Genomic DNA, 137,672 nt, shown 5'->3' on the forward strand with positions numbered 1-137,672 from the left:
CCAGACAGCTGTCCCAACATTATAAACCAATATAGAGAACTTGAAAACATAAACTACATCAAAAACAATTACGAAGAATTTGAAGAAACTGGAACAAATACAGAAGAATTAGATAAAGAAAAAATACTAGAAAATCTTAAAGTTAAATGGAAATCAGACTATCAAAACATAACAGAAAATGTAGGTAAATACAACAAACAGATAAGAAATAACAAATTAGAAGATAAACCCTGGTTCAAAAATAAAAAACTAAACGCTAGAGCAACTAAACTAATAAATAGACTTAGAAGCGGACACTCTTATGATAAGAAATTCCTTAAAAAAATAAAAATAAGCGAAAACGATCAATGCGATCTTTGCAATACAGAAGAAAACGCGAATCACATCATAATAAACTGTAAAAAGTATGATATCTCAAGAAGGAAGTACAAATCTATCACCAACGCCCCAGACCTCCAGAGCATACTCAAAGAGAACAAGACAAACAAATTGATAGAAATCTACGAGTTCACCAAGGAAAACAACATAGACATTTAAACACAAACAAACTCACTCATATATTATAAGTAACAATAAGAATGTACAACTTTACCATATATTATTATGGTATGATACATCCTTATAGAACAGGATAATACTCTATCCTAAATAAGAGTAAACAAACCCAGAACAAATTAAACCAACGACAAAAATTCAAATTCAAACAAACTAGTAATATAAGAGTATATGTATATTGTGTGTAGACGTCAAATGACGTTTGGCCTTGTGGCTTGAAAAGGCTGGGGCCGTAAAGCTTTAAAATAAAAAAAAAAAAAAAAAAAAAAAAGGTCAAGTTGTGATGCGTTCTTTTAATTTGCATTTTTACACATTTAATCGGTAGATAGTTAGTGAAAAATTAATCAGGGACTTGGCGAAAGGATGGAGGAAGAAGATCCAATCGTTGAGGAAGTGAGTAAATGCGCATTATCTCTGTTTTCTTTGAGGTTATGTCGGGAGGATATCACATTTTTGGCAATTTTCTCCTGTAGATTCCTGTGTATTTATCCAAATCCTTAGCAGAAAATCTGTACATTTTCCAATTTTCCACTAAAGATGCTCATTACACCATTGATTGCAACGATGTGGTCAATAGCTGTGCAAAGCCACACAATCAACAGGCAAGTGTCATGAAAAGTTCCTTCCGGAAGGATGAAGTTTTTGAGTTTTTTGCGTTTTTTGACTTGTTTCTGTTCCCAGGTGAAGGTGGATTTTGGCCTGGAGACAAAGTCTCGGAATTACGATGAATTCAGGGGAGCACAGTTGGCTGTGGGAGCGGATGGAAAGAATCCCTCAAAGGGTGACCGCCCATCCTTCCCGAGTGGCACAATGGACAAAATGAGCTTTGTCAGCTCAAAATCAGTCCAGAAATCAGGAAACTTTGTGATAGGTGTAATGCAGGATCGTGAAATCCACACAACACCCCTCCAGGGCATCCTCCAGATGCGCCCGTCATTCTCCTACTTTGACAAACAGGACGCCCGACGGCGTGCTGAGCAAAAGAATGACACCGATGTGGAGGCTGAGGAGGAAATGAAGCAAGTTACCGTACGATTCGCCCGGAGTGATAGTGAAAAATCCCGGAAGGCGCGAGAGAAGACTTTTGACTTTATGGCCGCCCGGGAGGCTGAGGAGCCGTGGTGTGAGACATTCTGGCACCCAACTGGCTCCACGGCCGTTGAGCTGGAACGCACAAAGTTATTTTGCACCAAAACAGCCCCCACGGGACACGCCCTGACCGCCACGAGCAATGACTACGTGCGAGCGCTCATCCCACGCGAGGGGAATGACAAATCCGTGGAAACAATCGTTCCCAGTGGCATTGTTAGTCTGTATCAGATGAAGGAAATGGGGCTGCAAGAACAGATAAAGAATATCCTCATTGACGGTAACGATTTTTTTATATTATTTCTTTGTTATTTTGAACGATTAACAGGAGAGAGATTAAAGCTAAAACATTACTATTAGTTGGTATACCACAATCATGGCCAACACCATGCAGTGTAATCGTCGGAAAAACTGACCACCTCAGATCAGGCTCAAACTTGGTATGAGCACTAAACTCAAAACTTTGCCTTATATCTCAAGAAAACGGTAACAGATAGAGACTTCTGGTTTGAAGTTTTCTATAGAAATGTGGGTGTAAATTTTCATTTTTTCGCATTTTCAAAAACCAAGATGGCCGCCGTCCGCTATTTTGGAATACCGTCAAACACTTCCCTTATAGCTAGATGTCTGAAATTTTAGTATGTTGTAGAGCTCAGTGAGACGTTTTCATCGATAAATAATACTTGAAAATCGGTCAAGCCGTTTAGCAAATATGGCGGCCTAAAGCAAAAAGTGTTTTTTCGATATAACTTGAGAACGGCTTGACCGATTTTGACCAACTCAAGCTCAAATCAAAGGTTTCAAGAAGACCTACAACTGTCTAGAACATTCCAAGTTCCAAAAACATCCGCAAGAGGCGCTAAAAACAAAAACAAAAATTGCCTAACTTCAAGGGGCAATATCTCCGAACATCTGGGTTTTGCTCTGGAGGTTGGTTGACAACACTAAGACGCCCAAGGGCGCAAGAAGATAGGACAAATGTAATTGAGATGAATAAATTTAAAATGAAATGAAATGAAAATTATTTAACTCTCCGAGTGCTATGTGGCTGTACAGTTCTTATGGGCCTCCCAGCACTCGGAGAGTTACATAATACGGGCCCTGTTATAGATTTCCTTAAAAAAAAAAAAGCCAGTTGTCACGTGCAATAATTGCGGTCAATTCACGGATCATTCTTGCTTTCTCTTCCTGGGTTTCCCAATCATCAAGGGCTCTCCTAAGCATTCCCAAGGACCGTATTGGGAAATGAGGGTTGGACGGGTGCTCCAAATAACTCAAGCACGCATACACATTACGGTCAGTGCGCTCGGCGGTCCGTTGAAGCTGATCCAAAACCTTTTTCATCAAATTTTCATCACCCATTGCGTCGTCTGCTTCAGTGCTTTGTTTATCCAGTTATTTAATTATTTAATCTTTCGTGATGACAGCTGGAGCGAAAAAAGCTAGATTTCCTTTAAATTTTGATATTTTGTAGTCTGACTCAATATCTTTCACTAGTCCGAAAATGAAGAAAATCTATGTCGCCGTTTAGAAAATAAAGCAATTTGAAAAATTCTTGAATTTCAAATGTTCTAAAAGCCATATCTCTTGAACCGCTTGTCCGATTTTGCTCAACTTGGTATTAAATTAAAGGTTTTGCAATTCTCTACAACTTTCTAGAACATTAGAAACATCTAGAACCATTTCTTGAGGACGAAAAATGCGAAAAACTGTTTTAGTAAAACAAAAAGCCGCCATTTTGTCTTCTAGAGGTGACCTTTAAAAGTATTATAATTTATCCTAAATTATAGCTTATCTCAAGACCTTTCCAAAACTAGTCAAGAAATTTCTGTAGGTCTTATAGAACCAAAGATATGACCATTTCTATGCATAAAATTGCTGAATTTCACAAAAAAAAAATCAACTTCGCCTTAACTAATACTACTCATAAATTAAATTACAACGCATTAACAAACTTCTACACGTTGTGGGACATCAACTCTTATAACTGGACGCGTTATGATTGACTTTCTAGTTAAAATGGTGTCTCTATCGCAACTCCTGGCCATCCTGAATGATCGGAACATCACGGAGGAGAAGGTTGTACGTATCCTGCCACTCATTGGGCTCCTCATACGTGGAAATTGGGTGATTCAGTCGGAAGTGCTGTATCCTGCGGAATCCTTCTCCAGCACCAATGGCATCCCAAGTGAGGTGATGTGCCGGAGTCGGGACTACGTTGTGAGTATATTTTCTTTTCTTTGGTTTCTCTGTGCGAGGAAGATCTCTGGATAAATTGCTTCGGTTTTTCTTTGCAGCTCTACCAGCTCGTGCGGCGGAACTTTGTGGATAGGCAGAAGATTGGGGTGGTTATTCAACTTCCCCCGGAGGAGGTGAAGGAAATCCTCATGTCTGTGGCGCAGGTGTCATCGCGCGGATGGGAACTACCCCTAATGCCGGATGTGCGCTTTGAGAGTAAATATCCGGAACTTGTGCAACGGCAGGAGATGTTCTGGCGCAGCAAGGAGGACCTCTTCAGTGAGATGGAATCCGAAAAAGTGCCAAAGCGTGTACGGAAGAGATCCATTAGAGAGCCCAGCAAAGTACCAGCCGTCAATGGCATGGTGTGAGAGAGAGAGAATGAAAGACAAACTGGAATGCTTCCCCGAGGGAATAAATAAATAAACAATTCCTGAGGAAGTCTGTTAAAAAAAAGACGAACAGGAAGTGTTTAAATGCCCAACATTCGACGGACGGCGGACATTATTTCCGGATAGATGCTATTCCTATTTGCTTTTGTTATTTCAAACACAGCACAATCATCGATCTTCCGGAGGTTCTCGATGATGTTGTTGGAATGACGCGATGTTATGGGGATTGTGGCAATCATGCAGCGTCGTCCCAGACGGAGATCTTCAGTGATTTTGATAATTCTATCCTGAAATTGTGTGCTGAAGAGTTCCATTTTGCCAATTTCATCAATCATCAGCAGGGGGTCGATGTTATTGCTTGATAGAATAGGCAGGGCAATCTGGTCAAGGCTCTCAATGTCAACACTGTATCTGCTTAGCTTGTGAAGGCGCTTAAAGGAGGCCAGGGCAGAGGTTTTACTCGGCCGGGCAAGAATCCCGCGTTGCCCGTCAAAGGTCACCAAATCAAATCCCACACGTCCCCCAAGGCCATTGCGTACTTCTTCCGTGTAGAAGCCCATTATGGGCACCTTCATTCCCTGCAGGTCATCTGCAATCTTCCGGAAAATTGTCGTTTTTCCCACACCTGCGCGAAGGGTTCGCCCCCCAACAAAAAAAGGACAATTTCAGCCCATTAAATTGACCTAAATTACGTAAATTCAATGGGAATTTGACTCACCGGGAACGCCCGTAATGAGAATCAAGTTGAACACCATCTTCCGAGGGCAGTAAAGTTACGTAAATGTGCCAATTAATTAAAGAATTTGATAAGAAACCTTTTCTTGGCGAACTGTTTGTTTATTTCTTCATTCTTTCTTGACGAAAAATTCACACTAGATGTCGCTTCGATTGAGGCGAAAATGAGAAGAAAATATGTTTTGCTCAAAGTATTCGTCTCGCTCTTACAGATGAGTTTTCTTGTTTTTCTCACCATTTCCGGGGGTTTTCTCTTCTCAAAATCTTCAAAATTAATGAAATTTTCATTATAGAATTGTCTCTGAGTCAAAGAGCGAAGAAAAATAACAAAAAGCTAATGAATTTTGAAGAAAAGTAAAGAATGAGTGAGAAGGTTATAAGTTTTCTAAGGAAATTTTCTCTCCATCTCACTCACATTTTCATGTTTTTCGAGTTTTCTTCGTTTTCTTCCCGGAAAATGGGTATTTTCTGGTTTTCTAGATAACAGAAAACTAGAAATTCGCCCCAGAATGCCCAAATAAAGGAAAATTGAGGTCTAAAAGCGAAGAAAAGTCCAAAAATGGGATTTTGACGAAATAAAAAAATTTGAAATGTCCGTTAGGAAACTTTATGAGCCATGTCTTGTTTTTACGGGATAAATTCTCTTGTGAAAGCCTCCAGAGCAAACTTTCCCGGTCCAGAAAAGCTACAGAAAGCCAGGAAAAAAAGCCCCTAAGAATACGAAAAATTCCAAAAATCAACTCCTTCATCAATAGAAAAACCAATCAAAGGAAAACAAAAAAGAGATTTTGACGAAATAAAAATTTCAAAAAATCCGTTAAGTTTTGTGAGCCATGTCGTTTTTCCGGGATAAATTTTCTCGTGCGCATTTTCCCAGCCCAGAGATGCTACAAAAAGCCAGGAAAAGCCCCAAGAATACGAAGAATCCTAAAAATCAACTCCTTCAGCAGAAAAACTTCGGAAAAACTTTATTTTCTCACAACGAACCACATTGAAGTTTTCACGCAAAATTCATCGACAAAATTCATAATTTCTCTTGACGATTTTAACGGTAACTTCCCCAGAGCGCATTGTCCTGGCCTGAACGGTCCAAAGTAGCTACGAAAAGCTAGGAAAAGCCCCGAAAATACGAAAAATCTCAAAAATCAAGTTCTTCAGCAGAAAAACCTTTTTCTCACATCGAACCATCTTGAAGTTTTCACACAAAATTCATCGACAAAATTCATAATTCTCTTGACGATTTTAACGGAAACTTCAAGGGAGTGTTAAATCACGTGAAGAATGACAGCTCGAGACATCGTCAAAGGTGAGAAAATATTGGAAAAATCTCATTTTCTCCGTGAAAATCTCATTTATTTGCATTTCCGGACACTTTTCCAGATATTGGGGAAATCTATTCGCGCATTTTTGATCATCGCCCCTTTACAAGTGCAGAAATTCAGTACTTTTTGCGGGAATTTGAGGTAGGTGGGGAAGCGCAGAGTTTCCCGGAGGGGGCTTTTAATGTTTTTTTTTTGTGTGTTTTCCCCCAGGAAAAACGCAACGACCGTGAAGTAGAGAATCTCTTTGTGTCCCTGCAGAATACGTCTGAGGCCAAGGATACGGGAGTTTTGCGTTCAAAGGTGGCATGTGAGGCACATTTGGGGCATTTACAGAAGTCCCTCGAAGTTGCTTTGGGTGCGTGCGAAGAGGTGACTAATCGTGTGCCAGACCCGAAGCTCCAGGCTGCATTGGAGGCTAACCGGGAGGCCCGGAAGGTCATATGGAGTCACTTTGTTGATGATATGGCACACAAGTGTTCACGAGTTGATCATACATTTGAGGAGAAGGAAGAAGAATTGCGGGATTTTTATTCTGATCTCGAAAGGAAGCTCCACATTCACAAGTAAATATACATAAAGTTAATTATGTCCAAGGGGAGTATTGTTGATCCACGAGTGAGGATTGTGGCATCCAAGAAGCTCTGTGATTACGTGCAAAAGCACTTGGGGTGTGAGAAGAATCTTCCGGAGAGTTTTGCAAAGATTTGCGGGAAGATTTCCAAGGCATCCCTTGAGGAGAACAACGTGGAATATCCCAGAGTTGCCTTCACGGAGGAAGAGAAGAAACTCCTCGTGGAGGCTGAGAAGGTAATTACTGAAGATGCCCAAGAATCCGGGAAGGAACCTCAAAAGCCAAAGAAGGAACAAATCCTCACGGTTCAGGATGTAAAATGGCTCAACAGGGTGTTGCAGGAGAAACGGAAGGAGGAAGGAATAGAAGTTTACCTGCACGAGCTTCTGGAACACTCAACAATCCTCCTGCCGGAAAACTCCGTAATTGAGCGCAATCCAGAGCTGGAGAAGCGCTGTGAGGCACTGAGGAAGGAGCAGGAGAATAAGGTGTACCGGAAGATGACGAGAAATGTGGAAAATCCCAAAAATGTTCCCTACGAAGACACCATTTCCTACCAAATTAAGCAAATCAACAAACAACTCATTGCCGTGGCACAATTCATCTTTTCCGTCATTGCGGGCTTTGTCTTTGGCTTCCTCGGGATTCAGCTTATTGTTGGGAATCTCGATTTTGGTTTCCGGCTCCTTCTGGGCATTATGTTTGCCCTCATTATTGCCCTGGCGGAGATTTACTTTCTCGCGAAGAAGCTCAATGAGAATGCGGATGAATTCAAGGTTGATAAATCCCCAGAACACCGGAAGACTGCCCCCAGTACTCCGGAAAAAACATCAGGAGGGGAGAAAGAGCACAGAGATTGAATTTCTCAGCCAAAAAAAATCGCCATTTCTCGTGCATTTGTGCCGTTTGTGCTTAAACAAGTACCAGGAAGTCTCTTTTCCACAAGATTTCCTGGCCAAATCCATTGAAATTCCACAAAATCCCAATGTTAATTATAAAAATCTAATAAAGAATTTCGATTCAGCTATGTATTGGTTTGGATTTCTAACCAGATATTCACATAAATTCAGTACAATTTTGATTTTCTGTCTCATTCATCCCCATTGAATGTAATGGTAAAAATCTTAGGTTAGAATTGGGGGTTTTTCGGGGGAGCAGTCAATAAAACATCGATGTTTAGTTTTGCAACGCGTTTCGGACAAATATATTGGTCATCATCAGGCCCTAATACAACAATAGAAAAGGTATTGTACAAAGGTATTTATACCTTTGTTATGTTGGGTTAGAAATCCGGATAAATATTGGACAACCCAATAATTATTGACTTCTTTTTGAATTAGCAACATGGAATACATTTTTCTTCCCGGATAGTGCCATAAGTGCCTGGAGTTTGTGTAGTCATCCTGCCCAATGCATCAGGAAGTTTCTAAGGGATCTTAGGAATCTCCTTTTCAACATCCGGCTGATCCTTGATGTCATTTAGGGGTCAAAATCTGTTCATTTTAGGAAGTCCTCTTTCCAATTGCATAAAGCATTTTTATTAACTCAGATTTTGTCCTGAAGATGACATCAAGGATCTGCCGGGTGATAGAAAGGAAGTTTCTAAGATCCCTTAGAAACTTCCTGTTACAATGAGCAGTCATCCTGCACAACTTCCAGGCACTTTCCGAGAAGAAAAATGTACAATTCAAAAAGTTTTTACAAACTTCTAGTTGTTTTTTTTTTAATTTCGCGCTCTAGATATAGTTCCAGAAGCCACCACTGCGCTGTTGTACTATCAGTCGCTGTCAAATTTGACATTTCAAAGTTTGTTTTGCTTTTGTGTCGTCGAAATTTTGTTGGAATTTCTCTGGGAAATTGTGAAAATTCTCTGTGAAAATGAGTTCAAATGTGTGGATAAATAAATGCCGGCTATGCCTGGAGGATAAGACGAAATTCATCGACGTCAGCACGTCGGAAGAACTTGCGGAAATTGTTGAAAAGATGCTTCTGGGATTGTTCCAGATTTCCGTGAGTTTCCCACCCTGTAGCGCCCCATGAGAAGCCCCTAAAAGTAATTAATTTGACTTTTCAGATTGTCCCGGAGGAGAATCTTCCGCAGGAAATTTGCTTTGACTGCTGGGAGAAGGCATATCCAATGTATCAGTTCCGTTTGCAAGTGATGGAGAATCAGAAGCTTCTGGAGCAGCAGATGGCTGAGGAAGCAGCATTCTACAGTGATTTTGTTAAGGAGGAAAATGAGACAGTTCAGCAGGAGGAAGAGATTCTGGAGGAGACAGAAATCCTCGAGGTGGAGGAGATTGATGAAGCACCGGATTTGCATGAGAACATCCAGGAAATCTGTGATGAGGGCACGATGGATGATTTAATTGTCGAAGAACCATGGACGGAGGTTGTTGAGGAAGTCGATCAAGTGGACTATGATGAGGAAACAAAGGAAATCTCCATACTCGAGGAGAGCTTTGAGAAAGCATCGCCGGAAAAGACAAAGAAGCGTCAGAGGAATTCCGAGCTGGATCGGGTGATTGCGGAGAATTTCCCGGAATTTGAGAAAATTACCTGCCCCCTGGGGACAATGACGTGGGCTGAGAAGGATGACATGGTGAGGAGTTTTGTCGCACTCACGTGCAAAGTTTGCGGGGAAGAAGGGAATTTTGACACCTTCGAGGATCTCCTGAAGCATCACACAGTTAAGGGGCATCCCGGAAAGCCCTCCGTGGTGTGTTGCAATAAAGAATTCTCCGAAAGGAAGCTCCTCTACAGTCACCTTGTCCTCCATCTCCATCCCGACACGTATGCATGCTTTGTCTGCAAGAAGCGCATGAAGACGAAGGATTACCTGAAGAAGCACCTCTTCTCGCACCTCCCGTACGAATTACGTCCCATTCAGTGCGACAAATGCGGGAAGAAGTTCCTCGGGAACAATCAGCTGAAAGCCCACATGCAATCACACGAATCCGAGCACATTGTGAGGCAGAAACCCAAGAAATTCCGTGAGAATGTTTGGGAGAAAGTTGAGGAGGAAGTCCTCGTGGGAACAACAATGGATGAAACTGATCGGGAATTACGGAAGTTTGACAGAGATCGTGCCATCTACGAGCACTTCCCTGGCTTTGAATTCCTCACAAATCCACAAAATTCCATCGCTCCCGAGGAGAGGGATGATCTCATAAGACAATTCGTCGTGCTGGACTGCAAGGAGTGTCCGGAACAGCCGAAATTCAACCTCTTCGAGGAACTTCAGGCTCACTATGAGCAAATGGGGCACACAAGTCGCCCATTTGTGCGTTGCTGCACGAAGGAGTACTTCCGGAAGGAACGTATCATCACCCACATTGCCATTCATCTCAATCCCAATGCTTTCGCTTGCCCTGTGTGCCACAAACAATCCCAATCGAAGGATCTCCTCAAGAAGCATCTCTACACGCATCTCCCACGCGAGGCGCGCCCCCTGGAATGCGCAGAGTGCGACAAGAGATTCTGCCACAAAGCCCAGCTGCGCTTCCACATGGCCTCGCATGTGGCTCCCGAGGGTAGGAAGTACGTCTGCGATGAATGTGGCAAAGGATTTGCCTACCAGTTTGTCCTGGATCGCCACGTGAAGGCGCATCAGCGTGTTCGTGACTACGTCTGCGAAGTCTGCGCCAAGGCCTTCACCGGACGCAGCAACTACCTCGATCACAAAATGCGCCATCATGACATCCCGGATCCCGTTGTGTGCCCCATCTGTGGCAACAAGTACCGCAACAACATCAGCCTACGCAGCCACATGGCCCTCCACACAGATCGGCGGGAGCACAAATGCGAAACCTGCCAGAAGGTCTTCACGGCACGAGCGGGTCTTCTTGCGCACATCCGCTACGTCCACTCAGATCGGTGGCTCTACAAGTGTCACATCTGCAAGAAGAAGATCCGCACGAGGGTGGAGCTCAGGGATCATGTGGCCAGGCATACGGGCACCACGACGCATCAGTGCGAATTCTGCAGTAAAGCCTTCACATCGCGCTCCTACTACTTCTCCCATCGCAAAAAGTGTCATCCCGTTGAACATGCTAAGCTGCCAAAGAAGCAAAAGTTCTTTGTCTTGGAAAACTGAAGGATTTGGAAGTTTTTTTTTAAAGAAAGTTAGAATTGTAGACTAAGCTTGATTAGCTGATTATTGATGAATAAACATTTGACATTCAAATTCTGAAGGATCAGACTTTGGAGGCCTAAATTCTGGTCGATCTGACTTTTGACGATCAGACTATTGACGATCAGACAATGAACGTTGAAGCTCTTGATCATCAGGCTTTAGAGGCCTTAACTCTGAATGATCAGACTTGAAACGCTCAAACGTTTGACGATCAAACTTTAGACTTTAAAATTCTGGAGGATTAGGCTTTTAACTGTAATAATTTAGACGAACAGACTTAAGACGCTTTAACTTTTGACCATCAGACTGAAAACATTCAAACTCTGAAATATCAGACTTTAGACGTTCAAACTTTTGAAGATCAGACTTTACAGGCTTCAACTCAGGATGATCTGACTTAAAACTGTTAAACTCTAAAAGACAATCCGACTTTAGACGATTAGACAATTAACGTTGAAACTCTTGATTATCCGATTTTAGAGGCCTTAACTCTGAATGATCAGACTTGAAACGATCAAACTTTAGACTTTAAAATTCTGGAGGATTAGGCTTTAAACTATAATAATGTAGACGATCAGACTTTAGACGCTAAAACTTTGATCATCAGACTTAAAACATGGAAACTCTGAAAGATCAGACTTTAGACGTTCAAACTTTTGAAGATCAGAGCTTAGAGGCTTCACCTCTGGACGATCTGACTTTAAACTGTTAAACACTAGATGATCTCACTTTAGACGATCAGACTTTAAATTATGAAAATCTAGACAATCACACTTTGGACGCTCAATCTCTTGACAAATTCAAATTCTTAATACTCAGACTTTAAATGCTTTAAAGTTTAAAAAAAAATTCAGTCAGACCTTAGAAGTTCAGGGCTTGAAAACCATAAAAATCTAGACAATCAGACTTTAGACTTTTAAAGATTTTGACTATTAGGCCTGAAACATTCAAACATCTGTACAATCAGACATTTGGATGTTCAAACTCTAAAAGCTCAAGCTCTAAACTCCTAAAGTCTGACTGTAAATCCGTAAATTCAAACTCTGATCCCTAAACCATAAACTCTGATCTTTCAGACTTTGGATTTTCAAAACTGATTGTAAAGATTCTAAAAACTCAAACAGACCATTTAATTAATTAATTTTTTTGTACTTGTTTGTTTTTAAAATAAAATTAAGAAGCTTTGAGGAAAATTTCTGAATCTTGTAACTACTGAAGCTACTGAAGACTTAAGATTAATAGATAAGTCTTGGTAGCAGACTAGAAAAATTGTGACGTATTAATGGATCCAATAAATTAATTTAAGTTAAACTATTTAAAGACTTAATGGTTTTTTGGAAGGTTTGTTTTTTTTAAGGTAATTAAAGGCCTAGAAAAGCAGCTCCACAGTGAACAGTTCAGAAGCAGGCTAGAAGGATCCTGTCTTACCTTAAACGTCGTTAAAATTTTTTTACCGGTTTTAACAACTTAAATTCTGATGCTTAAGTTTCGATTTTAGTCCATTAACAGGCTTTAAAAGCTTTAGTTTTCTCCTACAAATCAGAACTTCAGAACAGCCCATAAACAAAACAGCCTCATTTTAGCTTCACAGCGATAATTTCCTGTATTTCTCCCAACAATACTGTCCAAGTTGGTAACAGATCATCTCCTCCAATTAAAAGACAATCAATTAGTTTTCTTTTCCTTAAACAAATTGCTTCATTGAGACAAGGATATAATTTATAAAGGATGATAAAAAATTCAACTAATTTTTTTTTTAACTTGACTTCTCTGCATGGAAAAGTTTCACAATTCCCTGTCATACCGTGTAAAGGATTCTCCCCGTAATTATTTGGTCAAAACAGGAAAATTATTCTCAAGTTTGTGTGCTTGCAAATGGGCGAAGAGATCACTGCGTACGAGCACCTGCTTGCAGATGGAGCACACATCAATGATGGTCTCCACGCGCTTCTTTTTCCCACCTTTCTCTCCTTTTCCCTTCTCTCGTTGAACATGAACCAGATACAGCTCCTGCACAAACACACGCTGATAAGTCCCTGCCAATCAAATATAAATTGTGGCTTGAACCAACTTACCTGTTGCTTTCCAATGTCTGGCAGCAATGCCAACAATTCCGGGAAGACATCACTGAATTTATCCCCAAGTGCCTCCAAGCAGTGTTCGTAGTAGGGTAAGGCAAGATACTTATTTCTAACAAACATTTGGGAGATGTTATGAAACTCCTTCACAGCGGCACTATTCTTCAGTGCATCCTGAAAGTGACCTAGAAGAATCTGCAAAAGAAAGTTCAGGGAAGATTTCTTTGTTAACTAAAAATCCGTTTGATTGGAAGCAAACTGTAGCTCCATCTTTTGCTCAATTTTGAGTTAAAATTGTTAAAAGTAACGCCATCTAGCGTTTAAATGATTTATAGGAATGATGGCAATGAAATGTTGATTTGTTCAGAAGTTTCTTAAAGAGTTATTTAAGATTTATTTTGTGTAGAATATGGTTGAAAAAAAAAGAATTAATCATAAACGTTGGAAATTAAGCATTATTTGCTATGTGTAGTGCAACTCCATCTAGTGGCTAAATTTCTGTGAATTAAATTATGTTAGCGCCATCTAAAGCAGAATTTGCCATAAAATATAATGACGATTAAGGAGAAAACTTTTATTATTAAATTAATTTTCTATTTATTCTTTTTAATCACGAAGTCTTCGTTTTGCTTTCTGATTTTACGACTGATTAATTAAAATAAAAATTAAATTATTTCTTTGGATATTTTAACGTTTTGATTTAGCAGAACTATACCAACAATAAATCTTTAAAAAATCGTTATATAGACGAGAAATTTCGAGAAAAAACAACCAAGAAGAGAAAAGCGTCACTTTTATGCTTTATAGCGACGTTTCGGCAATAGTTTAACTCCCTTCTTCAGGCTCTGTTGTTTAACACTTGGAGAACACGGTTTTCTAACCTCAAACTTTGAGCTTATTCTTCTATTATAGAGAAAACGTTTTTCCAGATTTTCTTTTGTCAAACTTCTAGTAGTATTTGAAGTCACCTACACATAGATGTAGAATTTATTAAGATAAGTTGGATAGATTTTAATCTATGAAGGTTTAAAATAGTAGAATTGGCAGCAAGTACCAGTTTAGTCCTCCAGTGTAAACATAAGTTTATAATTACAAAATTTGCTCACGAAAAACTTTAATTTTTTGTAAATCAGCAGAGCCTCTAAAGATGGCAATTAAACTTGTCCAAAACGTCGCTATAAAGCATGAAAGTTACGTTTTTTCTTTTCTTTGTTTTATTTTCCGAATTTTTCCATCTAAAACATTTTCTACAGCCGTAAAAACTACCCAAAACATCATTTTAAAAAAAATCTTCAAGTTTAAGCTGCCATTTTCTCAATAAAGTTGCTAAGACGGCGATAGACGCTTTATCAAAAAACAGAGAATAAAAATTCCGCCACGTTGCGTTGGCGCTACTGTAGAAACATATTCAGCAAAGATTTCAACCACTTTTCATAAACGGATTTTAACGGATTTCAACAAATCGACTTTAAGTTTTTTTTTACATTATTTTTAAATTAAAATTCTTTGAAAATATGTTTAACAAAAAAAAACTGACTACATTTATCCCACCTAGCGAAGATTTCAACCACTTTTCATAAAAAGATTTTAACGGATTTCAACAAATCGATTTTGATAGTTTTTTTTAATAAAAATTCTTCGAAAAAATGTTTAAAGCATAAAAATAAAACAAAAACTGACCACATTTATCCCACCTACTCTGAAAAAAAGGTTTGTATTTGAGTTTGTCAAAGTTTGTAGCTCCCATACATTTTTTAACAAACATGGAAGTGAAAAGGAGTCAAAGCCCTTTTTTGTCAAAGGAGATTACTTTTTAATCTCCAAGTTTGTAATTTAAAAAATAATACCCGAGTTTGTAGAAGCTTGTAATTGTTTGTAAAAATTTGTATGAAAATTTGCATAGCCCCTTCTTACAAACCTTAGCAAACTATTACAAGCTTGTTTATTTTTATTTGTATCTTTTAAAATAAAAGACATTCTTTTAAATGAGAATCAACAAAATTTATTCATTTTTTTATCATTATAAGAAGACAACAAAGTATTATTTAATTACATACTGATCCGCCACCATGTCCATCCGTATGCGACGTCGAGATCTCTTCCAACATTTCTTAAATATCGGTTAGGGCGGGATTACTCCTTTTGCATTCTTCCCACGAGTCGTGTTCAAAAATTCCCAGCCTAAAGGTTTTGTGGAGCTTCCTGAATATTCCGGCAATCTGCTACTTTATCGGTTAGCAGTGAAGTTTCTCCTTACTAGGTGCACAGATGAAAATAAAACTTAAGTCGCTGTCCAAGGAACTCCTCAATCATCTCGTTATCACGTTATCTATAAATTAATAAAAAAAAGATGTTTAATTCAAGGTTAATGCCATTCATGATTGAGGTTATATTGAAATATCTTACCATTTAATGACATAGATGCCCCAGGAACTTCAAACTGTACGCACAAGGTATACAGTTGGGAAATCTTTACGTAATCATTAATGATTTTCACAAAATATCCATTTTATCGTTTTTTTTTACACCTTCCTTAAACGGCGTCACTCTAATTAAACTTTAACAAAATAACAAACTTTTTCAAAAAAGTTTGATAAAGCTTGTAAATGCACCAAAATAACAAACTTTTGAACAAACATTATCAAAAATGTTTGATTTTATAAACAAACCAGCATACAAACATTTTTGTAAAGTTTGTAAAAAGGTTGTTCTTCCAAATTTATTAAAATTTGCTTGCAAAAATTTGTAAAATGTTTGTTTAAGCTTGTATTTTTTTGTATTTTTTCCTCAATTTACAAACATTTTACAACCAATAATCTCTAAATACAAATTATGTTTGTTAAATTCCATATTTACCTCCAAAGTAATATCCTTTAACAAACTTTGACAAACTTCGCTACAAACTATTTTTTTCAGAATAGCAAAGATTTCAACCACTTTCCTCGTAAAACGAAGGTTTTATCGATTTTAACGGATTTCAACAAGTCGATTTTGATAGATTTTTTTGTTATAAAAATTCTTTGAAAAAATATAAGATAAAAAAAGAACTCACCTCATTCCTCTTCTTACTATCCGGTGGTGCAATATACTTCCTTGTTGGTACAATGGAGAAGGTTTCCCCGGTGGAATTGGTGAAGGTTAAATCGTTGTTTGGTTTCCTCGCCACGGAATTCAGTGTGACTGAATTGAAGCCCGGCGGTGGTTGGCCCTTTGTCTTGCCGCCGGGAATGCCATTGAATCCCGGCGGCGGCCCTAAAGAAGCCTGCGGGGGCTCTTTTGATATCTTTAGCGCACCAATCTCATCAGCTATGCTGTTATTATTGCCATTTACATTGTTATTATTCTCTCGTTTTGCTTCTTTGTCTTTCGTCTTTGCCGTTGGATTTTTGCTTTTCTTCTTCGTACTCTTCTCCTCCGTCTTAATGGCACTACTTTGATGCGACAAATCCGGCGCTGGGGCTACTTTGGACTTCCGACTTTCGACTTTGCTCTTCGTCACGGGCACCCATGTGGGTGGGAGGCATCCACTGAGGGCGGCAGATGAGCTGAGTGTGGGGAAGTTGTCGTCAGAGTTGAGCTTTGGAACTTTGGGCTCCTTCACTTCGGGAGCTTTCTTGGGGGCACTCGGTGGTGGCACAACCATCATTAATTTCGATGCAATTGACGCATTTGGGGTCACCATTGCGCCATCTTCTACGAGATTCCGATGCTTTGCGGAGAAGCTCTTTGGGTTGACTGTGACAGCTGGGGGGAGATCAGCTTTGGGGCCACGTGTGCTTCCGGGGAGAGCTGGGAAGTCTTTAATGGCGTCCGGGTGTTTGGGAGGGCGATTGGATATGTGAATGATGGTTCCTTGCTTCGAGGACGTGGGAGGGGGAGCAGCAGCTGGTGGTGGGGGTTGGGGTTTCTGCACCATTCGACTGTAGTGACTTGCGGTGGCTGCATCGGAGGAGGATGTGGAGGGGATTGCGGGAGTTGCAGCAGCCCCACCTAAAGCCGGGAAGTTCTCCTTTGTCTTTGCCAGGGAATTAGATCCGTAGGTTTTTGTCTTAATGGACACACTGGGCCGGATAACGGGCACTGGAGGGGCACCAGCTCCCAAAGCTGGGAATTCCTGTTCATCATTGGCATTGATCATTTTACGTGGTTGCTGATTGAGCGTTGATCCCATCAAGGGTCTATACTGTGTACTTCCTTCCGTTTCCTGCCCCGGAGGAGCATCTCCATGCCGATAGCGTGGCACTAAGCTGAACTCCACCTCCAGCGTCCTTGCCTGCTTCGCTGCCAACTTCCCCATCGTCCTGCCGTGTACGGAAGTCTTGTGGGCACGCATATCAATGTCCGTCCGGAAGACAGCTGTCATGGGCTCCTCGATACAGCTGCCCTCCTCACAGAGATAATGCTCCGACCGGAAGTGTTCCCGGAGCGATGCATGATCCGCGTAGAACTGATTGAACCCATCGGCATCGCAAAAGTGACAAAAGTAGTGCTCCTTGCGCAAATGCCGGAACAACTCATCACGATCCAGGAAGCGAATCTCACAGTACTCACACAGTGGATGCCCCCGGTGGGACGTATTATCTGGGTCACCTTTCCGGCGGTGCATTGCAAGCTCCTCCCGGGTGTAGCAGCGTCGTTCAAAGGTGAAAATTTTGAGATTTTCCGTGCAAATGTCGCAGTAGAAGAGCTCATGTTGCTGCCGCACGTGCTTCTGCATGTCCGCGAAGGTGTCAAAGGGGCGACACTTGCACCGGGGGCAGGCCTCCTCGAGGAGCTTGTAGAAGGCCGTCTGAATGTCATGATCCCCAAAGACAATTCGGTACTTCTTATCGTACAGCCCACTGCGCGTTGTCACCTCCAGCTGGCGAAAGGGCAGCTTTTCGCGCGAGAAGATCACCTGAGATTGCTCCTGCCGACAAATGGGGCACTCATTCTGCCCACACAGCACCCTCATTCGTGTTGAGCACACGTAGCACACAGCATGATCGCAGCTTCCAACCGAGAAGATTGTCACCTCAATGAAGCACACCACGCAGGAATTTTCATAGCCCTCACGTGTACCACCTCCTGCAGCCTTATTTGCATCACCTGAAGACCCTGAAGACATTTTCTTTCCACGCGTTTTTTCTTATCTTTCAAACTGAAATGGAAAAGAATTTCCCAATGAGCTGCAACCTCCTCAGAAAACCTCGAATTTTCCTTACATTTCTAGCAATTTGTGGACTTTTCACCTCACCCTGAGCACCTGGAGATACTTGAGATGTAAGTACGGGAGGGGATTTTGTGGAAAAATGCTGTGAAAATCACGAAAATTGCACTCGAAGCGAAAATGATGATTTTTCTCTAATTTTTTCAACTCGTGTCAATTACCCCACTAACGCATGTCGTAATTCACAGACATTCCATATGATTGTCCCATGAAACGTCCCGCATGTAAAATCGCGGTTGCGGGAATTTTTGAAAATCTCCCGCAATCTTGAGAAGATAACGATCTTTTTTGGGATCAATTGAAAAAATTTTTTAAAAAAATTAAGAAAAATATTTTATTGGTGAGAAAATTGTGGGAAATTGTGGAAATTCTTCTTTCCCGGGGCAGTGTGATGAGTGCCAGTGAGACCATGGCTGGAGTTTGCGCACAAGGTGTGCTGGAAAAGTGTCAAAGAGAGTGTGAAAAAAGGTGGAAAAAGGGAAGATAAGAATTTTCCACATTGCTTTTGAAAAATTTATTTTTTTCACAAGAAAATTGCTCATTTTGGTGTGGGATGCTGAAGTCCGAGATGCAGCACCAGTACTGGGTGACGAAGAAGACTGTTCAGAGAAAATTGGGCGGGAAGGAGGATGAGTGTGTGGTGTCGAGTGACCAGGAATTGGACACAAAGATCGACCTGTTTAAGAGTATCGCCGACAGTTGTACCCATCTGTATAGAGTTATTGATCTGTACCAGGAGCGGATGTGCATCCTGGCGCAGGAGGAGAATGCCCTGGGGAAGTTCCTCAAGGAGAATGGGAAGCTAAGTGCCACGTCCAGTAAGGTGATGATTAGTGCGGGAAAAGCCATCTCGTACTGTGGGCAGCAACGGATGGCCATCCGGTCGCCCCTTGTGCGTCTCCATCATGAAGTTGAGACCTTCCGGGAGCGTGCTATTGCCGACACCCACGTTACCATAGCCGTGATGGAGAAAGAGCGGACAGAGTATCGAGCTGCATTGAGCTGGATGAAGTCAGCAAGTGCTCAGCTGGATCCCGACAGTGGGAAGGGTTTGGAGAAGTTTCGTCGTGCTCAGAGTCACGTGAGGATTTCTAAGCAAAAATTCGATCGACTCACACTGGATTGTTTGCAGAAGATTGATCTCTTGGCAGCTGCAAGGTGCAATATGTTCTCTCACGCCCTCGTGGCTTATCAATCGAGTCTCATTCACTTTGCCACGAAGACAACGGAAACATTTCGAGCAGCTGCCAAGATTCTCGACAGTGAGCCCCATTACACCTTCAACATCCTCAAGGAGCTCACTCAGGCTGCAAAGGAGGAGCCCCAGGAGGTGGTTTCTGTGGAAGAAGAAGAAGAAGGGGGAAAGCACCCGGATAAGGATCGAATGTTGTTCTTCCAGGAGGACTACAAAGATGAGAAAATCCTCCAAGCAGAGGATGGCAATGATGCAAAAGTAGCCACGGGGGGAGATGGGAACGTTCCTCTGGGTGAGAATACCCAACTCTTGATTGATGGACTTGGGGACAATGGAGCCAGTGCAACGGATACTGATGATCTCCTGGGGCTCTCAATGGATTTTGGGGATTTTGTCTCCAACACAGCACCGCCTTCATTTATGCCGTCTCAGCTTCTTGACAATCTCTCAGCGCTCAGTGTCGTCGACACACCACCAGCAGAAGCCACCGCGGATGCCGATCCCGTGGTCCCCACGAAGACCTCAGCGATCCTTGAGCTCTTCAGCCGCTCCCGAGCACCCCTAGCACCCACACAGGATGCCACAATGCCTTCCGCGAGCTCCAAGCCGCGGGATACAAAGCCAGCTGGGAAGAGTGCGTGGTTCGATTTATTCGCCGAACTCGATCCTTTCGCCAATCCTGACATGCTGGCCAAGCAAATTGATGGTGGATCCAACAGTCATGCAGCTTAATTCCCCTTTCTCGCTGTAATTTTAATTCCTTTTTGTGACATACAATAAAATATACCAAAATTTCCAGACACGACATTCGCGCACTTTCACGCCTCGGGCATTGAGAATTGCGCAGACGCTGGCGCCCCGTTCTGTCCCCACCTCCCATTATTCCGGGCGGTGGTGGCATTATCATCACACAATTCAAGAGCAGCCATTCAGTCGCATTGAGAGTTCCGTTGTGCTTGGTGGAGATTCGGAGCTTGTTTTTGGGCAAATATTATTGAGGGCAGGAGCTGAAGGGGCCAGCTGCGAGGCAATTATCGAGCTGCCTCGATTGTCTCCACAATCCAAGTGGCAGTTGATCGCAGTAGACAGTCGCAGCCAAAGCTCCAATTTGTGTGGAAATCAAAATTTTCTCTTTTTAATTATTCAAAAAGGACTAAAAGACGTCACAAAATGTACAAATCAATAATCCGCAACCCACATCCTGCTGCAAGGCTCATCTTCAGGGATTGTGAGTTGCATTCCAATCATTCCAATCAAAGTTTTTCCGTGTGTGAGGAAGGAAAATAATTTTCATGCTTTTCCTTGCAGTGAGGAAATTTTCAACGTCAAAAGAGCCAACAGGACCCGTTGTCAGGACATCAGTTCCTGGACCAAAGTCCAAGGAATTGCTCAGGCAACTCAATGTGCTCCAGGTGAGTGGATAAAGCACCTGAAAAATCCAATAAAATCATTAATCTTTTACATAAAATTAATTCTGAATCCATTGTTTTGAAAATATTTTGTTCTTTGGCTACTTGATGGTTAAATTAAATATTTAGGACGATTAAAATTGAATTTATTTCATTAAAAAATTAATTAAAATAACTCGGAAGGAAAATTACTCGATTTTTGCTTGATTTTGTCCCTTTAAAAATACCGGTAAAAATGAAAACTTAAAATCTAAGCTTTTGAAAACGTTTTTTTAGTGATTAACATTTTTATTAACCCTTTCGTGACACTGAGGTCTTATGTGATTAATGTTTTTGATAATACGTTGGAATTTATTTCTCAATACATCTTGAATATTTTCCAGCCATTAAAAAGACAATTCTACTTAAAAAAAATTAAATAAACCGCTAAAAAGAATTCTTTTGAGCTCAAAGAGGAAGATTTTTTAACGAATTTCTCTAAATTTCATGAATGCGGCTAAAAAGAATTAAGATTTTAATTGTCTGCCACATTTCTCTGCGTATCCTGAAACAAATTAATCAAAACGTTGCTGGATTAAACTAAAACAACGTTTTATTTCTCTTTTATTTGCTCTTTTGATGTGTTTTTAATAAAATCTCAAAGCCATCAATTCAAGATCTATAAATTTGATTCTTTTTTTTTTGTTAGTTTAATTACAAAAAATATATAAAACATTTAAATAAACTCATCACGTCGAAACTAAAGGAAGTCTGACATAGTTTGTCGATTAAAGTGATTAAAGTAAATAAAATTCCGTAAAAAGACCAATTAATTTCAAGCTAATAAAACATTTTATATTTACTCCGTTACACAGTAGTTTTATTTATAAACAAGTTTTAATAGTTTTAATCAAAATAAAAAAACAGTAGATTGTTTTTTACTCTCTTTTTGCCACTAAATGTCTATTGTGCTGACATCTATTGCCAAATCCAAATTACAAAGAATGGCAAAAACATTTCGTTTTGGTAAAATCTGAAACATTAAAAATTCAAAATTGAGGTTTATTTGATTTTTATACTTAAAGAGAAAAACTATAAATCTTCACCTTCTTCCAAACCAACAATGTCCCCTCTCTCGGTCAGACAATAATCATCCAATTGATTTAAATTGATACCATTTAACTCGGAGGCCTGAAAGTTGTGCGTAAAACGCGACTCTGCCCCAAAACACATCCCATGACTGTCCGGACGTTTTTTTTTGTCTATTGGTGCGCGCAGTTTGCAAGATTATTTAGATATTTTTTTTTGCGAGAAATTGTGTGGGAGTAATCTAATAATAAAGTTCATCATTTTGGGTGTGCGATAAGATAAAGACAAATGCGAAAAACTCCCCACGGGGGCACGTGAATCTCGAAATAAATCTTCACTTCTTTTTTTTTTGCAGAACGCGGGTTCCGTTCAGTTGTTTGCAAACTATGACAAATCATACAGGAACTATTTGGTGGATGCTGATGATAATATTCTTTTGGATGTCTTCACACAAATCTCTTCAGTACCACTGGGATACAACCATCCGGATCTTCTCAGTGTCTTCAACAATGAACACAATCTCAAGAGTGAGTGATAAGGAATTTATTTTTATTGCCATTGCCTTTTGATACACATTCATTTTAAATCCAACAATTGATTCAACTTTCGCATGTTTTTGAGAGCTCTTTTATTTACTTAATTGGTTGCCAATAAATTTTTCTCTACGAATTTTCTTTTAAGGTTTAATAAAAGAAGGGGTGGTATTCTAGGATAGAGACGCCTTTCAAGATCAAGATAAAAATCAAAATAAAGACCAAGACTGTCGGTATTCTACTTTACGACGAATTATCCAGGAAAGTAAAATCAAAATTTGCGTTATCCTACTTGTCAGTTTCTTGGTTTCAGCTTCGCGCCAAGAAAACTTTAGCGATATCTCTTTCTAACGCATTAATTTGTTCTATTGCGCTTTCTCGTTCGCTCTCGGATGACAATTGAACGAAATTTAAACACTTCATGGGAATTTCTTCCCTATTGCCATTACATCCAGGAGCCCTGATTGTATAATCTCGGCTATTATTCCCAGGCATTATTGCTCCGGGAATGGAATGAATATTGTCGGAGAGGTGCTTTCTGCCTCCAGATTATGATAATTTGGCGGTAACTGGGTGGGGGGGGGGTATGCTACTGCAAAATTTTGAATTTTTCTTAGGTATCGTGGTCACTTCTCCTTGCTATTGATGGAGTGACCTCCGGATTAAGGATCTCATCCCAGGATTGTCATATCCTAGACAATCCTGGGATTCTGGGGCAATTTTTTAATTTTTTTCCAGGATTAGTGGTCATTTCTCATTGGTAATGATAAAGTGATCTCCGGATTAGGCATCTCATCCCCGGATTGTCACATCCTGGACAATCCTGGGATGCTGGTGCAAAAATGTTTGTTTTTCGCCGGAATTGTGGTCACTTCTCATTGGTAATGATAAAGTGACCTCCGGACTAGGGATTTCATCCCAGAACTATCAAGCCCTGGACAATTAGGGAATGCTGGTGCAAAATTGTGGTTTTTTCGCCAGAGTAGTGGTCACTCCAACATTACTAATAGGAAGTGACCATAAATCCGTCGAAAAACCCACAATTTTGCACCAGCATCCCAGGAATGTCCAGGATGTGACAATCCTGGGATGAGATCCCCAATCTGGAGGTCACTTTATCATTACAAAGGAGAAGTGACCATAATTCCGGCAAAAAACAAACATTTTTGCACCAGCATCCCAGGATTGTCCAGGATGTGACAATCCGGGGATGAGATCCCCAATCCGGAGGTCACTCCACCATTACAAAGGAGAAGTGACCACAATTCCAGTGAAAAACAAAAAAATTTGCACCAACATCCCGTATTTGTCCAAGATTTGACAATCCTGGTACATCCCGGAGGTCACTCTATCATTAGCAAGATGGAGTGAACACAATTCCGGCAAAAACCCGTCATTTTGCATCTGCATCCCATATTTGTACAAGAGTTTTCATATCTCCCATACTGAATTTGCATTGCCTTTACCTCATTTAAAAACCAATTTTTCAAAGGACCTCAAAACCGTCTTGGAATTTCACATAAATCCAAGACATTTTACGCTATAATAAGACCGTAAATCTCTATCGTAGAATACAGAATCTTGGAATATTTTTATCCAAGTCTCTTTTGACAACTCATTTTGTAAATCTTTATTTTGATTTTGATTCGTATCTCAGAATACTAAAAGTCTTGGAAGTTGTATGAAGAAACAAGATTTTTAGGTTATGGTTCGACCGTAAATCTCTATCTTAGAATACCAAATCTTGAAATATTTTGAATTTCCAAGATTATCCTGAAAATTTCTTGGAATTTTAAAGTAGAATACCAAATCTTGGTTTTTTTCTTTATTTTGATCTTTATATTTATCTTAGAATACCGCCAAAGGTCAGATAATTTGCAATTTATTCAGGAAAGTTAAAAAAAAATGGGCACATTTTTTATATAAAAAGTAAATCAATAAGTCCGTTGCGGATCTTGCAGATGTTCTAATTCTTATTGCAGTCATATTTTACGCGTCCACGTAAAATACTGAAATATTGTAAACATGGGCTCTTTATCACGATATTCATTCTGTGGATGCTTTTAGAGGACGTTTCTCAATCAGAACGACGTTTTTGGCCTCTGTTGCGTGAATTTGATATAATTCTAACATGAAAAATTATTTTATTCCTAAAAATTTGGGAAAATAGTATCTTTCACGTTTGGATCACGTACGTATTACCCAAAAAAAACGCGAAAGGGTTAATTATCCTTACGCCGCAAAAGTTAACTTTTTTTCGAGTTTTAAATTAGGCATAATGAGTTAAAAATTTCCAAAATCAGCTCTGTGGTTTAGGTGTGTTCCGGAAAGGGTTAATCCAAAAATATCTTACTGCTATACTGATAAAAATGAAACAATATTTTTTATAACAGAGAAAAAAAGAGTTTTAAAGAAAATCTCATCTACAAGATAATTTTATTTATTTTTTGTTTTATAGAAATTATTCTATTTTTGAATATAAAAAGCCGCCATCTTGCATTTTCTTTTAAGTATTCTACACAAATTCTTAAATTTGTTAGATTTAGAACTAAAATTGAAATATTTTTACACAAATATGGCGTTAGTTAACGATTAAAACGGATTCTCATTCAAATTTTTCCGTTACAATCGCCATCTTTAGCGTCCTATTTTACAGTGATTAACTCGATTAGCTATAATTTTTGCAATTCTTTCATGTTATCTGCTTGCTAAAGAGCATGCAATGGGATGCAAATATGTAGAGTTTGACCCACAATCATCAAGACAATTTATGTAGCCTCTTATTGATGCTTCCAGGCTTGATAAATCGCCCAGCTCTGGGTGTTTTTCCAGCTGAAGATTGGCCGCAGAAATTGCAATCAGCTTTAATGTCCATTGCCCCACCGGGTGCAACGCACGTCACGACAATGATGTGCGGATCGTGCTCCAATGAGAACGCCTACAAGGCAATCTTTATTTGGTACAGGAAGACCCAGAGGGGTGAGGATGTGGACTTTACGAAGCAAGAAATGGAATCGTGCATGATAAATAAGGCTCCGGGTTCACCAAATCTCAGCATTTTATCCTTCCAAGGAGCTTTCCATGGACGCACCCTGGGCGTTCTGTCCACGACGCATTCCAAGTACATCCACAAGATTGATGTTCCATCATTTGATTGGCCAATGGCGGCCTTTCCGGCATATCGGTATCCCCTGAAGGACTATGTGAGGGAGAATAAGAAGGAGGATGAGAAGTGCCTGGCCATGGTGGAGGATTTAATTGGGCAATGGGCAAAGAAGGGGAACCCCGTGGCGGGAATTGTTGTGGAACCCATTCAGAGTGAAGGGGGTGACAATGAGGCATCACCGGAATTTTTCCAAGGATTGCAGAAGATTGCAAAAGCCAATGGGGCAGCATTGCTCATTGATGAGGTTCAAACGGGAGGTGGTCCAACGGGGAAGATGTGGTGCCATGAGCATTTCAATCTGCCCACACCACCGGATGTTGTGACGTTCAGTAAGAAAATGCAACTTGGGGGCTTTTTCCATGGGCCACATATGACCCCACCGCAGGCGTACAGGGTGTTTAATACGTGGATGGGTGATCCAGGGAAGGTTCTCATCCTGGAGCAGATAAACAAGGTCATCAAGCGCGATGGGCTACTGCAGCAGGTGCAGCGTGTGGGGAATCACCTGAAGAATGGCTTGATGGAGATTGAGGGGGAATTCCCGAATCTCTTGGATTCCTGCCGCGGCAGAGGCACCTTCCTGGCCATTAATTGTCGCAACACAAAGCTCCGGGATGATGTTTTGCACAAGCTGAAGCAGAGGGGAATAATAACAGGTGGCTGCGGGGATTTGTCCATTCGCTTCAGACCTGCCCTTGTGTTCGAAGAGAAGCACGCCAACATTTTCCTGGATAACTTCCGTGCTGTCATGAAGGAAGTGAAGTAAATTCTTGTCTTCCAAAATTGTTTTCGTTTAGCTGTTTTAGCGTCTTCCACCAGCATCTGAGATGCGCCGTCTCAGCTGCATTTTATTGCACACAAATGTCTATGCAGGAGACAATAAAAGACATTTTTGAGAGTAAAAATTTCATTTTATTCCGGAAGCTACCATTCCATTCAGAAATTTGGAGCAAGGTCATGGGAACTGCAAACAATCAATGATTATCGCACAGAATTATGTACATTGCGGGGGGCTAAATCATGAGTAAATTTGTGAATTCCTTATCAATGATTTTATTTATAAAAACAGAATGAAAAAAAAATACTTCTTTAGTTGTCCAGGAATTATTTATCATCGCTATCCTTGTGCTTTACAATGCCTTTCTCAATTAAGTCCGGAATCTCAACAGCAAGCCACGGCGCCAGCTGAAAAGGTGAGGAAAATAGGGGGAAAAGTCAATCATAACGCGTTCAGTTATAAGAATTGGTATACCACAACGCGAGTGGGTCAGTCTATGCGTTGTAATTTAATTTGTGAGCTGAATTAGTAGGCAAAGTTGATTTTTTTTCTGAAATTCAGCAATTTGATGCATAAAAATGGTCATATCTCAAGTTCTATAAGACCTACAGAAATTTCTTGACTAGTTTTGGAAAGGTCTTGAAACAAGCTATAATCTGATGTGAGATAAATTTTGATACTTTTCAAGGTCACTTTCAGAACACAAAATGGCAGATTTTTGTTTCACCAAAACAGTTTTTGACATTTTTCGTCCTGAAGAAATCGTTCTAGAGGTTTCTGATATTTTAGAAAGTTGTATAGAATTGCAAAACCTTTAATTTAATACCAAGTTGAGCAAAATCGGACAAGCCGTTCAAGAGATATGGCTTTTTGAACTTTAGAAATTTTCAAGAACTTTTCAAATGGCTATATCTTCTAAACCGCGACGTAGATTTTCTTCATTTTCGGGCTGGGCACATATTATGTAACTCTCCGAGTGCTGGGAGGCCCATAAGAACTGTACAGCCACATAGCACTCGGAGAGTTACATAATACGGGCCCTGTTATAGATTTCCTTTAAAAAAAAAGCCAGTTGTCACTAGCAATAATTGCGGTCAATTCACGGATCATTCTTGCTTTCTCTTCCTGGGTTTCCCAATCATCAAGGGCTCTCCTAAGCATTCCCAAGGACCGTATTGGGAAATGAGGGTTGGGCGGGGGCTCCAAATAACTCAATCAGGCATACACATTACGGTCAGTGCGCTCGGCGGTCCGTTGAAGCTGATCCAAAATCTTTTTCATCAAATTTTCATCACCCATTGCGTCGTCTGATTCAGAGCTTTGTTTATCCGGTTATTTAATTATTTAATCTTTCGTGATGACAGCTGGAGCGAAAAAAGCTAGATTTCCTTTAAATTTTGATATGTTGTAGTCTGACTCAATATCTTTTACCAGGGCCCGTATTATGTAACTCTCCGAGTGCTATGTGGCTGTACAGTTCTTATGGGCCTCCCAGCACTCGGAGAGTTACATAATACGGGCCTAGATGTTCGGAGATATTGCCCCTTGAAGTTAGGCAATCTTTGTTTTTGATTTAACCGCCTCTTGCGGACATTTTTAGAACTTGAAATGTACTAGACAGTTGTAGGGCTTCTTGAAACCTTTCATTTGATACCATGATGGGCAAAATCGGTGAAGCCGTTCTCGAATTATATCGTAAAAACACTTTTTGCTTTAGACTGCCATATTTGCTAAACGGCTTGACCGATTTTCAAGTATGAATTATCGATGGCGCATATAGCCCAAGTTGTTGAGCGCCTCCAAACCCCTCCATATTAGTAGTAGTAGAATTATCGATGAAAACGTCTCACTGAGCTCTACAACATACTAAAATTTCAGACCTCTAGCTGTAAGGGAAGTGGTTGATGGTAGTTCAAAATGGCGGACGGCGGCCATCTTGGATTATGAAAATGCGAAAAAATGAAATTTTACACCAACATTTCTATAGAAAAACTTCAAACCCGAAGTCTTTATCTCTTACCGTTTTTTGAGATATAAGGCAAAGTTTAGAGTTTAGTGCTCATATCAAGTTTGAGTCCGATCTGAGGTGGTCAGTTTTTCCGACGATTACACTGCATGGTGTTGGCCACGATTGTGGTATACCAACTAATTAATAAAAATCCCAGGAAAATGGTGAATAATTCACAAACCCCGAGCGACATGGCGTGGGCGATGCCGAATTTGGGAACATTCCTTGCCCAGAGTGGTTTGAAATGATCAGTTAGGCAAATCTTCCCTCCACGGTACATTTTTGCCGTCTTCCCATCCAGTTCCGGGAGAGCAATTTCCGGTGCTGTGGCTGGGTACGTGATGGGAATCTGCAAGGGAATCATCCTTAAGTGTTTGAGGATCATTTTTAGGGGAAATTCGGGGAAATCTCACATCAAACTCAACGTCAAATTCGTATTTTAGGAGATTGTGAATGTACCAGCACTTCCCGAACCACTTTGTTCCTTCCTTATTGGATTCTAGACGGAACCAATCCAGGTCTGCTTCCTTGTTATTCGACACATACTGCAAAAAAATGAATAAAAATGTGAAAATTTGAATTTTGGACGGGAAAATCGAACAAAATCTGCCAACTTTTATCAGACTCTGATATTCCTCCTTGAGCCTCTTAACCCATAATTCCTTGTCACGCGGTCCTGCTCGGGTCTGGAGTAGAGGGATACTTGCTAGAGTTTTTCTCGTACTCTCATCAACCATTTCTTTGCAAATTTATGAGAATTAAACACGTTTTTCCTAAATCAAGAGCAAAATCTCAAGACTTCCAGCACAGCCAGCACGGCAATACAGTGGGATCCCAGTACAACGACCACTCGGATGTACTCTTCACACTCATTATGTATTTTCAATGCGCGAGAGTAGCTCAACCAAGTGGTCGTTGTACTGGGGTCCCACTGTATTTTGATCCGAAAATCTTTTCTGAAAATTCCGAAAAATGCTCTGCATTATCGACTGAAGACAAAATAATAAAATTTGAACTAAACGAACTTTTCGACAGAATTTCGACAAAATTCGTGATTTCCGTGTTTTTTCCCAAATTTGTGGGCATAGAATGCATTTTTTGGGCTCCTGGGGCACTTACGGGTGTTCCGGGACCCTCGGGGAGCTCCTCCGTGCGGAATTTGGGGACCGCGGAAATTTTGACGGTTGGGGATTTTACACGACTCTCATTTCGCGGAAATGCATTTTCGCGAACTTTTCAAACAATGATGCCATTCGACGCGGCGTCGCTTCCTGGTTGCAAAAACTTACTTCCGGCCGGAAAAATCGGCGGAAAACGCGAGAAAACAGTAAAAGAGTGAAAGTGTGAGAGAGACGGATAGCAGGAAAATGCATCCATCTCATTTTGTCTTGAGGAAATAGTACCGAAAATGGCGCCAATTTCAAAAAGTAGTCAAAAAAGCATGAATTTTATATGGGGGCGCTATGAAGGGGGGCCCTGGGGGGAAAATGAATGTCGTTGGTAAAAACCGCCTGGTATCAGGAGTCTCTGTACCAAATTTCATCACGATCGGACCAACGGTGTAGAAATGCATAGATGAACAGACACAATATTTTAGAGAGACCTTTCTTTATTATATAGATTTATACATTTTTACAAATCATTTTCCACTTTGGAAACTTCCGGGAGTGCAGGCTTTGTATCTTGATAGAATTCAATGACATCCAGGTCAATTTTCTCACTCAAACCGTATCCAATGAAACAGTGTCCGTTGCTTCCCTTCATCTGCTTCAGATCGAGATTGAGGAAGATGTCACTTTGCCTCAGGTTAATCTTAAACTTCACTCCTTCACCGGATGTGTACCCCGCTAGGGTTTCCTGGACTTCCGGACAAAGTTCTTGAGGTCCTTCCTTGACTTCCGGAGCAGCAATTGAAGGTTTATCTTCACATTCTTCCTCCTTGGGAGTTTTCTTCTTTTTCTTGTCTTCTTTTGGGATTTCTGCATTTTCTTGTGAAGATCCTTCTCCGGAAATGTTTTGGGAAGCTTCCTGTGTCACTTTCTTATTTCTTTTCTTCTTTTTCTTTAGCTCTTGGCTTGCATCTTCACTTCCGGAAGCTTCTTCATTAATAATAATTATTTCTTCTTCATTACTTTCGCTTTTCGGGACTTCCTGGAGTTTTCTTTTCTTCCATGATTGCTCAGAAGTTTCATCATCTATTTGGGAACTTCCTGAATCTTCTTTTATCTTCATTTTATCTCTTTTTCTTTTGGATTTTTGTTTTTCTTCAGCAGGAAGGGATTCAGAGTTAATTTCTGGGAATTCTTCAATATTTTCTGCTTCCTGAACTACTTCGGATGCTTCCTTGTTTTCCGGATTCTTGTTTTTCCGTTTCTTTTTGGACTTTTTAGTTTCCGTAGCTTCTGTTTCTTCTTCTTTTCCATCTTCAGGCTGTGTTGAAATTTCTTCTTGACTCCCGGAAGGTTCTAAAGCTTCTTGAATAGTTTGAGGAGTTTCCAAATCTTCATGAAGATTTTTAGAAGTTTCTGCTACTTCCTGTTTGTTCTTCTTTTGCTTCTTCTTCTTTTGTTTTTTCTTCTCAGAAATTTTTTCTGAAGATTCTTCTTCAACTTCCTGAACAATTTCTTCTTCAGGAACCTTACTAGGATCCTCATCTTCTATAACCTTTTTTCGTTTCTTTTTAGCAGAACCTTTATTGACTTCATCTGTCTTCTCTGCTGCTTCTTTTTCTCGTTTTTTCTTCTTCAATTTACCAGTTTTCTCACCAATTTCTAACTCTTCAGTTCCTTCATCCCCTTCCTGACTAGAAGACATCATTTTCTGCCGGAAATAGTCAGCGCTGGAGAGACGGGATGTTGATGTTTGAACGCCAAATGAGCTACTCATTCCTGCTTCATCTACTTCGGGATCTCCTGCCGGCTGTTCCTCAACTTTCAGGCTTTTCCTCCCAAAAATATTTGCCAAATCCTTCTCACTGTACTGCGATAGATCCTTCCCACGTGTGAACTTCCGGTAGTGCACCCTGGCACGAGATTTCTTTGATTTCTCCTCCAAGGATTCACATTTCCGCTCCTCTCCTTCATCTTCCTCCTCCGTGCCAAGATTTCCCAGGAGTTTTGTGAATTTCTCCTCATGCTCTGTCCACTGTGTGTCCCTATCCTGGAAACCCATCCCCGTGGAGGAGTTTTTGTAGCGAATCCTTATAAAATCCTTCGAACCATCTTCCTTTGCCCCTAAACCCTTGTCCTTGTTCCACCCCATCTTTGTCAGCATTCGCATCCCGAAGCTATTTGCATTGCTCTCATCTGGAAGATGAAAAATTAATTATTCCGTGGCCAGGGAAGTCCATCCGGGAGAATTTCTTACCTTCATACAGGGGCTTCCCACGTGGTTGAAGAACATAAGAAGTTGGTTTTACCGGTTCTGCTAGCATTTTCCAAGGATTCTCTTATTGTCCTTTGTGGGCAGGATCATAAGGAACTTTTTTGACTTTATTTTAAGAAAATCTGTCCAGGATTTCACGAGATTTTCTTAATATTTTGGAAGATTTGTCGAGGAGCTTGAAAGTTTTCCGAAATGTCAAGAACTTTGAGAACTTTATTACGCTGCGCAAAAAATACGCGTAGAAAATTTATTTGTATACCGAAATAATTTTCTATTTTGGCTTTGATTTGTTTTCTTTTTCTCTTTAATTAATTAAATGTTTCATTATTCATTAATTTCAATGGGTAAAATGAAGGAAAAACGCAGAATTTGTAAGAAAAAACTTAAGAAGTTTATAATATCAGGCGCGTAATAAAATAGCCCTGCATTACCGACCCAGCCAAACGCATCGCCGTCAATTTTGTCAATTTTGACAACCACGTTGTGCGCGAGCTGTCAAAATCAACGCAATGGCCCGTGCAATTTCCCGTATAAATGCGAATTTTGCGCGATTTGGCCCCCTTCGTTCCCTTTTCTCCGCACAAAAGCGCGAGATAAGTATCTGTATTGTTTGCCACAACCGGAATGGAGCCCCCACATTGGGTGTCTTGGCGGGGAAACACGGAGCAAAAGGTAAATTCATCTCGTAATTTCATCCCGGTTACATCATTCTTGTTTTCATGAGATTTTTCTGGAAAAATTCACTGAATAATTTTCCTTTCAACAGGAAATTCTAGCATAGCAGGAAGTCGAGGTATTCACACGACTGGTCAGCTACTGCGAGTGAACTACTACGACATTCTGGGTGTGTCAAAGGGTGCCACGGCGAAGGAGATCAAAAAGGCATACTACGATCTGGCCAAAAAGTACCATCCAGACACAAATAAGGATGATCCGAATGCCAGCAAGAAGTTCCAGGAAGTCTCCGAGGCGTACGAGGTGCTGAGTGATGAGACAAAGCGCCGGGAGTACGATACATTCGGGCAGACGTCTGAGCAAATGGGACGTGCTGGTGGAGCAGCTCACGGGCCACAGGGTTTCTCGCAGCACTGGCAATTCCGCTCCACAATCGACCCCGAGGAGCTCTTCCGCAAAATCTTCGGCGAGGGCGGCTTCCGGCCGGGACATGATGACTTTGCTGAGTCCCAATTTGGCTTTGGGGCTGCGCAGGAGATCATTGTGAAGCTGACTTTCGCCCAGGCGGCACGAGGGGTCAGTAAAGACTTGGAAGTTAATGTGGTGGACACGTGCCCCAAGTGTAGGGGGTCCCGATGTGAGCCGGGAACAAAGCCCGGACGCTGTCAGTACTGCAACGGAACGGGGATGGAAACCATCTCAACGGGACCCTTTGTCATGCGCTCCACATGTCGCTACTGTCAGGGCACGCGGCAGTACATCAAGTATCCGTGTGGGGAGTGCGATGCAAAGGGGCAGACGGTGCAAAGGAGACGCATCACGGTGCCCGTACCAGCTGGCGTGGAGGATGGGCAAACGGTGCGGATGAACGTGGGCAATAAGGAGCTCTTCATCACATTCAGGTGAGTTCTCCACAAAGAAATTCTCTTCCCCAAAGAAATCTTTAAAACGCCACATCTCGAGAACGGCTCCATAGATTTTCGATTTTGAGCTATCGTTGGAAAGGTCTTAACCTCAATTATAACATATCAAAAGTTGAAGCAAATCGATAATGGCATTTTCGAAATATTCGAGTTCGAAATTTTCAAAACTTTCGATTTTGACTTTAGCGCCACTCGCGGTCATTTCTCGAAGTTGCAATGTTCTAGACATTTGTAGGTCTTAAAGAAACCTTTCATTTGCGCTTGAGTTGATCAAAATCGGACTTGTAGAACCCAAGATATGACATGTCAAAGTTGGAACTCAATATTTTCAAAATGGCCGACATAATTTTTTTAAATTTTTTTTTATAAATAGATGTTATAGTAGGCTATCGATAATGGCGTTTTCGAGATATTCATCGAAATCTCATCGAAAATTTTGTTTCTGATTTTTGGCCCCCTAGCGGTCACTTTTGAAACTTCGAATGTTCTAGAAAGTTGTAGGGTTTGTTGAGAGCTTTCATTTGACCTCAGGTTAATCAAAATCGGTCAAGCCATTTTCGAGTTATAGTCGATTTTCGATGAAAAATTGAGGCGGCTATATTGACTAAACGGCTGGACGGATTTTCGAAAATGAGGTATCGTTGGAAAGGTCTTGATGGCCCCTACAACATATCAGAATTTCAGATTTTTAGCTATTACAGGGGCTGAGATATAGGCAAAACAAAATTTTGAGGTTATTCAAAATGGCGGATACCAGAAAAAAATTATTTTTGGCGCAAACGTTTTTTGGAATGTGGGGACCCTAATCAAGCTAACCGAATCTCTCATTTCTTCCTCTTTCTCAGAGTGGAAAAAAGCAACTACTTCCGTCGCGACGGTGCTGATGTCCACACAGATGCCTCAATTTCCCTGTCACAGGCAATTCTGGGTGGTACAATTCGCATCCAGGGCGTGTATGAGGATCAAATAATCCAAATAATGCCCGGAACGTCGTCACACACGCGCATCTGCCTCTCCGGGAAGGGCATGAAGCGCGTCAATTCCTACGGGCATGGGCATCACTATGTCAACGTTAAAATTCAAATTCCCACAAAGCTCAGCAGCGAGCAGAAGGCCCTCATTCAGGCCTACGCCGAACTGGAGGAGGATACACCCGGGCAAATTCTCGGGGTGACCTTCCGCAAAGACGGTAAGTCGCAACAGTCCAATTTTGCATGGGAGAATGTCACGCAGAAGCCCAAAGATGAGCCAGAGTACGAGGCGCACGATATTAGGGATACAAAGGAGTGGCGAAGTAGGAAAATGGGTCCGGGTTTCTACGTCATTTCGGGCTTTGTGCTCGTCTTTCTCTGGGGCTTGGCCTACCTCTCGCATAACGATGAGCTAACGTACAGGCATGAGATTCCCGAAGAATTTCGCAATGCCCCGAGGAAGAATGCTTGAAGAGCTGGAACTTTTACCAATTCTAGTTGATTTTACTTTAATTACTATTATTAGTTAGGGTTCCATTTTCCCCATTTTCCTGAACAATGAGGAAATAAATGTTGTTGTGGAAGTTGCTTTTAAAGAAAAATTACTTGAAAATTGTTTTTTTTTATTCGGAAGGAAGTAATTTTACACTGTGCGACAAATTTTTTGTTGTTGGAATTTCTGTTGATTTATTTTGGAATTTGAGAGCATAAGAATTTTTTTTTTATAAAGGAACGTTCGGAGTATGGTGATTTTTCCATGGAATTTCCTAGGAATTCCCGTAGGATTTTAGTGAATCTTCATTTGTTAAATCTTTAACCCTTTCGCTTTCTTTGGGTCATACGTAGACTCAAACGTGAAACATTTTATTTTATCAAATTTTTAAGAATTTAATGATTTTCAAGCTATAAATTCATCAAATTCACGCAATAGAGGCTAAAAAAGACGTTCTGACTGAGAAATGTCCTCTAAAAACATATAAAAAAAATAAATATCGTGATTAAAAGAGCGAATGTTTTTATGTTTCACGTGGACGCGAAAGGGTTAATCCTTTTTTGATCAATACCAGATTTATTAAAATCGTAAAAACGAATCGATTTTGGGATAAAATTGAATCGGATACATTTTTTTTTGCATAAATAAATCGTGTAACTGATTTTGAGAAATCTGGCAGTCTTGAAACAAGGATGAAACATTTTTTTGGAGTTTTTTTTTAGAAAACCTTTTTATTAGATTTATTAAAAGTTCGTTAATAAATTTTTCTCTACGAAGAATTCAATTAAGAATTTATCATTGTTATTTGTGATTGTGAATTAAATCAGTGAAAATTAAAGGCGAAATTTGGTTTTAACGGTGTTTTATCTTAATTTCACGTTGTATCGCCAATATTGGGGAAAATTTCAGTAGACATTGAATCATAAAAGGCAAGAAATGAGTTTCAAATTGTAATATAATTGATAAACTTCAAATCTTTCGACCTTACGTCTTTTTATCTTCTTTTTCTTTTCGTTTTTTCTTCATTTAAGTTTAGGCGCGTTGAAATTGATTAAAAATCCTTTATTAAAATAGAAAAAGCTTACCTTTTTACGCCCGATATGAAACAAAACATTGAAACAAAAACATTGAATCCATTGAACATTGAAAACATTAAACAAGAAACATTGAAATTCTTATTTCTAAAAGATCTTTTTACGTGAAAACGTATTTTTTATCTCTTAATTGTCCATAAAAGATTTTTTGTCTGTTTTATCCAGACGTTTTATCACAAATCGAGGCTTAGTCTAAGTTAAAGAGGCTATAAAAATAATTCTATATAAGATAAATTCTCTATTCAGCCAACAGAAATATTTTTTTTAATGTCTTTTCAAGGATACCCCGAAATTTTCCTTTATTTTTATGATTAAATTTGAAAGAAAGAGATTTTTCGATTTATTTTTTTTACGAATTTTCTTTCTAACAAATTTAATTAAAAATTGAAGAATCTTTATAAATTTTTAAGCCTCTTTTTAAATAAAAATATAGAATCAATTCTTCACAGCTAAATACAGTCAGGTATTGGTTAACGTGGCATGGGATATACTCTTTCCACCCATTAATAATAATGAGTGGAAAGAGTATATCCCATGCGACGTTAATCAATACCTGACTGTAGCCGAAAATTCTAGAAAAATAATGAAAAAAAATTATAAATAAAAAAATTTGTCGCACTGTGTTTGATTCATCTTTTTGAAAGAATAAAAAAAAGACGTCTTCCAGCTCTTCTTGGCATTTTTTTTCTCTCACACAATTTTCCCCCATTGTTTGGCGATAGAGCGTGAAATTCCTTGGGTGAATCTTCTGCACAAAACTTCCGGTCTTTAAGACAAAAACAAAATTTTTTTGCGTGAAGAAAATTCGGTGCAAGATGTGTCGCAAGAATTCTCCTACCTTGCTGCGGTGTCAAGGTTTTTTATTTCTTGAGGTTTTCTGTGTGTGGGTGGGAGTTGGGCTGGTGCGGAAGAAGCGTCGTGACAATTTCACGGTAGGCTGATCGATGAGGATATACGACGTTGGATGGTTGAGAGAAAAAGAGGAGAAAAAAAGAAGAAGCCACAAGCAATCGTTACTCATTACAGGAACCAAAGAAGCGTACTCTGAGCCGCAGAATTTGACAAAGATTGTCCGGGAGGCGCTTGAAAAGGCAGCAAAGGAGTCGTCGGGGAAGGAGGCGGAAAAGGAAACAGATTCCAGTAGCAAGGAACCTTTCAGGGAAGCAGCAAAGGAAGAGGAGGCACAGCAGCCAAAGAAGGAGACGGAATCTTCTGGTGATGATGACGTTGCTAAGAGGAGAATTTAATGAGAAATAAGATAAATTTTTCCGCATCGTGCTATAGTTGATATGAAGAGAATATTATTAAAATGGAAGGATGTTTAAAAGGAAATTTTATTGATTCTCTTTTTGTTTTTGGGGGGAAAATTTTTCGGCTAGTCCATGACCATCAGGCGGTCATGGGAAGTGTCCAACTGAAGTGTGGGCTGAAAGCTCTTCATTCCCACCTCAAACTAATAAATTCCGCGAGCTTTTTGTGTCCACCCCACGGCAGGGCCTTGACATGGCAAAAGGATTGCGTTTAAACCATCAATTTGGGGTGACTTCTTCCACCTTTCTCGTCCTTTTTGTGAAGAAATGACCAAAGAATGCAAATTTAATTTGCATTTGCATTCGGTCAGGCTGACCACAACATGCTTTTCAATGAATCTTTCCCTCCACAAACTCAACACGGATAGCTGGTGGGGTGGCCTTCGCATTGACTCGCGCCCGAGAGAACATTAATCACGCCCGTTTGAATTAATGAGTGGCTCCCATAATCACTTAAGAGCTTTGTTTATGAGGAAACTCCACAAAAGCACGAGAGTATGAGATATTGGTGAGACGCTGATCTTGAAGGAGGTGCGCCCCAATGAGTGTGAGAACGTGCATTGTGAGTGAGTAAGGAAAATGCGAGCACCTGCTCTTATTTTCTCTCACTCGGATGATTCTTTTATTTCAGCATAGAGATTTGTAGGGCTTTTAGGGGCAAAATTAGTCAAGATTTTATTTTTCTTTTATAAAATTCTTTATTTAAAATAACTTTGCATTTCTTGAAATGTAATTAAAGAAGAAGAAGAAGGAGAGATGATGGGCGAAATTCACTAGTAAGTCGAGTTTAAAATTTTAAGTCATTTTTTAAAGTCATTCTCCTGAGAATCTCCTGACATCAAAATTACCGTTTAAGTCCGATTTAAAACATTGACTTAAAATATTAAAACCAACTTAAATTAAGTTTGACCAAAAAACTGACTTAAAATTTTAAGACCGACTTAAAAATCGGCTTAAATTCTTAAGATTGACTAGAAAATCGACTTTAATTTTTAAGAGCTTAAGATTGACTTAAAAATCAACTTAACTTTTTTAAACGGACCTAAAATTGGCTTAGACTTTTAAGATTGACAAAAAATTGACTTAAATTTAAAAGACTGACTTAAAAATCGGTCTATATTTTTAAGAATGTCTCAAAATCGATTTAATATTTTAAGACTGACTTAAATATCAACTTAAATGTTTAAGACGGACTTAAAAATCGACTTAAATATTTAAGATTGTCTTAAAAATCGACTAAAATTTTTAAGACTGACTTGAAAATCGGCTTAAATTTTTAAGACAGGCTTAAAACCTTACTTGAAATTTTAAGCTCGACTTACTAGTGAATTTCGCCCGATATCTGTGATTGGTTGAATAAATGAAAGCAGAGTTTCAATTGGTTAATATTTACTCCTGGAGCTGTATTCTCTAAGAGTGAAAAACTCTCGTGATAAACTCCCGAGGGCTTTTTGCAGGGAAAAAGTGAGGAAAACTTCACGTGAGCTTGATTCTCTAGGAAAAATGATGATAAACTCCCGTAAGATTTTTCCGGTTTTTACGTTTCTTTTAAAGTGCTAAAGCCTTCAGGAATTAATCACGGGAGTTTTTCACTCTTAGAGAATTCATGCCCTAGATGTATTTTTTACCTGTTGGGGTTTAACCCTTTAAGGTTTTTTGGGTCATACGCTGACCCAAACGTGAAACATTTTATTTTTTCAATTATTTATGAATGTAATTGTTTTTCCATGTTACAAATGCATCAAATTCACGCATAGGGGGTCAAAGAAGACGTTCTGAGAGAGAAAAGTCCTCTAAAAAAAATCATAGAATAAAAATCGCGATAAAAGAGCGCATGTTTCAATGTTTTTATGTTTCACGTTGGACGTTAAAGGGTTAAAATGCAAGGTTGATTTGGAGAGAAAAATAAATAAATTATTCTTAAAGAAATTTTTAAGATCCATAAATGAATTAAAAAGAAAACATTTCGCTTGAAGAAATTTCTTTCCAAGAAAATTAATTTGAAAATTGTTGAAAAATGAATCACTTCACCCCACTCTCCCATAATCAATAATTGGTTGAAATTGAGCTCTATCAATGATCAACATCAATTAATATGATTTTCTTTTAATCGCATCAATGGATTACTCACAGCTCAGCAGAAGGAAACTAATATTATGTATTCATTGAAGATAAGAATAAAATCGCAGAACAAAAAGCAAATAAAGAGTTTTTTCTTGCATTTTAAGCAGATTTTTTTTACAGCTTCATCTATTGAGAAAAATGAGAAAAATATTTTTTTTCCAGTTTTTTTGCGAAAATAAAAATTGTAGAATAGAAAAAAAGCTTGACAAAGCTAATGTGTTAGCTAATATTGATGATGGTTGTCTGTGGGAAAGGAAGAAATCAATTTAAATATTTTGAACATCACTGTTCTCTTCCGCAAGCGCGACAATTATTATTTATTTAGCTGAAACAATATATAGTCTTTTTTAAGAGAATATTATTTATTTCACGAGAGAAAAATAACACTAAAAATGGGGTGGTATTCTAGGATAGAGACGCCTTTCAAGATCAAGATAAAAATCAAAATAAAGACCAAGACTGTCGGTATTCTACTTTACGACGAATTATCCAGGAAAGTAAAATCAAAATTTGCGTTTTCCTACTTGTCAGTTTCTTGGTTTCAGCTTCGCGCCAAGAAAACTTTAGCGATACAGTCAGGTATTGGTTAACGTCGCATGGGATATACTCTTTCCACCCATTAATAATAATGAGTGGAAAGAGTATATCCCATGCGACGTTAATCAATACCTGACTGTATCTCTTTCTAACGCATTAATTTTTTCTATTGCGCTTTCTCGTTCGCTCTCGGATGACAATTGAACGAAATTTAAACACTTCATGGGAATTTCTTCCCTATTGCCATTACATCCAGGAGCCCTGATTGTATAATCTCGGCTATTATTCCCAGGCATTATTGCTCCGGGAATGGAATGAATATTGTCGGAGAGGTGCTTTCTGCCTCCAGATTATGATAATTTGGCGGTAACTGGGGGGGGGGGAGTATGCTACTGCAAAATTTTGAATTTTTCTTAGGAATCGTGGTCACTTCTTCTTGCTATTGATGGAGTGACCTCCGGATTAAGGATCTCATCCCAGGATTGTCATATCCTAGACAATCCTGGGATTCTGGGGCAATTTTTTAATTTTTTTCCAGGATTAGTGGTCACTTCTCATTGGTAATGATAAAGTGATCTCCGGATTGGGCATCTCATCCCCGGATTGTCACATCCTGGACAATCCTGGGATGCTGGTGCAAAAATGTTTGTTTTTCGCCGGAATTGTGGTCATTTCTCATTGGTAATGATAAAGTGACCTCCGGACTAGGGATTTCATCCCAGAACTATCAAGCCCTGGACAATTAGGGAATGCTGGTGCAAAATTGTGGTTTTTTCGCCAGAGTAGTGGTCACTCCAACATTACTAATAGGAAGTGACCATAAATCCGTCGAAAAACCCACAATTTTGCACCAGCATCCCCTAATTGTCCAGGACTTGATAATCCTGGGATGAGAGCCTCAATCTGGAGGTCACTCCATCATTACCAATCAGGAGTGACCACAATTCCGTCGAAAAACCCAGAATTTTGCACCAGCATCCCAGGAATGTCCAGGATGTGACAATCCTGGGATGAGATCCCCAATCCGGAGGTCACTCCACCATTACAAAGGAGAAGTGACCACAATTCCAGTGAAAAACAAAAAAATTTGCACCAACATCCCGTATTTGTCCAAGATTTGACAATCCTGGTACATCCCGGAGGTCACTCTATCATTAGCAAGATGGAGTGAACACAATTCCGGCAAAAACCCGTCATTTTGCATCTGCATCCCATATTTGTACAAGAGTTTTCATATCTCCCATACTGAATTTACATTGCCTTTACCTCATTTAAAAACCAATTTTTCAAAGGACCCCAAAACCGTCTTGGAATTTCACATAAATCCAAGACATTTTACGTTATAATAAGACCGTTAATCTCTATCGTAGAATACAGAATCTTGGAATATTTTTATCCAAGTCTCTTTTGACAACTCATTTTGTAAATCTTTATTTTGATTTTGATTCGAATCTCAGAATACTAAAAGTCTTGGAAGTTGTATGAAGAAACAAGATTTTTAGGTTATGGTTCGACCGTAAATCTCTATCTTAGAATACCAAATCTTGAAATATTTTGAATTTCCAAGATTATCCTGAAAATTTCTTGGAATTTTAAAGTAGAATACCAAATCTTGGTTTTTTTCTTTATTTTGATCTTTATATTTATCTTAGAATACCGCCATGATTTCTGAAGTCTTTAAAAAATTTCATTCATTTGCAAAACTTAGAATTTAAATAGAATTTTAAGAAGAATAATGTCTGATTATTTTTTTATTCTAAAAAATAGTTAAGGAAAGTTTTTGATGGTTATCTGGAAACATCTCTTAACAAAATAAAGTTTAAAATATTAAGTTATCACTAATTTTTTCACATTATTGTTCGTTTTGCGAGTCATTCCTTTAACAAATTGGGCAAATTAGGCACTCATCTGGATCAGCTTGATCAACATTTGATTTATTTTTCATTCTAAAATCTCTTTTAGACTTCAATTTCCTCCACATTCTGTTAACTTCTTTAAAATCTGAATTTATTTTTAATAGAGCTTTTCCTCCCAAAAATCCGGAAGAACCTTTTGCACAATCAGCATAAGATCAAACATAAAATATTAATCTAGATTCTCAAAGAAATAACTTCAATAATTTTTTTTTAATTAATTACTTGATTTCCTCGCTCATCTAAAGTCTCTCAACTTTTTTTTTTCAATCCTCTTTAACAGAATATTTAACAAATAAATTGGAATTTTATGCTTTTTTTGGAAGAGAGACACAATAATGCGAAAGAATTGAAATAAGAGACAATTGAGCGATTGAACCGGAAGCACGGCTGAGCTTTTAGAAGCTCTCTTGAACTTGAGACGAAAAATTCTCAAAGCGTGGGAATGTTGCGATTGATAATAACAAGCCCCTGTGAGTTCCTGAGAACTGGGCGTGTTATGCCGCGTAGTGATCTCTATGTCGATTGATCATCGCGTCGTACAGCTCCATTGATGATCGCTCTGTGTGTACATTTAAGTTGTCTGAGTCACGGTCAGTGCGCGTAATCCAGGCAAAGGCTATCATTTTATGTTGCTTCGCATTGCGCAAAAGAACAGGGAGGCTTTTTTTTACAGTCAATGTTGGACATTTATTGCACTTCCTCTCATTTGAATGATTTTTTCTTCTCTCCATCTGAAAGATCTTTAACTACATAGAATTTCCAATAAAAAAAAAATGAATGAAATACAATCATCCTCAAGTTTGGCAAATTGTGACAAAAAATGGTAATTTTTAGAAGATTATTGTAGATTTTTTTCCTTCCAGTTTAGTAAGCAAAAAAAAGTCTCGCAGAGGTGACAAATTACATTTTGTTGAATTTCCCAAGAAAACATGCGCAAGTCACTTAATTGTCTGCGAGGAATGCTTTTTATGCTTTTATGTGGTGTTTTTCTTGCATCTAAATTAAGGTGATTTGCACTCTCTAAATGGTCATCCCATTGACACTGAACTCCTTATAAAAATATTGTTTTTTTTTTTCTTTTCATTTCAAGAGAATTGCTGGGAGATTTTTTTCTCAAACTTGGAGGATGCAAAAGTTGCATCGTGAAGGAGAGATGATATTCTCTGTGTGTTTGTTTGTGTGAAAAAATCATGAATTCTATTGGAATTAATTAGCTTCACCAGCAGCAAAAGAGATTGAATTTCCAGGTAGTACCGTCAATTGGGGGCAATTGGAATAGATTCAGTAAAAAAATTATTGTGGGATTGAAGAAGAAAATTAAGTGATTTTCAAAGGTTCAGAAGAGAAAGGAAATTCAAGAAAAATTTGTTTTTTGGGTCATACGCTGACCCAAACGTGAAACATTTTATTTTTTCAATTATTTATGAATGTAATTGTTTTTTCATGTTGCAAATGCATCAAATTCACGCATAAGGGGTCAAAGAAGACGTTCTGAGAGAGAAAAGTCCTCTAAAAAATTCATAGGATAAAAATCGCGATAAAAGAGCGCATGTTTCAATGTTTTTTTTATGTTTCACGTTGGACGTTAAAGGGTTAAGGGATCTGACTTTCCTAAATCTATGAAAGAATTTATAATCAATGAGAGTCTGAAGGTGGCTAATCTGCTGATCTTTGGTTCATCTTTCTCAGAAAAAGAAAAAGGATTAATAGAGCCTACAAAGAACAAATAAATGTTTCAATTAACCCCACATGACGGTATAATAGAGAACTCTTCACAAGATCTAGTATATTAATACATGATTTAAGCTCATAGCCATGAAGCTTGAGGTGTCGCACGAGAGTGTTGAAAAAATAGTCAAAGAAAAAAGCCCTGACTGTTGATAAGATCACTCTGTGATGGTTAATTTATGCGCAATGTGACCAAGATAACAATCGCATTGTTAGCGCGACCATTTGTCGGAATGTTCTTTAACATATGAATGTCTCCACAAAAAAGATACTTTAACACTTCTGTGGCCTATGATTGCACAAGTGGGGACCCATTAAAAGATCTTTCTTCCACCACTCTTGAACGGGCAGTATCCTTGAACGACGGGGAACCTTCTTGTAAAAGGCGCATCCAGCATTCGCATCAGGTGCCCAAGAGATGGGCTATTGTGCCCAAATTTGGACAGGTGTGGTACCCCCAAGATTCAATCTATCTCTCTCGAGCACGCAGAAGGACATTTGCTTAACATTCAGCACACCCTGAAGAATTCTTTTTTTTTAAGAGAAAAAAGATCTTAACGCAGACACAACAATTGCGCATTCAGAATTCAGCTTAAAGTGTTCTTCTTGGCCCACAAATGTTTTCTTAGCAGTTTAGCTCCCACAGAGAATATTGAGGGAGGAATCTACGGACGAAGAGATCAAGAATATTCCCACAAGAGCTTGAAAATCAATCATTGTTGCGATCTCAATTTCAAGAAGTCGTTTTTGAATAATAAAAATTTGTCTTTTTTGTTGTACCATATAAATTATGGCTGGACACGAATTTGGATATTTTTCTTTAATCTCTCTGTGTGGTCTATTTTTAATATTTTCATCAGCAATAAACTAGGTGTGGTTCACATCAAATTCAGACAGAGTAGAATAAGAAATTAAAATAATAAGAGTGGAGAAAAAATTGTTTTGACTAAATACTGAAGCATTAAATTTTCCCATTAAAACATATTTTTTGATGATTTTTATAAAATAGTTAGATGGGTGAGAGTACAGAATTTTACAGGTTTAATATTTAGTCATAAACGATTAAAAGGGGCTAAAAAAATTCAAGTCATAAAGAAAATTTTATGAGTAATTAGAAAATTTTTAATGCAGCTTTATTACTATTATGCAATGTAATTTTTTATTCCAAAATTACCTAATTAAATATCCTTGAGATTTTTTAATCTTTCTTTTATAGGACACGTATTGAAGTCTTTTGTTATATCAAATCTGCCTGATAGTTATTATTTAATAAAAAAAAATCGATAAAATAATGTCTTTGATAGCATTCAAATCAAATAAATTCTTCAGAAATCCTACCACACTGTAAAAAAAATAATCAACTACTTTTCTCTTCTTTTTAATCATTTTTTCTCCAAACAAAACTACGCAAAATAAATGCAAGAATTATTCACAAATTCCCCGAAAACTAATTCAGAAGCTAACATAATGTAATTAATTGTGAATTACTTTGCAAAAAAAGAACATCCTTTTTCTTCCTTGACTCATTTTTCGCATTATTCACGTGCAATGTCTCATCTCAATAAAAACTCACCTCAATGTTTTTTTTTGCGTTGATTCTTTATGAGACCACAAATCACAGGTCTTGACTCAATTAAAATGTGACAATAATACTTTATTTTAATATCTCCCCACAATCTCTCCTCCCAGTAGTCGTAAGATCTCAATTTCTTCTTACCTCCAGAATACAGCTAATTTCTCGTAGAGCAACACCTGTTGTAAATCAATCAGAGGAATAGGTTTTTTTCTTCTTTCTTCTCTTTGACGATAAATGAAAGTCATCGTATTCATCGAAAAAATTTATTCTTATATTGCTTCGCTTACGCCACTCTCAATTACACATAAAATATACAACAATTTAATCATGATGAAGAAAAGAAAGAATACTGACTGCATGGACTAGGTTCTCTATAACCCTGCCTAACTTAAAAGTCATGAGGAAATTCGATGTTGTTGGTAACATGATTAAAGCTAAAAATCGTTGCGGGAAAAGGAAAAATCGCTGAGAATGATTTTTTTTAAAGTTTAATTCACAAAAGAAAAAAATGCAAATGGCGAATGAAAGGATATTTTACGAAAATGGCGTCTGACAGCCAGCTGTCAAAAATGTAGAAATTCTTTATTTTTTTTCGATGTATTTCACTTTTATTTCTTATTCAATAAATATTTGGTTAAAATACTTTTCTCTCATTTTTTTATTTGGATTCTTTTTTTGAAACTCAAACAATTTGCTAAATGAGCTAAACTCTGATACAATGGAATGAGGTTATAAAGCCGTTACAGCCGCCATTTGAATTTTCCCTGCAATGTGAATTGAGATTTTTTTTGAATGAGTGTGAGAAAGTTTCTCTGACAAGATTTCCGATAAATCCTATCGTTGAAGATGTAGGCACAGAGCTAGGAGGGAGAGGAGAGTCAGGAGGAATTTTGAATTGATTTTCATGGCAGCGTTGTTGTAGTAGTACCTCCGTTCACTTCCCAATCCGCTGTACTGTGGCGTCGTTGTGGGGAAGCCAGCAAAAGCCCCAAAGGCTGTTGTGTCGTAGATCCCATCAGGAATGGAGATCCCATTGTCCGTCACAGCTCCATTGATGATAGCTGCGGTGTTGACGTAGCTCTGAGTGCCTGTTGTTGACTTCAAAATGCGGAAGTTCACCTGATTCGTATCCAATCGCCCAGCTACGAAGTTATGCAACCGATTTACAACAACATAGAGATTCCCTTCGCCATCAAAGGTCATCCCATCTGTCCACTGAATGTAGAAGGGATCACGCGCAATGATACGCTGATGCTCTACTGTGAAGGGTGTGTAGGAGTTCCACTGAGCAATAGCATGATCAGCCAGGAGACCAAAATAGAGATTTCCTTCGTTGTCCATGATCATTCCGTCTGTTTGTGATGATTTAAGCCCATGATCTGTTACTGCTGCCATTACCTGCCTAGGTGCGGCAGTTCTGGCAAAATCAGGATTCCTCAGAACACTGGCTGGGATGGAGTAGAGGTGGAAGCTCGAGAGGGGACAGTAGTAGACATTCCGTTCGAAATTCTCATCATAGTGCAACGGTTGACGATTCAAATTATCCCCAACAACGTTGGGATTGAAGTATGGCCCAAGAGCAATGCCATCAATGTGAATTGCAAAGCCCAAACTAGTTCCATTAACTGCAAACTGCACAGCATTCTGAGCTGCTCTCATTGAATTATTCTCACGCACCTTCCATGATGTATTCAACTTGCGGGAGAAGACAACAATTCCCGGATCAGCTCCGGAATTGTCCGTTATATAGGCAAAACCCCCAAAGGCATCATCAATGACAATCTTATTGAGATAATTCGATCCACGTGAAACAACTTCCTCGGGGAAATCGTACCTGTGCACCAATGTTCCATTTCGCCGTAGATCAAACATCCACAGTTTGGGGCCGCAAATTACGGATCCCGGGCCTGGGGCTAGAGTCTCTGTACGTCCAGAATCAACTGCCCACAGTATCCCATAGGCGTCAATTGCAATTCCCTGCACAAACTGCATGGCAGAACAGTTGCCGCGCTCATTCATAGCCCACGATGGGAATGGTTCAATTTCTGGGTCCGTTCGACCGTTATTGTCAGGAACTACGACCCATCTGGAAGGTAAAAAAATTATCTTTGGTTAAAGCTGGAGACTAGGGGAACTTATATTTGCTGTTATATGTTTATTGAACGCAGAAAAAAGTGTGACAAGCACAAGCTTCGAACCCAAGACATTACGGTCAATAAGACACACCTCTAATCATTATACCACGATTTTTCTATTGAACTACTCCAACGATGTTAAACTTGGGTTAAACTTTAGAAACCAAAGCAATTTTTTTTACGCCGTTTAACAGAAGTTTTGTTTTCAATGTTACATCAAAATTTTATTCTTTACAAAAATGCGCTAAAGACTTAAAGATGTCGGTGATTACTTTAAAAATAACGCGAAAACACTTTAATTGCCTAATTGCTTGCGGTGCACATTGTTGGGGAGGCACAGAAGAAAGAAAGAAAAAACTAAATGTGAATAAGATGTACGACAACAACCCGAGATGACCGTGAGGTTGATTTTTCTTTCCAACGGAGGTCACAAATGAATTTTTCGCTCAAAGCTTTAGTCTGAATTAAAAGCGCGAAAAAAATGATTCAGATTCAACGAGATCACGCGCCATGGACCAAATTTTCGCCCCTCACGGTGGCTGTGACGATCTAATCAGTGGATGAATGAGAGTTTCGGATCCACGGGCACCTGTGTGTGGCCAAAGATCTTATACAAAATGTATTGTGTCTGGTGGCCGTGAAAGAGCGCGCAGTGCATTAAATTACTTCACCTTTGCATTGGAATTTCATTAAACCGACAAATATTTTGAACTTCTCGCTTCCCATTTTACAAAAGAAAAATTAAAGAGTTCCGCCCACAGCTTTTAAGAATATTTTGTTGTACCTATTTATATTGAAGTTTAAATTATGCTAAAGGTAAATTAAATACAAGTTTAAATATTTTTATTCGAAATTCTTAAAATTCTTTTATTTCAGATTCAAATTTTTATTTAAAATTTATTAAAATCAATCTCAAGCTTAAAAAATCAATAAAATTTCTATTATATTAAATCTTTAAACGTTCATTAACCCTTTCGCGTCGAAGGAACGTTTTCTTTGGCCTCTTTTGCGTGAATTTGAAGCATTTTGTAACTTGGAAAAACAATTAAATTCATAAATAATTGGAAAAATAAAATATTTCACCTTTGGATCAGCGTATGACCCAGGTTTATTGAAAGTTTAACCCTTTGACGTTTTTTAGGTCATAAGTAGACCTCAAATGTGAAACATTTTATTTTCCCGAATTTCAATGAATTTAATTTTTTTTTTCAAGTTGAAAATGTGTTGAATTTAAGTAAATCGGGCCAAAAAAGACCTTTTGACTGTGAAAAGTCCTCTGTAAGTATAAAAAGAATAAAAAATGACATGAAAAGATTGAATGTTTCAATGTTTCATTGAAACGCATGAGCACTTTTTAACCCTTTAACGTCCAACGTGAAACATAAAAACATTGAAACATGCGCTCTTTTATCGCGATTTTTATTCTATGAATTTTTTTAGAGGACTTTTCTCACTCAGAACGTCTTCTTTGACCCCTTATGCGTGAATTTGATGCATTTGCAACATGAAAAAACAATTACATTCATAAATATGTAATTGAAAAAATAAAATGTTTCACGTTTGGGTCAGCGTATGACCCAAAAAACCTTAAAGAGTTAACAAGATATATATATTTTTTTGGATGCTCTCAGAGAACATTTTACAATTGTAAACGTCTTCTTTGGCCCCTTCTGTGTAAATTTAATGCATTTCTTTCTAACCTGAAAAACATCATTAAATTCACTGAAATTCGAGAAAATAAAATGTTTCACGTTTCACCTAAAAAACGCGAAAGGGTTAGAAGAAATTCATAATCTTACACCTCCATAATTTTTTTAAATTGATTTTTTCATTGCTAAATACTTTTGGCGTATTGGTATTCAATTTCCATGCAAATGATCATGATTTTCATAAGAATTTTCATTGGTTCTCCCTCTTGAATGCATAAAATAATTTTTATTGCTTCGCATTGAATTTTATCGTTGACTGAAAGATGGTCACATCGCGAAAATGTTGCAAAATGTTTGTCACAATATTAAAGAGTTTAAAGAGTCATATTGTTAATATTTAATGGTTCATCCAAATGGTTTGCAATTTGCATGTTAATGTGACACACCCTGTTTGTATTAAATTTCATTTAGTTGGACGGTTAGAAGATGAATTTTCCGAGGCGCAAAAAGGTGATTTATTTAATTCTTGAGCACGTCAGCGACATGGATTAGAACAATATTTAGCCATTTGCTTAGCAGAAGATCTGCCGTGAGTTGCAGAAAACCACTGGCACAGGGTGCTAATTAATTTAATTTAAAAAAAATCTTTAGGCAACGGGTATTTGCGGGAATAATTAAAAAGGCGAATACTTTAGGGGAGAAAGGGTTCAACAGAGTAGAAAAAAACTCACCCCAATGTGGCAGGAACTCCAGGCAACATCCGTGGCATTGTGACGTACAATCTATTGGCAAAAGCCTTCACGTCGGAGATTAAATTATTCTGCGGGATGTAGTCATGGTTGTAGATGGCAGTCAAACGGAGCTGCTCCAGCGGGAAGGCGTAGTCAATCACCCGCCATTCGTACACTACCCGGAATTGGGATTCAGTGGGTGGGACACGGGTGCGTAGATCCCTCGTGGGCCCCGTGAATGGCGGAGGAAATGGGCTCGTCTGGCTGTGTGTACATTTCACGATCAACACTGTCGCCACAATCACTCTTAGCACGTTGAGCATTGTGTGTTTGTGGAAGGAACTGCGAAACAGATAATTTCATAACATCGTATTACTTCTCTTCTTCAACCTGCCATCCACAGGCAAGATAAGTCTTTTCCGTCATTCGGTCAATTACCACAGATGTGCTAACGAATTTCTTCTTTATCACCAAATCTTCTTCATGCAGATACCCCCCAGAAATGTTGGCGCATTAACGAGATTTTTTTTTATGAATTTATTTAAAGCATTATTGGTAGTTAATGTTGCGAATTTTTTTTTCTCATTTAGAAAACCTTGAAGCAATAATTTCTTTCTTTAATTAACTTGCTAAATATTCGGGAAAATCCATAATTTTTGCCAATAATATTGATCTTTACATTATGTAGGGGATTGTGGGGCAATTTTGTGGAAGTTTTAAAACGAAAAATGATGATTATTTTACTGAAAGAGATTGAGATTTAAATCATTTCAAAATTTTTCGGGTTAGTACGTTTATTGCATTGATCTAAAACTTGAAACATTGTTTTCTTGTTTAATGTTGTAATTCAATCTTTTCAAAAATAGACTAAAGAGCTGAATTGTATAAGGAAAATACGGAAAAGGTTAAAGAAGACATATTATCAGAAAAAGATCTTCTAGAAGCATTAACACTTGGAGAATTGAGGTTTCTAACCTCAAAAGTTTGACCTTCATTTTCTCTCAAAAGAAAACATTTTTTCAAGTTTTTTTGTCGACGATATTAAAGTAATGAGACTTCCCTATACACAGATGTAGAAATTATCACGAAATGTTAAATAGATTTTAGTTTTGTGGCGATTGAAAAAAGTCGATTTGGCCAGCAAAATCCTCCAAGGGTTAAAAAAATAAATAATAATGATGAAAAGATCAATGTTTTATTGTTTTTCTAAACCTGTCTAGCATGAAACATAAAAATGTTTCAAATGTGAATCCAAATATCGTTAAGGGTCTATTCTATTGAATTTGAATGATTAACCCTTTCGCGTTTTTTAGGTTATACGCTGACACAGACATGAAACATTTTATTTTTCTAATTATTTATGAATTTAATTGTTTTTCCAAGTTACAAAATGCTTCAAATTCACGCAAAAGAGGCCAAAGAAAACGTTCTGACTGAGAAAAGTTCACTGAATAAATATAGTGATAAAAATAGCGCATGTTTCAATGTTTCACGTGGACGCGAAAGGGTTAAACTTTAAAAAATTAGATCAAAGATAATAAAATTAGTAAAAATCTATCTTTCAAAATCAAGGAGAGATTTTATAACGTTTCTTTGGGAATTTTCAAACCGTTCAAGTATTTTTTTCCCATTTCGGTTGTCGTCAGAGTCCCGTAAAATGTAATGCGAATCACCACTGTACCTGTTTCCCTCTAAAATCTTTTACTTAACTTTACGCAATAAAGTTACTGCAAAATATATTTTCCACCAATTTCTTTAAATTTCGATGTTAGATTGCGCTAACATTTCTTGCACCACACTGTTTGCATTTAAGCAAATTTTTGAAGCTCTTCCAACAAAAACTTTTAACGCTCAAATTTCAAAATCAAGATCAAGCACTTTTTGTTAGCACTAAACATAATGGAATTGAAAAAAAATCAGCAATTCACAGGCCATACCTTCCTCGTCGAAGTAAAGAAGCATTTTATTGTTAAAAAGTTAAACCACATTTAGTGTGACAAATGTCGGTAATTGAATTGATGGTGGTGGGTGCTTTTAAGGAGGAAAATATCTTTGCATAAACCACAAAAAAGTAAATAATTTTTCTCCAACAGGTAAGTATTATGTGTGAGAGAGTTTGTGGCTTCCTTCGGGCGAACGTCATGGGAATTAATTAAATGTTTATAATTAAATATTCTTCAGTGTAGCATGAAGAACGTGATTGAGAGTGATCAATTAATATGCAATTGTCGTGAGACAGATATTCTACATCACGACAAGTAAATAAATGATTTAAGAAGTGTTTTGTTGGATGCTTTTTACATGAAGAGCACAACAAATTCTAATTTTCTCGTGGAAAATCACGATTTTAGTTTGGAAAAATAAAGGTAAAAATTGAGTCATTCACTAAACTGTATTGGGTGGTAAATTGAATCAACCTTGAGGTACGGAAATTAATTTTTGATAAAACCATCAAAATAATTATTATAAAATTAAAATTTACCACAATAAATTCCGTTGGAGTTTTTTCCTGCTTAAATGTAATTTAAATCTTCAGGGATTTTCCTTTGAAAAAAAAATCTATTCTTCAGCACACAACACAGGCACACTTTATTCCTCTTTTTTCGGATGTAATCCACAGCAGGAGTTTTTTTGGTCTTTGATTAAATCCACACAAAAGATCCCCAGATTAAGGATAAGAGTTTGTCATTTAAGGCACACAAGTTAATCACAGAAGAGAGAACTTTTGCACCGGAGAAGTGAAGAGCTTTCAGCAGGAGATTCCACACCTTACTGGATGCTCGCGCGCAATGTTCAGGTCGTTTTATAGGCGTGTTACACCTCAAACTGTGACCGCGAGCCACCGAAAGTCTACGATGGGGCACACAATCAACGCGGGGAATCGCGCGCATTGACAAGAAGACTTGTGTATCATTTACACGCCGTATGTAAACACATAATTCATGATCTTATCCCCAAATGCTTTTTCACACAAAATATTATGCACGCAAAGATCTCACTTTAAATATTCCGCGTGCATCTTTCTTAGCATTTTAGTGCAAATTGATGTTTTTCCATCCAAAAAATAAAAGAAAAACATTTGTCTCCTCTTCTTAACAATTCATGCATTTCGTCGTAGTATTTTGCATGGATTAGCTGGTAAGAAGTTGGGGAAAAAAGTGTTGTGGTCAAGGTGAGTTGATGAGTTTTGCAATTAGATGTTGGAAGTGTTGCGCACAAAGAGTGGAAGTTTTAAGTCACATTTAGCATTAATTTTATGTTGTTTAAATGAAGCATTAAATCCTATGAAATTCTTTACTATTTTCAAAAGATTTGTTGAAGAAAAATTTGAAAGTAACCCTTTCGCGTTTTTTTGGGTCATACATTGACCCAAACATGAAACATTTTATTTTCCCATTTTTTTATGAACCTAATTGTTTTTCTTAGTTAGAAATACATTTAATTCAGGCAGAAGAAGTCGAAGAAGACGTTTTTCCTGAAAAATGTCCACTGAAATAATTTATAGATTAAATTTCGTGATAAAAGATCGCATGTTTCAATGTTTTTAAGTTTCACGTTGGACGCGAAAGGGTTAATAAAGATTTTTAGGAAAAAGAATTTTAAGTTACCCGTTAGTTCTATTCGTATTGTTGTTCCTTTAATATTAGAAACTTCTGACAATGTTTTTTTAACGAAATTCTAACGTTTGACGTTTTCTTGAACGTTTGGTATTTATTTTAACGTTTGTCGTTCTTTTATTTAACGTGTGTGACGTATGATCTAATATTTAAATTGTGGGAGGCACCGTTTACGACCTTAAGAAGTTTCTCAAAACAATGTCACATGCGACGTTTCGAAGGCTTAATTCCTTCATCATCAGGCCTACAGAGTGTTACAATTTTTGTTTAAGATTCTTTGAAATATGACAATATTTTTTTAATAAATTATTTGAAAATGATTTAAATTAAAATATTTAAAATTTAAAAGTCTCTTTCGAGATATTTTTCATGTATTTTTATTAACGGAAATGGCGGAAATGATTTCTTTTGACCCCTAAAGAAATACGTAAAACTGTTTAACAATTTTCAATCATAAAATCTCACTGAATAGGGATTTATTCAAATAAATTTTGAGCTTAATTTGTAAGAAAATCTTTTTATTTAAAGTAAAAAATTATACACACAAAAAAATTTTAGCAGTGAATACTAAAAAAATGCTGTTTTGTTTTTAAAATGTGTAAAAATTTTGATTCAATCACGAAAATTCGCGATTATTGTAAAGTATATTATGAAAAGCTTTTGATTCAAAAATAAGAACGATTGAAACAAAAGTTAAGCAATTTAAAAACTACTATACCCAAATTATTGATTCATATAGTAATATTTACTACGTAAAATATTGAAAGTATATTTTTAGGTTTAGATTCAATTTCTTCCATATTCAAATAATAATCTACTATGTAAAATATTTAAAAGTATAATTCTTCGTAGATAGATTCAAAATATTTGTTTTTGATCCTAATTCTGAATATTAACTGTTAAATTTTTTCGGTATTGAAATCCCTTTTTCTCATACGCAAAATTAATTCGACTCAATACGAAGACAAGTTAAAAGAAAACAGTTTAAAAAATGGAAAATAAAAGTATAAAGTGGATTGGGGCGTCTCGGGCGTCTCCATTGTAAAAATGTTCAATCTTTTTAATTTGATAAAAAGGTAAGACTTTCCATATACAACATAAATGCTCTCCAGTTCAGTATATTAAACGAATTTGTTTTTCAGAAATTTTTCAATAGCCAGGATGATGGAGAAAAAAGTTTTCCGGAAAAGTGAGCGATCTGTGAATCAACAAGGATAGCGGTGTCGACAAACTATTACTGAAAAATCTATCCTGGGATGACGTGGATGGTATGTATTATAATTAATATTTTATTTTCATTTGATCAATCATTTGATTAAAACATTGTTTCTATTTTTTTTTCAGGAAAAAATGCTGCAATTTCCCCCAAATCATCAAGCTGGAAAGGCTGAAGAAGGAAGATACAGAAATGAGCACAAGTCCTGGCAGCAAGGAAACCAAAAAGGATGTGTTTAATTACGTGTGTGTAGAAAAAAGTGTATTAAAAAAATGAGGTGGAAATAAAATAAATGAAATGAAATGAAAAACAATGTATTTTAATACCTAAAGCAACACGAAATAATATCAATATGGTACACGCAATGTATGTAACATTGTACGTAGTTAAATTAAAAATGCTTGTGATTGATTTGACTTGTGCATAGTACAAACTACATTATGCATTATTGGCGCGTTTTCAAAAGCTAACATAGTAGATTCTAAAATGCAATAGCTTTTGAAGCTACAATATGCATTATAGGCGCGTATTCAAAAGCTAACGTAGTAGAATCTAATGGAATTTTGTATGGGAACAGTATTTATTACTACGCGCATTTTTTTGTGTGTACAGAAACCTTCTTATTAACTGTGTGAATTTCCATCAACAACGTTGTCCTTTCTTTTACACTTAAAAACCTTAAGATTTTCCTTGAATCCCGAATTAAAAATTTTCTTTTATTATGAATTTTTAAAAGAAAACCAGCCTCTTGTTAAGAAGGGAAACAACAATTTACAGAGTAAGAAAAAAATGAAAAACTCTGAACATTTAACTCTTTCCCTCGCACAACGAAACGTATTTCAAGTAATTCATCTTCCCGGCAATTGTTGTCTTCCCGCCAAAATTGCATAATCCCACCGACCACAAACGCCGCCATGCGACAGTGCAAATAAAAGGCGGCTTATCGTTGCAAATTAATATGGATACGACGTGCTCACGGCAAATCATACATTTAAGAGTATTTGAAAGAGAAATTCCTTCAATTTACTCTACACAAGACTTATGGGAGTTTCTTGCACTTTCTGCTCTGAGAAAAACTCCAATTGTTTTTATGCTTTTGAGGAGCGAGAAGATTAAACTTTTTCGGAAAGTCACACGCGTATGGTTATGGAGGAGAGATGAGAGACTCAATGACTTCATTTTCAATGAATGATCTTCTTGTTCCATCCAACTACAAAACACCACGAAAATACCTTCAGAGAATTCGACCATTAGTCATGTAATATTGATTCTTCTGTTGTCGCGACGTCTTACAGAAAATTAAAATATATTAAGTAATTCACTCCTTTGTTGAAATATATTAACAAAAAGGCAGAAGATGGACATAATACGTGGGGGAGACAGTTAAGTATTATAATGCATATCGTTATCAAATATTATCATAATACGCCCACATTTCTTTAATATTCTTTCAACATTGCGCCATTTAGAGCACTTTCTGCAAACACTAATTCCCCGTTTTGTGTCTTAATTTCTCTTTTTTTATCTTACGAGAAGAAGAAGAAAAATTCTTGCACATGGAAATGATAGTTTTCATTGATAAGAGTAAGTATTACGTGAATATTATCCAATTCAATTGATAGCACGCACTCTAAGACTCTTCTTTGAGCATTTTATCACCTTTCTTATCATTCTCTATCAGTCGCAACCTGTTCCTAAGGTAGCTTTCGCACATTTCACCTGCTCAGTTCATTGTTTTCCATCCACTGAAGAGGTGTTCTTCCTCTTTTTCATTCAAAAATTTTTAATTTTATTCAAAAAGTTCATCAAAATTATCCAGTCTTGAAATTTTTTTAAAATAATTTTGTGGAAAAAGTAAGATAATGAGCAATTATAATACCTTTAATTCAAATGCAGAAGGTGGAGTTACTCCAGCAATTATTAATACAAACGTGGAAACTGAAGCACTTCTTGGGGACACGGAGAGAGGTAAGAAAATTAATGTTTACCTATGCGTGTGAAAAACTAATCTTATTTCAATTAAACTTTTGGGAATAAAACCGATATTTTTTTTGCTTTCAACTGAAGGGAAATCCTTAAATTCTAGAAGAATTTTTAATATCAGTTCTACTTTTTCTAATTCTAAGGAATTTTAAGCTTCAAATAAAGCTGAAGTAATTTTTAAGCTGTAAAGGGATGAATTCTTAAGTCTAGGATGACATAGTTCATAGTCTTTGAACTCTTTGAATGAATCGAAAGTTTCCTTTTAATCATTAAACGTTCGGTTGAAGATTTGATTGAACTCTTATAGAGAATTTTAATAGTTTACAATGATTATTTTGACTGATATCTTAAGGAGCTAGAAAACAAATCTCCAAATTACCCAAAATTCATAATCCATGCGCCTTCAGACAATAAAGCAATCTAGAATTTCTCTTAAAATTTATCGAACAATAAATTTCTTTCTTTATGCACTTAAAGATAAGATATTTCTGTAATCAATGAACTTGGCCAAGCTTTTGTATGGGAGGGATTTAATTAATTAAGATTTCAATTTTGAAATATCATTGGAGCTACAAAATAAAGTTTGACGTAAGTTTCTTTGAATTTCGCGCCTCTTTTTCACTTTCCCCTTCATTTTGATCGCATTGAACGGCATGGAACTCACCACACACAATCCCAAATAAGTGAGCTTTTCGACGACATAAATGTAAAAGCTATTAAACCATCTGTTGCAGATGTCAGTGTGACCAGGAAAATGAACACAAATCGGCAGGAAAATCAAAATCCGGTGTCGTGGCTGCAGATTACAATGAACTTTGCAATTCATGGGCTTCTCCTGATCTTCACAATCTACGTGATCTACGTTAGTTTCTCCCAGGGAGCCTTCCTGTTCTCATGGCATCCAACTTTAATGACAGTTGGAGTGAGTACTTTGTTTGTTTAATTTTCTGATCCTGATCTTTTCATTTTTCTGATCATTTTCTGATCTTTGGCGGTATTCTAAGATAAATATAAAGATCAAAATAAAGAAAAAAACCAAGATTTGGTATTCTACTTTAAAATTCCAAGAAATTTTCAGGATAATCTTGGAAATTCAAAATATTTCAAGATTTGGTATTCTAAGATAGAGATTTACGGTCGAACCATAACCTAAAAATCTTGTTTCTTCATACAACTTCCAAGACTTTTAGTATTCTGAGATACGAATCAAAATCAAAATAAAGATTTACAAAATGAGTTGTCAAAAGAGACTTGGATAAAAATATTCCAAGATTCTGTATTCTACGATAGAGATTTACGGTCTTACTATAACGTAAAATGTCTTGGATTTATGTGAAATTCTAAGACGGTTTTGGGGTCCTTTGAAAAATTGGTTTTTAAATGAGGTAAAGGCAAAGTAAATTCGGTATGGGAAATATGAAAACTATTGTACAAATATGGGATGCAGATGCAAAATGACGGGTTTTTGCCGGAATTGTGTTCACTCCATCTTGCTAATGATAGAGTGACCTCCGGGTTGTACCAGGATTGTCAAATCTTGGACAAATACGTGATGTTGGTGCAAAATTTTTTGTTTTTCACTGGAATTGTGGTCACTTCTCCTTTGTAATGGTGGAGTGACCTCCGGATTGGGGATCTCATCCCCGGATTGTCACATCCTGGACAATCCTGGGATGCTGGTGCAAAAATGTTTGTTTTTTGCCGGAATTATGGTCACTTCTCCTTTGTAATGATAAAGTGACCTCCAGATTGGGGATCTCATCCCAGGATTGTCACATCCTGGACAATCCTGGGATGCTGGTGCAAAATTCTGGGTTTTTCGACGGAATTGTGGTCACTCCTGATTGGTAATGATGGAGTGACCTCCAGATTGAGGCTCTCATCCCAGGATTATCAAGTCCTGGACAATTAGGGGATGCTGGTGCAAAATTGTGGGTTTTTCGACGGATTTATGGTCACTTCCTATTAGTAATGTTGGAGTGACTACTACTCTGGCGAAAAAACCACAATTTTGCACCAGCATTCCCTAATTGTCCAGGGCTTGATAGTTCTGGGATGATATCCCTAGTCCGGAGGTCACTTTATCATTACCAATGAGAAGTGACCACAATTCCGGCGAAAAACAAACATTTTTGCACCAGCATCCCAGGATTGTCCAGGATGTGACAATCCGGGGATGAGATGCCCAATCCGGAGATCACTTTATCATTACCAATGAGAAGTGACCACTAATCCTGGAACAAAATTAAAAAATTGCCCCAGAATTGTCCAGGATATGACAATCCTGGGATGAGATCCTTAATCCGGAGGTCACTCCATCAATAGCAAAAAGAAGTGACCACGATTCCTAAGAAAAATTCAAAATTTTGCAGTAGCATACCCCCCCCCCCCAGTTACCGCCAAATTATCATGATCTGGAGGCAGAAAGCACCTCTCCGACAATATTCATTCCATTCCCGGAGCAATAATGCCTGGGAATAATAGCCGAGATTATACAATCAGGGCTCCTGGATGTAATGGCAATAGGGAAGGAATTCCCATGAAGTGTTTAAATTTTGTTCAATTGTCATCCGAGAGCGAACGAGAAAGCGCAATAGAAAAAATTAATGCGTTAGAAAGAGATATCGCTAAAGTTTTCTTGGCGCGAAGCTGAAACCAAGAAACTGACAAGTAGGATAACGCAAATTTTGATTTTACTTTCCTGGATAATTCGTCGTAAAGTAGAATACCGACAGTCTTGGTCTTTATTTTGATTTTTATCTTGATCTTGAAAGGTGTCTCTGTCCTAGAATACCACCCCTTTTCCTTTTAATAATCTTTTTCTTTATTCTTATTGCTCCCTTTTCCTGACGTTTTCTAGATTTTCTCCTGATCTTTTTCTAGGCTTTTCCTGATCCAGATATTCTTTCCATTTTATTAACATTTCCTCTTGATCTTATGATCATTTCCTTTTAATGATCTTATCCTTTTTCTGATCTTCTCAAGATCGTTTCCTGATGTTCTCTTGATCATATTCTGATTTTTCCTATCCAAATTTTCTCCTGGTCTTATTCTGATCATTTCCTTTTTCTTTTATTTATCGTTTTCATGTCCTGACCTTTTCATCATCTTTTATTGATCTTCAACAGATCATTTCCTGATGTTCTCTTGATCATTTTCTGATTTTCTTATCCAAAATTTCTGCTGATCTTATTCGATTATTTCCTAATTTTCTTTTCCTGATATTCTTATCATTTTTTATCGATCTTCAACGGATCATTTCTTGATCTTCTCCTGATCATTTCCTAATTTTATTTTGATCTTCTTCTGTTTTTCTTTTCTCATAAAATTTGTTTTTAATTTTCCCATCAATTCTTCCCCAACAGTATGCGATCTTCATGACGGAGGCAATACTCTCATTCTCAGAGAATAATCTTCTGGCCAGAAATCGAAATTTCAAATGGAGAGTAAAGTACCATTGGATCCTGCAGGCAATTGGTGGTGCATCCGTTGCAGCTGGCTTCATTATCATCCTCACCAATAAGTTTATCAATGAAAAATCTCATTTTCAAACAAATCACGCCATTGTGGGGCTCGTGACGATCATCGTGACTGCTCTTGTGGCTGCTGGTGGGATTTGGACAAAGTATAGCTACGATTTGCGTGAGTACCTCCGACCAGTCTACGCTAAGCTCATCCACGCTGCCCTGGGAGGAGCTGTGTACATCCTAGCTGTGACTGCACTGATCCTGGGCATGAATTCGGACTTCTTCGAGCGGTACAGCTTCTCATCGGCAAAGTGGGTCGGTGGCTTTATCCTCATTCTCACCGGCGTGTACATCCTCACTAAACCTCTGACCACCTGCATTGCTCGCTTCAAGACTGCCTTCATGCGTGCCAGCCTCTGAGGGATGTTCCCAACATTTTTCACAGCACTGTAGGGCGCGCTTGTTTGCTTATTTGAAATCTGTAGTGTGATATTGGCAGCAATGCCGCACCTCTCTGCGCAAAGCATTTCTTTACGTAGGAAAATAAAATTATTTACGTGCACAGGTAATTTTTTGTACAGAGGAACTTTAGGAAGAAATTAATATTTTTTAAATTAATTTTTACGTTTTTCTGATGCAATAAAGAAAAATAAAATTTTTCTGTTTTTAAGAATTTAATTTAATTTTTATTTAATTCTTCTCAACGTACAAAAATCCCCACAGAGTATGAAAAGCATGAGTAATAAAATTCTTTCTCTCTCCTATGTTGGCTTCCATGCTCTCTCTGACTTTATGCTCTGTGCTTTTTTTGCTACATAGAGAGGGTGTTGTTTAGTCACGGGCGAATTCTTTGTAAATTGCGGAGCCTCGGTGGATGATTAATCGCGCGAATTGAATTAGCACCACAGCGAGAAAATAAATAAACGCAATCATGGCGAAGATGGCTTTCCAGCATCAGGCGGGCACGGCGATGGAGTGCCTTAGCATCCCGATTACCCTGCACAAGGAGCAGGATGTGGACGAGGAGGGGCGTGAAATACTCAAGTGTGGCTTCAAAATTGGCGGTGGTATTGATCAGGATTACAAAAAGAGCCCTCAAGGCTACACAGACAATGTAAGAAATGTTGTGAGTGCTGAAGGTCAAGGAAGTAATCCATTTGTTTTCTTTCAGGGCATCTACGTGACGGAAGTGCACGAGGGGAGTCCAGCAGCAAGAGCAGGTCTCCGGATTCATGATAAAATCCTCCAGTGCAACGGCTACGACTTCACGATGGTCACGCACAAGAAGGCCGTGAGCTACATCCGGAAGAATCCGGTACTGAATCTCCTTGTTGCCCGCAAGGGAGTCACTTCAACGTAAATTTCGTGCCACATTTCACCCCTTAAAGTATCCTTTTCCCCTTTTTCAATGAAACTCCTTCCTCGGCAACTGCGGGTACCTTTCCCCCAACTCCCCAAATAGGCTACCTCTACATCCTACTCCTACAGCCTACAATCTGCCAAATCGGTAGGGCAACAACCACACAACAAATACCTTACTCTAAAGACGTTCTACCGCATCTCCGGAGTATTTGCAGCACTTTTTACAATCATCATTCCAAATATAATTAAACTACATTTTTGCATTTTTTGTGATAAGAGATTTTTTATGAGAATGTACGATTATTATTGATTTTACATACGATTTAAATACATGTTTTCACATGCCAAGAAACTCTTATTTTCTTACGTTTAAGGAGTCACAGAATGGGGCTAAATGGATCATATTTGTGATTTTTTTAAGGACTCGAAAGGGATGAATTTCAGAGGCTTGAATTTGGGCAATTTGAATGAATTTAATTCGTTTATTTTAGACAAATTAGAACAAAATGATTTTAAAGATCTATAAGTTGGTTAGAACTCTTCTAGAACGTCTAGAACTTTATAAAACTTTCAGAAATCGAAGAGATAATTTTTTCCATGAAAATTTCCTTTACCCCTGTGTCCCCTATATCAAAGAATAATGCGAAAAATGCTCAAATATGACTATCACTAGTTTTTGGCTTATTTTTCCAAGGAAATTATTTGAGAATTTTCATCACAACGGCTGCTTCCCTCCAATTTTTCTCATGATTTTTATTTTCCGTAATTTTCTTTAGGGAAAACTATTAAACAAAAAACAAATATCATCTCCTGATCTTATAAAAAGTTCCCAGAAAAATAGAATTTCTTCTCCAAAATTTAAATTTTTACATAAAAACTGCTAAAAAGCATTTTTTCGTAGAACCTAGATGAAAATGAATAAAAACATTTTCTAGAATTTTAAAAAGGCTCAGAAACATAAAATTTCCTCACTAAGAGCATCAAATTAATACATAGGACATGCCCTAAAAATGTCTTATAAAACGTCTCTAGAAAATCATATGTTGTGTTCCTCAGATCAGACACTGCGGTAATGGGCTGTAGGGGAACCTTGGGTAAAATGGTGAATTTTTGGGAACTAATTTTTCCTTCTTCCGTGAAAATATTTGAGTTTTACCATAAAAACTATCTTGTAGCAAATTTTCCGGGCTACAACTTTACCTCAGACGATTTGTGTCTAAATCAATGGGAAAATGCATTTTCAGACCATTTTCCGAACCTTTGCACATTTACCTTTTTGCCCCAATCTTGGGGTAAAATGGTAAATTGCATTTTTTGCTCCTTAATCTTGATTTTATGAAATTATCTACTGAGAATGAGAGATTTGTGCACAAATTAAGACTTTTTTTTATTAAAAAAAAATAAATAAATAATAAAGAAAAACGTTGAATTTGAGAAATTGCAATTTTTTTAATTAAAAAAAAAATGGAAATAGAAAGTAAATTTTTTTTCAGCTTCACCATTTTACCCCAGTTATCCCTATATGTGTGAGAGCTGTCATGAAAAAAAGTATCTGGATAGAGCGCAAGCTTGTACTCCAGCACGCCACTCGCCAGTCAGACTGAGGCAGGAAAGCTATTAACATCATCACAAATTTTTAGTTGCAACTTCTTGTATTAATCTCCTCCTTGTGACAACCCAAAGTGAGTCTTAGGCTGAAGTTTCTCAAGTGATTACGTGTGCACTTGCCCACTACAGCATCCACCAATTTGCGGAGACCACATTTTTTTGGGGCAAGGATTTGCCTTTAAATAGAGATTTAAAATTAATTTACAGTGTTGCGGTAAGTTAGCTTCTTTAGAAAGATTTTTTTCCATCTCTGAGGCCTCACTGCTGTGATAAAAATATTTTTGGGAATTTCTAAATTAAACCACAAGTGGGTTAAGTGAAAATATCCCGAGAAACAGGAAGTTAATTGGTTTGTGTAAATAAAATTTTTCATTGAGAAAAACTATAAGAAGGAGTGCTACATACATATATAGCTCAGAATTATATATAATAGTGGATGTTTAGCATAACGTTTATATGGGGGAAAAAAACATGTAATCACAGCACTGTATCAAGCGTCACGCATAAGATATCAAGTCTCATGATTACAACTTCTCTTCTCTCAGTAGAGTAACAAAATATAATAGAGCCATCAATTACCAGGCATATATGTATATTTTATTTTTTTCTGTGCTATATCATTTCGTTTTGAGCAGCAATGAAAGATGGGCTCTCACGCAGTGGTGGATATGCAACAACAACCCCAAAAGCCAAATTGCATCTCACCGTAGGACCTGCAAATGCAGGAGACGTCCTGGGGGCAACGCGCCTCGGGACATTCTGGATGAGACTGAAACACAAACTCTTCGACATACCCTGTGGGCAACTCAAAAATGTTCATTGGATGAACAAAAAAGCCCCACCGGGAGCTGCCTATACTCCAACAGAGGTGCGTTCATCCACACTCTTTATTTACTTAATTCCTGAATTTCCTACTTTTTTTCTCTAATTTTTTGAAATTTGTGGGGAAAAGTGGGTACATTGCGTCACAAATTGCTCGCTTTTTCCAACATTTTCACATCACCTGCCCCCCTAAACCCCCCCTCACGGCACTTTATGTACTTTATTTTGCAATGATACACACGTGCCCGTGCGAAAGTGCCAAGAAAGACTTTTCCACGAGGTATAGCGTCGCAGGTGATTTTGTATACAGAGACTAATTGAAATGCAATTTAAAATTCGCAAGATATTCAAATTGCAGCAAAAAAAAAACCATCAGTTGGATGTTTTTTTTGTTATTGTTGTTTGTGTATTTTCTATAATTTAATTTATTCTCAATAGTATAGAGGAAAGAATGACCCAAATGTGACCTTTTGCACATTTCATTTTATTCTTATAAATAAAATATATCCCGTATAGATTTTGTGGGAAATGCGGTGAAAAAAATATATTTGAGAGGTAGTTAACCCATTAGTTTCATTAGTTCTAGGTTTGGGAACTTTTCAAAAAGAAAAATTATTAAGGGAAAGTCTAAGAAGAATTATTTCTTAAATCTTATTGTCAGAATGTTTTTTTTTTAATAAACTTTTGATTAAGACGCATTTTTTTAGAAAAATAAATGTTCAAAAAATATTTTTTGTCCTTAAATATGTATGAAAATCATGTAGTAGTACTTTCACGATTTTTTGAACATGTCTAGGTAGGTAGGTAGGTATGTAGGTGACTGATCGCAGAGCTATACTTTATGATATTGGAAAATAATTTTGATAAATATAGAACCAATTCTTTTGGAAAAAAGTTCTTTAAATATTTCTTTATAGGTCAGTTCGACCACAAGAAGTTTATAAAAAAAAATTTAAGAAATACAAAATTCAAAAATTGGTGTAACAGTCTAACTTGCTCGCATTTTTAATACTAATTTTCATGAATTTTCCCATTTCGTTCTACTGTCGTTCTAGAAAAGAAAGATAAAGAATTCGTTGTTCAGGAAAATAGTTAAAGATCACTGAAGAGGCCTGGAAAAGTAATTTTCCTTCAAAAATTTGATTAATTACCAAGAATCTTATAAATGACGAATTGTAAGAAAAGAAAAGATTTATATCAGAATCTACCCCATATTTTCCAAATTATTCCTTTTTATTTCTTTTTTTTTTTATTGACTTGTAATTTTATTTAAAACATTAGCAATAAAAATTTCCAGATTTAGATACAGAAATCAGCGTTGAAAATTTTCATTAATTTTTTTTTAAAAACTCTCTAGTAACTTCACTGGCTTCAAATGGGTTAATAATAACGTACAAATGGTATTGTTATTGCCAAAAAAAATTTCTTTAAAGCATCTGTTTTGTATATGAATGATGTGATGTGAATTGTACATTATGTATACATATGAATGTATGTACATAACGTACATTATGCCAAAGATAATTAAGGACAACATACTTATTATATACAACAATACATACGTACAAAATATTACAAAATTCTCGACGTTTATCGCATACTTTTACCCAAAAAAAATCTCTCTCTTTGTCCGTGGCTATTAAAATAATGGAAATAAAAATATTCATACGTAAATGACCTTTTGTACATTACAACCACTTTTCTCTTACTCACAAAAATTCATAGGGGAACGTGGCCCAATTGCGACCCCCTAAATTCTGTTTCAGAAGGATTGAAAAAAGTCTTATTAAAATGAATTAAATCTTCCCAAGTTTGGTACCATTGGAAAGGTCATTTAATAGGCTAACTTTGTTCTATAGATGCAAACATTCTAACTCTTACCTGTTCTGAGTAATAATCGAATTAAAAAAAGTTGCTAAAATTGCACTTTTTCACCACGGTGTTCTAATTGCGACCCCCCGAGTGTTCTAATTGCGACCCCCTTTTTTGCCGTAATTTGTGGGTTTTTCACTAGTAGATCACTTTTATCACTACTATAAATAGGAAAAACGACATGAATTACTCGAAAAAGCCGGAAAATCAAGAATTTATTTTCAATTTTCCCCACATTTGTTTTGACATTTCGCCCTTGAGGTGACTACACACACTTTCACACACACCGACAATTGCGCACTCACTGTCGTAATTCCCAGAAAATCCACGAAAATTCTTCTGAGGAATGCGTAAATTACACTAACTGCATTCCCCTTTGGCTTTAGGAACATTTTCACTGCGAAAAAACTTTCAAGAAACGTGAAAAAATATTGATTTTCCCGAAATCAAAACACAGCGCGGTCTGTGTGAGAAAGACACTTCCACACCACTACACGCATGCGCGACTGCTTTACCGTGGTGAGTGGTGGAAATAGACGGTCCGAATTGGAACATTTTGGGGGTCGCAATTAGAACATTTTGCATGTATTACATTTTCACTTAATTACTTAAAATACCTAAAATCTTTCAAAAAATTGTAAATCAAGTAATAAACTAGACCCTCTAAGCTACAGAAACGCGGCATAATATGAGACATAATAGTGGGAAAAAAACTCATATCAACTTAGTTTCAAAAATCAGAAAATGTCGGCCAAGTGCTGAAAATGAATTTTGATTTTTTATTAGTCCTGTTGTGTACCAAATTAATTTATTTTAGGCGCTAACATTACCTTACTATAATATCTTCATAATGTAGTGAAACTAATTTTATAATATTTCGTCATTTACGAGAAAAAGGGGAGGTCGCAATTGGGCGGTGGTCCGAATTGGGCCACGTTCCCCTACATATTGCTGAATGGCCCTACGCAAATGACCTTTTCGTTTGTAAATATTTTCGTGGCCTTGCCAATATGTCTTGTCTTGCATTTTTTTTTTGAAATTTCTGACGACAAAAAAATGAGGAAAAAAATTGCTTGAGTGATAATAATTGATTCGTTGTTTCCTCTTTTATTGCGTTCACAACAATATATTCTTCTAGCACCTATAAATTATATTGGTGTGTCATACGAAAAGAAAAATATATTGCGTCTCCTGTTGCTACTACATCTACGCTATTTTCGCATTACAACCTATATTATGCAATAAATCACAATGAACCATAATTTGCTAATTATCCCGCAGTGATGTGAGAAAATTGCCTGACATAAATCTTCTCTTTGCTTTATTGGACTCTATTGGGATATGCTTAATAGAGTGGCTATTTATTTATTGATTTAAATAAGTCAAAGGAGAACCTTCAAGATACGTCTTATCGCGATTCACTTCTTATCTTACAAATATATAATATGTACAGTACATAGAGTTGGCTGTCTCGCGGCAGACTTAAATTGTAAGGAAATGTTTCATTGACAGAATGGACGCGGAATGTGAATGAATGGACTTTGGATACTTTAGAGGGGCTTAATTTCATTTTATAACAAGGAATGAAAGACACAAAATTATCTCCAACAGAGGGAAATTAATTAAAATGAAAAGCTTCGGACAAAAAAAATGTACTGGTAAGCTGACCAAGCTTACGGGAGCTGTGTTTCTTTCAGTTTACCAATTTTGTGAGAGCAAACTAGAACGCGAATTTGTTTAAATACATGCAAAATCGGAAAAAGTTGAAAAGTCATCCCCCAAGAAATCTTTAAAATGCCATATCTCGGGAACGGCTCCATAGATTTTCGAGTTTGAGCTATCGTTGGACAGGTCTTAACCTCAACTATAATATATTAAAATATGAAGTAAATCGATAATGGCATTTTCGAAATATTCGAGTTCGAAATTTTCGAAAATTTTGATTTTGACTTTAGCGCCTCTCGCGGTCATTTCTCGAACTTGAAATGTTCTGGACATTTGTAGGGCTTCACGAAACCTTTCATTTGCACTTGAGGTGATCAAAATCGGACATGTAGAACCCGAGATATGACATGCCAACTTTGGAAGGTTATATCTCGAGAACGGAGACATAGATTTTCTTCATTTTTGGCATGGAGCTAGATAATATGGTCAGCTACAACATATCAAAAAATGAAGCAAATCGATAATGGCGTTTTCGAGATATTCATCGAAAACTCATCGAAAATTTTGTTTTTGATTTTTGGCCCCCTAGCGGTCATTTTTGAAACTTCGGATGTTCTAGAGAGTCGTAGGGTTTGTTGAGATCTTTCATTTGACCCCGGGTTGATCAAAATCGGTCAAGCCGTTTTCGAGTTATGGTCGATTTTCGATGAAAAATTGTGGCGGCCATATTGACTAAACGGCTTGACCGATTTTCGAAAATGAGGTATCGTTGGAAAGCTCTTGATGGCCTCTACAACATATAAAAATTTCAGATTTTTAGCTGTTACAGGGGCTGAGATATAGGCAAAACAAAATTTTGAGGTTATTCAAAATGGCGGACGGGGGGGTGGGGGGGTGGATTTGACTTCATAATCGGATTTCTTCAGGTCGATATTTAAACTTTGCCGTTTACCGCAAGTCTCTATCTATCACCGTTCTCACGCAATTTAGCGTTGAACTACGGCGGACGGCCGGACGGCCGGAAAAAAATTTTTTTGGCGCATACGTTTTTTGGAATGTGGGGACCCTAATTCGTACTCATCCCAAGTTTGAGCCCGATCTGACGACTTTGCATTTTGCTCGGTACACAAAAGCTGTGTCTGAAAGAAACACAGCTAAAAGTCCGATAAGTCGCCTAACAATGCATTGAATACCTTTATTCTTATCTTTGGCAGGTTGAACATATTGCGAATGTCATAACTCATGGTATTTGGGTAGGTCCTGCTGTCTATGCGGGCCTACAGCTAATCTGGCGAAGTGGAAGTGATGCTCACAGGGTGGCAGGATTCATCTATGGCACCGCTCTCTTTCTCCTCTTTGCCATTTCAACGTTCTTTCACACCGTCTTCTATTGCAATCGTAACAGGTGAGTCAAAATCACGTTTTCTTCTTCAGTTTTGTCCTTTAAAAATACCTTTTTATGGTATCTTATCAGCGTGCAAGGGAATGTGTTTGATTTGATTAGCGCCCCCCCCTCCTTGAGAATAATAATATTCTTTTCTTCGTGGAAAAATGTCTGGGAGAGTGCGAAAAATGGGGATATAGCTACATACATATATTTTTTGCGAACTACCTCAAAAGTACCTGAAATAGATCAATCGATAGAAGCACGTGAAGTAGCTTAAATTGTACATAAAATCCCCCCTCTTTGTACATATTTTGTACACATAATTTTAGCCACTTCTGCAAATAACAGTGTTGTTGTACATATTCACCGTAAGTTGCTTTTTGCAAAAAATAAATTCTCTTCAATACACGCAAAATTGATTTGCTCCATCCAACAGCAAGAGCCCCTCAATCATCAAAACGCCGAGTATATAATGCGCGAGAATTTATGATAAAAAGTCAACGTCTTGGTGAGACATACATAACGCATACTCTCCTCATCAATGCAACGCGACAGTATATATCAAAATATTTACTCTCTATACTTTTGGCTTTGCTGTAAACATGATTTTTTTTTGTAAGAGTACATGCGGTGTGAGTTGAGAAGAAACTTGTTGAAAAATTCTTATTGCTCCGCACAATATATCTTTGGGTGAGTGAGAAAAAAAAAGTAATATAAATGAGGCTAAAGAATACCACCATCCAATATCTAATTAGAGATCTATTTTTGAACACTTTACCTCCATACTCCATCACACCGCAAACGAGCGCAGGTAATTCAGTATAAAGTTACCAATCAACTGGCCACAATTTAGGTGGAAATCCTTTTACGGAATTGATCTTGATATTGAGCCATCAATTTAGTTGAGAAAATTCAATTGAAAATGGACGATGCACTTCAATTTATAACCCATCAAATTAATTGCTAATAAATTAGTTAAAGTTCAGCTTGATGAATGGGAATATTGAAAGCTCAAATTGCTTTGATGATTTACTAAATAGTTAATTACATTAAGGATTGTTTGGAGGATGAAAATTAGTTGTAAAATTAAGAGGTGTTTATCAGTCGAATATTTTGGATTTTTTGGCGAATAATCCGAATATTTTCGAAGATCCCAATATTTTTATTCACATTAACATCTCTTAATAAAAATCGAATTTTTCGAAAGCCAAAAATGAATTGAGTACTTCTTCGGTTTTAATTTAATGCTTTTATGCTTGAATTTACTACTTTTTGGGTTGAATTTAGTCCTTTTCGGGCTCGAATTTAATCCCTTTTGGGTTTAAATAAAATATTTTTAGACTTTTGTTCCTCAATCTGTGTCTTTTTAGGACTGAAAGGCAAATTTTTTTTTGCTTAAATTTAATAATTTTGCGACTTAAATTTAATTATTTTTTGGATTAAATTTACAACTTTTCGATTTGAATTTACACATTTCTAACTTAAAAAATTTTTAAAACTTTAAAAACTAAAACCAATATTTTTATTTTTTTGGCGAATAATTCCAATATTGGCTAATAAACCGAATATTTCCGAAGATCACACAGATAAACACCCCTTGTGTAAAATTAATTAATTCCTGAAGAAAGGACAATGGGAAAAAATACTATAAATAGTTTGTTGAATGATTCACTGTAAAAAAGGGCATTACTTTTAATTGAGATTTAACAAGAGTTTTAGAGATTTAATTTAAACAAATTGTCATAATTAAATTTTAAGTAGATCACGAAAATTTTTTAGATCTTTCGTGCTTTTCTTGTAGTTAAGAATTTTTGCTAATTTATGATTCATTAATTTTTTTTGTAATGAGTATTTCTTGATGGATAATTTACTGTTAAACAGAAAAGGAGCTTATTCAAGTTAATACATAAGCTTGAATGGAGCTTATTCAAGGTTATTGTGAAACAATTTCGATCTCCATTATCCTTTAGAGAAACACATTAAAAAATTAAATATAGCATGGATGGAACAGTATAAAGCGAAAGAACGGTAAGTAAAACTTACGGGCTGTGATTCTTTCTTTGTCAGTGAAATGTGAAGATGGCTGAAAATTGGGGATGGGCAAATTTTGAGGAAGGCTTTCTCGCGCACCGAATCACAGCCAACGCGCAGATATTTTGTGAAATGCCTTAATCGTGGGCGTTGGCTGTGATTCGGTACGCGAGAAAGCCTTCCTCAAAATTTGCCCATCCCCAATTTTCAGCCATCTTCACATTTCACTGACAAAGAAAGAATCACAGCCCGTAAGTTTTACTTACCGTTCTTTCGCTTTATACTGTTCCATCCATGCTATATTTAATTTTTATCTTTGCAGTTTATATATATTTATCTTTGCATTTTTATATGTATATATAATGTATATATCTATACATTTATATATATATATATATATTTCACTTTACTTTTATATGTGTATATATAAAACGCCCCGCTTCGCGGGGCGTTAGTCATGCAACTCAAGATATGACATGTTAACTTTAAAACGCGATATCTCCGGAACGGCTACATAGATTTTCTTCATTTTTGGCATGGTGGTAGATATTATAGCCAACTATAACATATCAAAATATGAAGCAATTCTATAAAGCGGTGCTCGAGATATTCATCGAAAACTCATCGAAAATTTTGTTTTCGATTTTAGCGCCACTTGCGGTCATTTTTTGAACTTGCAATGTTCCGAGCAGTTGTAGGGCTCATTAATATCTTTCATTTGACCCCGGGTTGATCAAAATCGGTCAAGCCGTTCTCAAGTTATGGCCGATTTTCGATTAAAAATTGTGGCGGCCATATTGGCTAAACGGCTTGGCCGATTTTCAAAAATGAGGTATCGTTGGAAAGGTCTTGATGGCCCCTACAACATATAAAAATTTCAGATTTTTAGCTATTACAGGGGCTGAGATATAGGCAAAACAAAATTTTGAGGTTATTCAAAATGGCGGACGGAGGGGTGGGGGGTCGGATCTGACGTCATAATCGGATGTCTTCCACCCGATATATGAACTTTGCCGTTGACCGCAAGTCTCTATCTATTACCGTTCTCTTGTAATTTAGCAAAAGGTTCCGGCCGGCCGGACGGCCGGACGGCCGGACGGCCGGACGGACGGCCGGCCGGACCAATTTTTGGCGCATACGTTTTTTGGAATGTGGGGACCCTAATTCGTGCTCATCCCAAGTTTGAGCCCGATCTGACGACTTTGCATTTTGGAGTGTACACAGAAGCTGTGCTTCTTTGAAGAAAGAATCACAGCTAATTCTTTGAAGAAAGAATCACAGCTAAAAATTGGAAAAGATTTCCCAAAAATTGCAAAAATATGAATGAATTTATTTTGGCATGCCCTATGGAACTACATGTGAACCTTAATGGACTATACAAAATGCTCGGCCTTTGCGCATTTTATCCCTTAAAATGTTTCAAAACATTCACGACAATGTTTCGTATCGACAAACTCAAAGACGAAACATTGGCACAAATGTTTTGAAACATTTAAATAGACCAATAAAAACTTTGTAGATTTTCCTACATCATTTAACTTTTTTGACATTTAATTTTAACCAATAAAGACGTCTGGTTATTTTTATTTTCTTCTTTTTCTCAAGAACATTGTTTAATCTTTTAAACGGAATTTTCAAAGGAAAATATCAATTAAATGTTTTAAAATTTTTTTAACGAATAAAACTGTTTTATGGAGAGAAAACTAATTAATAAAGACAATTTAAAAGAAATATTTGATATGAATTATGCTCTATGCGAATGAGGAGCATCCGATGCATGATTAGTTTGCACCGAGTATAAGAACAATGTGTACCCAAAGTCCTTAAGAATTTACTGTGGAGACACCTGGTTATATCTACCATTATTTCTTTTATTTCTTAAGAACATTTTCTTATCTTTTAAGCTAAATTTTCAAGAGAATAATCTTTCTATCGATTCTTTTCCAAAAAAAAGATTAAACTGTTTTCGAATGGAAAACTATATTATAAAGACTTTTCCAGCAAAGAGCATTGTTAGGAATTCCCATGTATGGCACTTATCTGATAAAACTCTTGATATAGGTAATCCTCAATGGTCTCAATGGGGTGCTTCATTCACAAAATCACATGTAAAATAATAATCTGAATTTCCTTTTATTAATTCATGAAGGCATCATGTAGGTATATGATGAAATTGTATTAAACATGTGAATGATAACATTTCATTCAAATGCTATCATCAGGAAAATCCTTTTAGCTGTATGTGGAGGAGGAAAGCATAATCTTATTAATCAATCAGGAATGTAATGGTGACGTATATCGGAGCACCTTCGTCAATGTGCTACACCAAGTAATATAAATAGAGAGACTAATTTGGGGGATGTTTACTCCCATTACCATCTACATTACTTTATCCACCTACTCAGGGAAAGTTCCATTGCGTTCCAATTTATTATTCTGATGTCCACATCAATTATCCCACTTTAGATTGAGAGATAAATTCATTTGGCGATTGAATCTATACGTGGAAATTCAACTAAGCCTATGATCCTTTATTTTTTCATTGTTTTTCTAATAAATCGAACGTCCTTAACAATGTTCTTTAAGCTCAATCCATAGGATTCAGACAGATGTCGAAACTTACAGAGAGTTCTAACAATTTCTAATAAAAGGATTTTCCTCATTTTATTCATTAGACATTAAACTTTTCATACTGTGGGAGGGAAGCATCTGCTATGTACCTTCAACTATATAATGTACCTCACAGTACATTTCTCTATAAATAACAATGAATTAAATTATTCGTATTGGATTTCATTGAAACATCAGGCAACTGAAGGATGTTCTCCATCGGTGCGACCGTGCTATGATCTATGTTTTCATTGCTGGTAGCTACTATCCATGGCTGACACTTACCCCACCTACCCATCCCACAATACTCCTTGCGCTAAAGTGGTTGGTTTGGCTCCTCGCGGGATTAGGAATCCTCTACCAGCAGGTAAGATTTTGCCATTTCACCTTCTTAATAATAAATTGGTGGGTGGTTAAGTAAACATACAGAGAGGTTGGAAGAAGCTTAAAGGCAAATGTTCTCTGTACGTACCTATATACTTCATTGAGATTATAAAGGAGTTTATTCACCTTTAATTTGTGTACAAATTGGGTAAATAAAATATTGAGAAAGGTCAAAAAAATATTCAAGAAAAAAACTAAAGAAACTTTTAATTTCCTTTGAATTTATCTGGGAAAAATTGGGAAAGATTTTTCTACGAGAAGAACACGAAAATCACGCCCCTATTCTAACTTCTTTTGAGCATGAAGCATATGCATCATGTCTTCTATTAACATCTAATTGTTTTTTTTTATTCAATAAACTAAATTAATGTATTTTGAACTTAAGGGGTAGATTCTGATACAAAATGTTTTCTTTTCATTCCTTACAAATCGTCAGTTGTAAGATTTTTGGTATTCTGAGAAAAATCTTATAAGATTTTGACATTTTATTTCTGTCTTTAAATGACGTTCTGAAAGAAAATTGCTTTTCTAGGGCTGTCTAAATTTCTTTCTGACTATTTTCTGGATCAACAAATTCTTTATTATTTTTTATAGAACGACAACAGAACGATTTAAAAACTCTATGTGTCAAAATTTTACAACAAACTTTTAATTTGTTAGAATAGAAAAGAAAAGATTTTTATCAGAATCTACCCCTTAAATTTTAAAAATTAAAAAGAAATATTGGGCCTTATTCAGCGATTAAGAAACCCTTGAAATCTTTGAATTTTGTACTGAAATTTGAAGAGTTCAAGCGAATTTCAAGGGTTTCTTGGTCGCTGAATGAGGCCCAATATTTAAAAATCTAAATTTTCAGGTTTACCATGAAAAATACAAATGCCTAGAGACGTTCCTGTACATTGTAATGGGACTCGGACCATCAATTGTGATAATGATATGCGGACATGAATTCAATGGCATGGATGAGCTCAAAATTGGTGGATTACTCTACATACTGGGTGTTTGCTTCTTCAAGGCAGACGGTAAAGTTCCATGTGCCCATGCCATTTGGCATTTATTCGTTGTCCTTGCCGCAAGTGTCCATTACTTTGCAATTCTCAAGCATCTCTACACCTAAGACACGTTTCTCTCTGCATTGCAAAAAAAGTTACAATATTATCTAAGATTTTAAATGAATGCATTGTGATACCCGAAAGATAAAAATGTAGAAATGGTTAATCCTTCGTGGTGTACAAAAAGACATTAGAAGCAACAAAGTAAATTGTACCTTTTGTACAATAAGCAAAACCCATAAACGAATTTCTTTGCTTCGATCATTTTTTTTATTTAATTTTTTTTTAATTAAAAAATAGTAAAGTATACGAAATTTGGATACTGCTAGGCGGTTTAGCATTAGAAAAAAAAATTAATCTTTTGTAGCGTACGCAAAGTACACAAAATTAATGAAAATTTAGCGGGAATTGTATTTAAAAATGTATGTTCATTGGGAAAAAGGAAGTTATGAACATAATTCTTACGCTTATTAGTTGTTTTTATTTTGACTAATTGAATCAATGCTGAAGATAATGAATTTTAGACGTTCTATATCTCTTAATAAGCGTGAGAGTTAAGTGTGCTTTGGGAATGTGTCTTGGCTAAATTATTTTTACATTTATTTCTAAAGAACAAACATGAATGCAAATTTATTTATTTTTTATTTAGAAAGAACTATGAAAATAATTGAAAAAAAAGAAATTAAATAAACTGCAAGAGCAGCAAGGTAATAAAGATTGATCTCTTTCAATTTATCCACGACACATTCCCCAAGACACACACACACTTCCCATAAAACCAATAGGATGACTTAGAACAAAAATAAGTAGATGGTTTTCTTTTAGAATGTTTTCTGCCTTTGAGAATCCAATAAAAACAAAATATTATTATGAGTTGCATACCATGTAAGACATGAAGATAAAAATTTGTGCAGTTTAGCAAATAAAGGGCGAATTATTTTGGCTCTCATCCAAGTGATGAACCAATGTCCCATAATGCAAAATCTCTTCCACGTTAAATGCAATAATATTATAGCTGCCTGAGAAAATACGTCACACACCAAATAAGAAAAAAAGAAATCCTCAAAATAATTTATTTTCAAATTGATCAAAATCAATTTTTTTTTAATTTATCATTTGAATGTGATATTTATTTTGTAATTTTTATGGCATCTCTAGACCATTTTTTAGGTAAATAAGAATAATAATATAGGATGCTATATATTGTTAGTAGGTAATAAAACTAGTTTATATTGGAAAGTAAATTTTAGAACACATTAGAACTTTTTTTAGAGTAAAAAAAAAACAAAATTTTAAATAGAAAAAAGAAGTTAAAACTTCACACCTAAAACTCAATGAAAGCTCCACCAACTAGATTTTTTTTAATATTATATTTTCTTTTCTTTTTAAGATAAAGCAATAAACTTCTTGATTTTACCAAAAGTATAAAAAAACAGAAATCAAGTAAAGAGTCTTCAAAGGATTTAAAACAAACAACCCTCCTCCTAATTTCCCGCCAAAAAAAACATACCGTAAAAAAAATTTCAAATAAAAAGTATTTCAACATTAAACAGCCAATAAGTATTAAGGAAAAAAAGGACATATTAAAAAAGAAGAACTAAAGATTACATTAAAGTGCCAATGAGAAAAAAAAATGAGTCACATTTTCAAAGCCAGATTCTGGGTGGAAAGAAAGAAAAGACTTCAAGATTGTTGGTAAAAAAAAAATCTCACGACTATAAACCGAATATGTTTTATAGGGGGCCTTTTCAACCACCTTAAAAAAATATTTATAATAGAGGAAATTATAATAAAAAAAGTCAATCATAACGCGTCCAGTTATAAGAGTTGGTGTCCCACAACGTGTAGAAGTTTGTTTATACGTTGAAATACTATTTGTGAGCAATATCAGTAGGAAAAGTTGATTTTTTTGTGAAATTCAGCAATTTGATGCATAAAAATGGTCATATCTCTAGTTCTATAACACATACAGAAATTTCTTGACTAGTTTTGGAAATGTCCTGAAATAAGCTATAATTTGATATATATCTCAATGATTTTCAAGGTCACCTCTAGAACACAAAATGGCGAATATTTGTTTCAAAAAAAGAATTTTTCGCATTTTTTGCCCTGAAGGAATGCTTCTAGAGGTTTCTGATGTTCTAGAAAGTTGTAGAGTTTTGCAAAACCTTTAATTTGATACTAAGATGAGCATAATCGGTCAAGCACTGCAGGAGATATGACTCTTAGAACTTTTAAAATGCAAGAATTTTTCATATGGCCATATCTTCTAAACGGTGACATAGATTTTCTTCATTTTCGGACTGGTAACAGATATTGAGTCCTGCTACAACATATCAAAATTTAAAGGAAATCGATGATGGGGATTCGGAGATATTGCCCCTTAAAGTTAGGCAATTTTTGTTTTTGTTTTTAGCGCCTCTTGCGGATGTTTTTGAAACTTGAAATGTTCTAGGCAGTTGTAGGGCTTCGCAATACCTTTCATTTGATACCAAGATGGTCAAAATCGGTTAAGCCGTTCTCGAGTTATATCGAAAAAACACTTTTTGCTTTAGGTCGCCATATTTGCTAAACGGCTTGACCAATTTTCAAGTATGAATTCTTGATGAAAACGTCTCACTGAGCCTTACAACATACTAAAATTTCAGACCTCTAGCTATAAGAGAACTGGTTGACGGTATTTCAAAATGGCGGACGGCGGCCATCTTGGATTTTGAAAATACGAAAAAATGAAATTTTACACCCACATTTCTATAGAAAACTTCAAACCCGAAGTCTCTACCTGTTACCGTTCTCGAGCTATAAGGCAAAGTTTAGAGTCCCGGACGGCAGGCCGGCAGGACGGCAGGACGGCAGGCCGGCCGGATCAAAAATTTTCCACCACCATTTTCGTAATGTGGGATGTCTAAAACGTGCTCATACTAAGTTTGAGCCCGATCTGAGGTGGTCGGTTTTTCCGACGATTACAATACTTGGTGTTGGCCACGAAGTGGAACACCAACTAATAACAGTTAACTCACGTAAATATTAAAAAATTTCAAACCTTACACCATATTAACAGAAAAGTTTTACCACCAATAATACATTTTATGAGAAATTAAAATTAGACAAAAGAAGAAATTTGTGCTTCGTAATTTTTAAAAACAAATTTCAACAAAAAAAAATTCCTAGGTACTTAGAAGTTAGAGAAAAAAAAGCTGACAAGTAATATATTTGCCACATCACACTGTATTGTCTTCCTCTAGACACCACTTAATGAGAGAGAGAGAGAGAGAGAGAGAAAAAACCTAGAAGTTCTATGTTGAGAGTCAATAATAGAATTTAATGAAGAAAAAAAAACGAAGAAATGAAAAGGAAATTAATAAAGTTTTTTGAAATTCAAATTATATAGATTTTCAAATTCAAACAAAAAAGTCTTTTAATTTATGAAGTTAAAATTATTTTCTTTAGGAGAAAAAAAAAGAGAACGAGACTGGATTCGAACCGAAGGAATTGTCATTGAAGATCTATTGCTCTATCCACTGCACTACTTAACTAACAAAGCAGGAGTAAGTAGGATTTTCGAGTCTTGAAGACTCGGAGTTCAGCCAATTGTGGGTCATCTGCCACATTAGGGGAGGACGGGGTAATTTTGCCACTTTGGCGGTTTTTGGGATATATCAAGCAAGTGTGGTAGTACGAAGAAAACCAAATAGTCCTATTTTGTAGGAAATTTTCCGGCCTACAACTTCCCCTTTTTTTTTATTAATCCCAGCCCTCACCCAAAGGTCTTGAGGTCATTTGACCTATGTAGGACCGCTATACACAACTTCCCCATATAACACTTTTCTCTATCTCGATAAGAAATGTGTGAATTTTCCATTTTCCTAGACCCTAAGCTCAGTGTCCAAATTACCCGTTCTCGGGGTAATTTGAACACTTTGGCGTACATATTGTTAAACATGAAATTTTTTGAACAATTAAAAAAAAATATTTTTTCGATTATCTTTAAGGTATTTATCTAAGATTCGTTTCCAGTAATTTGCAAGATAAAAAAATTAACAGAGCCTCAAATATAAACATTTTCTGAACCATAAACGGGCAAAGTCTAAAAAAAATGGCCATTTTTCAAATTTTCGTATTTTAGCTAAAATTTTTTAGCATACTGCTTATAATCATTAAGAAAACGTTAAAAAGCACAACCATAATGAATATCTTAAATGTGGTCGGAAATTGTGCCGGAAAAACTCAAGTGACCAAATTACCCCACCCCGATTTTCCGGATAAAACCGTTTCCACAGGAAAATCTGTTTGTGATATCGGGAAATGGATGACACTATCGTGTTTATGAGGGATCAATGGCCCTTAGTGACGTATCAACTAATTTTTAAGCTTAAAAAATATATTGAAAATGACAAACTCCCAAAATGCCAAAAGCACTTGAAAAAGTGAAAAAAATGAATTTTATCAAATAAAAGAAAATCTAATAATCGGATTTTTCTCAAACTTGGTACGATTGATTATCTCTATGAGGAGTATAAACTGTGGAGAAATGGATTTTCTATCATTTACCATACTTGAGATATTCCCATTAATTACTTAGCCAAAGTGGCCAAATTACCCCGCCTTGCCCTAATGCTCCACTAATCGATGGAAAAGAGTTAATTTTTCCCAACAAATACATAATAAATAAGGTCATATTCAAGAGCTGTTCCAATTCTTTTTCTAATGATTAAATATTTGCTAATCTATCGACGGAAAATTGTAATTCTCTCGCACCTTGTTTGCCTACACAACAAACAACAGCAGGAGCAACATATTTTGCACAATCTATTCTTGTTTAGGCGCTATGGGAACGCACATTGTTACATCATACATCCAATTATGCAGGAAAAGCAGGAAAGGAAGTCAGAGGTGAAAAAAAATCCAGGAGTGAAGGATGAGAAAGAAATTGAATTTTCACCGGAAGAATAGTGAGTGGAGGAAATTAATAAATTGAGAGACGTAGAAATGAGGAGAAAATTAAATTTCAGTGCTGCAGTGTGCAGGAAGAGGTACTACAGAGCAAGGTTGCACCATCAGGAGGAGTATTTGGAGGAGTTGCAGCTACTGGAGGAGAGTCAACCGTCTGCATATGAGGCAATGCGCTTCCATAGGAATTTTGCCGTGACCACAATCTGGCCACCACTGCATCGGGACGTGGAGCTCGTGCTCAAGCACACGCATCGATACACCGGGAAGGATGATGCACGACTCAAGGAACTCCTAAAGTACAGACAATGCTGAAATCGTAGCAATGTGGGTAGTTTTTTTGTTAAAAATCAAGGCTAGAAGATGCCACAGACACCACGATCATGCCGCATGAGTGACTTCAACAGTGTCTTCTACAGTGGAGGTAGTAAACCTCTGGAGAGATGGGGCAGCAGCCAACTCCAGACTGGGCATGGAAAGATAATAACCGACAAAGACATTCGGGGATTCGTCTTTGAGCTCGTCAGTACAAATGTTGCCACCGCCTACATCTACATCCCCCAGCAACCTGGACAATCCCTGAAGATTAAATGGCCCTTTGTGACGCTCCAACTTCGGAATCTCAAGAGATATTTTGCATTTGAAATTCAAGTAATTCTTTCCCAATAATTCCTCACCAATTGCGAATAAAAAATGATTTTTTTAAAGGTTCTCGATGATCAGGGAATTCATCGAAGGCTCACATTTGCCAATTACCAGAGAAGAACAAAAGTGAGCATGTTCTGTACGCAAATGCCACTCTTTCTGGCTCCCGGATGGAATCAAATTCAACTCAATTTAGCTGAATACATGCGCAGGGCCTACGGTACGGGGTACGTGGAGACAATTGGAATAAAAATTCATGCAAATACTCGCCTCCGAAGGATTTACTTCACACCACGACTCTTTGCGGATGAGGAAAAACCTTCCTGCTTCCGGGTACGCGTTTTTCCTCCAATGTACCGGGAGATGAGAACGAATTTGTACGGGCAGATTGAGACGGAACATCAGCAAAGCCCCAGATCAGAGACTTCCGTGAAAACTCGATCATCTCGAACATATTCCATCATGAGTTGCACTTCCTGAATTTGGATTTTTTTTTAATTTTCAGCAAATCAGGCAAAATTGGCAGTTGGAATAAAATTCCAAATTTGTAAATTATTCTTACCGAAATCCAAGCCAAGTTTACAATAAAGCTTTTTCTTGTTACTTTCTTTGATTCGTTGCATTTTATTCTTCATCATATTGTTCTACTAATTAAAATAAACTAAAATAAAAACCGTAAAAATGGAAAGGGAAAGAAAGTGAGGTTAGCTAAGAAATTCACGCGGGAAAATCGCCCATGCATCCTAACCTCACTTTCATTCTCAGCTGACGAATTTCCCCGAAGTGCGAGTGGAATTGCCAACATAAGAAGAAGAAGAAGTGGTAGAAAAATAAAAGAAGTTTCCGTTCAGCAAAAGAATTCATTATTTTGCGTTTTTTTCCACAAAAGTATTGGGATTTCTTTGTGAAAAGTACAACAGGAAGGATCATGGACAAATCACCAACAGGTGAGTGTGAAGAAAATTCAGGGAAAAGATGAAAAATGTGCTTTTTTGCTCGTACAATACGCTTCTTCGTGATTTTTCGATCCGGTTTTATCAAAATGCTTAATTTTCTGATAAAGTTTTCCGCGTAAATGCGATAATCCCCAAACTAGGGACACGTTGATGTGATTAACTAGAGTGGGATGATAAATAGGGGGGCTGGGAAATGCATGGAAAATGATTTCCCGAGAGGTGCAAAGTTCATGGAGGTTTGGCAGCATTGTGGGAGAAAAATCTCTGTGAGAATTAATTGTCCGCAGTCGCATTGAAATTGCTGCTGACGCCAGAATAATTGTGCTATGTGCATCACAAGTCACAAGGGCAGATAATTAGGGTGGAATGGAGGCAATTCAGCTGTTTGGTTGTGAAATTAGAACCTTCCCGGATGACCCTGGGTATGACTCATTCCTTCGTGAGTGAGGCAATGAAGGAGTATTCCCCGTGTTGCTTCTCTGGAAGAGCCGCGGAATTGGTACTCGTTGAGCCACACGCATACACACGTAGGCAGAGACATGGAGACTCGCCACGTTCCAAAAGACTGCCTCGACTGGCTCAGGTGAAAGAGAGAAGAGTGCAATGAAAGAAGTTGTATGGCTGCGGAGAAGGGCAGAACAAGTCAATCCACAGCTGCAGGAGACTCTCAAAACGACACAGTGAGAGAGTCATTTGCGAGAGATGCAGGTGTGGTGATTGATTAACACCTCAAGAGGCCCAGAAGCAAGAAAATTCCCGTTATTGGAGAAAGAAGTGAAAATCACTGGCTCCAATTCTTTGGGAATATTTAGTTGATCTCGCTGGAATTCAGCATTTTTTATCCTATATTTAAGCGAAGATTTAAACCTCCAGGATATGCAGGATATCCAATCTTATCAGGATTTTTTTTATAATGAAAAAGCAACACTTTAAGAGATTGAATTCACAACAATTGCTTAGAAAATGCATTTCCGATAAGACACAAGTGTTATTTAATTGATAAATTATGTAAATAACCCCCTGGTTAAGACATGAGAAACGTTAGTTTTACGAACCCTCATTTTTGGTTTGAATCTTTGATGGTTCTCTTCAAAAAAAATATTAAAAAACTCGTTTTTCTTTGAATAAAATACGTAAAAATTGACCTTTGATGTCCTCCACGTCATTTCTTCGCATTTCTTACAAGAAAATAATATTAAAAAAAATACAATTTCAGACTTAATGGCCCATTTGTTGATATGAGAGACATTCTGTGAGTCACATTAATCGACAAAGGTCATTGGGAAACCACAATAATCTCTCGATTTGTGTTCTCACAGCCATTGTTATCAATTTTGGGGGCATATCGTTATCAGAGATGTCGTCGTTTACATTTAGTTCTTGCATAAGTTTTATGTTTTTCGTTGTTTTCCAATTTCTTTCTTCAAAAAGATTTTTTTTCTGACAGAAAGATTAGTTGACGGAGTGTTCCCTGGCCTTAACCTTAATGTATGTACTGTATGCACCTTTTGAAGATGGATACAGAGAAATTAACAACTTCAATTTGATATAAGAGCCTCCTTGCACTTCCTTCTTGATATTACGTACTTGCGAAGGAGAATCAGAAGGAGCATTAAGACCCCTCCGGCGAGAATTGACCGGATTAGCGAGTGTCCTTGAAAGTTTCTGATCTCCTTTCCGTGAACGATGAAAATCCTTCCTTTTCTGCGTTGGTGGTGTACAGATGGTAACAATTACACTGTATTTTACTTCAAAACAGCTTTAATTCTCTACTACTACTTGATGAAATACATAAATAATGATTTTTAAAGGATAAATATTGATAAATTAGAAATTCACTGAATATGGCGTGCTGCCGCGTTGATTGCCAGGATAAGAAGAGAGGTTATGTAGATTTTTCCCCATAAAAAATTCATCGCGTACCCTTCTGCAACTACTGTGTGGAATTGTCCTTGGACAGGCGCGCTTACTTGGGTTTGAGGATGAGCTATGACAGTTGACGTTTCGAATTATTATTCTAACGTCTTCTTCAGGTCAGGAAAAAGAAGTAATGATGAGAAATAATTTGAATAAATAAAATCTACAAAAAAATTAATCTACGTAATTCAGCATGACTGTCGCTTAAATTATTCTGGTTGAAATTACTACAATTATTTAAAGTAAAACAACACCGCTACAAATCTCCGCGGTGGAGCCACGCAGATTCATTTTCAATCTTCAACACCGTGGCCGTTGCGAAGAAATGAGTGAAACAAATAGAAAACTCAACAATGGATTGTTGGCACCATTGAGAAATATATTGGATAAAGAAGTTGCGCGAAAGAGGAAGACAGAGAGAGAGAGCCGAGTTAAAGAGTGGAGCGCAATTTGCTGGGAGGGAAAAAAAGCAAAGAAATTTTTAGAAACCTGTTACGTTTCTTCATTGTACGTTTGTTACTCTGACAGAGTTAGTTTTGCTGGCAAAACAAGAAAGAAATTAATTTCTTCAAGACAAAGTTGTGGGACGTTCTTTTCCTCCGTAGTTAATGGTGGTTTGAGGAAGGTGTGTGTGCCAAAGGAGTGATCCTCCAACAAGAGAAGGAGGACGCAATGTTGGGGCGTGTGAGGCTGTGAAAGTGCTGTGAAGCGTGTAAAGTGAAAAGAGAGGTGCGAGAAAAATGGGTGAAGATGATCCACCAAGTTTGGAATACATTGAGGATCCTTACTTCCCAAAATTGGAAAATGGTGCTACACCATCCCTCGATGAGGTGACCGAATTTGATCATCGTACCTTCCTTGGGGATGACGAAGCAGCCAATTGCGAGTGGTCACGTGAAACTGAACTCTACCTGCGATCACTGACCCTCGATCAGCTACTCGGTGTGCCAGATGATGAACTCCAGACGGTCGAGGCGGAATTTGTTCCTGCCACAAGTACACGAGGACTCTCCCTGGCCAGGCGTATACGTTTGCTGACAAGAAAAAAATTGCGTGATGTGAAAGTCACATTCATTGACTTCTCAAAGCCATACCTCGCTCGGATTTCGAGCAATGAGAATTACAAGAAATTCCTCCACTTTGGAGACGTTGGTATATAACACCATAATTATTTTCTTGTACTATTTTTGTGCTTTTTTGTGGGTCTTTTGACTGCTCAGAGGGCTGAGAGTGCAAAGAAATTAAATTAGTTTTGTTGCTGACGGCAATAACTATGTGGACTGTATTGGGCTATTGTTCTATATATTTCAGTCAATGTAGGTGGGATCTATGCAGGAGGGTTGAAGATCTATAAAAGAATTTTACAAAGGGCTTAAAATTATATCTAAATTATCCTAACAAATGTCTTCTTACATTTTCTCGACTGAGCTTCTCCGAACTCCCTTTTCCACCTTTCCGGTCGTATTCTATTTCTCTTTAATTCCTGTTTAACAAAATAAATGATAAATTTCCCTTCCTATTTCTACTTAACCTCACTTTTACCTGGGCGATTTTCCTACTCCTTTTCAGCGGGTATTTGTCGTCTTCCGCTGTCCTACCTACAAAATACAATCTATAAGAATTCTTCTTTTGATTTCATATAAAATTAACAACTTACGGCTATTTTTACTCTGATAATTCCTTATTTTCCTCGCGATAATTTCAACACGTTTTTCCTCTGACTATTTCATCACAAAATGGCTATTTTCGCCTATTTTCGCCCAGGCCTACTTTGATCTAAATTCAAATTCAAACTTCTTTCGTTAACATTTCTAACAAGTTTACTTTAAAGTAGTTTTTGCAAAAAGCAAAACGTCGCTGGAAGAATGTTTCTTTTGAAATAACGAATTTTCTTTTTGAAATAACGATCATGTGAAAAGCTTTCTTGGCTTTCTTCTTCGAAAAATAAATTAAAGAAAATTCCCCTTTCGCTCAATTTTTCAATTAGACACCTCAGCCAAGCTTTCCGATGCATCTCCCGGATCTGTGGGATCTGCCGTTGATGTGGTGGATGAGCTAGCGGGATTGTCAATTGAAGAGCAGGAACGTCAAAAGGCCGAATGGAGTCAGGAGCTGTCTCGCGTGGAGGAAGAGATAACAACCCTCCGCACTGTTTTGGCCTCAAAGGTGCGTCATGCCAGTGAGCTAAAGCGGAAGCTGGGCATAACTGTGTGGCGCGAGATCACCGATGACATGAATCAGGGCATTAAGAATGTCAAGGAGAGCAATGTGTAAGTATCGAAGTTTTATTTTTGATCGAAAAAGCATTTATTTAGCACATTTTTTCATACCTTTCTTCTCTTTGTATTAGTTGGTTTATTGATTCTCAGTCGTGTGCAAAAATTCTTTTATTAGTCGCCAGCAATGGTTGGAAATCGTTGAAATTGATGAGGAATGCCATAAAATTAATGAAAAAGACTCAATAATTATTTTATTGTTTATGAATTTATTGTGCGAGGGAAGGGAAATGAAAGAAAAATTGAAAAAGAATCTATGAGAGCATATGCGCATGAAGCATAAATATGACAATCAGCGCCCTCATCTTTCTTAGATAGCTGTGGTGGAGATTTCTGAAAACTCTCAGCAATTTGAAGGACGTCTGTGAAATATCTCCAAAACTTGATTTTATGAAAAAAAAAGAAGAAGATATTTCAGGTTAATTTTTTTTATTCGAAATAGTGAAATTTTATTTTTGAAAACTTAAAGAAAATAAAAATAAAATGAAAATATGAATTTCCTCAAATTCTGAAATTAAGAAAACTCTTCTAAAAATATAAATAAATTACACATGCAGCAAAGAATTACAAGCTAGAAGCATATGCTCTACTGTAATTAAAAAAAACTCCAGGGTAAACTATTCTAAGTCTCATATTCACAGATAAATAAAAATTTCCACAGAAAATTCTTTATTGCTGAATGATTCAGTGGAACAATTTAATTTTTTCTTGAGAATTTATTAAATTATTTAATATAAAATTAAATTGAAAGTGTCCCAAATTTAATTCAACAATATAACGTGCTTTAGTTCTATTCTATTTCACTCTCTCAAGGCAGTATAGTGGCGCAAAATGTTAATTAATTGTCTATAAAGTAATTTTATCACCTTGTTTAACCTGCTGGCCGCCAAGACCTTGGAGCTTCCTTAGAGCGCCAAGGTGGGGTCGTTGAACGACCCCAAGAAGGAAGTCGATTTTCTCATAAACTATAAAACCGGGAACTGTCGGGTCACTACCTTTAGACTCCTTATATAGTCCTCTTGCCCCTTGCATCACAAATTCGCCACCCGGAAACACGTAGAACAAGATATTAGGGAAAAACTTTTTTCACTCATTTTTCACAATTTCTTCGTGAGAAATTTGCCACGAAGTTGACCGCAACTGCTATTTTTTTCACTACTTCCCCACATTCCCCTCACTTCCCGCACCGTGATAAATGGCAATATTTCTCGAATATTCTTTATTGTTTTGCACATTTATATGCTTCTAATTATGTTTTATGTTGTTTATGTTACTTATTCGCGATAATTCTGACACTGAGATGGTAAAGTGAGAAAGTAAACACAACCCTTTAACCCCCTTCAACCATATGATTTATGACGTGACTAACTTCATTCTAAGAAATTTTCCGCAGCATGGCCGTTACACCAATTTTTGAATTCCCTTCTTCTACATTTTCCTTAATAACTTTTCTTGTGGTGGACGGATTGAGCTGAAATTTTTACACAACCTCCTCAGATAACCAAAGAACTTATTTCCAAAAGATGGGAATGGTATCTTTTATATTTATTAAGTTATAGCACGAAATATAGGGCTGGGGTCGTTCAACGACCCCGCTTGGCGGCCTAGAGGTTAAACCTCTCTGGTAATATTTTCTCTCATTTTCACCCAATTTCAACGTTCAGCGACAGCTAAAAAAAATAAATGAAGAATTTCTGCACAAAATAAAGCAAAAAAAATGCATTTTATATTGGGACAGGTAGTGGAGTAGATTAGAATTCTAGAAGTTTAGTAAATTACCTTTTCTGTAGTATATTTTAATGAAAAAGGTGGTGGTGGGTCTCTTTTTTATCACCCTCCTGTGCCATTTCACAGTTCATTACATTTTTTTTTATTATAGTAGAAACTTTTTTTTAATTGCTTTTATTTCTTAATTTTTACCTTCTTTTTTCTGTTGTCTGTTGCCTCTTCGTTTCCGCCTCTTCTGTTTTTTTTCTGTCCATTTCTCCTACACCCCCTCAACGCAAAATATGTCCTTTTGCCAAAAAATTGGCAGTTATCAGACAGTCGAGACGAAGGTGGGCAATATCACAAGAGCTGTCCAGGAAACTCCTGTGTAAGTAAATGCCAAATAGAGCTTTTAAAAAATTGCTTAATTTTTGCATCTTGTGCACGTTTTGTTTTTTTTTTAAGAAGTTTCACAGAAAGAAGATTTTTTTGGGAGATATTCTAAATTGAAAGAAATCTTTAATAAATCATTGCAGCTATCAAAAGACGGAGAATGTCTTCAAATCAGCAGGTGAGAAGACATCATCACTCTTTGGGGGCCTAACGACGAAAATCAGTCAAATGAAGAATTCGGAATCCTTCAAATCCTTCGAGGAAAGGGTTGGCTCTGCATATGAGAATGTCAAGGTAAGTGCGGTATGTTATGAGCTTTAATTTCTTTTACATTAATTTTTAAAAGATTTTGCAAGAAAAGATCAATATGAAGCATATGCTCCATTGTAACTGTAAATGTTCCAGCTTAGATTATGCCAAGTCTCCTTTATTTTATAAATGAATTTAGTTAGAATTGAGAGAATCTGTATTAAAGTCTTTTACGTGCTCTAAATAACGATAGAAGCATATGCTGTATTGTCAGTTTACTCTTAAACTGTTCTAAATGTTTTTTGTTTTTGTTAAGTCTTACATTGAGAAATTCTACTCTGTAAATAAAAATATAAGTTAAAATAGCTATAAGTAGAAGCATATGCATTATTCTATGTGAAAAACATTGGCTTTAATTGTTGCAAATTTTCTCTTTTCCATAAACAAATAAATGAATTAACTGAGAAATTTTTTTGTTAAAAATCTCATAAAGAGCATAAGAGTCATAATAGCATATGCTTCATTCTAAGTGAAAAAAAAACATTGACTTTAATTATTGCAAATATGCTCTTTTCCATAAACAAATTAATGCATTAAAAAGTTTGAGAAATTTTTCATTGAAAATCTCTCATAAAAAACAAAAAAGTCATAAAAGCATATGCTTCATTCTGAGTGAAAAAAAACTTTTGCTTTAATTATTGCAAATTTTCTGTTTTCTATAAATAAATAACTGATTAAGCATGTTTGAGAAATTTTTCATTGAAAATCTCTCATAAAGAGCAAAAGCGCAATAAAAGCATATGCTTCATTCTAAATGAAAAAAAAACTTTGGCTTTAATTATTGCAAATTTGCTCTTTTCCATAAACAAATTAATGATTTAAAAAGTTTGAGAAATTTTTCATTGAAAATCTCTCATAAAAAACAAAAAAGTCATAAAAGCATATGCTTCATTCTGAGTGAAAAAAAACTTTTGCTTTAATTATTGCAAATATGCTCTTTTCTATAAATAAATAACTGATTAAGCATGTTTGAGAAATTTTTCATTGAAAATCTCTCATAAAAAGCAAAAAAGCCATAAAAGCGTATGCTTTATGGTAACCAAATTCCAGTAGTAACTATCCCAAGTCTATTTTTCTTTTAAAAAATTAACATTTTCTTGCAAAATCTTCAATGAAATATTTTTTTAAGGTTTTTTTCTTCAACTAATTATTTAAAAAAAAAATCTCCCACAGACGAAAGTCTCCAACAGCCGTTCCAATAGCGTCCATAGTTTTAGCGACTACCACGAGGAATCGAGAACTTCAACGGCCCCCCAATCACCAAGCATTCCGGAAGAGAAGCCTCTCAAGTAAAATGAAACGAAGAATCATCCACCGGAAGGCAGAAAAAAGATGAATCTACGACGCATCAAGAATTTTTCCTAAAAAACGTATAGAGAGAACAATATATCGTCCCCCTTTCCTCAAGCAAAGAGAGAAGGAAGAAGAAAAGAATCCAACACTGTTGAACATTGAACATTTTTTTATTGAACATCTCTATTTTTTTCCTTTACACGAATTATAATTTTTTTTTAAATATTCAATGTGCACAGAGAGATTGCATTAACTATTAATTAATTATATAATAATAATATTTGTCTCTTCAAGAAAACAACAAAATTACTGTGCCTAAATGGTGAATTTACGTGTGTATGTGTGGCTGGGAGGGTAATTAAAAAAAAAAAGAAAAAGGAGAAATGTTGGGAGAAAAAAAGCTCTATCTTACATTCAATTATATATACGGCAAATTGCAGATTTATATAACTGGCTAAATAAATGTTTTAAAATCAATTTACATGCACAGCACGTCTTGGGGACCTTGAGAATTGAGCGAATTGAGATTCAAAGTAATTTCAGCGTCGATCTTAATGTCCCCTTGAACGGAGAAAGATTTTTTTTTAAATGAATTTGATGGCGAATTTTCTTTTAAGAGACTTCTTTTGTCATTTTCCTTGCACGCTGATCCTTTGGCATCCGAGTGTCATGATGTGAGAGAGATTGCCGGTGCCCCTCCTGAAAATGTAGCGCCCTGCGCACGAAAGATTTACTTGAGCTGGTAATTCTTGTGCACCTCTGGCTTGATGTCGTAGACAAGATCCAGAAGTTCCTGCACAACAGCCTCCTTATTGGCCACCAGCATCCTATTCATCTCCTCAATCTTCACCTTGGTGTCACTATCAATCTTCGCGGCGACACCCTCACGAGACCCCATGTACTGGATGGCCGTGAAGGAAGAAAAATCGAAAAATCTCATTAGAAATCACCTTGTCCCAAATCTTCTGTCCGGGACTGTATGATGAGTTTCCCAAATAAATCTCACCTTTGCCTCGAATTCCTTAAACTGACGATCCCTCTCCTGTCTGTACTTTTCAATTTCATCCTGAGCCTCCTCCTTGGCCTTCCTTAGGCGCACAGCTTTCCCTGGAAAAGGGGAAAATCAGCGGAAACATGAAAATGAGGGAATCCCTTCGTCGCAGAGAACTGCTTACGTTTCCTTGCTTCTGCAACCTTCTCAGCTGCTCTCTTTTCTGCTGCCAATAGCTGCTGGATTCCCTGTGTCTGACTTGCCATCTTTGCACCTCAAATAACTTTGCAGAAACACCAAGAAAATTGCAAATGGCACGAAATTGCAGAATTTAGTATTCTGTGGAGCACAGAAAATTGATTGATAAAATCTCTCTGTGTGTGGTGATGAAAAGAGACGGAATGAATGGCATTGCGAAGGTGAGAGTGAGAGAAAGTATGCATGAAGTTTGCTGTGAAATTCAAAGATCATTTGCGCAGGGTTGGGTGGTTTGTTTACATTTTACATGTTTTTTTACATGTAAAAAATGTATTTCTTTACATGCTTTTTTCTTTACATACTTTTCTTTATTTTTAATTTTAATTTTACATAAATAATGTAAAGAAAAATATTCGAAGCAAAATATTTCTTTAATTGAAAAAAAAAAATGTAAATTATTTTGTAAAATTATGTAAAAAAAATTATTTTATTCATTCAGACAAAAAAAATCTTGATCAGAGACAAAATTGTAAAGTATTTTTTTATGCAAACCTTCGTGAAAGTTGATTTAATTAACATTAATCAAAAGTTTTAAAAATACAAATAAAATTAATTTGTTAAAGGTTTGTAAATCTCATATTTTTATGGGAAAGTTCATTTTTAGTTTTGTAAAAATTGTTTTCAGTCCCATTTAGGAGAAAATTTGTTGAAATTGAACTCATTCCTTTACTTCAACCTATTCTTTTCTATATTCAAAATTCTTAATATAATATAGCACTTCTGTATACACTTTACCTTTAAAAGACGCGTTTTCATCGGAAATAAACGTGGAATTACCGGAATTACCTAACATGATAATTTGAACAACTCAAAATATGTTAAAGAAAATTTTAATAATTAGGCGCATAATGTAAAAAAAAGATATTTTTATCGAAATTTGAAAAATATCAATTTAAAATCATTTAGTGGACAATAAAAGAACATCAATAAAAATGAAATCCAGGTTGAATAGGATTTAACAAACGTGATTGTTGATGTGAAGAAGGAAAATCGTCGGAATAGCGGTCGGGAAAAGAGGGCAAGAAAAACGCAACGTTTTCTGCATTCAGCGACGCTTAGAATAATTTGTATTCATCCTCTGGCTCTAAGAATACATAAACTTTACACAGTTGGATAAGATTGTTAAACATTTAAAAAAGAGTCTAAGAAAAACTTTTAAAAAATTTACAAAAATAGGAAAATTCTTTAACTCATTCTGTAGACGTCACATTTCTTATCAAAAAAGGGAAGGGGATAACATATCCTTAATTTACCACACATATTAAATTAATTAAAGAATAATTTAAACTACACAACAAAGACTTATTAAAGTAATAAGAGTCACACGAACGAAGTAATTTCGCTGATGTCCCAAATCCAACAATCTTAGTAATCCAACTGTGTAAAATTTATGTATTCTTAGAGCCTGAGGATGAATACAAATTATTCGAAGCGTCGCTGAATGCAGAAAACGTTACGTTTTTCTTGCCCTCTTTTCCCGAACGCTATTCCGACGATTTTCCTTCACGAAATCCAGGATATTTCATCATTTTCTCTACAATCTTGACCTAATCGTTTTTTTTTTTTTAAATACTTTTATATTTGAATGGGTTTTATTCAAAGGATGACTTCTCAACTAAGTTTCTGACCAATCAGTAATTTTGCATATTAAAAAACTTTACAAAATAATTTTTCCGTTAATGTGAAACAATTTTTTGATTTAAAGAATTTTAGTTAATTATTTAAAATCATTTTAACAAAGAAGAATCAACCTTTAGGTGTTTTTTCCATCATTTCCCCCCCCCTCTCCCCTATTTGGTTTTACAAATTCTTCTTCTTCTTTTTAAATTTCTCAGGGCCAGACGTCATTTCGACATCCACAGTCAGATTTTACAAATTCTTTACATTTTTGTATACTTTACATATTTTACATGTAAAATGTATAAATTTTATGTAAACAAATGCTCAAACTGATTTGCAGCTAACTTTGCTTCGCTAAAAAATCTTCGCGGTTCTACACTATTCATCAAATCTTCTAATTCTTTGCATTATTTCGCCTAATTTATTGATTTTCTTGCAATTTTTAATAGCAAAAAAAAATACAATTTCTTCAGATTTAATTTCTTAGAAGGCTTAGAAGGGAAATTTCTGAAAAATATCTTTGTAGAAAAAAAACATAGAAAACATAGAGGAAAAAAACATGAATGAAATAGCGTCACTTTCATGGACACACTAATAACATCATGGCGGCTATTGAGAAATTGCAATTTGCTTGAGGAAAAATCCGCATTTTCCCATTAATTTTCCCAAAAATCAAAGCGTGAGGGAACAAAAGATTTTCCCCGAGTCCCCGTGCGTGTGGTGTGTGTGAAAATAGTGGTGAAGAGTGGTGGGAAAAGGGTGAAAAAGGCACGAAAAGTTGGCATCTGACATTTAATCGTTCGGGGTGGCGGCGTCGCTTCCTTTCTGGGGCGAAACATAAGGAAGGGCTCGTGCGCCTGAGAAAAACATCCGGGTGAGAATGTTCCGGTGGGGTGTGTAAAATGTGGTCAACGCGAAATGTCGAATTCAGTTTTTACGGACTTTTCGGCACAGAGTAGAAACGACAGTAGTTTGGTTATTGTGCGAAATAAGGATGGAGTTGTTTCCGTAGATTCAGCAGCCCTTCGTAGTTATTTGAGTATGTAAAATGTGACTTCCGGAAGGATTAAAAGGAGGGAATTTTATGTTGTTGTTTTGTTTTTTTTACGTAGAGAATGAATCTGGGAATACGTCTGTGAGCGTTATTCGTGTGGCATCCCCAACGCCAAGCTTGAAGGAGGAACTGGAGGAAGAGGAGCAGGAGCTACATGCAAATCCGGATAATGATGATATGGACGGTGATTTGACGAGAAAGGATGTAGACCCGGAAGCACCGCATGTTAGAGTCACTGTTGAAGATTTCTATTCGCCGGATGAGGCCAAAAGGCTCAGATCTGAAATCCTTCGTAAGTTTCCTTCTTGGAAATGAGTTTAAATCTCAAAATTAGTGGGCGATGGATCGATTTTTTGTTTGTGTAGCGCCCGACTCACTATCCAGCGAATATTAACCTACTCATCACGGAAAGAAAAATTTGTTAGAAATTTGCACAAGTTTGTAAAATTTGATCAAATGTAGTTAAATTTCTAAAAATATATCATTGTTGATAACTTTTGGTCATTTTTAACCACAAATGTGTATAAATTCACGAATTTATCTCATTTTAACTACATTTTGCTGAAAAGTTGTTATAGGTTACTAAGAAAAAGAGAATCAGCGCGCTAATCTTCTCAAAACAGCATTTAACTACGCCGCACGTCAAAAGTTGTTATAAAATTGTATTTTACGCTGAATACCGATTTTTGAAAGCAAATATTCTCATTTTTTAAGTGGATAATTTCCATGAAATGGTTACCAAAAACTACCCACAAAATTGTGTAAAGGAGACGACCGGGACAAAAACAGTCAAGTTGTATAAATTCTTATCAGCAGGGAGAAATTGGCAATTGAACATTTTTCACTGACTTTTTGCCCCATCTCCCCTAGAATTTATCGAGATGTGTGTTAGTAAATCCAAGATCTATTCTACAGAAGGAAATGGGCAAAGAATGTAAGATCCATACGAATGGCATATCGTCCTATTTAGTTGAAATCTGTCACTAATTTATTACTTTTTCGGAAAAACCAAAGAATGTAGCCATTATCCTTAATAAATATTATTTTAATACATATTTAAAAAAAAATAGAATTATAATTAAAAAAAATACTTTTCTGAAAAATTATATCAATTTGATAATTTTAATAAGAGAATAATTTCTGCCAAATTCATGATCTTTCACATCGGCAGCGCCATAAAAATAGCAAAAAAACTTATAAAGAGACTTTTTTTTAACTTTTAATTTGGCTTTTTTTTTCAATAATTTATATTTTGTATGAGAAAAATTGTCCCAATTGTCCAATTATTTTTTTAAAATTTCATTTCTTGAAGAAAAAATCATTAAGTCTTTTTGCAAAAATATTTTAACGGTGAGAAATTACATAAAAGTTTACCAAAATAACACAAATTTATTCATGAAACCCAAATGTACGTTGAAATACAGAGAGGGTAAAAGGAGATGAAAATTTGGTTATCCGAACCAACATTTGTAGATAAATGCAATTTTTAACAACAAACGATATCTACATTTGACCAAATTTTAACAACTTTTTAGTGAGAACCTCATTTCAACTACATTTTGTTGAAATTTACATGGAAGCAAAGCAGCAGCAGTAACAACATTTAACAACATTTTAACAAATTTTTCTTTCCGTGAGTGAGTACCCTTAGATTGGCGGTAACTGTAACGGGTGCCCACCCTTCGGCAACGGCTTCTGCCTCTAGGTTACAAACCCTCAAGTAGGCGAGAGAGAATATGAGAATCCACAAGAGAATGTAGGAGAGCACTGAGAGAGTAATTAGATGAGAGAATGGCAAAGAGTGCTGATGAGTGTAGAGTAGAGACCGAAGTCGATGGACTTTTCGTCGACGACGACTTGATGCAAAGTTTGCATCGACATCGACGACTAAGTCGAGTTAGTCAGTCGAGCATAAGTCGACGACGACTCAACGACTTAGTCGACTTATAGAGGAAAATTACAGAAAATTTTTTTATACAGATATGCTACAAGCATAAAGTTTGTAGTTAAATTTTTTTTTTTTAGTATTATCGCCACCAAATCGTGTTTTCTTATCAACTTTCCATAAAATATTGAACATTAAATATTTTTTGAAGCTACATTTTTTACGTTTTCAATAATATCATTTTTTAAATTAATCTTCTATTAAATTACGAGGTAAATTGTCGCTTCGCTCCAATTTACCTCGCCCCGCTTCGCGGGGATTTGTTGCGCTTCGCGCAAATTTTAGAGGAAAAAAAATTGTGATGGTTTGATTGAGGCCACTTATAAATCCCGAAAAAAAAATTGCAAAGAGAAGAAATCATTTTCATACAACAATTTAGGCGCCAAATTCAAAAATTTGCAAAAACTGCATGAAATCTCTATGGGGGCTACCTGAAGGGGAGCTTTGGGGGGAAAATGAATACGGCCATCTGAAACCGCCTGTTATAAGGGGCATCTGTACCAAATTTCATCGCGATCGGATAAACGGTGTGGATTTGTATAGAAAAGTCGGAACGACGATTACCAACAAACAGGCCTTTCTTTATTATATAGATAAAGGAACATGAAGGCATGAAACTTTCAATATTCGACCTAGGACCTTAGGTCCTGAAGATATTTTACAAGGAGTACCAACCCCACCACCAATGGAGTCTCACCAATGGAGTCGTCAAAAAAGTCAAACGTTAAAAATATTTAGAATATTCTCTAAATAAGTATACATAGAGGGTGAAATTCACTACTAAGTCGGGCTTAAAAATTTAAGTCGGTCTTAAGGTTTTAAATCAGTTTTTTAACAAATTCTTAAAAATTTTAAGACCAACTTAAAAATTTTAAGTCAAACTTAAAAAAAAACTGACTTAAAACCTTAAGACCGACTTAAATTTTTAAGCCCAACTGAGTAGTGAATTTTACTTAGAGTTATTTAACCCCTTAAGAACCAAGGACAAATCGGACGTTTTCGTCCTACACTTGTTTGTGAAAATGTCCAATTCTGGCTAGTTAATTTTTATTTCTTTGTTCCACCCACTGGATTCCTTATGATTCATAAGGAGTTAATCCTTAAAGGTATTACCCTTTTACCCTTAGTAAAGTCTTTACATACATAGCTAGAATCAAACTGGCCAAAAAGCTGAATTATGAAAATTTACTGAAAATCCATTAATTAGGGTGAAATTCCCTGAGTCAGGTTTAAGTTTTTAAAGTCAGTATATTCAGTTTTTAATCAAAATTATTAGGTTCATAAGCTACATATGATTGAATTTTTAAGGTCAGCATTTTTACGTAAGATTTAGGTTTTTTAAAGTCAGTCGCAAGGTTTTTAGGTAAAAAAAAAGTTTTTTGAGTTAGAATTGAGTTTTTTATAACAGATTTACTTTTAGTGAATTTCACCTTGAATTTCTTAAGATTGCAGAAATCAGTCTAATTGTATTGCGAAACATTTACTTTAAAAAGATAAACTTGTGTTAATTATAAAGAATCGGAGTTGTACTAAAAATAATTAAAATAATATTGAATTTTGATTGCTGTATTTCTAACTACCTTGAATAACTAGCGCTCAATTAAATATTATTTTAACACATTTAGAGTGAAACTCCAGTTCAAATATTTTACAGAAGTTGTAACGTTTCTTTGTTAAAAAAAGGATTTTAAGAAAGATTGTTTCTTCGTCAACTGTTACGCGTTTGGCATTAACTTTTTATAAAGTATTTTCTCTTCAAAGTGTACTTTGCGCTTAAAATTAACTTATTATAAAAAAGTTTTTTTTAGAAGTAAATTGTATTTTTAAATCATGAGATATTTTGAGATTTTTCATAAATTAAAAAACTAAAAATGATCAAATTATTATTATTTTTTGAGTACTAGTCGACTTTGAGTCGACTTGAGATCGACTACGACGACTTACGACTAGTCGACAAAATTGATCAACGACGACGACTCAAGAAAATCCATCGACTAGTCACTAGTCGCGACTTCAACTCGACTAACTTCGGTCTCTAGTGTAGAGAGTGTTAATCGAAGCTCAGCCTTTTGCGGGAATGGCTGTGCGTGGAAAGTGCTCTGTAGTTTAGACTGTGGACGAGGGTGGAGGTTACTAGAGGAGTTGACCAAAGCCTGCTGATTCATTGCGCTGAGAATTGTCCGGAAGAAGCTTTAAAATGGTTTTTCTTTTGCAGAATATGCTGGCATGAGTTCGCATTTATTGCTGGACATTGACAATGAGGAGCGCGTTAAGAGTATCCACAATGATCATTGCTACACCCCATTGACTTCTCCAAGTCAACGGAATCCACCTTCTCGTGCCACAACACCACCCACTGTCCAACCACCCGCAAAAGAGGTACGGAAAGCGGCGGAGAGTGAGCCCGTGGATGCGGGAAAAGCCGAAGAATCCGACCAGGAGGGAGGACAATCAGACGCAGCGACTGAGAGTACATTCAGTGAGAGTGATTTTAGTGTGAGTGAGAGTGAGAACGATCGCGATAGTGATCTGGACTATACGGTTAACGATCGTGGGACACGTCGGGGGAAGAATAAGAAGAATCGCGGGGGTGCAAAAGGTGCCAGTGCACGTGGTCGTGTCACCCGGAAGCAGCGGCAGCAGAGTTTCTCCTTTGAAGTTGACCCAGCTGAAGGATTTGAGGAGGAAGAGCCACGAAGTGAATCAGGTGGAAAGAAGAAGCCCAAAGCGCCGAAAACACCAAAACCAACACCCATTAAGGTGCAGAAGAAACGCGAAGAGTTGCCAAAGGAGGAATCCCCAAAGGCGGAAGTTGTTCAGCAGCCGAAGGTTCAACCACAGCTGGTGGTGAAGAAGGATAAGAAGCCACCAGCACATGTGGAGGCTCTCTTCACCGACATGACATCCCTCTTCTCCACACCGGACATCATAAAGAAGGTATCAAGTGAGGCGGCAGCAAAGGTAGAACCCCCACCGCTTGTCTACACAACCACGACAAAAACTTACGGGCCGAAGAAGGAGATCGCCCTGGAGACTGATAGGGATCAGCTTGAGCTGATTGATTCGATTGTGAAGCAAGAACTCGAGGCGAGGGCCCCCATTGACAGCACAACGCAACAAATGGCCGAAGATATTCCGAGTATTGTGAAGATGCTGGAGAATCCGGATACAGCGCTCAATCCGGAACTCCTCAGTGATGTCATTGGCTTGAATACGAGTCAAGTGGCAACAAGTACAGCCGCCACACCCGCCCAGGCAGCCAACACCGCGGAACTTGATCTCCTTGAGGGTCTAACGTCCGAGGATGGGCTTCCGGATGAATTGCTGCAGCATGTGGCGGAATTGGTGGAGAATAAGAATCTCCAGGAGGTGATTGATAAGCAAGTTTTGGGTGTACAGACCACGCTGGGTACGGCAGTCACCACGACGCCTCCTGTGAGCTCCAGCACGCCAAAGATGGAGGAGAAGGAGAGCCCATTTGTGAAGTTGGCGAAGCAGAAGCAAATGGCCAAGGAGGCGGCGGCCAGTATAATGTCAATGAATCGCAAGGAACCCATAACGATTGTCCGGAGTGATGGGCGGGTGATCACCCTTCCGCCCATTGAGGCGCCAACCACAAGGGGGGCAAAGAGGCGGGCGCAGAGTACGGCATCCACCTCCAATACGTCCGTTGCGTCATCCCCAACGTCGACGCCGCAGCACAAAGCACAGCGGGATGCCGATGTGGTGCCGTCGCTCAAGAGGAGCACCTCAAAGGGCACCGACAAGGAGGCATCAAAGTCCAGCAGTCGCAGGACCAGCGCCACCCCTTCCTTGGCGGAATCCGAGGAGAATATGGATTCCGATGCCAGCTGGAATTCCGAAGATGATCCGGATAGGTATGTGTGGAATCTCTAATTTATTATTCTGTTGTTTTCCTTGTTCTTTAAGTTTTTTTTTGTACCTTTAATGGAATCTTTCTGGAGAAGAAATTGTGATTTTATGTTTATATTTTATTTTGTTATTAAATGAAAGAAGAAAAAAATTCCTTTTCAACAATTTTGGGTTAGAGTCTTTATTTTCTTTTCTTTTTCTCGTAATTTGAGGTGGTTTTGTTGTCTTATTTCCTTGTGTGGAGTGGATCCTTGTGGAAATTATTGTCCTCTGGTTCAGGGAAGCAGGGGCGTAGCGAGGGGGGGGGGTTTGGGGGTTATAACCCCCCCCCCCCCTCGAGCCAAATTAACTCAAGAACAGTTTGACCAAGTATCAGAAAAATCGCTAAAATTTTCGATTTTGGGATCGTTTTTTCTCATTTTCTTTTTTCTTAATATCAATAAATGTCTAAAAGAAAAAAAAAACAAGAATTTAGAGCTACCAAAATACTATTAATAGCCACAAAAATTTTCATTTTCTGATTCACTGATCAGAAAATTTTGTTTTTTTTTTTTTTTGCTAAAATTCACTCAAAATCCATTTGATATTGGATGAAATTCATTAGTCAGACAGACTTAAGTTTTCTCAAGAAATACTTAGATTTTCATAAGATTTTTTTAAAAGTTTTCTTAAGAATGTGTTAAGTTTTCAAAAGATTTCTTACGAATCCTTAAGAAAAAACTTAAGATCGTAAGAAAAATTTAAGATTTTGAAGCTTTCTTAAACGAAACTTAAGATTTCTTAAGTAAATCGAGCAAAATGCATTTTTCGATGACATTTTCTGATCGTCTTGAGGCATTGAAATTCGTAAAAATCATCACAAATATGCATTTTCCAAAATTTACTTAAAAATCTAAAGTTTCGTTTAAGAAAACTTAAGATTTCTTAGGAAAAAATTAAGATTCTTTAGATTTTTCTTACCCGATTTTTCTTTCTTAGATTTTTGGGAATTTTTCGCCTTTGGTAATAAAATTTTAATTTTTTGACATTTAGAGTACTGATCGCACGCTGAGAATCTGTCATTTTGTAGGTTATTAGTTGTAGAATTTAATGGTACAAAAGGATTTGAGATTGATGCTGTCAGTAAAAAAGCGCAGTCCAACTTCATTTTTTACGGGAACTTTTTAACGATTGTGTAATGTTGTGTTTGAGGTAGCTTCGGATCGCAGTCAAAAATAATACATTTTAATAATAATAATTCATTTTTTACCAAAGAATTCCATACAAAAATTGAGTCGCGTACACGGCTTGTTCTTACCAAATTTTAAGCCAACTTAAAGAATCTTAAGAAAACTTTTAAAAAAAATTAACAAAACTGAAGTCTTTCTTTAGGAATCTTAAGACTGTCTGACTAGTGAATTTCACCCATTTTGAGTAAAATTCTCTACTAAGTCAGTCTTACGATTTCTTAAGATTCTTCAAGTTTTCTATAAAAAAAACTTGAAATTTTTAAAGATATTCTTAGGCGAAACTTAAGATATTTTAATTCAGTTTGAATCGAGCGATATGCATGTTTTTCGATGATTTTTACTAATTTAGATGCCTGAAAACAATCCGGAAAAGTCTTCGTAAAATATGAATTTGAACCGAATCAGCCTGATTAAAGAAATTCTAAGTTTCGATTGTGAAAATTAAGGAAATTCTATATTTCCATTAAAAAAAATTCAAATTTTTCTTAAGAAAACTTGAGAAATTCTTTTAAAAAAAAAGTTTTTAAAGAAAATTTATGAAATTCTTAGAGATCTTAAGATAGTATGACTAATGAATTTCACCCAATGATCGGTATACTGTGAGAACATTTTGTTCTTACAAAAAGTGAAATCAAAACCTAGGTTTGTAACCATTTTGGTTATTATGGATCTTGAAGGAGTTCAACAGCCGTACAATAAAATATGAAGAAAAAGAATTTTATACCCCCCCCCCCGTCGTACAATTTCAAAAGTAAAAACCCCCCCTAAAATTTGGCTCTGGCTACGCCCCTGCAGGGAAGGGGGCTACAGATGAGGTGAAAGAAGGAACTTCAGGAAATTCCTTAAGAAATCCAGGAAATTATGGGCAAGAGGGGAGTTTATCTGGGTGAAATTATTCGGAAATATTCGGTTGATTTGCCAAAGAAATCAAAATTTTAGTTATTTTGTTCCTAAAACGATTCAAATTGAAAAGCAAAAGCCTTAAAAATATTTAATTTAAAGCAAAAAGGAGTAAGTTTTAGCGGAAAAGTAGTAAATTCAAACGTAAAAAAGAGACTAAATTCCAACTAAAAAATCATTTCGGATTTTAGTCCTAAAAAGGCGCAGATTTACGAATAAAAAAGCTTTAAGTGCTCAATTCAAGCCTTTAAAAAACTAAATTCAAGCTTAAAAAAAAGTAATAAATTCAAGCCGAAAAATTAGTAAATTCAAGCAGAAATGTTGGCTCCCTAGCGGTAAATTTTGAAACTTCCTATGTATAGATAATTGTAGACCTTCTTGAGATCTTTTATTCAAAACCGGTTTGGTTCTAATCGGTTTGGTTAGGAGTTACGTCCGATTTTCAATAAAATTCTTTATTGGCTAAACCGCTTGTCCGATTTTTGGAAATTATGTATCGTTGAAAAGGTCTTAAAAGCTGAGATATAGCGAAAACAAAATTGAAAAAAAATTCAAAATGGCGGATGCAGGGGAGGGGGGGTGAATTTGATATCATAGTTAGACGATTTCCAGTCAATAATTTAACTTTGCCGTTGATTGCAAGTCTCTATTTATTATCGTTCTCTTGTAATTTAACTTTAAACTACGGCCGGACGGATCCTTATTCGTGCTCTTACTAAGTTTGAGCCCGATCCGATTTAGAATGGACGCAGAATCTGTGCTTTTCTTTTCTTCAAAAGAATCACAGCTAAAAAGTTATTTGGTTTTCAGTCCTAAAAAAGGGCTGAGATGTAGAAGCAAAAGCATAAAAAATATTCAATTCAAACGGAAAAGTAGTAAATTCAAACCGAGAAGTAGTAAATTTAAGCCCAAAACTGCTTAATTTGAGCGTAAAAAAAATAATTCAAACCTAAAAAAGACTTAATTCAAATAGAAAAAATGTTATAAGGTCCTAAAGAAACAAAGATTGAGAAGAAAAACATATTTGATTCAAGTTTGAAAAAGGTCTAAATTCCAACCGAAAGTAGTAAATTCAAGCCTAAATCAGCCTACTTAATTTGTTTTTGGTGTTTATTCGGTTTTTAGCAAAGGAATTTTTACGTGAATGAAAATATTCAAATCTTCGGAAATATTCGGAAGATTCGTAAAAAAAAACCTAAATATTCGACGGATAAACCCCCCTCGATTTTAAGGGCTTTCTGTTTTAATTTTCATTCAACGGAGTACTGGTTTAGAACTTCCAGAAAACTATCTTCATTCTCCTTCGCTCTACAGAGCTCAATTTTTATTCCACTTGATAGATTAGCGCTCTAGAAACCCTTTGAGACTAGATTCTTCGCTCTTTCACTTTCGAAAACCCGGTGGGATTCAATCGTCCACTTTTCGTGGTTTAATCAGACGTATCCTTTCGCTTTTAGGGTATTCTTTTACCTAAAGAATAGCTAAGTATTCTTCGAGGGAGGATAGCCATTACAATTACCCAGATATCGATCAATTTAAGGTCAATTTAGGACTTTAACTTCAAGAGCAGATTAACATTTTGGTGGAATTTGCTTTTGAGGTTTCAATTAAGGAAAATTCAATGTTTCTTCATAGGAAAAAAAAAGAACAAACTAAGATTCGAACCCACGTTCATTTGAGTATGAAGAATGTGTTTTCTAACTATCCCAAAAAGACAAGTACAAAGAAATTAAAAACGTTTAAATTTTATTGATTTTTCTTAATTAAAATTTCTTCTCCAACTTCAGATTCCTTAAAAAAGAAATAGTTTTCTTTCAAAATTCATTTAGAAATAATTTTAGTTAAAAGAAAAACATAATTGTCCTTGCTTTGCAGACTTTGGTGCATTTGCAAGCAGCCGCACAACAATCGCTTCATGATTTGCTGCGACGCGTGTGAAGATTGGTTCCACGGGAAGTGTGTCAACATAACAAAGGCAATGGGGCAGCAAATGGAGGAGCAGGGAATCGAATGGAGATGCCCGAATTGCTTGAAAAAAGGTCCAGCAGCAAAGGTTTGTCTTTGATTTCCATTAAATGAAAGAAAACAAATTCAAAGCACATCAAACCAGAAGTCCATTCGCAAACTTATCTTTTTGTGGGTTTTTTGAGTTTCTTTTTGGGGGGAATTTAGTTTTTATTTTTTTTAGAATTAACATTTAGGAGTCAAATTCCTCGAAAGCTTACTAACTTCCGGGAATTCTCTTGAACTTTTGCTTTAAACAAATTCACAACGAATGGGCTTCTGGGAATGATTAATAAAGGATGGGGTGTGTTGTGTGAAAAAAATGACAATGAGAGTGAATTAGAGAGGATTAATGTACTAAAAAACATGCTTTATACGTAGAAAAATAATTTATTAATTTATGAATGAATCGTGTTTTAGCAAAAAAATAAATAAATAATAAGAAAATCGTATTTATAATTGTAAAATATTAGTAAATTTGTAGCATAAACGTACAGAGGTATTCAAATAACGTTGTCCCAAGGAAATTAAATTGAAGAAAACAAGAAAAATGTAAAAAAAATCTTTTTAAAGTTTATCTGGAGTATTTACTAAAATTTCCATTGGAATTTCTTACGAAATTCTTATTGGTTCTCTGTGGAAAATCCAAGGAGATTAATTTCATAATTTTTTAAGGTCTGAGGAGTTTTTTTAAGGGGGGGTTTTTTAAAACTTGGTTTTCAAGTGTTGGTCACATTTAAAGACTTATTTTTGAAGAGTAAGAAAATCACTTTCCGCCATCTTGTGATTTTCCTCAAAACATAAAGGTATGTTATTCTCAGGATCTACTGGATGGATTTTGATGGGGTAAAAAGCAAATGAAAGAGGAAGCATTAGCGAAGAATGTACCGAAAGGGATTTTTGAATTTCCACTCTGGGGCTGAGAAAAATGGAAAAAAGCAAAAATATATGAACCGAAGTCACTTTTTTCCATTTTGCTCAGCCCCAGAATGGAAATTCAAAAATCCCTTCCGGTACATTCTTCGCTAATGCTTCCTCTTTCATTTGCTTTTTACCCCATCAAAATCCATCTAGTAGATCATGAGTTAAACCTATTTTTGTGTTTTGAGGAAAATCTCAAGATGGCGTCCAATCTAAGATGGCGGAAAATTATTTTTTTACTTTTAAAAAATTAGGCTTCAAATGTAACCAACATCGAAAAACCAAGTTTAAGTAAAACCCCAAGAAAAATGAAAACATTAAAAATATGTCAATTCCAACAATTTGCCCAAAGAATTCCCCTTAAGTTCTAAATTGTTTTTGTTAATGCTCAAAATCAAGATGGACGTCAAATTAATGCTTTTATCGAGGCTCCACTCCGATAGAAAGCATTAGCCAATCAAAACGCATTGCCTGAATATATTGGCCAATCAGAGATCGTCTTTCCACCACTGATTCTTCTTCTTATTCATTTATATTTCAATGAATATTCGTAATTTGAGAAATTTGAGAATTTTTATGTGAAATATGATGAGAGTTAAAAAATGATTTTTTTGCAAATGAAAGAATTAAAATATTTTAAATTATTTATTTAATAAAAAAAATGATTTTTTTAAACCTCAATGGGACAGTTATTTTGAATGTTTCTGTGTTTTTCTTGAAATACTAAATCTGATGAAAAAATTTCCTCAAAATTTATTAAAAAAAAAATTTACAAACATCAGTTAGATAAAGTATTAAATATAACAAAAATACATAAAATATAAAAAATAAAAAAAATCTATAAAAAAGCAAGAAAGAAAGAAATTATTAACAATTTATTAAAGAGAAAGAAAATTGTTCAAAAAAGCGTGTTTAAATGTCTCAATTGTGATATTAAATTTAATCTTAGTGATGGAGAGAGAAAGAGAGGGGAGAAACTTATGAGAAACTGCGGATGAATGAAGCCAAATAAAGATTTTATTATTTACCAAAAAAAAAATGCCAATGAAAAATTGCGGAAAATGTGGAATTTTTTGTCTCAATAATTCATTTCTTTCTGGATTTTCTGCGCATACAGAGAAAATTATGTTATATTGCATTGATAATTTGAGCAAAAATTCATCTTCAGTTTCTCCCTCATTTTCTCTCTTTCTTTCTCACACACACACAAACACACAAACATTTCCTATCATTTCCTAAAAGAAAAGAAAAAAGAATATTTTGCTTAGAAAATTTATTTAATTTCTCAATTTTGTTGCTTTTGAAAATTAATTTATTTCTTTAATTTATTTATTTTTCTTCTCTGTCGTGGCGAATTTTCTTTGCGTGGCGGCAGAAGGGCGGCTCCTCAGCATCTGATGATGCTTCCTCAGCTCAATCACCAACATCTTCCTCCACAAGTACACTGCTGAGTTGTATTGTGTGCAAGAAACCATCACGTCCCAATTCAATCTACTGCAGTGATGATTGCATACGGAAGCACGCGATGGTGACAACAAAGAGCAGTGGGGCGGCAAAGGAGGCCCCATCGAAGCCCCCCGCGGCTCCGGGGGGTGCCACGAAGAAGGTTGGGGTGCTTAAGAATAAATTTGATCGTGTTATTGTCTACAATAAAGTCACAGGGAAGTGTCTCAGTGGCGAATCAGCGCCAACATTAACAAATCTCAAGCATTGGCTGTCTGAGAATCCAAACTATGAGGTTGTACAGCCGGGAAGTGCTATCGGGCAGGCATTTAAGGTAAGTTTTTCTTTTTTCAAATTTGTTTCTAATTATTATTCTTTTTTGATTTTAAAGAAAATTCCAATAGTTTGACCTTAAAGGAAGCCTTAAATATGGATTTTTATGACTTAAATTTGATTTGGTTTGGTATTTTGAAAGCCTTGGCGCTTAAAAATATTTTAAAAATAAAAGAAGTGATAAAAAAAGAAATTTTTAAATTGATTTTTAAAATTTTTGATGCATAGAAAATATTAAAACATATTGAAATATTAAATATTAAAGAAAACTTTTTGGAAAAAAAATTTTTAAGGCAGTTTAATTTTTTTTTAGAATAGTATTCTGATATACTATTGATTTTTCCATGTAAAGTCAGTGGGTGAAGTTTATTAGTCAGACAGTCTTAAGATTTCTTAAGATCCTTTAAGTTTTTTTTAAAGATTATTTTAAATTCCTTAAGAACTTCTCAATTTTTCTTAAGCAAAATTAAACATTTCTTAAGAATTTTAAAATTTTCTTAAAAATCTGTTAAGTTTTCTTAAGCGAAAGTTAAGATTTCTTTAGTCAGTTAGATTTTTTCTGTTCAACTTTGGGCTTCTAAAGTACATTGAAGAAAAATTAAGTTTCTTAAGAAAACTTAATAAATCCTATGAAAATTTAAAGAAATCCTTAAAAACTATTTTAAAAACTAGAAAACTAGAACCAGAAATTAACAAGTTTTATTTAAACAATTTTCTGTTTTAAAATAATGTCTGATATATGACTGATTTAGACGTAGTCAGGCAATTGATCAATTTTTAAATGAATATTTTTCCGTCTGAAAATGTGTCCGATATCTGACTGATTTCTACTAGAAAACTCATTTAATTTATCATTGTTTAAATAAACAATTTTCTGTCTTAAATACCATCTGATGCCTGACTGATTTAGACGAGAAAAATAAGGGGAATTATCAAGTTTTCATTAAAGAATTTTCTGCTTTTAAATAATGCCTGATATCTTGCTGATTTCGACGAGAAAAATCTGGCATTTGATCAATTATTAATTGAATAATTTTTTGCCTGATGCCTTATTGGTTTCGACGAATGAAATCAAGGAAATAATCAGAGAAAAATCAGGCAATTTATCAATTAAAAAATTTATAATTTTCCGCTTTAAGCGAGGTCTCTTGGGCAAATTGTTGGAATTGACATATTTGTAATGTTTTCACTTTTCTTAAACCTAGTTTTCCGATGTTAGTTACATTTGTAGCCTAATTATTGATGTGTAAGAAAATCACTTTTCGCCATCTTAGGTATGACGCCATTTTGTGTTTTTCCGACATTTCCACAGAACTGCCTAAAACACAAAGGTAGGTTTTTCTCAGGATCTACTGGATGGATTTTGACGGGGTAAAAAGCAAATGAAAGAGGAAGCATTAGCAAAAAATGTACCGGAAGGGATTTTTGAATTTCCATTCTGGGGCTGAAAAAAGTAGAAAAATTTGACTTTAGTCAGATATTTTTGAAGTTTTTCAATTTTTCTCAGCCCCAGAATGGAAATTCAAAAATCCCTTCCGGTACATTCTTCGCTAATGCTTCATCTTTCATTAGCTTTTTACCCCATCAAAATCCATCCAGTAGATCCTGCTACCTTTGTGTTTTGATGAAAATTTCAAGATGGCGTTGCACCTAAGATGGCGAAAATTGATTTTTTTACTCTTCAATAGTTAGGCTACGTAACCAACATCGGAAAACCAAGTTTTAGAAAAACCCCAAGAAAAATGACAACATTTAATATCATCAGCTCTCAAAAGAGACCCCCCTTAAAACAATGGGTGAAATTCACCATTCAGACAGTCTTAAGAAATCTTACGAATTCTTAAGATTTCTTAAGATTTCTTAAGTTTTCTTAAGTTTTCTTAAGAAAAACTTAAGATTTCTTTTTAAAAAACTTAAGATTTCTTAAGAAAAGTTAAGAAAACTTAAGATTTCTTAAGTCATACTGAATTTTAGGCAAAATGTAATATTTTTTGATGATTATTAACATTTTCGATGTCTTAACACCATCAAGAGCACTTTTTTTTAAACTTAAGAAATAGAAAATTGTACTTACTTATGAATTTAAAACAAAGAAAATGCATTTTTGAGTGTACAAAGAAGCTGTCATCAGAGAATGATGATTTGCTTAAAGCAAACCTTGAATTTGTCTTGAAAAGTAACATTTTAGCTATGATTCTTTCTTTAAAGAAACACAGCTTCTCTGTACACTCAAAAATGCATTTTCTTTGTTTTAAATTGATAAGTAAGTACAATTTTCTATTTCTTAAGTTTAAAAAAAAAGGCTATTGATGGTCTTAAGACATCGAAAATGTTAAAGATCATCAAAAAATATTACATTTTGCCTAAAATTCAGTATGACTTAAGAAATTTTAACTTTTCGTAACTTTTCTTAAAAAATCTTAACTTTTCTTAAAAAAATCTTAAGTTTTTCTTAAGAAATCTTAACTTTTCTTAAGAAATCTTAAGTTTTTCTTAAGAAAACTTAAGAAGTCTTAAGAATTCATAAGATTTCTTAAGACTGTCTGAATGGTGAATTTCACACAATGTCTGATATCTGACTGATTTCGACGAAAGAAATCAAACAGTTTTTATTAGATTCAAAATATTTTTAAAAATTAGGGAATCTTTAATGAAAAATCCCTAAATCTTTAAATAAATAAATTTCCAATGAATATTATTCTATCTAAAATTGAAAATGAATCCTAAAAAAAAATTCCTTTAGGCTAAACAAGCCCAATTAACGAGCATTTCAAAGCAAATGGCCCTCAAGAGGCAGCAACAGATGGAAAAGGAGTCGGCGCAGGGCAAAGAAAAGGTTCAGACGCAGCTCAAAGTGATGTCGAATAAGCAAATTGTCGTGATGCATCCGAGTGGGCAGAAATTGACGGCGGAGGGAAAGTCCTCGCCGAAGGTGCCAAAAGCATCGCCGCAGGCATCAACATCGGGTGGGCAGAAGGTGTCGCTGAAACAAACCCAATTGCCCGTGACAAAGACCAAAAAATCCCCAGCAGCTGCTGATGGGGCGAAATCCTCTCCGCGTGGGGAGCCTGAGCCGATTCGTGTTAATGTCCGGCGGACGCTTAAGGAGCAACTTACATCGCGCATTGCTGACGCGACTGAGGTTCAGGGGAAGCTCACAGCGGAGGAGGTGGCAAAGTTTGCGACTGATGTTGAGTATGAGATGTTTATGTTGTTCAATAAGGACACAGGAACGAAGTATCGGGCAAAGTATCGTTCGTTGATGTTTAACATTAAAGACAGGAAGAATATGTCGCTGTTGGAGAAGATTTGTGAGAAATTCATCACACCTGGGCAGCTGGTGCGAATGGCACCGGAAGAATTGGCGAGTCAGGAGTTGGCGCAATGGCGTGAGAATGAGAATAAGCATCAATTGGAGATGATAAAGAAGTCCGAATTGGATTTGTTGGCATGTGCAAAGAATTACGTGCTGAAGACGCACAAAGGGGAGGAAGTTATTGAAGGGCGTATCAGTGAGCGGGTGTCGCTGGATCCATCAATTGCCGTTGAGGATGTCGTGTCGGTGCTCAATAATTCCACCGTGACGAGTAGTAGTGAACCCGAAGGAGCCAAAGAGAAGGGAAAGAGTGAGAAGGGGGGGAAGGATGCTGCGGTGTCGAGTAGTAAGAGTGGCGGACATTCGAGTAGTAGCAAGAAGAAGGATCGTGATCGTCGCAGTCGTAGCCGGGATCGGCATGATTCACGCGGGAAGTCGTCAAAGCACAAAAGGAAACGCAGCAGGGAACGACGGAGTCGAAGCAGGGACAAGGAGGAGCGACATCGGGAGGCAAAACGTGAGAAGGATCGTGAAAAGGGTGGGAGAGATCGCGATAGGAGTCGTGATAAGAAGAGTGTTTCATCGAGCACAAAGAAGGTGTCGGAGGATAAGAAAGTCCCGCAGAAGGAGGTGAAGCCTGCTGGGAGTGAGAAGAAGCAGGAAGAATCGTACAATCTCATTGATAAAATTCTCAAAGCTTCGGAGATTATTGATAAGACCGCAACGGTGGTGGATGAGGGGAAGAAGGAGGCCAAAGAAGTTAAGGAACAGGCAAAAGGGGACAAGCAGGTGTCTGAATCCCAAATCCCCGAACCGCCGAAGAAGTCAATGAGTGTTGAAAGTGATCAGGAGCCATCTAGTACAATTACAATCCCAACTCCACCCGAGACAACGTACGACAATGAAGAGGAGGAACAGCAGGAGTACACAGCGACCCCATCAATTTGGACAGGAAGCATAAATATGGTTGATGTGGCAACATTCCAAATCTCAGCATTTAGCGTGAGTGGGGAATGTGAGGCAATTGGGAAGGAACTCCCACCGGCGCTGGACATTGTGGGGCGTATAAGTCCGGAAACAGTGTGGGAGTACATAAGTAAGATCAAGAAGAGTGGCAACAAAGAGATTCTCATTTTGCAATTTAAAGCTGAGACTGAATCGGAGCAGACAAAGTATTTTGCTCTGTACACATACCTTGATTCCCGGAAACGTCTGGGGGTCGTGAAGACAGCCTCGACATCCATTAAAGATTTCTACATTTCACCCCTTGCTGCGCATAAATCCCTCCCGTCGGTTCTGCTGCCAATAAAAGGGGTTGGATTTGAGGATAATCGCCCTGATCTACTCCTGGGGATTCTTGTGATGATCAAAAGTGGCGTAAAGCGCGTCTCAACAACACTCGTGTCGTCAAAGGTAAAGAATTTTCACCAAAAAAAAAAGTTTCCTTAAAGTGAAAGGAGTTTATGCACCGACCATGTAAAAACTTCCTCTTTCACAGAACAACTTTGACCCATTTCATCTTGTAGAGCATTAAAAGAAATTGAAAAATTGCGAGAGAAACTCCCCAATATCAATTGGGATCACAGAGAAAAATGCAAAAAAGATTGCCAAAAAATGCGAAATATTTTGCAGTTAGAATGTTCTTTATAGGACAAGAAAATTAATATGTTTTCTAACCTCAACCTCAAAATAATTAAAATGACACGTGTAGTCCCAATTTTTTCAGGAACGGCTCAGAATTTGATTCTGATTGATTTCCCGTTGAAATTGGGGTATTACAGGTTGAGCTTTCTGAGCATTTTCCCATTTTCCCGTTTTCGGGAAAACTTTGGAGCTCTGTTCCGGAAAATTGGGGGGTTTTCCCTGACCAAATATGATTTCCTCAGATTCTGCATGCGTTCTAGAATCGTTGTGAGGTAGTATCATTGCATTCTGAGGTGTTTTTCATGCGGAAAACTCACCTGGAAAAAGTGATGTTTTTCACCTTTTTTGACCACAAAAAATGCACTTTTTTCACATCGCACTGCCCTTCAGCTGATTTTTATGCACTTATTACACATATTTCTTTAATATAAAAGCATAAAATGCACTAAAAACATAACACTACAGCATAAATTCTTTGAAAATAATGTCACAAAAAACATAAATTTGTCAACTTGAAATTATTTTTGTGGCCACTCGTGGCGCCACCTGTTCAATTTTATTCAAATTCTTGGAAAAATATATAGGAAAATGAAAATGGGAAAATGCTCAGAAAGCTCAACCTGTATGACCCCAATTTCAACGGAAAATTGATCAGGATCAAATTTTAAGCCGATCCCGAGAAAAATTGGATCTACATATATCCTAGTTTAATTATTTCGAGGTAAATTTTTAAATCAGCTGTACTATGTGGAAGGCGTGGCGAAACGCCGAAAGCTTTGGGAAAGGTTTCTTTTCTTTTAAACCCGCATTCCCTATTGACGCCCCCGGAAGGAGAAAATTACTCCTAAAGAACATTCTACAACAATTCCGTCAAAAATTCATTATATTTTGCAGTTACTGATTTAAACACGCGAAAGACCTTTTTGTCTATTTTCTCAATTTATTTTCGTGAGCGACGTTTCGAGGGCGTGGGTTTCCCTCTTCTTCGGGCCTACATAAATATGTTTACAGAACATTATCAGAAGCGGATACACAGAATTGTATTGACGTTATTTTCCCGCCATTTCATTGTAAGAATTTCTGTTTATTATTTATTGTGGGTTCTGTTTCTGATAATGTTCTGTAAACATATTTATGTAGGCCCGAAGAAGAGGGAAACCCACGCCCTCGAAACGTCGCTCACGAAAATAAATTGAGAAAATAGAAAGAAGATCTTTCCTGTGTTTCAATAAGTATATTCATCACTCGACCGAACTCTCAACATTTTGCAGTTTTTGTCCCTCTGAAAATGTTTCAAAATTATTTTGTAGACTTGTCGCGTATTTTCCGCGGAGGTTTTTCTTTTTCAAATTAACAATAAAAAATTATTACAAGATAGGCGAACCTGGGGTAAAATGGTGAATTTTTGGGAGATAATTTTTCATGAGTTCCGTGGAAATATTTGAGATTTCCCATGAGAACATCTTATAGGAAATTTTCCGGGTTACAACTTTGTCTCAGACGATTTCTCTCTATCTCAACGGGAAAATGCAATTTTAGGCCATTTTCCAAACCCTGGCACTTTCACCATTTTGCCCCAACCTTGGGGTAAAATGGTGAATTGCGTTTCTTTGTTCCCTAATATTAATTTAATGAAATTATTTTAGCAAGACACTAAAATATCTATTGAGAATGAGAGATTTGTGTACCAGTTAAAACTTAAAAATACAAAAAATGTAAAAAAACGTTAAATTTAAGAAATTGCCTTTTTTATTTTTTTAGTTTATAAAAATTGATAATAGTTAGTGATCACACATCCTAAATTGTATATAATTGTATTTTTTCAAAAATTTAAAAAGTTTTTTTTTTTTTAAAAAAAAACACCTAATTGACCATTTTGCCCCAAGGGGTACTTTTTACTATCAGGAAAACTCGAATTTTTTTTTGGAAAATTCAGATTAGATTCGTGTTTAGCAATAGTTACTCTATCTAAAAATGCATTTGGATCAATAAAATTGCAGAGAATTTTGCCAAAACTGAATTTGTAGTTGAGAGGTCAGAGTAACTTTGAGGTTAGAAAAATTTGTTTTTCAAATAAAATGCAAAATATTGGATCAATTATTATGAAACTTTTTAGGCTTAGGCAAGGGTATGAAGTGCAACTACTGGCAAAATTAGACAGATTAGTAGCAACTACTTTTTGAGATATTAATTTATATTTCTTTTTTCAAATTCACTACTTTACCCCAGTTACAACTAATTGATACTTTTAATGATTATGCAAAATTAATGTGGAAAAGATGAAATCTTCCCCGGAAAATGTGCGATAAGTCTACAAAAAAAGTTTGAAAGAGTTTTTAGAGGGACAAAAACTGCAAATGGCGTCGCAATATTTTAGTTTTTTTGGCAATCTTTTTTTTTGCATTTTTCTCTGTGGTCCCAGTGGATATTACGGACATTCTCTCGCGATTTTTCTATTTCTTTTAATTCTCTACAAAATGAGATGGGTCAAAATTGTTCTGTGAAAGAGGAATTTTTTGCATGGAAAGTGCATGAACTCCTTTGACGAATCTTTCATTTACTTTTAACAGCATGCAAAGAGAGCTGCATTGGCAAGTGTGGCGCCAAAAGGAAGTATAGAGAGTCATACACCACCAACGAGTCCCAAATCTCAAATTAGTCTCAAAACGAAGGGATTGCAGGATTCCCGGAAGAAGTTGATGATGATGATGCCAAAGCAGGGAAGTAAAGAAAAAATCCCAGCTAAAGTTGCAACAGTTGCAGCACCTTCAAAAGGTACGTTAAGTTTTAAATTCCCAATACTGCGTTCATATAAAATATTTTAGCCCAGTGGCTAAGTGTCTCCTTTCACATCCTTTGTGTCTCGGGATCGAATACGGAGCTGAACTTTTTTCTAAAACCTTTTTTCGTGTTTCTCTTGCAATTTCTCGCAGGTTTTGAACATTTTCGTTCTACATTGTAGATAAAATTTCGTGAATTTATTATTTTTTGCTTTATGGGTAGTTGTGAAATTATTTTGTTGCTTTTTGTCTCAATGAAATTGCCACTGGTCTTTAGTTTTTCTTCTCCTTCTCATTTCTTAAGGTGAAAAGAAGTGAAAATTGTGATTCATCGTCTTAATGTTGGTTTTGTGGTTTTGTAGGTCAATCCCCCAATAAAGGAGGGGAGATGAACAAAGAGAAAAGTTTTGCACACAAAATGTAAAAAAAAAGATCAAAAAATTGCAATTCAAGGATTTTAATAGTCTCAAAAATCTTGTTTTATTTGTTAAAATATTTTGTTTCTTTGCTTTTTTACACGTTGGTTTTTTTCATTAATTAATTTTTATCTTGAACGGTATATTATGCTTATTTTGACGGACAATTTAGGAGGAATAAATTAAAGAAAGGTTTTGGAGCTTTAAAAAAATGATTTATGGGGGACGATTTAATAAATTATTCATGTTAATTTGAAAGAAAAAAAAAATGGAGAAAAATGTAAATAAATCCCACATATTTATTTATTTTGTTTGGACGATGAAAAATACAGGAAATTGGGAGTTCTAATTTAAATAACTAGTTGCAGATAAAAATTGTTTCAATTTATTAGTTGGTTGTGTTGGTTTTATCGTATTTCTGTGCGGTCAAAACATTAATAAAAAATGCAACTTGCTGTTTAATTGCAATAGGAGAAATATTTCTTTAATGAAGGGGTTTACTAATCTGATAATTTGAGAGGAATTTAATCAATTTTAATGATGAAAATAATTGATTTATTATGAAAAAGGGGGAATTACATGTAGAGAAGGTAAAAAAAAAAGATTAATTCCAGGACTCGAACCGAAGACCTTTGTGGTGTTAAATCGTGTGTTAACAAATTGATCAAAAAGACAGGCAAAAGTGATTCAAATGTCGTTTAAATCTTAACCGAACTTTCTCAATTTCTTTTTAAAATCTTTATAATTTTAAACAAGCAAGGAAATTTTGCAAAAGAATTTGATCTGGAGTGAAATTTTCTGTTGATAAACCCATTTTGAATGCAAGAAAAAAAACGAGAAATTCTCTTTTAGATGATTTTATGCAGAATATTTAATTCTCTATCAATCAGGTTTGCAGACACACCTCTCTGTCCTCTCTGTCTATTCCTGATTAGATATCTTGTTTAGTCTGAAAGGAAATACTATTTTCATTGAAGAAAATTCTCAGAGGGGTGTTAATAAAATTCATAAAGAAGTCTTTTACAAAAAATCGAAAGAAGATTTTTAAAAGAATCTGTTAAAAACCTTTAAAACGCCATATCTCGAGAACTGTTTCATAGATTTTCGATTTTGAGCTATCGTTGGAAAGGTCTTAACCTCAACTATAACATATTAAAATGTGAAGTAAATTAATAAGAGCATTTTCGAAATATTCGAGTTCGAAATTTTCGAAAATTATGATTTGACTTTAGCGCCTTTCGCGGTCATTTCTCGAACTTGCAATGTTCTAGACATTTGTAGGGCTTCACGAAATCTCTTATTTGCGCTTGAATTGATCAAAATCGGACTTGTAGAACCCGAGATATGACATATGGCATGATATATGGTAGTGGCGTTTTCAAGATATTCATCGAAAACTCATCGAAAATTTGTTTTTTTTAATTCTGGCCCCCTATTGGTCACTTTTGAAACTTCAGATGTTTTAGAGAGTTGTAGGGTTTGTTGAGAGCTTTTATTTGAGCCCGGGTTGATCAAAATCGGTCAAGCCGTTTTCGAGTTATGATCGATTTTCGATGAAAAATTGTGGCGGCCATATTTACTAAACGGCTTGACCGATTTTCGAAAATGAGGTATCGTTGGAAAGCTCTTGATGGCCCCTACAACATGTCAAAATTTCAGGCCTTTACCTATAATAGGGCCTGAGATATGGGCAAAACAAAATTTGCTCATCCCAAGTTGGAGCCCGATCTGACGACTTTCGATTTTGCTCGGTACACTAAAGCTGTGTCTGAAAGAAATACAGCTAAAATATAAAAATAAATCACAAAGAATCCTCTTAAGGACTCCGAAGGACACGCTAAATAATAAAAAGGACCTTCTAAAGAAAAAAAAAGTAAAATTCCCAATTTTCCTTTGACTCTTCAGTTGAATCAAATCCCGATGATGATGAACCTTATTCACCTGGTGGGAGTGACGATGACATACCGATGCTACCGTCGAGTACATCAACTGTAGCACCAGCTGCAATCGCCGCACTCGATCCGGATGACATTCAGCGGAAGATGGAGGAGTTGAATCGGCAAATTGGGGCGAAAAAGATGGAAATTGCGGGAATTCTCAATAAGGGGCAGGATACAATTGTAAGAGTCCTTTTGCCCTCTTTTGATGAATGAAAATTAGATTAAAGGGGGAATTTTCTTTTAATTTTCAGAGCGATGAACCTTATTCCCCATCGGGTCCTGTTACCCCTCCAGCAATCCCCGCAATTCCCGCTGCAATTCCATCTCTTGCAAACATTTCAATTCCATCGAATTTGTCGGAGATTCTTGCGAGTATTAAGAATGTTTCGGGGCCAACAACAGCAGGCAGCGGCGGCACAAAGGGGATTGATTCAATTGATCCCGCCGAGGAGGAGGAAGATGAGGAATACACACCAATTGCACCGTCGAGTATTTCAGGGACTTTCCAGGGGGTTGATTACAAGCCAACAGGGTATAAACCAACTCTTGCCGCTGCTGCCACAACAACGGACAGTTCGGGTCCGAGTAAGTTGGCTCAACTGTCGGAGGAGGAACTTCTCAGTATGGTGCCCGATGATGCAATCCTTGAGGATATCAAAGCATCAAAAGCCGATGAAGCTGCCGCCACGGAGGCACCCAAAGATGACCCAACGTATGAGCCGGCTGCTAAAAAATCCAAATGGGATGAAAAGGAGAAATCAACGGAACCTCCTCCGCCGGGACTTGAAGATGAATATGAGCCAGAGTAAGTTTAATTGAAAATTTACTTATATTAAAAAAAGAAGAAATAAAAATAAAATGAAATTTAAGAAAAATTTCCCAAAAAAAAAAAGTTGCCACGATTCGTTGCATTTAACAAGTGGAAAAGTTTTCTTTATTAATCAAACATGTGGGATGAATGGAAATTTCCACAAGTGAGAAAAATAAATTTTCATCTCATGAAAACTCTGAGAAAATTTATGAAGAAGGTGTGAGAAAGATAAGAGAAGAAAACCAAAAATTTCTTTAATCTTATCGTCCCAAATTTAACGTGAAATAAAAAAAAAAGAATTAGTTTCTAATTTTATCTTGCTAAAATAAACATTTAAATAAAATAATATTAAAAATAGAAGAAGAAAAAAACTAAAATAAAATAAGGAAAGCAAGTAGTTCTTATCATATTGGTAATGTGAATGGAGAATATTGTGGGCGTTGAATGGAAAGAAAAAGAAAAAAAGCATGAAAATTTCTCTTTAGAAAATTAACAATTTAAAGAAATAAATAAATGAAAATTGTACTGAAATCTTTTTTATTTTAAAACAAAAAACATTCCCTTTATGAACCTCCGGGCAGAGTTAGCTTCCGGAATTGGCAGGGAAGCAAGAAAGAAAGAAAAAAAAACGGAGCGCATAAAGGCAGCTTCCAGAGAGCGTGAGCGCAATTTTTAATGAAATAAAAAAGTGAATGTGTAGCCGATTAGAACTCGTTTTGCGTTTGCACGTTAAATCTTACGCCACCGACTCTCCTCTCGTATAAACAGAGTACTTTTTGAGCTACAACAAATAATTGTGGTAAAGAGTTCCTGGTTGGACGGCATTTTCGTGAAACGGGGCTCGGATCTGGGAGAACCCCGAGCGATATTAATCAACGGGTGCCCCGAATTGTTTGATTTTAATCCGGGTTTGACGTTCAACCCGTGCACTGATTTAGAGTTGAAAAGACCCAAGAAATGGGATTCTAGATGAGAGATTGTTCCACGTTGTGAGTAACAGAGCCGGATAGAATGCAGAAAATTCTTTTCCAGGAAGATGAAATGTTCAAAAACAAATCTTTAGAGATTTTAGGGAATGAAGATGGAGCCAGAAAATGCGGAAAGAGTTAAGAATTTACGAATTTACAGAGATAAACTTAATGTTAAGGCTTGAAGTTTTCAAATTTTTATAAACAAAATTGAATTTTCAGGAACAGAGTTTTAATTTTCATAAAATAAAAAAAATTGATTTGCGTAATTTTACATTAAGATCCAGAAATATTTCAGCACTGAAATAGGTAATTCTGACACTAAGTCCGACATAATCTGTTGCATTTAAAACTGTTCTAAAAGCACCCAAAAATGCATAAATTCATGGTGGAATTCACTACTCAGTAGGGCTTAAAAATTTAAGTCGGTTTTAATGTTTTAAGTCAGTTTTTTTTAAAGTCTGACTTGAAATTTCTAAGTCCGACTAAAAATTTGTAATTAAAAACTTAAAACCTTAAGAACGACTTAAATTTTTAAGCCCGACTGAGTAGTGAATTCCACCCATCGTCTGTTACCTTAAGCTTGCTAGATTAAGCTTTGCGTAAAAAACAAAAGTTTCCTTTAAGAAATTCAGAATTAGGTCTAGCTTAAAAAATTTAGGTCTTGTGAAAAGAAAAACCTTAGTTTGGTTTAAAAAACCTTAAATTGAAATTTAACTTTCAGTCACTGAAAGTTAATATTCAAAGCCCCAAATTTTAGGCCTCCAACACTGAAAGTTAGTAAGTAAACTATTAAAGTTTAAAAACTGAAATTAATAATTAGGAATCTTTGCAAAAAAAAATTAAATTCTCAATTATAAGATTCTTAATTTTATAATTTACATTTCAGTTTTTAAATTTCAATAGTTCACTTGATAATTTTCAGTGTTTGAGGTTAATATTTGGGAGTTTGAATACTAGATTTCATTGACTGAAAGTTTCAACATAAGGTTCTTCAAACTAAACTGTTTTTTTTTCTAAAAAATTTGAAAATGATAATCTGAAATATTGAAACTTTTTATTCAGTTCATAAAATTCAAAATTTAGCGATTGAAAAGAAGAAACAAAATGAGGAGCTTTCAACTTCTGAAAAATGCAAATACGGAAATTTAAATACCTTTAAAAATTAAATTCCAAATTCTGATGTTGAAATATAAATTTCAGTCCTTACGAATTCGAAATTCTGAAATAGAAATTTTAAATTCCTTCAATGTGGTTTTTCCGACGTTTTTATCAATAATTTCTTTCCGGGTTCTTCGTCGGCAGTTGAAATTTCTTACCCAAAGAAACACAGAATCTTCCCAGAGCTTTCGGCCCCGCTCGGAGCCTTCTTCAGTGGCTAGCATAGAAGAAGGCTCTGAGCGGGGCCGAAAGTTCTGGGAAGATTTTGTGTTTCTTTGGGTAAGAAATTTCAACTGCCGACGAAGAACCCGGAAAGAAATTATTAAATTCCTTCCTTGAAATTTAATATTCAATACTTGAAATTTTCAATTCGACCTCTGAAAAAATTCAAATACTGAAAACTCGAATTAAAAGATTTAATCTTAAAAAATGATTAAACTTAGGAATGAAGTCATGAAATTTTAAATTCAACCCCTGAAAAATTTAAATATGTAGGGGAACGTGGCCCAATTCCAACCTCCAAAGTTCCACGCAGAATGAGAAAAAAAAATTATAAAATAAAAAGCAATATTCTGAAATTTGGTACCATTTTAAAGCCCATTTGATGCGCTTTTTTACTCCCATAACTTTCTACATTAAAAGTTTTATCGGTTTTAAGTAATAGCGGATTGAAAAAGGCCTTAAGAGGTTCAAATTGAGCCACGTTCCCCTACTGAAAACCCGTACTGACTCATAAATAGATTTCTTAAACCTGAAAAATTAATCTAGAAAAGCTCCCGTGGCGTATTTAGCATCAACTCTGATGTGTGAGCGCGCTTTAACTGCTCTATAATGTTGGTTATCCGTGATCGTGAATTGTACGACACCGCACCTTGAACTACGATGACACAAAAGAGGTGGCACAACCTTGGCTTCTTGTGTGCGCTGTGTGTGTACAGTGTGTTTGCCTAGGGAAAGGATTTTATAAAGCTCACAGATCACCGGATCGCGATGAAGTGGAGAAAGGTTGTGGTTGAGGATGTTTTTTTTTTCTTTGAGCGCGGAAAAACCCTCCACAGGTGTTGTGGGGAAAGTTTAAGGAAAACCCCAAATGAGGGTTTTATTTTGGGTATGAACTTGAAGAAGCAAAAAAAAAAGTTTGTTGCAAAACTGCGACTAACCTGAAGTGCATGAATTGTGCGGCGTTGCTTTTTGGCCTTAAAGCACCTCTATTGCTCAATGCTAATCATGTAGATAGCATAAAACAGTGTGGGGCATTTTTTTCGTTGGTTTTTTCATTTTTAATTAAGTTGTGATCGATTAAAAATGCTTCCCCGCCTCAAGGCAATTTGTGACCACAAACCAGACGATTTTTTCTTCTATTTGTTCTCTAACTGCGTCCTCCTCTTACATATCTAGGTGTGTAGCTTCACATGGAGATTTTCGCGCACTTCCTTACCCAAGGGCATAGATCTCACGCCCCATCGTTGCACATAAGGTGGTTCACGGTTGATCGATTATCGCGATGCGGCGGGAATTAGAATTCTCTCATTGATGTGTGTGTGTGTGCAGGCTGTTTTTCCGGAGGGAGCCTTGAATTATATGGCAATTGGATTGTGGTGATCCCTCTCCCTGGGTTGATCGAGCATTTCCGCGGCCTCCAAGTGACAGGATTTTACAGATTCTTCGCGTTTCATTGTCCGTTCTGTCGTGCGCGTGGAGATTTTTATTTCAATTTAATTATTTTTTTTTGTTACCTGGAATCTCACAAATGTGACTCAGATCTCGCGTGATCACACAACCGATCGCCACGGTGATCGTTCTTGAGAGATCTCCCTCGCGCGCGATCTCTCCTTGTTGGCACGAATAAAAGAAAAGCTTTCAATCACCGGAAGTTTATCAACATATGGAGGTGATCACGTCCGATCTTCGTTCTTTTTTCTTTTTGTTTTCTCAATTAAAATTTAATTCTTTTATTTTTTTTACATTAATTCCCTCCCTCCCTCCACCCGAAATCTGCATAAAACAAAATTTCCGAAATATGTGGCAATACATGAGAATGGTAAATAAAATTGAAAGAAAGAATAAATAAATATTTCCTTTGAGTCTTTGTTCTCCGTGCGCGCACACAAACTCTATGAATTATTTAAGATCAATAAAATGAGGCTTAATTAGTACTTCCACTGTGTTTTATGTAATTCCCGCATAGCACGTGGAGAACATGCCTTGTCGTTGCAAGAGCAAAAGGTGAGAGGCAAATCTCTGCAAGCAGTGGGAAGTCACTTAATTGGGGTGTTTGTGCCGCAAAGACAAGGACTTCCACTACCACCATATGAATATTTCCACGAGAAGCACGATACTGAAGATCACTCAAGAAGCTGAGCGATCTCTCTATGCCACGCGATATGTTCTAAGAATTCTATGAAAGAAAAAAGAAAAGAGAAATATAAAAAATCGTTTTTTTTTTAATTAATTATTTAATTTGCTTAAATGTCTATAAATATTTTAGAAAGAATAAATTATTGAAAATTTTTATTAATAGGGGAGAGCGGGGTTAAAAAAGTCACTTAAGGGTTTAGAAAAGGCTCAAAATATCATATTTCCCAAATAGATAAAACGAAATGTATAGCTCATTTCTTTAGGAAATTTACTGCCCTACAACCCTTTCTAAGATCATTTTGTTCTATCTAGCTAGGAAATATGATATTTTAGGCTTTTTCCAAACCCTTAAGTGACTTTATTAGCCCCGCTCTCCCCTAGATTTATTTATTAAACGAAATATTTTTGAAAAAGAATTCTTAGATGCCTTTAAAGTGGAAATAAATTTCATTTTTTTTAAATAATTGAAAAATAACACGAATGATCCCGGCAAATATTAATGCTGATTTTTTCCTTCAGAACTAAAAATTTGATTTATTCAACAAATTATTCTAATTTAATCTCACATATGCTTGGACATTATACATTAAAAAAAACTTAACCGGTTAGGTAGCATTGTTTTGTAGCAAAAAAAAATCTCGCTTCAATATGATTTAGCATAAAAAATGTCTGCAAAATACGGAAGACATTCCGGGCGGAAATTAATTGCCAATTGTAGGAGTTTTCTTGCAAAATAACGCCGAAATCTTTTTTTTCTCAAACTTCTGATGGATTGATGTTCGTGATTTTTCGTTAATTTGTAATCTTCCGGTGCTTAAAAGCTTCTGTGCACAGGGCTCATCTCCAATTAAGCTTTAAATTTTATGTATAGGCAAAAAAAGGGAATTCAGTGGGCTAATTTTAAACAAAGATCAAGACAACGTTTCATTAATGTTTTTTTTTCCTCACACAAATACCGGGTTTTCCACTTACATGGGAGATTCTTTACGCGTGCTCTTCAACTAGTTCGTTAGTCGAGACGTTCTTTTTGCTCATCTCTCAACAAGTCTCTCAGTTAGTTTCTTTTTTTTGCATCTTGGACGTCAATAAAATTTCCACAATGATTTATTTTAAGAATTCTTCTTGCGTACAGAATAAATTCTTTATTGTAGAGATGTTATTGAGAACAAGAAATGGGGCAAAAAGTGAAATATAATTGCAAAAGACAAAGAACACAAAATGCATCACAAGGAAGCTATATACATAGAATGTCTTTGAAGTCAAAGAACAAACTGTTAATGGCGCAAGAAAGCAATAAATAACTCTAATGAATTTTTGTTAAAAGAAAATCTTCAAATGCTCAAACAAGGCAAAGAAAAAGGTGTCATGGTAGTCTCACTAATTCGCTTATCACACAGAGAGTTTTTCCTTTCCTCATAGCACAAAAGTGGCGCATTTCCTCCTAAAGAAAATTTGCTGCAGAAAAAAATGGAATTTCGTTAAGCGAAAGTGCTGCCAAGAAAGAATTTAAATGGAGCAATAAAAAAGGAAGAAAAAAGAGCTTTTAAATGGAGATTTTTGCTCGAAGGAATTGAGGAAGTAAATAATTAAAAATTGTACGATGATAAAAGTGATTTAATTCTCATCTATAGTGGGAAAAAGAGGTATACACAGTTAAATAAATAAAATCAATTAGTTTAATTACTCTCTGTGTGTTACAGTTTAATAATGTTGTACAGTCGGGTGGGGAAGTTTAGGAACGTCTTTATTAATTAATTCCAAAAGATTAGTAAAATTATCCTTAAAGAATTCTGAATTTTTCTTGAGAGAAATATGAGCATTTGAGAGTAAAACTCTTTTAAGCTTTCTTAAGGAAAGATTCGTTAACCCTTTGAGGATTTTGCTGGCCAAAGTGGCCATTTCGACATTTTTTTTAAATCGTCACAGAGTAAATTCCTAAAAATATCGTGATAATTTCTACATCTGTGTATAGGGAAGTTCCATTACTTCAAGATCGTCCAAAGAAAACTTGGAAAAATATTTTCTTTTGAGAGAAAATTAAAGTCAAAGTTTTGAGGTTAGAAACCTCGATCCTCCAAGTGTTAATTAACTGTATTCCAGCGACGTTTAAATTAATCTATAATATTTAGCAAGTAATTTTTTATTCTATTTATCTCTTTGAATTCTTTTCTAAAGTTCTCTTCAATAAACTAGAAAAGAAGTTATTTTTCCAATTTTCTTTCAAAAATCCATTCATTTTTTCTTAAATTCCATTCTTGTTCGCTCTAAAATTTCCACAAGTGTAAATATAATAATTTTTTATGTGTGTATTTCTCACAGGCACACATTTTAATGTAGATTCTTATATTGATTCTCAAGGTGATTTTGTTACTTTTACCCGCCTTTTATCGTTTCTTCTCTCACGTGTCCTCATTAAAAAAAATTAAGACACTTTTTTGTCCATTTCCAAATAGCATTCGCAAAATTTTCCACGCGTGGAAAAGCCCATTGAGGGTCCCTTTGCGCTCACATTGCCCTTCTTGTGATCTTGTCAGTACAACAGAACATTTTGTCAGGCATCAGGAAAATAAATAAATTAAATTGAAGTCAATCACGGTATGAAGACGTAGGACAGGTGGACGCGATCTTGTCGCTCAAACGCAAAAATTTGCATAACAAGAAACGCACTTTTTTGCTTCCTCTAGGAGATTATATTACAGTGTGTATGGAAAAAAACTATAGGTATGTACAAAATATTCCCATGATGGAGAATTTCTACTTGGAAATGTTCGTTTCGTACATTCATAGTCTTTCTCCTTGTTTACGTTTCTACACCTTGTTTTGCTTGAGATTTGCGGTAGAACAAAAAAAAGTAAACTGCCGTTCTCAAAATCTTCCATAGCATATTCTAGAAGTATTCAAGAAAAAGAATATTTTATTAATATTAAAAAAATTTTCAATGGGATGTTATCGCTTAAGATCGCCCAAAGATAGCACTCTCCCACGCAATCCGTGATCGTGATCACGTTCGCGATTTATGAATTTTTTTTCTTAATGTGAGAGAGCTTTTCAATGAAAGCTTTATTGATTTTTCCAACGCATCTCACAAGTAATTTTCAAATGAGGAAATAAAAAAACTGATTTATATTTCTCTCCGTGTGGGAAAAAATATGCGCGATCGCGGTCAAAGGACGCGAAATTACTCATCTGCAGTGGAAAATTTTTCTTCAACGCGCACTGTGCGTGGGTGAAGTCACGTGAATTGTGCGAGCTACGTGAGGATTTTTTGGACACAAGATGCCGAAAGAAAAGAAAAAAAATCTTCCATAACTTTCCCACAGCTGAGATGAGAAAAGAAAGTGTCCGAGCTGCATGACATCAATTCATCGCGACTATTTGAACTACAATTCATTGCATAACTCTCGCGCTCTTCCTCCTCATGGGTAAACATGAAGATTGAGTGATTCTTTTGGCTCTTTTTTTTTGCTCGCAACATTTATTAAAATGAGATGAAAATAAAACCAAAACAGACTCCGCTGCCAAAGAGGCAAAATGGGCAAAATAAAGTAGAATTTGGGGGCTTCAAGAACTCTCCATTTGCCTCTCTGCGCGGTGACCTCTTTGACCGCAAGTTAATCCATTTCTTTGTTGTCCGGTGAGACACAAAACTCCATGAATTCGTCAAATTGCATTATGTCTCTCGTTTTCTTCTTGTTTTCGGGCAAACAAGAGCGTTTTTTTACCTTTTAAAAACCCACAAAGATTTAATTAAAATTACAAATATTTAAATAAGAAATTTTCCACGGGGTTGGATATAAAAGACTTCCAGAGGACACACGGATATAGCAAATGACCTAGAATAATCTTATTTATATTGAAAGATTTTTTTCTAATCGTTTTAGAATTTAGAATTAATTGCAAGAACCGCAAAAAAAAACAATTAAGAGAAATTTGATACGTTTAATTGAAAACTATAAACAAGTTCTATTCTAAGTAGAATATTTTTAGGGTATACCGTCAAAAGGGGTAATGCGAATAAGAAAAAAGGCAAAAAGATAATTTAGAATTTTTTTTACAAACTTTTCCCTGTTGAATAATTAAAAATTAATCCGGACAAGAAAGTTTTTCTAAAGGATCTTTTTGATCTCAGAATTTCAATTAGAGTTTGAGGAAAATTTCTTGTGAAAATTGAATCATTCTGTTGTCTAGATTAATTAGAAATTAATTGGCAAAATTATCAAAACAATAGTTAATAATGACAACAAATTAATTCCTTTTTAATTATAACAGTTTTGAGAAGTTTTCAAGAGTCTAGCAGGGAAATTTCTAGCTTTGTAAATTGTCCAATTAGCGTGGGGAAATTTTCGCATGTCATTTATCACTTTAAGTAGTTGTGGAGGTGCTCCATTGGGATATTCTTGTTTCTCTTGAACGCATTTCTTGCATTTTAAATCACCTTGGAGATTTCCCAGAAGCTTTCGTAGAATTTCCTCTGTGCCTGATGAATCACGTTGACTTTTCAATACTTCTCCTCTGTACTACTTTAATGCATTTGGGAAGAGAGATTAAAATTATCATCATTAGTGACGCCGAAAATTTGGCTAAAGGCGCGCGCGCGTCTTTCGAGGTGTGAAAGAAAACAAACGATGCGCTTGATGGATTTATGAATGAAATGGCCACGTGAGTTGTTGGTTGTGCCGCAGCTGATTGATTAGGTGGCAAATATATATTCAGAGAAAAAAAAAACCACAACACATTTCTATGCTATGAGTATTTTAATGAACCCCGCGACCTGTGGAGTGCATTAATAATAAATTTAAGCGTCACACTAACCGCACAACGGCAGAGTGTCTGGTTATGGGGTTGACGTAAGCAATCCACAACAAGCCAATGCACTATCAATCCGCGGGCAGTGACTCCTCACACAGGACCTCCTGCAGACGACATAATGCTGGAGAGAAGAAGAGAAATTCAACAACCCCTTAGGGGGGTGAATCAGACGCATTCATCAAGCTTATTCTGTTTGGTTTATTCCATTTTATTTGGACGCTTAAGAATGTCTTTTGAATTTTTACCTTAAATCTTAACCATTCATTCGCAGACATATCGCGTCTCTTGTGGGCATTTCAAGGATCTTTTGGGGACTTGCAAAAAATGTGTGAGACGCGCGAGATTTTTTTTTATTGAATTAATCTTAGAACCAAAAGTATGTGAAGCCTAAGCCTTGGCTGATGGGAGTTTCGACGGATATTCTCACCATATAGCATGAGAACTGGTCTCACACAGGTGGAATTATATTAGCATTGTAAAATCACCAACCGGATTGGCAGTTGTCCACTGTATTGGCGTTCAATATGACCACTCATCAGATTTAGCGGCGTCTCACTGGGTGAATGAATTGGCTGAGAAGAAACTATTAGTGCCAAAATTAATCTCTACGCTGATTGTAGTTGATGCGCTACGAATTAATTTATCTTCCCCAATAATGCCAAAATTTCCATATTTTCCCATTTATCAACTTCGACAGGCATATAAGTCGCGTAGCATTAAGTTTTTTTTGTTGTACCATCTTTTGCACGGGGTGTTTGTGCTCATTTGCATTCACTTCAATAAATTTTCATTTATTCTCCCCGAAAAAGAGGACTTTTGAATTAAATCTCTTTCTCGGTTTTTAATTCTTCTAAAGCTCAAAAATATATACCTATTGAGAACTTTTCATGCTTTCTCCTTTTTTTTGACTTGATACATTAGGAATTAAGCCTGAACACGATTTAAAAATATTTAAGGGGAAGTCTAAGAAAAATTTTCTATAAGAACTATCTAAGGCATTTTATTATTGGTTTCTTTTATCTTCTTTTAGCCTTTTTATTCTTAGTGTAAAATATAACAATATATATAATATGATGGTTCGTGCAGAGCTATAAAATACAAGAACTGCCATGAACTGATTGAAGCATCAAAGTGAATAAATGCTTAGAAAAATCTCATTGGAAGCTGAGAAAAAAATAATTTTAATTCCTCCATTAGCATGGCTGATTGGCTAATTATACATTCTGATTTATTGTGTGATAATAACAGAGTAAATATAGCTACATATTAAAATATGTAGGTTTGTCTCTCACATCATGAAGTTCCTTTATTGGACAAATTGAATTTTTGCCCCTCATGGTAATTACTGTCTCAATACAATTTCCGTAAAGTCCTTTTATTTTACGAGCTTCTATCAATAAGTACCTAAATGTTGGCTTGTCAGTGTAATGATTAAAGGCTATTTGCGAGAAATTTTTCTCATTTAATTATTAAAAGCTGCCCTACATTTTTTCCCCGATAATTGAAATATTCTCACTCAGTGCGTTCTAACCTTGATCCTATTTTATGCGAAATCTCAGAAGAAGAACTAAATAAATGATTGATTAATCACTGAAAGTTCTACAAAATCATGTTTCGATCACTATCTCCTACAGTTTATGATTACAAGACTATTGCATGTTGAGCGAGACTGACAGTTTCATTGATATTGATGCTAAACTTTATCAAACATGATGTTTGTATGATTTTTTTTGGGAGCATTTCTGTGGAAAAATTCTCGTGAGTAGAACAATGTAGAAGAATGTTGATGAAGAAAAATTCAACAACACTGCATTCGTGAGTAAGCAAAACAGAGAAAGATCTCGCGAAGGAGGCAAGAAAACTCATTCAATTTCATGGTAATTGCATGAAATTGAATATCGCGATGAATCTGATTTAGTGGCTGCACAGTTTAGAATTAAAATTTATTAATTTACCAGCAGCAACAGCACTGAAATGTGGATGGAAGAAAAACAACCAAGACATACGGGAGATTGGATATTGAATAAAATTCTTACGGGGAGATTGTGCAATGAGTGCTTTTTGTGTAAGAAGAGAATAAAAAAAAACTAACGATAAGAAACGAATTTCTTTGTAATAACTCAATTGTGTTGGGGCAGAGCTTGACATTCATGGTTTGTGGCTGCTTTATTCTTCATTAATTGTTATAATATATTAATGTTTTAAAGCTTCAAATCGGTCACCTTGACACAATATTGCTGCTGCTACTTGCTTTACTTATTCTTGTAGTTTTTTTTTTTAGCTTACCTCCATCAATGTAAAATCCCAAATAAAACTCAAAGAAAAACATCTAAAGTTACCTACATCATGGGTTTAATCTTATTTGTGATCATCTTACTCAAGAACTTTTAATCTCTTTGTTTTGCCACCTAAGAGAAAAAAAGATCCGCGCAATCTCCCTTTCGAAAGAATTAAAGAAATAAAAAGGTCTAACCAACAGATTGTTAATCGCTTTGTAAGAACAAATGAGGCAGAATGTATTGTACATAGCTTGAGCACATACATAGGTCATTAGTTGATAAATGGCAATAAAACACAGAATGTTCACCACATCACGTTGTACGTACGTTTAATATTCTAAAATGGGAATGGATAATTGATATTGGATACAAATTCCCTTCTAAATGGTCAATCTCGTGGCATATAGGAGAAGTAAGTTGTCAATATATGGGGAAAAATTAATTTTTCAATGAAATCAATGTGCGTGAATAAAATCCGGAACTAAACACCAAATCAACATCCATCAACATGCCAAAGAAGAAAAAAAACTAAACCACTCATGCTGTGGCCAAGTTCCGGCCGTGGCGCTAGAACAAATTACAGGAACTTGCTAAGCAAGTCACAACGAATCGATGCTAAAATCACATCCAAGCAGGTGTTCAATAATTCAGTTTTTTTTAATATAATGTACAACATGTATGTCTTTTATCGATAAATCAGGTGATATGCACACTGTATATTGGCCTGACATACCCCCTTCGCGCCAGCGAGCCTCCGCGAGAGATCACTCATAGTCCGCATGGTCTTACTCTGGCTGGGAGTGGGCTGTGGGAGCCTTTCTCAAGCTCATGCCTGTCGCCACTTAAAGTCCGCCAAGAGGAGAGACTTTTTGTGATTGCATCTCTCAATTCAAGAGGAATTTGTACAATAGATAATTTGCATGATATTCATGGAATGTATGGCCTTAAAAGGGACATCTAGAACACTTTTTAGAATCTATTAAAATCCTTCTACAAAAAAAAGTCCAAAGAATTTAAAATTAATAAATTTGAATTAGAATAAATTACTTAATTAATCATAATTCTTGCAATTCCAACTTCAGAAAGGATCTCTGTAGCCCAACTTCCCCTATAGAATTAATTAATTCATAGAATATACCTACCTGTGTACATAGCAAAGTGATCTACATAATTACACCTTACGGGCAATTGGTAATTCAATTGGAATACTCGATATAACTTAGTGATTAGAATTATCGCATTGATCTATGCCTCAATTTACTCAATATAGCAAATCATATGGCATTCAAGCGAATAGATAGCAAAAATAATTTAATTATTTATTTTAATTTCCTATCTAACACTACACTGTTGCTATATAACACCCATAAGTAATAATTATTTTTTAACAACGTCGTTTCCACGTGTGTTGAAGTTTAAATAATGGGTCTAATTCAGCGACCAAAAAACCCTTGAAATCTTTGAATTTTGTACTGAAATTTCAAGATTTCAAGCGAATTTCAAGCGTTTCTTGGTCGCTGAATAAGGCCCAATATTGTTAATTTAAATAAAATTGAAATTTTGTCTTTTTTAATAAACTGGGTTATCCTCCCACCGCATAGTAAAAGCTCTCTTTATGTCAAGGGATGTTTATTGGGTGACTATTTTGGCAAATAATCCGTAGATTAGCGAATAATCACAATATTTCCAATGATCTGAGTTTTCTTATTTTTAGCTAAATTTTAGTACATCTTCGGCTTGAATTTAATACTTTCTCGGTAAGAATTTACTTTTTTTTTTAGTACTTTTTAGGCTTAAAATTAATACTTTTTCCCGTTGAATTCAGAACTTTTTCGGTTAGAATTTACTATATTTTTAACAAGAATTGTTGCTTGTATTGATGGAATTCCATTCAAAGTCGGTTTGATTTTTTTTGGCAACCTGAATGAGTTCTTGGAAAATTTTCGGTAAAATCATTAAAGTTTTTATTTCAAAAACTCTTCATTTTGGGTAAAATATGTTTTTCTTTTTGGGAAAATAAGGTGAAAAAATATTTCTTTTTGTTTTATTGTTCTTATGAATTCTTGAGCTTTTAATTTATTTCAACACTATATGTACTTTCAGATATACATATGTATCCATTTCTTTCTCATAGAACATATTGATGTAGATAACATAGAAGACCTTTATATGTTTATGAATTACAAATTGTGATGCGTGATGTGAGTTTATAAGGAAAAGAGCAATTTTGTGAAAAGCAATTTTCCATTTATGAAGGTGAAAGCTCTCTCGGTGAAAAGTTATTATGAATGAAAAAATGTAGGTACAATATGTTTCCATTTAATTGTTTCATTTTCTTGAGAATTCCTTCAGAGATCTTTTTTTTTAGGTTTTATTTTATTGTTCTAACGCAAAAAAGTCCTTGATGGGAATTTGAATGGTCAGGAGATGATAAAGAAAAGTCAAGTGCAGTATCCAATTGCTCCAATGTGCAATGATTAATTGTAAAAGGGGGAGGGTGCATACTGATTTGCATTGATGGCAGTTATCTTAACCATTTATTCTATTGCTGCAAAAGGTTCGCGTGTGTCAATTAATGCATGATCAGAGCACGAGGAAAAGTCTGCATGAACATTGTTGACACATTGCTAATGTACATAATATAATGAAATATTTATATTTATTTACATTTTGACATGCTTGCGATCAAAGCTCCGATTAGAAAGGTAATTAATGGTAAATTATTCAATTTTTCACACAAAACCAAAGAGCTTTCATTGTGAAGATCCTTGAGGTGGATTTTTTCTCTCTATCTTTTGCTCTCTCACACACTCCAATTTGCTCATAGAACAATTTTATTTTCACTTTAATTGGCAAATAGAAAGCACATTGACGTCGCCACATTTTCCATGTGGCTATGGGAAGAAAATGAAATAAAACGGAAGGAAAAGCTCCGTTGGATGAAAAATTTTAATTTGCAAGAGGAAAAATTCAAAGGAAAAAAATCTCTTTGTGGAAAAATCCGCATGAAATTGATTTAAGGCAGAATAATGTAAATAAATCCAGATAAATCTGAGAATTACTTTTTTGTGTGTGTGCGCATTGCACTGCGAGTATTTGCTGAAAGTTTCCTCATTCATGGTCAAGGTGTGAATGAATGGGCTTTTTGATTGAATGAGAGAGTGCGAGAGATTTAATTTGATTTTTAGAGATCATTTGAGAAAAAAAAATCAATGATCTTGTTTAAATTGATTGATTTATTTGGCAGAGAGGATTTTTTTTCGTGGGTATTTATGCTTAACTTTGTGCTTAATTTTACGTAGAAAAATCCTTAAGTTTCTCCCCTCCCACACACACAAAAAAAATCCTAAATGATTTACTGAAAATTTCCAGATTAAATTCTACACGAATATTCCTTTCATTTCCTCTTTCGGCGTTGCAAAGTGATCGGCTTCCTCAAATAAAATATCTTCACGTGAGCGGCTGCTGCAAAGAAACGGAAGTGAGTAGCTAAATGGCTTTACATTTATACCTATATTTTTCCAGTACATATAGCATTGAATTCTTAGTAACAAAAGTAGAAATTAAGTAGGTAGGTACATGTAAATGCCCATCAGAAGCTGCTATGAGACACGAAAAGAACAAAAAGAAAAACAAACAACCATCACCCGAAACATGATGAGAATTCTCACAGAGTATATTGAGCTTCTTAATATGCCAATCAACCTTGTATCAATTTAATTGGCTTTATGTACGATTTGTGTTGCAAATGTTCATGTGATATCTCTCACATACAGCTTGTAATTTGATGTTACTTCGGGCTGTTTTTTTTTGTAGTAATTCTCCCAACTCTTTGCTATGCATTGAAGCCACCTCTATATGTGCTTTATGAAATATAGGTAATAAAAATTTTTGTTATTGAGTGCATTAATCGGGAAATCTACTCGGAATTGCACGCGCGCGCGATCTCGATGATCTAATGGAAATTTTGTATGTCTTTTTTTCTGAGAAATTTCCCCCTCAACATTTGCGATTTTTTTAGAACACTTTCACATAAACCTTGAGCTCGAAAAAAATCAACAAAATCACTTTAGATTCTCTGTCAATTAGCACGTGTGCCTCTTGCAGTAATTCACCCACTAACCACACAGAAAAAAATTCCCATTTTGAGGGAATTTTTTGCACAAGAAATTACTCATCGACCAACTGAGAATTTTATTTTATTCTATAATCAAAAATTGAGATCACAAAATGAGGAAATTAACAAAGAAAAGAATACGAGAAAAATTACAAAAGCAGGTTTTGTGAATCCCCGCTCAATGGAGAAAGGTTTCTTCAGCATTCTTAGCACGATCTTGTTGGTGCAAAAGGAAACTTGGTGGCATCCACCTAAAATAAAAGAACGACAAATTGCGGGGAAGTACAGAAAGAGTTGGAATTCCCTCAAGAGGTGCATCGCGCTTGCATCTCGTATTGATCTCTTTACGGTACACACACGCAGAATAAACAAGGGGTGTTTATCTGCCGAATATTTTGATTTAATTCAGCGAATCATCCGAAGATTGGTAAATCCTAATATCTCCTTAATCTAAAAACCGCTTAATTTGTTATTTTTTAGGTTGGAATTTAGTAGCTTTATAAGATTTCTTTCATTTGAAACCTTTTAGAACTGAAATTCTGGAAAATTTCTTTTCGGGTTGAATTTAGCACTTTCAGATTTTAAAATTCTGTAATATTTTAGGTCTTGATTTATTTTTTTTCTTGGATTGAATTTAGTACTTTTCAGGGTTGAATTTAGTACTGCTTAGGATTCGATGCAGAACTTTTTAAAGCTTTTGTCTTAAATCTGAACCTTTTTAGTACTACTTGAAGCAGTATAAAATTTTCAGCTTAAATTTAGTACTTTTCAATCTTGAATTAAGAAAACTTTTTCAAAGCTTTTTTTTCTTTAATCTGAACCTCTTTAGGACTGAAAAACTTTTATCGTTTTGATTTCATTATTTTCTAGACTGTAATTAAAAACCTTTCACGTACCCTTTTCTCCTAAATTTCAGCTTCTTTAGGACCAAAATGTGAATAACTTTTTTCGGCTTTAATTCAGTATTTTTTTAAGCTTGAATTTAGTTCTTTGAAAGCTTTTGCTCCTTAATCTGTGTCATTTATGACTAAAAAAATTATGTTTATCTGCCGATTATTTTGTTTCTTTTTTGCGAATCATTCGAATATTTCCGAAGATCCGAATATTTTCTCTCAGATAAACACCCCTTGAGCATAAATCATAATTACTTTCTGATGCAAAATTCCCGGAAAGTTGCAAAGTGCTTTTAGCAACAACAAAAAAAATTAAGGTTCATTTTTATTGATTTCTTTGTTCCGCATTTTTTCTTTTAATCTCGAAAGATTGAAAGGAATTGGATAATTTGTAGTTTGTTGCATTTGCACGGTGTTCACAATTAATGAACTCTTCATGACACAGCAAGTTATTATTCTACATTTCTGGGAGGGAGCTTTTGAGCAATGGAGACGCCTGGTAGAGTGATCAATTATGTACAGATGTTTAGAATAAATATTCGTGTTCTGTGATGAATGGAATTATTTTAATGGATTTTTTTTCAAACAGGATGTATTAAGTTTTATTCTCTTTTAGATCGTGAATAAGACTTTTTTCTTTTACTTTTTATTTCTTAAAAAATGTAAAGCGAATAAATCCTTAAAAGAAATAATTATTAGTTTGAATAACGATCAATTTTAGACTAGAATTCATCGTTACGAAATTATTAAAAAGAATAACAGAAACAAAAAGATATTTATGAGCTTTCGGGCTTTTGAATTTATTTAGAATATCTTTGTCAGGAACTAAGAAAGAATTTATTTTAATGAAAAGCGGGAAAATGTTCAGAAGCTTTAGAAAGTTTGAATTCGGAAACTTCTGTACGTTTTCCAGTTTTTTTTTCTTGTTTAAAATATATAATTTGTCAAAAAATATCTCAAAAATTAGCTCAAAATCTACCCAAGTTTATACTCTGAAAATCTTCATTATGAAACATTCAAGTTTTCTTCAAGAGTTTCTTTTTGCTAATAAATCCTGAAGAATTAATTTCATTTAGAACTTTTTATTGAATCCTAAATAAAAAAATTAAAACTTAATTGTTTAATCACCGGAAAAGAACTATAATTTACCATTAAGATAAATTGAGTATTAAGTAAGCAACATAAAAGCTCAGTATAAAGCTCAAAATTACCTTCTTCCCATTAATTTTTATCTATAAAATAACCTTTACCTATTAAATCCATAATCTTCTTCACCAATTACGTGGTGTCTTCACAGGTATAATAAATTTGCAAATAATAAAAAAAACTCTCAAAATAAACCGGAAAATGCAATAAAATTGGCACTAATTAAATTTTACGCAACATTTTTTTTCGCACTCTTCCATCAAATCACTTTGCAAAGTGTTTAAATCATCCCGCCCGTCGTATAAATTGTTGAACAATAAAAGTGGCGTAAATTTAATTGATTTGTGGGGGGAATATTCGGTAAAAAAAAATAAATATTTGTCTTGAGATCAGTGCGATCTCACCACGCGGAACACCCATAAATGACCAAAAATTGCCGGGTTGTGTCGTGAAATTGCTCATGGAATTTTTTTTTAAATGCTCACACCGAAGCAATCTGCAAGAAATTGTGGGAGGTTGTAAATAACATGGGGGCGCTTGTGTGTGATGAAATTCCAGGGCAAAATTGCATTACTTGCAGGCTACTTTCTTTTCAATCTCACGATGATCATTTGGAGTGTACTCGAGATGCGGTTGAAGAGGTCACAGCGCGAGTTCTTTTTGTACTTTGTTTTGTTTTCTTTCTTCTTCCACTCGTCAAGTATACTTGTTAAGCTCGCGTCTCGATTTGCCCACGAGCAAGCTTCCAGAGGGGGCATGTATCTGGCAATATTTGCTAATGAATTTTTAAGGAAATGATTTGTTAGAATTTTTTTTGAATGTATTAAATTAGCTTTTTGTTTAAATAAAAAAAGCTTTTGAAGTTTTTTATTGAGTTAAGTAAAGAGTTAATTTTGGAATAATTTAGATCTTCGGGATACTGATGAGAGAAGGACGCATAATGTCCTTTCGGGAGTGTCACAAAAGGACTGATCAAATGATTCCTTAAGAGTTTCTTCGGAGCTTTCGTTGCTGTACTTACCAGTCGTGCGCTCTGATGCAGAAGACGCATAGAAGCATCGAAAGCTCAGAGAAAATTGCAAGAATTCATTCGGACTGACAAACTGATATTTCCGGAAGGACATTATGCGTCTTTCTACGTTATTTTTAACAAATAAAATTCTTTGGATACCTTTTTGACAAAACTGACATTCAGAATTTAAATAAATATATACTTTATTCAAATAAAACATTGCCCATCGGATAATTTCTTTATTCCAGTGGAAACTGACGGGATGTTTTAAGTTTTTGGTGTTTTAGGAAAATTCCTTCCGATTGCGTCAGCCAAGGGACGGTAGGTCAACCCAAACACATCCTTTCAATTCCCTAATTTCCCTAAAATTGAAAGGATGTGTTTGGGTTGACCTACCGTCCCTTGGCTGACGCAATCGGAAGAAATTTTCCTAAAACACCAAAAACTTAAAAAATTTCTTTATTCCCAATTCCACATATAATTGCCAAAACAATGTATAAGAAAATGAATTTTGTAATTAAAAGGAGAGTTCTAGTTGGCTAATAAATTTAAGGGGAGCGTGGCTCAATTCGGACCCCTTAACGCCTTTATAAATCCGCTATTACTTAAAATTGATAAAAGTTAAAATGTAGAAAGTTATGGGAGTAAAAAGAGCATCAAATTTGCTTTAAAATTGTACTAAATTTAAGAATATTGCTTTTTATTTTATACTATTTTTTTCTTACTCTGTGCGGTCCTTTGGAGGTCGGAATTGGGCTATGTTCCCCTATTCTCATTTATCTACCTTGCCTTCGCTACGTCGTAATTCCGTATAGGGGAACGTGGTTCAATTCGGACTTCCAAAGGACCGCGCAGAGTGAGAAAAAAAATGGTATAAAATAGAAAGCAATATTCTTAAATTAGGTAGGGGAGAGCGGGGTTAAAAAAGTCACTTAAGGGTTTATAAAAAGCTCAAAATATCAATTCTTTAGGATAATTCTTGCCCTACAACTCTTTCTAAGATCATTTTGTTCTATCTAGATAGTAAATATGATATTTTAAGCCTTTTCCAAACCCTTAAGTGACTTTATTAGCCCCGCTCTCCCCTATCATTTTAAAGTCAATTTTAAAGCCCAACTTTCTACATTAAAAGTTTTATCACTTTTAATAGATGCGAACACAAAAATGAAGTAAAAAAAATTTCGTTTCAAATGCAAAATTGAATTTCTTAGTTGAACTACTCGCGGCGCCACTTGTTCGTTTAATGGCTTCTATACACACAGAAAAATTTTTCGCATTTTGTGAATGCGAGTGAAATGGTTCGCAGTTTCAATCTGCGAGCCTCAGGTAGACTCGCACATTACTATTACGAGTCTATGGTAGATAGTTTCTTTCTCACTAACATTTGACAGGTTTTTTTTTTTGACAAGCTCCTTGTTTATTTTCAATTTGCCCGTTACCGCAATGCCTCATCTAAAGAACACTGACACGATTTTCTAGAGACGTGGTATATGAGATATTCAGTCCAGAAAACGTTTTTACACGTTTTTTTTCTGGTTTTCCTGCAACAAAAAAGCATTTTCATCATACACGTATGATTATGAGTCATTTTATAAAAGATGTTACACCATTGAAAGATTAACTTCTGCAAAAAGATTTCGTGACGACGTCATAGGATAATCCATACCTTTTTCTCTTTTCGTCATTGAATAAATTCTTAATATATCCAATCATTTACAAAATTTTGCAAATATTTTTTTTATAATTACAAAAAAAACCCAAAAATTATTTATAGAAAATTAAATTAAGCTGTTTTACGAAATCTTATGTCGCAAAGTGCTACTTTAAAATAACACGAGCTACTTTAGAAAGGATTTTCAGTCGGGATTTCGCCCTCAAATTCTTTTGACCGCCATCTTGCATACCAAACTATTATTGATTTTTTTAAATTCATATCCTTGATTCTACAAAATAGGGCTTTATAACGTTTCATAAGATCTATATTTTCCTAAATTAAAACAAATAAATTAATAATTAAAATAAAAAAAATAATATTCGCGTGAAAAACAAGTTTATGGTTATGGGAAATGTGAGAAACATCATCCAAAAAGCGTGGTTGTAAAATAAAATATTTATTTTACATTACATTTGTTGGAAAAAAGTTCGGATAAAATGGCGGCCATTTTTGAATTGCTTAAAAATTTTTATCTAAAATTGATCAAC

General features: G+C 36.0%; 20 protein-coding genes and 2 long non-coding RNA genes across 29 annotated transcripts; 14 read left to right on the forward strand and 8 right to left on the reverse strand.

Annotated features, from left to right (window-relative positions):
• The first annotated feature begins 818 nt into the window (after positions 1–818).
• LOC129791904 (DNA-directed RNA polymerase III subunit RPC5) lies at positions 819–4,338 on the forward strand. The gene is made up of 5 exons (XM_055830522.1): positions 819–948; positions 1,029–1,157; positions 1,237–1,924; positions 3,659–3,864; positions 3,942–4,338. Exons 1-5 carry the CDS (start codon positions 919–921, stop codon positions 4,251–4,253), a joined length of 1,365 nt encoding a protein of 454 aa, XP_055686497.1. The 5' UTR covers positions 819–918; the 3' UTR covers positions 4,254–4,338.
• Positions 3,931–5,132, reverse strand: LOC129791984 (cancer-related nucleoside-triphosphatase). The gene is made up of 2 exons (XM_055830683.1): positions 4,993–5,132; positions 3,931–4,899 (listed from the first exon to the last, which is right to left on the reverse strand). The coding sequence occupies exons 1-2, from the start codon at positions 5,027–5,029 to the stop codon at positions 4,355–4,357; spliced, it is 582 nt and encodes a 193-aa protein (XP_055686658.1). The 5' UTR covers positions 5,030–5,132; the 3' UTR covers positions 3,931–4,354.
• Positions 5,133–6,230: 1,098 nt separating this feature from the next.
• LOC129792006 (biogenesis of lysosome-related organelles complex 1 subunit 5) lies at positions 6,231–7,929 on the forward strand. The gene is made up of 3 exons (XM_055830719.1): positions 6,231–6,315; positions 6,390–6,472; positions 6,542–7,929. The coding sequence occupies exons 1-3, from the start codon at positions 6,291–6,293 to the stop codon at positions 6,896–6,898; spliced, it is 465 nt and encodes a 154-aa protein (XP_055686694.1). The 5' UTR covers positions 6,231–6,290; the 3' UTR covers positions 6,899–7,929.
• On the forward strand, positions 6,917–7,762 carry LOC129794318 (transmembrane protein 199). Its single transcript, XM_055835116.1, has one exon. The coding sequence runs from the start codon at positions 6,917–6,919 to the stop codon at positions 7,760–7,762; it is 846 nt and encodes a 281-aa protein (XP_055691091.1).
• Positions 7,930–8,678: 749 nt separating the features above from the next.
• Positions 8,679–11,088, forward strand: LOC129791836 (zinc finger protein 26-like). The gene is made up of 2 exons (XM_055830401.1): positions 8,679–8,912; positions 8,977–11,088. Exons 1-2 carry the CDS (start codon positions 8,781–8,783, stop codon positions 10,996–10,998), a joined length of 2,154 nt encoding a protein of 717 aa, XP_055686376.1. The 5' UTR covers positions 8,679–8,780; the 3' UTR covers positions 10,999–11,088.
• A 1,618-nt stretch (positions 11,089–12,706) lies between these two features.
• Positions 12,707–18,499, reverse strand: LOC129791822 (E3 ubiquitin-protein ligase ZNF598). The gene is made up of 4 exons (XM_055830368.1): positions 18,320–18,499; positions 16,168–18,255; positions 13,113–13,310; positions 12,707–13,047 (listed from the first exon to the last, which is right to left on the reverse strand). Exons 2-4 carry the CDS (start codon positions 18,220–18,222, stop codon positions 12,865–12,867), a joined length of 2,436 nt encoding a protein of 811 aa, XP_055686343.1. The 5' UTR covers positions 18,223–18,255; positions 18,320–18,499; the 3' UTR covers positions 12,707–12,864.
• Positions 15,397–16,153, reverse strand: LOC129792039 (uncharacterized). Its single transcript, XR_008750770.1, has 2 exons — positions 15,522–16,153; positions 15,397–15,444 (listed from the first exon to the last, which is right to left on the reverse strand). It is a non-coding gene; the product is annotated as an uncharacterized LOC129792039 (long non-coding RNA).
• A 255-nt stretch (positions 18,500–18,754) lies between the features above and the next one.
• Positions 18,755–20,324, forward strand: LOC129791906 (islet cell autoantigen 1). The gene has a single exon (XM_055830525.1). It carries the CDS (start codon positions 18,878–18,880, stop codon positions 20,249–20,251), a length of 1,374 nt encoding a protein of 457 aa, XP_055686500.1. The 5' UTR covers positions 18,755–18,877; the 3' UTR covers positions 20,252–20,324.
• A 105-nt stretch (positions 20,325–20,429) lies between these two features.
• On the forward strand, positions 20,430–26,600 carry LOC129791893 (4-aminobutyrate aminotransferase, mitochondrial). Its single transcript, XM_055830508.1, has 4 exons — positions 20,430–20,747; positions 20,828–20,931; positions 22,352–22,523; positions 25,326–26,600. Exons 1-4 carry the CDS (start codon positions 20,690–20,692, stop codon positions 26,459–26,461), a joined length of 1,470 nt encoding a protein of 489 aa, XP_055686483.1. The 5' UTR covers positions 20,430–20,689; the 3' UTR covers positions 26,462–26,600.
• Positions 26,601–26,732: 132 nt separating this feature from the next.
• Positions 26,733–29,320, reverse strand: LOC129792001 (ubiquitin-fold modifier-conjugating enzyme 1). Its single transcript, XM_055830712.1, has 4 exons — positions 29,096–29,320; positions 28,895–29,026; positions 28,663–28,830; positions 26,733–26,880 (listed from the first exon to the last, which is right to left on the reverse strand). Exons 1-4 carry the CDS (start codon positions 29,216–29,218, stop codon positions 26,800–26,802), a joined length of 504 nt encoding a protein of 167 aa, XP_055686687.1. The 5' UTR covers positions 29,219–29,320; the 3' UTR covers positions 26,733–26,799.
• A 752-nt stretch (positions 29,321–30,072) lies between these two features.
• Positions 30,073–32,086, reverse strand: LOC129791862 (PIN2/TERF1-interacting telomerase inhibitor 1-like). Its single transcript, XM_055830457.1, has 2 exons — positions 31,848–32,086; positions 30,073–31,786 (listed from the first exon to the last, which is right to left on the reverse strand). Exons 1-2 carry the CDS (start codon positions 31,912–31,914, stop codon positions 30,114–30,116), a joined length of 1,740 nt encoding a protein of 579 aa, XP_055686432.1. The 5' UTR covers positions 31,915–32,086; the 3' UTR covers positions 30,073–30,113.
• A 133-nt stretch (positions 32,087–32,219) lies between these two features.
• On the forward strand, positions 32,220–37,353 carry LOC129791876 (protein tumorous imaginal discs, mitochondrial-like). Of its 2 annotated transcripts, XM_055830482.1 has the most exons (4): positions 32,331–32,537; positions 32,632–33,442; positions 34,309–34,652; positions 37,048–37,353. In XM_055830482.1, the coding sequence occupies exons 1-4, from the start codon at positions 32,375–32,377 to the stop codon at positions 37,266–37,268; spliced, it is 1,539 nt and encodes a 512-aa protein (XP_055686457.1). In that variant the 5' UTR covers positions 32,331–32,374; the 3' UTR covers positions 37,269–37,353. The 2 variants fall into 2 exon arrangements, with proteins under 2 accessions (XP_055686456.1, XP_055686457.1); XM_055830481.1 differs by lacking the exon at positions 37,048–37,353 and having other exon boundaries at positions 32,220–32,537; positions 34,309–35,036.
• Positions 37,354–45,461: 8,108 nt separating this feature from the next.
• Positions 45,462–52,513, reverse strand: LOC129791875 (protein yellow-like). Its single transcript, XM_055830480.1, has 3 exons — positions 52,210–52,513; positions 49,728–50,069; positions 45,462–47,298 (listed from the first exon to the last, which is right to left on the reverse strand). The coding sequence occupies exons 2-3, from the start codon at positions 50,048–50,050 to the stop codon at positions 46,047–46,049; spliced, it is 1,575 nt and encodes a 524-aa protein (XP_055686455.1). The 5' UTR covers positions 50,051–50,069; positions 52,210–52,513; the 3' UTR covers positions 45,462–46,046.
• A 3,777-nt stretch (positions 52,514–56,290) lies between these two features.
• Positions 56,291–60,677, forward strand: LOC129791956 (transmembrane reductase CYB561D2-like). Its single transcript, XM_055830637.1, has 3 exons — positions 56,291–56,528; positions 57,278–57,465; positions 59,909–60,677. The coding sequence occupies exons 1-3, from the start codon at positions 56,423–56,425 to the stop codon at positions 60,428–60,430; spliced, it is 816 nt and encodes a 271-aa protein (XP_055686612.1). The 5' UTR covers positions 56,291–56,422; the 3' UTR covers positions 60,431–60,677.
• Positions 60,678–60,773: 96 nt separating this feature from the next.
• On the forward strand, positions 60,774–61,724 carry LOC129792018 (tax1-binding protein 3 homolog). The gene is made up of 2 exons (XM_055830732.1): positions 60,774–61,124; positions 61,182–61,724. The coding sequence occupies exons 1-2, from the start codon at positions 60,942–60,944 to the stop codon at positions 61,368–61,370; spliced, it is 372 nt and encodes a 123-aa protein (XP_055686707.1). The 5' UTR covers positions 60,774–60,941; the 3' UTR covers positions 61,371–61,724.
• A 1,176-nt stretch (positions 61,725–62,900) lies between these two features.
• LOC129791951 (monocyte to macrophage differentiation factor) lies at positions 62,901–78,076 on the forward strand. Its single transcript, XM_055830633.1, has 5 exons — positions 62,901–63,194; positions 63,616–63,848; positions 68,554–68,744; positions 73,566–73,734; positions 74,608–78,076. Exons 2-5 carry the CDS (start codon positions 63,618–63,620, stop codon positions 74,866–74,868), a joined length of 852 nt encoding a protein of 283 aa, XP_055686608.1. The 5' UTR covers positions 62,901–63,194; positions 63,616–63,617; the 3' UTR covers positions 74,869–78,076.
• Positions 78,077–79,283: 1,207 nt separating this feature from the next.
• LOC129792003 (uncharacterized) lies at positions 79,284–81,011 on the forward strand. The gene is made up of 2 exons (XM_055830715.1): positions 79,284–79,755; positions 79,816–81,011. The coding sequence occupies exons 1-2, from the start codon at positions 79,511–79,513 to the stop codon at positions 80,066–80,068; spliced, it is 498 nt and encodes a 165-aa protein (XP_055686690.1). The 5' UTR covers positions 79,284–79,510; the 3' UTR covers positions 80,069–81,011.
• LOC129791966 (uncharacterized) lies at positions 80,117–81,011 on the forward strand. The gene is made up of 2 exons (XM_055830654.1): positions 80,117–80,404; positions 80,462–81,011. The coding sequence occupies exons 1-2, from the start codon at positions 80,117–80,119 to the stop codon at positions 80,876–80,878; spliced, it is 705 nt and encodes a 234-aa protein (XP_055686629.1). The 3' UTR covers positions 80,879–81,011.
• A 167-nt stretch (positions 81,012–81,178) lies between these two features.
• Positions 81,179–89,726, forward strand: LOC129791973 (tumor protein D52). Of its 7 annotated transcripts, XM_055830668.1 has the most exons (6): positions 83,674–84,419; positions 84,492–84,501; positions 85,259–85,541; positions 87,583–87,642; positions 87,791–87,950; positions 89,130–89,726. In XM_055830668.1, exons 1-6 carry the CDS (start codon positions 84,012–84,014, stop codon positions 89,247–89,249), a joined length of 1,041 nt encoding a protein of 346 aa, XP_055686643.1. In that variant the 5' UTR covers positions 83,674–84,011; the 3' UTR covers positions 89,250–89,726. The 7 variants fall into 7 exon arrangements, with proteins under 7 accessions (XP_055686639.1, XP_055686640.1, XP_055686642.1 ...); XM_055830664.1 differs by lacking the exons at positions 83,674–84,419; positions 84,492–84,501 and adding an exon at positions 81,179–81,345; XM_055830665.1 differs by lacking the exons at positions 83,674–84,419; positions 84,492–84,501 and adding an exon at positions 81,179–81,345 and having other exon boundaries at positions 87,791–87,941.
• On the reverse strand, positions 84,195–84,850 carry LOC129792038 (uncharacterized). The gene is made up of 3 exons (XR_008750769.1): positions 84,814–84,850; positions 84,685–84,754; positions 84,195–84,305 (listed from the first exon to the last, which is right to left on the reverse strand). It is a non-coding gene; the product is annotated as an uncharacterized LOC129792038 (long non-coding RNA).
• Positions 89,401–90,657, reverse strand: LOC129792019 (V-type proton ATPase subunit G-like). Its single transcript, XM_055830733.1, has 3 exons — positions 90,425–90,657; positions 90,256–90,356; positions 89,401–90,150 (listed from the first exon to the last, which is right to left on the reverse strand). Exons 1-3 carry the CDS (start codon positions 90,504–90,506, stop codon positions 89,980–89,982), a joined length of 354 nt encoding a protein of 117 aa, XP_055686708.1. The 5' UTR covers positions 90,507–90,657; the 3' UTR covers positions 89,401–89,979.
• Positions 90,658–92,696: 2,039 nt separating this feature from the next.
• On the forward strand, positions 92,697–117,258 carry LOC129791781 (death-inducer obliterator 1). The gene is made up of 9 exons (XM_055830267.1): positions 92,697–93,157; positions 93,231–93,464; positions 97,333–98,995; positions 102,995–103,172; positions 105,420–105,821; positions 108,564–110,549; positions 113,351–113,555; positions 115,882–116,096; positions 116,168–117,258. Exons 1-9 carry the CDS (start codon positions 93,037–93,039, stop codon positions 116,723–116,725), a joined length of 5,562 nt encoding a protein of 1,853 aa, XP_055686242.1. The 5' UTR covers positions 92,697–93,036; the 3' UTR covers positions 116,726–117,258.
• The last annotated feature ends 20,414 nt before the right edge of the window (positions 117,259–137,672 follow it).

Source organism: Lutzomyia longipalpis, chromosome 3 (genome assembly GCF_024334085.1).
Source record: "Lutzomyia longipalpis isolate SR_M1_2022 chromosome 3, ASM2433408v1".
Classification (NCBI taxonomy): domain Eukaryota; kingdom Metazoa; phylum Arthropoda; class Insecta; order Diptera; family Psychodidae; genus Lutzomyia; species Lutzomyia longipalpis.

Coding starts and splice junctions, on each gene's coding strand:
- LOC129791904 (XM_055830522.1), top strand. CDS start 919: ATGGAGGAAGAAGATCCAATCGTTGAGGAA. Junction 1,925..3,658: donor AAAGAATATCCTCATTGACG/GTAACGATTTTT, acceptor TTGACTTTCTAG/TTAAAATGGTGTCTCTATCG. Junction 3,865..3,941: donor GCCGGAGTCGGGACTACGTT/GTGAGTATATTT, acceptor TTTTCTTTGCAG/CTCTACCAGCTCGTGCGGCG.
- LOC129791984 (XM_055830683.1), bottom strand. CDS start 5,029: ATGGTGTTCAACTTGATTCTCATTACGGGCGTTCCCG. Junction 4,900..4,992: donor TCTCATTACGGGCGTTCCCG/GTGAGTCAAATT, acceptor CCCTTCGCGCAG/GTGTGGGAAAAACGACAATT.
- LOC129792006 (XM_055830719.1), top strand. CDS start 6,291: ATGACAGCTCGAGACATCGTCAAAG. Junction 6,316..6,389: donor AGCTCGAGACATCGTCAAAG/GTGAGAAAATAT, acceptor ACACTTTTCCAG/ATATTGGGGAAATCTATTCG. Junction 6,473..6,541: donor ACTTTTTGCGGGAATTTGAG/GTAGGTGGGGAA, acceptor GTTTTCCCCCAG/GAAAAACGCAACGACCGTGA.
- LOC129794318 (XM_055835116.1), top strand. CDS start 6,917: ATGTCCAAGGGGAGTATTGTTGATCCACGAGTGAGGATTGTGGCATCC.
- LOC129791836 (XM_055830401.1), top strand. CDS start 8,781: ATGAGTTCAAATGTGTGGATAAATAAATGCCGGCTATGCCTGGAGGAT. Junction 8,913..8,976: donor TGGGATTGTTCCAGATTTCC/GTGAGTTTCCCA, acceptor TTGACTTTTCAG/ATTGTCCCGGAGGAGAATCT.
- LOC129791822 (XM_055830368.1), bottom strand. CDS start 18,222: ATGTCTTCAGGGTCTTCAGGTGATGCAAATAAGGCTGCAGGAGGTGGT. Junction 13,311..16,167: donor ATAGTAAGAAGAGGAATGAG/GTGAGTTCTTTT, acceptor TTTCTTTTGCAG/ATTCTTCTAGGTCACTTTCA. Junction 13,048..13,112: donor CAGACATTGGAAAGCAACAG/GTAAGTTGGTTC, acceptor GTGTTTGTGCAG/GAGCTGTATCTGGTTCATGT.
- LOC129791906 (XM_055830525.1), top strand. CDS start 18,878: ATGCTGAAGTCCGAGATGCAGCACCAGTACTGGGTGACGAAGAAGACT.
- LOC129791893 (XM_055830508.1), top strand. CDS start 20,690: ATGTACAAATCAATAATCCGCAACCCACATCCTGCTGCAAGGCTCATC. Junction 20,932..22,351: donor GGCAACTCAATGTGCTCCAG/GTGAGTGGATAA, acceptor TTTTTTTTGCAG/AACGCGGGTTCCGTTCAGTT. Junction 22,524..25,325: donor CAATGAACACAATCTCAAGA/GTGAGTGATAAG, acceptor TGATGCTTCCAG/GCTTGATAAATCGCCCAGCT.
- LOC129792001 (XM_055830712.1), bottom strand. CDS start 29,218: ATGGTTGATGAGAGTACGAGAAAAACTCTAGCAAGTATCCCTCTACTC. Junction 29,027..29,095: donor AATATCAGAGTCTGATAAAA/GTTGGCAGATTT, acceptor ATTTTTTTGCAG/TATGTGTCGAATAACAAGGA. Junction 28,831..28,894: donor AATTTGACGTTGAGTTTGAT/GTGAGATTTCCC, acceptor ATTCCCTTGCAG/ATTCCCATCACGTACCCAGC.
- LOC129791862 (XM_055830457.1), bottom strand. CDS start 31,914: ATGCTAGCAGAACCGGTAAAACCAACTTCTTATGTTCTTCAACCACGT. Junction 31,787..31,847: donor TGGGAAGCCCCTGTATGAAG/GTAAGAAATTCT, acceptor TTCATCTTCCAG/ATGAGAGCAATGCAAATAGC.
- LOC129791876 (XM_055830481.1), top strand. CDS start 32,375: ATGGCCCGTGCAATTTCCCGTATAAATGCGAATTTTGCGCGATTTGGC. Junction 32,538..32,631: donor GGGGAAACACGGAGCAAAAG/GTAAATTCATCT, acceptor TCCTTTCAACAG/GAAATTCTAGCATAGCAGGA. Junction 33,443..34,308: donor GAGCTCTTCATCACATTCAG/GTGAGTTCTCCA, acceptor CCTCTTTCTCAG/AGTGGAAAAAAGCAACTACT.
- LOC129791875 (XM_055830480.1), bottom strand. CDS start 50,050: ATGCTCAACGTGCTAAGAGTGATTGTGGCGACAGTGTTGATCGTGAAA. Junction 47,299..49,727: donor GGAGTTCCTGCCACATTGGG/GTGAGTTTTTTT, acceptor TTTACCTTCCAG/ATGGGTCGTAGTTCCTGACA.
- LOC129791956 (XM_055830637.1), top strand. CDS start 56,423: ATGAGCAATTATAATACCTTTAATTCAAATGCAGAAGGTGGAGTTACT. Junction 56,529..57,277: donor TCTTGGGGACACGGAGAGAG/GTAAGAAAATTA, acceptor CATCTGTTGCAG/ATGTCAGTGTGACCAGGAAA. Junction 57,466..59,908: donor CAACTTTAATGACAGTTGGA/GTGAGTACTTTG, acceptor CTTCCCCAACAG/TATGCGATCTTCATGACGGA.
- LOC129792018 (XM_055830732.1), top strand. CDS start 60,942: ATGGCGAAGATGGCTTTCCAGCATCAGGCGGGCACGGCGATGGAGTGC. Junction 61,125..61,181: donor CTCAAGGCTACACAGACAAT/GTAAGAAATGTT, acceptor GTTTTCTTTCAG/GGCATCTACGTGACGGAAGT.
- LOC129791951 (XM_055830633.1), top strand. CDS start 63,618: ATGAAAGATGGGCTCTCACGCAGTGGTGGATATGCAACAACAACCCCA. Junction 63,849..68,553: donor CTGCCTATACTCCAACAGAG/GTGCGTTCATCC, acceptor TATCTTTGGCAG/GTTGAACATATTGCGAATGT. Junction 68,745..73,565: donor TTCTATTGCAATCGTAACAG/GTGAGTCAAAAT, acceptor TTGAAACATCAG/GCAACTGAAGGATGTTCTCC.
- LOC129792003 (XM_055830715.1), top strand. CDS start 79,511: ATGATTAAATATTTGCTAATCTATCGACGGAAAATTGTAATTCTCTCG. Junction 79,756..79,815: donor GAATTTTCACCGGAAGAATA/GTGAGTGGAGGA, acceptor ATTAAATTTCAG/TGCTGCAGTGTGCAGGAAGA.
- LOC129791966 (XM_055830654.1), top strand. CDS start 80,117: ATGCCACAGACACCACGATCATGCCGCATGAGTGACTTCAACAGTGTC. Junction 80,405..80,461: donor ATTTTGCATTTGAAATTCAA/GTAATTCTTTCC, acceptor ATTTTTTTAAAG/GTTCTCGATGATCAGGGAAT.
- LOC129791973 (XM_055830668.1), top strand. CDS start 84,012: ATGGGTGAAGATGATCCACCAAGTTTGGAATACATTGAGGATCCTTAC. Junction 87,643..87,790: donor GCTGTCCAGGAAACTCCTGT/GTAAGTAAATGC, acceptor AAATCATTGCAG/CTATCAAAAGACGGAGAATG. Junction 87,951..89,129: donor AGAATGTCAAGGTAAGTGCG/GTATGTTATGAG, acceptor AATCTCCCACAG/ACGAAAGTCTCCAACAGCCG.
- LOC129792019 (XM_055830733.1), bottom strand. CDS start 90,506: ATGGCAAGTCAGACACAGGGAATCCAGCAGCTATTGGCAGCAGAAAAG. Junction 90,357..90,424: donor GGTTGCAGAAGCAAGGAAAC/GTAAGCAGTTCT, acceptor CCCCTTTTCCAG/GGAAAGCTGTGCGCCTAAGG. Junction 90,151..90,255: donor TTAAGGAATTCGAGGCAAAG/GTGAGATTTATT, acceptor ACGGCCATCCAG/TACATGGGGTCTCGTGAGGG.
- LOC129791781 (XM_055830267.1), top strand. CDS start 93,037: ATGTCGAATTCAGTTTTTACGGACTTTTCGGCACAGAGTAGAAACGAC. Junction 103,173..105,419: donor AAAAAGGTCCAGCAGCAAAG/GTTTGTCTTTGA, acceptor GCGTGGCGGCAG/AAGGGCGGCTCCTCAGCATC. Junction 105,822..108,563: donor CTATCGGGCAGGCATTTAAG/GTAAGTTTTTCT, acceptor AAATTCCTTTAG/GCTAAACAAGCCCAATTAAC.